Source organism: Pimephales promelas, chromosome 24, assembly GCF_988280905.1.
Source record: "Pimephales promelas chromosome 24, fPimPro1.hap1.1, whole genome shotgun sequence".
NCBI classification, from domain to species: domain Eukaryota; kingdom Metazoa; phylum Chordata; class Actinopteri; order Cypriniformes; family Leuciscidae; genus Pimephales; species Pimephales promelas.
This window is the reverse complement of record NC_142792.1, coordinates 2417644-2561822: the sequence shown is the minus strand read 5'-3', so window position 1 is coordinate 2561822 and position 144179 is coordinate 2417644. Positions and strand designations below refer to the sequence as shown.

Sequence of the window (144179 nt, the reverse complement as noted above, 5' to 3'; positions counted from 1 at the left end):
TAGAAAAGACACTCCTGCAATGATTTATGTGTATGATACAGATGTTTTCCGTGCTCCGTTTTATTGTCTCATTAAGTAAAATGAATGGCAAAACAATGTTATAGTTTTTATTGGCTGAAAATTTACTGTACAACATCTGCCATTATTCCTTATTATTTTATTTCCTTATGGCATAACTTTCCTGCCAAAAGTCTTGACTTTAGGGTGTAACGTACCGCTATATTATCTATGAATAAATGGCCTGTATAACCAGCATGCACTATTACATATACACGCATAAACATTGCCAAAGCCAAAAATTTTTGGTTTGACACACCATGATTATGAACATTCAAACTACACACACAAATTTAATCTTATAGCATGTTCCATCTGATGTCCCCTTTAACCTCTCAGTCTCATTGCATGGTACATCTCATCAAAAACAGCTGTTTGCTAAATCGCAGCTTAACATTTATGAGCCTTTACATCGTCCCCAGTCAAATAAAGAGTGTGTTCGAATGCCAAAAACGCACTCCGATCCAACACACACAGCCTCCACTGCTTTCAAACAAGAAACAACAAAGTTTCTTATTTCCTCCTGCTTTTGTTTGAAATATAAACAAATTAAGAATAATATGAATAAATTGGATTTCCTCCTGATTTTGAGGATAGAAAGAGTCAATTTCACAATGAATCTTTAAGTAGTTTGAATGAATCACTAGTCTAAGATGAGCCAAAACCAGTGGAGCTATACAGAATAAATGCATTTTATATGATCATTTTTTTCACTCTTTCTTTTCAAGACAATCTTGCCGATACATGCCTAGAGCGGTCATCTAGTGCAGATGCAACTGAACCCAGTGACTCACAGTTTCACTTCACTCACCCATGTTGACAAATCCAATGTCCACGTATATCTTGGCACAGAGAGACCCCAGCAGGTAACCGAACACTGGACCGATGACCGATATTGTCTGGACACATCCTGATACAGATGATACATGAATTGATTAGTTGTGGATCTAGTCTGGACTGTTTACCCAGAAAGGCAATGCTTTCTAGGAAAAACAATTAATACCAGGAAGCCTCTAAAGGACAAAACGGTCCGTCACATTTATGACTGAATTTCACAGTACACATTATTTGCTTCAAAGCAGCTTCACAGAAAATACTGATGTTAATGTTTATAATATCTTCATGCATTTAGCAGATTAGAGCTGAACAGTAATATAGATACAAGCAGATTTGCTATATAGTATTGCTTTACATTAGTATGCTAAACGTATGCGGATAAACCATGTGGTTATGGATATGTCTATGTTCAATATTTAGTCTTGGCTGAATAGATATGCTACGCTGTTGATGATAAATGCTGTTATTGTAAGTACAGATACGTCCCACTGCTTATACACGGGTTTCCTGCTTACAAACATTACAGGGTGCGTGCGCATACCAGAGGCAGAAAGCCAGATTGGTGAGCTGGTCCGTTACTGCAACAACCTTAAGTATTGAAGCTTTCCTTATTGTTTCTATATAACTGCTGACTCAATAAAACATGATTTAAGTTGGATCTGTTTGTCTATCTTTGAATTTGCAGTGTTACTGTATGGATTATCATGTTAGGCTAGTAGTGTAATAGGCAATGTTAGCACACTCTCAGAAAAAAAGGTACAAAAGCTGTCACTGGGGCGGTACCTTTTCAAAAGGTACACTTTTGTACCTAAAGGCATATTGGTGCATACCTTCATGGTACATATTTGTACAATTATGGTACCAATATGCACCCTTTAGGTACAAAAGTGTACCTTTTTGAAAAGGTACCGCCCCAGTGACAGCTTTTGTACCTTTTTTTCGGACAGTAGCATCTACTGGACAGCCCAAATTAGCTTTTTCATAAGCTTGTTTCGACTTACAAAACGCGTCTTTTTTCTGCCGCCCGGTTGCGTGCGCAAGCAGTGATGACGTTGCAGAGAAATCCATGTACAAACACTGAAACGCTACAGTGCAAGACTGCTGCTGCACAAATTGTATATATTAAAGTCCCCGTGAAATCAAAATTGAACCTATTTACTTTGTTAGCGCATATTACTAGTCTTGTGGTGAAAAATTAATCAGTGCAAGTAAAAATATATTTAAAAAATGTTTTACCTTGGTAATCTTTAATCAAAATCTAAAAAGTTACTTCCGGTCTGGAACGGTTTCTTTTTCTGATGACGTAGGTTTCACAGTTTGGGTGGGGAAACGCTTAACCACTCCCCTCAAACCGTTAGTTTGCTATGAGCGAGAGATGGAGAGGAGGAGCGCTAGAGTAAAACCCTGCCCTTCTGTTCAATATTCCGTTTCACTTGGAAATACGTCACAGCACTGGAGAAAAATCGTTTGCAACTTCCGGTTCACGGGGACTTTAAATACCCCGCATCCGATCTATACAGGTGGAGCTGGGGAAGAGGACGACTTTCAAAGAGTGCACTCTGCAAACTAAACGCTAACCAGATATTTAAATATTGAGCAGCAAGCTCATTGGCTGCAGATGTGACAGGAACCAATCAGCTTGTGCCATGTAGTTAATGTAAATGTCATCAGGTTGCATTAAACTGTGCCATCTAGAGTTTCATGACAGAACCTGTTATATATACAGTATATCCAACTTCATATAAAGAGCTGGACAATGACATAGTTAAAGTTTGCAACAACGTGAGTATAATGCATGTATGCGGGTAAAGCTGGATATAATATAATATAATATAATTAGCTGTGCGATAAGTAAGGGTTAATGCCCGACGAGGTGTCCATTGTCAGGTTTTAATGGACGACGGCGAGGCGTAAACCGGCCGACGCGCAGCGGAGGACGGTTGCCTCCGCCGAAGTCCATTAAAACCTGACAATGGACACCTCGGAGGGCATTAACCCGCTTATACCATGGTCACTTGCCAAATAAAACATTAGTTTATATTTTAATTAGGCTAAATCTAGTTTTTACAAATAATAACTTGCCTTGCCTGCCTGACTGTTTATTTAGCAACCGGAGATATAGTCCGCTTAGCTCGTATCCCTTCAGGTTCACAAATGCATTTTTTTTTTCATGAAACACAAAGGTAGGCATAGTTTTTTTTTTATTATTACTCATATAACAATTAATCAAACAACAATAAAAAAAAAACAATTAGCTCTGATCTCCAGCGATTTGCGCTTAACGTTATAAAGGGCAATAAATTAATCAGATCAAAGAGAGGGTAATTTGCCTCAGGCTCCTTAGGCTTGAAACGCTGTAGCACGTTCAGCCTTCTCCTGCCTTGGTTGTCTGGACAGCTGCGTAAAACTCCCGCAGGGTCTCATTCAGGGGTGCGTTTCCCGAAAGCATCGTTATCCAATATGGTCGCAAGTTACGTCGTTACCAATAGAGTTCAATGGAGCAGAGCAGCAGCGGTGTAATTTTCTCCCGTTTTATTTACATTTTTTCTTTCTTCAGCAGCATACCAGTCGTCAAAGTTGCCATATTCTCCATAAATGTTAAAAGAAATAGCACGAAGTCGCTCATTGTTGTATTAGGCTATAATATCTAACGTTAGATCGATGATAGAGCATGTGACTGCCTGTTGCTATGGTTACTCACAGCCGTTGTAGGCAGCGCATTTATTTATTAATTTCGAATGGTAAACAGGCAGTTTCACCAACTACTTTACTAGGTGTCCTCTATCACTTTTTAACGGACACCCTGCAGCCAATCAGAATCGAGTATTCACCCAGACCATGGTATAATACAGTTTACATTTTGCTATGATATAAACAACCATGCAACTGAGATTTGACATATGAAGAGTTCAGATGCAAAAGCCTCTAAATGCCATTTGAAATTTTCTTCTTTAATGATGATTTTTATCAAACTTGTATATTTAAGTTCAGTAATTTCACTTAAATAACAATTAATAGGTAATTATCATTGCCATTTAAGTGAAATCACTGAACTTAAATATACAAGCTTGATAAAAATGATCATTCTAGAAGAAAATTTCAAATGGCACTTAGAGGCTTTTGCATCTGAACTCTTCATATATATATATATCTGTGTGTATGCAGGTAAAATAGCATGTTAAAATAGCATGAATTTTTTGACAATATAACAAAATTGAGATTTACAACATTGTATTTACTCCCTTAATGTGAGTGTACTGTATTCAGGTATGTTTGGAAATACTTTTAGTAGTTGCAAGATTTTTTGTTTTAAACAATGACCCATCAAATAAGATCTGTCCAGCTAGGGTTACTCTACTTAATGTCCCTCATGCTGAAAAGCAGGATTAAACTGTACAAACAAAAATGTAGATGTACCGATGTAGAAGGCTGCATTCTCCTCCAGAGCGTGATCGTCGATGTATGAGATCCCCAGAGGTTGCACTGGGGTCTCGCCAATTCCACGCAAGATATTCCCCAGGAAAACGTAGATCCACATGGACAACCTGGACTCATGTTCGCAACCTGAGAAGGAATTGACACATGGCAAAGATACCGAATTAAATGAGACAGGAAAAAAAAGACAGATTATTATTATTATTATTATTAGAGAAGCATGCACAAATAAGACTGTATGAAACCATACGAGGCTGTAGACTACAGTGATGCGTTTCTAACAGGTATCTCATCTGGTTTATCCAGCAAGACTCCCATTTTCCAATCTAACCGAAGCAGTAAGTGTTAATTTACCTGCGCTCGGTACTGAAGAAGTGCTTGGACCTGTGGACAGAACGCTAGCAGACCTCATTGGACATGGGGAGAGGATATTGGTCGAGTTCACTGACGATCGAATCGATGTTTCAAACTTGTAGCTGCATGTAAAACATCAACAATTAGGTAGCAGAAATAACAATACGATTTAGCATTTTGGTTTTGGCAACTTACACCTGAACAAACAGTGAAGCAAATGCACAGGGGAAGGAAATATGCTAGTCAGACTGAGCGATTCAGATTTTAAATAGGCCGTTGCCGTAAAAATGGGATGCTATATAGGAAATGATGTACATCAAAAACATGACCTACATACAAAACATTAACATTTAAAACAGCATTTAAATTAATCACGGAAATTGCACTCGAGTCGATGTTTTTAAAGAGCAGCATGTAAAACTCAAACCCTGGCACACTCTTTTTACAAGTCGATTGACAAGTATAAAGCCAAAGATGAATGAACAGAGCGTGGTCATAGAAAATTCTGATACATGTTCCCTTTTAAGCAGAAAGCCATCTGATAAAGTAAAAGCATACAGCGACAAACATACTGAAAACGACTCAATGGCATTTGTGGTCAGGGACTTTAACAAGATCAAACTGGATCCATGTGACCCTTCAAAACAGCTCCCTCTGTTAACAGCGGAACGGCTTGTGTCGAGGCTGACGTGACATCACACACATTTTACTTACCGTCCGATTATAAAATGGGGCAAGGCAATTAGAAAAGTCCCTAGTGACATCAACAGGCAGCCGATGGCGATTATCTTCGGACGGTGAAGTTTGGCACCAAAGTAACTCACAAAGGCGATCACTAACAAGTTACCTAGGAGCGGAAAGACGAGAATGTTCAGACAAACATTTATGATGAGGAAAATTGTGACTTTTATTGGGTTGTTTCTTAAAAAAAATCCCAAAAATCAGCTAAAAAAGGATGAACTAAGTAAGCAACTAACCTCATTGCAAGGGTATGAGGAGGATTGGGTCACTCGAAGGATGGCTCTCTTCTGGTTAATGTTATTGTTCAGGGGGTTTTAAACTAATGTTTAGCTTTTAATCCATGACTGAAGCATATATGCTCTTTATAATAAAGCTCAGGGGCATTGGATCCTTTATTTTTGATACTGGGTCTGCCTGATAAAGCTTTGATTCTTTCAAAAGAAAAAATATTCTATAATCTTCTTACTTGTGCTGCTAGGAAAAACATATTACTGAGGTGGATAAATGACAAGACTCGTACTATATGGGGTTGGCACAAGATTTTAATGGAACTAATTCCATTGTAATATTTAACTTGTGTAGTTAATGGTCAGCCAGACCAGATTTATAATATCTGGAAACCCTATATAAATAATCTCGGGGTTGAGTTGTCAACTATTCTGCAGAAAGGTTTCCCCACTCAAATGCTTTTTTTTTTTTTTTTTTTTTTCATGGTTGTAATCCGTGTTGTGTTTTGTTAAATTTGGAAAATGTTCAATAAATATATTTATCCAATAATAATAATAAAGCTCAGGAAAATCGACTAGTCTGACTGATTATTTGGTCATTTTGAGATCACTTAATTACTGTGCTCCATTAACAGAAGGGCTGGTCGTTCTTATTATTTCGTAATCTACTAATGGAAAATAATATGGATATGATGGAAGTAATAAGCACACAAAATTGTCTCTCAACGTTCACTCAAATGTAGCCTCATTTCAGAAAAGTAACCATTATAAACTTAATACGCATTATTTTCCGTTTCCGAAAGACTATGTGGATATTGAGTTAACAGTGTAAAATAAGAGCAATTTTAGTGCATATCATTTGATTCTGTCCATCAGGCTATAAAAGCCCAATATTGGTCAACCACTGACATTCACCCATGAATGGAAGTATCCGCTTCACAAACTCTCTGAACATGGCGCTTCCCAACAGATTTCTACATGATTGACCTCTTTGTCTGAGAGGAACATTTATTGGCAGAATTATTTGGTTTCTGAGATTCACGGCTCCATGAACGAAGGTCTTTGTGAGGACGATTATAGCACAGCTCTGCACCCAGCATGGACAGGGATTCTCAGACGTTTAACCCATGGCTCGGTTTATAAGCAGGTCAGTCTAACCAAAGGGAAACAACTCACCCAAACATTTACAAAACACACACAGCAGCCTTTGTTCCGCGGGTTTCCCGAGCACTTGTTGATAACAGGGACGGAAGACAGCCGAGGGAGAGTGTTGCAAACTCTGACACATGATCCCTTGCTTTGGCTGTGCTCCTCATCCCGTTGCCATGGCGAGACTCCTGTGGAAACACTGGTTTCTAGGGCCACGCGAGCGGCGGATGCAGCGGTGTTTAGCCTCGCCGCTTTCACTACTCTGGACTACGATTTTCCACGTGCAAAGACGAACAAAAGTGCAGAATCACATATTCTGATTAAATCTTGCTCTGTATGGCATCCCTTGACAATAAAACAATTCATTTTTATTTTATTTTACCAGCACTTCCCTGCATAACTGCAAAGGTGGAAGCATTATAATGACAAATTTAACCATAAATGATTGAATAATGCATTCATATTTAATTTAATTTTGTTTACAATTTCATTTGCATTGCATCACAAATTTAGAAAGCTGTAAAATAGCATTTAAAATTTTGTGTGAGTTTTTTGTGCTTATTACTTCCGTCACGCCCATATTTTTTCCATTAGTAGATTATGAAAAAATAAGTGTAAGCTCCACAGTTTAGTCGATTTTCCTGAGCTTTATTATAAAGAAGAGCATATGAAGAGTTCAGATGCAAAAGCCTCTAAGTGCCATTTGAAATTTTCTTCTAAAATGGTCATTTTTATCAAGCTTGTATATTTAAGTTCAGTAATTTCACTTAAATGACAATTAATAGGTAATCTTCATTGCCATTTAAGTGAAATTACTGAACTTAAATACAAGCTTCAAATGAAAATTTCAAATGGCACTTAGAGGCTTTTGCATCTGAACTCTTCATATATGCTTCAGTCATGGATATAAGAAATAAAACGAATGCATGTGAATTTTAAATAGTAAACTTGAAATCGCAACAGATTTGTGTTGTGTTGTGACCTGTTAAAATATGTTTGCAGTTGCATAACTGTCCGATCTGTCGGACCACTGCACTGCGCAGAGGACGGCAGCTGTAAATTGCAGCACACATGGTGCGTCTCAGTGTTATTTTGCACTGAAGAGCGGTGCACAGACTCGATGAGAGCCTTGGCAACTGGTTCGCGGAGGTGACGGGATCGAAACGTAGCTGACGCATGAAGATCCGGTTCTTACCCATTTCAAAGCTGCCATCAATGACACCTATTAAGTAACTGGGGATGTCGAAGCGTCTTTCCAGCTGAGTTATTGTGCTTTTCATATAGCTCCCGGATAAAGCCTTGGCAAAGTAGGCAAAGGACAAGGCCACGAGGAACATCTGTAATGAGACAGAGACAGAAATCCAGTCAGATGCTGCATGCACAACTCGCACTCTCACTCATTAACCTATTTTTTGACAACTCTTCATTAATATGCATTTAAAATCGTAGGGGATAAGAGAACTGGGGTGGGAGTAGAGATGGCGAGATGGAGAGAAGGGGGATGCATTTCTCGAGCTGCAGTGCATTATGGGTAGTGGGACAAAAAGCGGATTAGGAGAGCTTATATCACGCTCTTGAGCGACGCTACTGCATTCAACAGCAGTGACTTAAGCCTCCATGAGCAAAACAACAGGAAAAATGAGTCGCTGCTCGTGGCTGTTGCTGGGGTTTCTGGGCCAAAATCATCAGCATTCGCAGAGGTTTCGCCTCGGCACAGCGGTGCATCTTCACTCTTGTGGGGTTTCCCGCACGCACGCACACTCCCTGCATCCAAAATTAATAATCAACGGAAAGGTGGAGAAGTGAAGGGTGAAGAAGCAGAAAGAAAAGGGAACAGAGGAGACGAGAAGCCTTTGACGATCAAATCATCAGCTATACAGTCGTCTTTCAACACACACTTGACTTTAATGTGTAAAAAGGCTTTTTGAAGCTCATCTTTATATGGCTGCCCTTGACTATATTAAAGTCAGTTTTCTGTAAGATTTTAGGGTTATCACTATAAAATAATAATAAATATTAAGATTTAAATGATATTTTATTTATTACATTTATAATTTTTTTTTTTTAAACTAATACTTCAAAAAAGTGACAGGAAAGGCATGTTTTTAAATGTTGCTAAAGATTTACAATATATAAAAAAATATATAGAGGATTTATTATATATATTATTATATATAATATATAATAATAATATATATATATATATATATATATATATTATATATATAGAGAGGAATAAAAAAAAATCAAGAGGATTTATTTGAGATGGAAATAAATCTTCTTGATTTTTTTTATTCCTCTATATATATAATAATATATATATATATATATTTTATTCGTATCCAGATCAAAAATGTATCATGTTTCCACAAACATTTTAAATAGCACAAGTGTTTTCCACATTGATAATAATCGGAAATGTTTCTTAAGCAGCAGATCATCACATTAGAGTGATTTCTGAAGGATCATGTGACACTGAAGACTGGAGTAATGATGCTGAAAATTCAGCTTTGATCACATTAATAAATTACACTTGACTATATATTCACATAGAAAACAGTTATTTTAAATTGTAATATTATCTCACAGTTTTTGAACAAATAAAATGCAGGCTTCTCTCAAAAACATTACAAATCTTCCCGGACCCAAACGTTTCCATCACCCTTAGATCCACAGACCATCACAACTTCAATAAACTGACAAGTCTGATTTAATGGATATCACTAAACCAGAAAGGAGACCATTTGACGGTAACATAACAGATCTAAAGTTGTCTGTTCTAACATCTAAATCAATATAACAATTAGTTGAGGATGTTCTCTGCATTGTTCTCTAAACCAAGTTAACCATGCAACTCTGCGTCACGGCTAGTCATACTGCGTTCTTCGACTGGGGCTCGAGCACTCACATTTCTGAAAGATTTATGGTTACTTTGCGAACCATACTGGGATTTGGAAGGAAGGCATCTAATGCCGAGTGAAGAAAGAGTAAATAGCATGAAAGAAAGAGAGGGAATGTGAGAAAGCGTGCCTGAAGCAGACTGGCTAATTCTGGCACGTCACGCTAGTTCTCCGCTGATGGGACGCTCAGAATAGAAACAGATGAAAGGTGACAATCACCTGTCCATTAGCGGTTTACAAACAACATGCACAGAATATCAGCATAAATGACTGAACAAATGAATGCACCACAACCAAACTGTTCAAAAGGTCCTATCACGAACGATGCATGCATGTGTCTGTCACTGATTAATTTACAGCTGCACTGTCAATACAGTGGCACGTCCCTCATCTCCTTGGAGCGCGACTTAGATCACATTACTCGTGGGCACAGTAATCTGACCACCAGCCAACAGCAACACGTGCTCGCGATGGCCTCTGGGCTAATTTTCAGCTTTTACAACAGTCCAGAGATTTCCTCACTCTAGAGCACATGGGTCCCTTCGTGCGCTTATGGATTTCCCAAGCATGCGCCGAGCACCCGTCACGCACTGGCGCAGTGTCTGTAATTTACGCTCCATAGCTCTTTCACAGCAGTGAACTTACTGAACGCCTTAGTACACTGACAGTAACATATAATAGCAGAAAATTTGACTTTATTCTTTCCTCACTTTTTGACCTGTGAGATTTTCCATTATTTGTGATTACTGGACATTCATTTTTACACATGTTATTAAAATATGTTAAAGATTTTTTTAAGCATATTACGTAGAGCTTGGAGTCATTTGTTTTATTTGAGATGATTAACATTTGTCTGCAAAATTTAGCATGTTTCATTGCATTTTGTCCGTCCCACATATTTAAATATTTTCCTCATATTTTGATGGTTTAATTGAACTTGTAGGGTTATTTAAAAACAAATCCTCTCTGGCCATATACAGTATACATATATATATATATATATATATATATATATATATGAAGAGCTCAGATACAAAAGCCTCTAATTGCCATTTGAAATTTTCTTCTAGAATGATCATTTTTATCAAACTTGTATATTTAAGTTCAGTAATTTCACTTAAATGACAAATTGTTAAATTGTCACTTAAATTGTTATTTAAGTGAAATTACTGAACTTAAATATACAAGTTTGATAAAAATCATCATTAAAGAAGAAAATTTCAAATGGCATTTAGAGGCTTTTGCATCTGAATTCTTCATATATATATATATATATATATATATATATATATATATATATATATATAAATAAATAAGCCTGAACCTCAAGCTATGACTTGAACGCAAGTGAACAGATGTGGCGTATGACATTGCTTCCCACAAGGCTATTGCTCCTACATAACGGCTTATTTTAATCAGTTCTTTTGTCTTTGGGTCATTATATTTCTCACAGATTTATGGTTGTTCTAAATCAGATACAGAAAGACTAGCACAGTAAAGATTATATTTATATGAATGCATTAGTGATTTTGTGTGAATGAATTTTTACTATTTCACTATTACACTAGAACATTTCAGTTTCTAAGCTATTATAGATAAATCACTGACAATAGATTTCCGTGCAACTGAATGTTTCTGTGTCGTGATGTGCGAGCTATGTGTGTGCGTTACAATGCAGCACACGTTAGTTTAGAACAGCGTTTAACTTACTGCACAATAAGCTTTATAAATTGTCTTGAAGTACCCAGGTGAAAAGGAAATATATTTAAATTGTACTTATTTTGATATACTTAATGTATTTTAAATGTACCGTATTAAATATGTATTAAATGTGCTAAATTGAAACAACTTCAAGTATATTAAGTGTATTTTAATATGTATTTAAGTTCAATTTTAAGGTAATAGTAATATATTTTATTATACTAAATTGTGCTAAAATGGAACCATTTTAAGTACATTTAATGTAATATAATAGCACTTATTTAAAGTGTATTTTAATACACTTTAAATCGACTTTAGAAATACAGCATTAGTATATTTTTAGCTTCACATTAATGCGTTCTGAGTATATTTTAAATATAATTTCAGCTTATTAATAATGTATTAGTAGAACACTATTGGACCCACTATTAACATATTAAAAATATATTTTTCCAAAAACCATTTAATATAAAAATAATATATTTTAATGTATTAAAAATACATTTAAACATTTGAATTCAACAAAACCCAATAAAAAAAAATATTTCTACAAAACACACAAACACTCTTTGAAAGATAAACTTTAATGCACTACATCAGTAAAGCATTATGAAAACTAAACAAAATACATTAACATAAAATGCATTGATTTGCAGAGGTATTAAACAGAACAAAAATAAATAAATAAATAAACTAACTGAAAGGAGTAGTTCACTTTTGAAAAAACTTTTGGTGATAATTTACTCACCCTCATGTCTTCCAAGATGTCCATGTCTTTCTTTCTTCAGTCGAAAAGAAATTAAGGTTTTTGATGAAAACATTCCAGGATTTTCTCCATATAATGGACTTCACTGGGAACCAAACAGTTCAGGGTCCAATGGCTAACAGTCAATTTGTCGTGAAAGCATGAGAATTGGCTCAATTGCGAGAGTCTTGTGCTGAATGCTTGAGAGTTGGCAGCCCTGACAAATCTTTTTTCGAGTCAATTCATTCATTTCGTTCATTGAATGAACCTAATGACTCGGAAAAATATTTGTTAATTTTGATGAACGAGTTCAAATAGGAAAATCATGAACATGCATAACAGAACAGAGCAAGGCGACCATTTGAGCTTATAAAACTTAAACTTGTGGGTTTTTTTTTTTTAAATGACCGATCGTTTCGCTTGATAAGACCCTTATTCATCGTCTGGAATCGTTTAAAGCCCTTTGAACAGTTTGCACAGAAACTGTCTTTTGGACCTTGAACCGTTTGGTCCCCAATGAAGTCCATTATATGGAGAAAATCCTGAAATGTTTTCATCAAAAACCTTAATTTCTTTTCAACTGAAGAAAGAATGACATGGATATCTTGGCATGGGGGTGAGTAAGCTATCAGCTAAAGGTTTTTTTTTTTTTTTTTAAGTGAACTAATCCTTTAAGTCAAACAAAGTGAAATACAATAGCAAAAAGTAAAGTGGCCAAATCTTGAGTAAAAAGAGAAGTTCGTGACTTGTTCAGTCTGCCATAGACTCTTTTGGGGACATCAGAAACACCGAGGGAAATCTGGCAAGAATAAAAAAAAACAAGCATTAGTATAAACTTGTTCATTTATAATTCTAATAAAAAGCTGTCACTTTGTTACTTAATTCAGAACACTTAATGCACAAAAAGTCAGATATAATTATTATAACAAATAGGATTTTTCTTTATCATAAAGAATTTTCTAACCATTTCTGAGGTTTCAGGAAGACACAGCTCAGATGATCTTGGGCTTGAGCTGAATGAACCTCGTTTCATGGACTCCAGGACCTCTTTGAGAGATGCTAATATCCCTGGAAGCTCTATAAGAAAAAATAAAGTCGCATGTTATACAAAGTTAGGGCAGAAAAAACACTAGTTTGTGTTCTTCATATATAATTTGTATTTTGTTTAAATGGTGAAACATATTTAATGAACCATTACTGTAACTTCCACCCTATTATTAAAGTAATTATTCATTATTAATAAAGACAGAACTTTCTATTGAAAGTTACAAGTTGGTGACAGCTGATAACGCCTTGATTAAATGTAAAAAAGCTGAATACAACTCATAAAATCATATAAATCAGTCCCTCGAGAAAAACACGATTATGTGATTGCATAATTCAATGCATAATCAGGCAAAATACATATTCATTTTTCAAATACGTGTTAATATATATAGGTCACTTAGTTACTTAGCTGCTACATGACACACTATTGCCTTTTTTTGTTGTTTTTCACCAACAAAAAGTTACAAATCAAGAGGATCAACTACTACTTACTCGACTTGACCTCATCTACTCAATGTCTTTGCAATGTGCAAATTCCTTGGCTAGGCTAAATATTAAATATAAAATCTCTCATTTCATTATTTAACATCATTTTAATTTCTCAGTGCAAGATATTTAATAATTGGTTTTGTGAAAGCTTATAGTTGGTGATTACAACTTAATTTATTTATCGAATTGACATGAAAACTGACAGCCTACTAATAATTAATTAGATTTTACTATGAATTAAATATCACAGATGTGAAAGTTTTATTAGAGCTTAAAATATATTATAATATTTAAAACACAAGAAGTTACTTAGGGACAATCAAGCCTGTCGTGTAATCACCATTAATAACCTTTTTTCTGCAAACACAGTGTGCAATGTTTTTATAGTTGTATTATGTCACTGTCTAGATCTATAACAATTAAGTTGATAGACGTCAATGGATTAACTCGCTTTAGTGTCAAATCAACAGAAACGCCAGTAATCCACAGAACATCGACATCAACTTCTGAAAATATTTTCTAAACCCAAAGTGAGAATAAAGCCAATTATACTAATCACTTAAACTAATAAACTTACCACCAAGAAGTAAGATCTTTTCTGGCAGTATCTTGCTCAGTCCATGTCGTGGCGGCGCACCTCTGCGTTGTCCTCTTCACTGCTAAATTGTTCGCGGGAGCTGACGACCTGGTAATCTGCTCGTGTGTTCTCTCAATATTAGATCGGTGCTATCCACATTCACTAGGTCCGAGCCAGTGAAATAACAAAGCAAAATTTGGAAAATACATGATTTCTGTTGAAATATCCGAAGCTATAATGGGATACCACAGACAGTCAGTATCCGCTGTCTGCGCCCCGCCCAACATGTAAGTTCAAATGGCACTGTGTGATTGGACAATTGCCGGCAAGCTTGTTTTGAAAAGATTGGCTCTGATTGGTCCAAATGAATGCAACTGGAAATATTAACTAACATCCACAAAAAAAGAAACAACTCTGTTTATATAAACCTAACATGCTTATTAACAAGTTTTTTTTTAATTAATTTTGGCTAAACAAATGTAAGAGTCAAGCTTTAAGAAATTTATTTTGTTTTTCTAGTATGTACACCTGATCTTTTATGTTGATGTGTGCAAGTACTGGTATTCACTTGTTTTGTGGAAAAGACTATTTGATTAATTAATGCAGAAGTATAGAAGTGCATTACTTGTTAGTCCAATTTTAGTGCTTTTCATAATTATAACAAATTAATTTAAAAAAGTTAAACCTAAAACACATAATATAAAGTGTGAAATACATATGCATTGAGTTAAGTGTTGGTAGTATTACAAAAAGTGTGTTAGTTTTTGGTATATTTCTTAAAAGCTTAACTGAGCACATATTTATAATTAAAGTGCTACTTCTAGTCTTTGTAGAAATATACAATTAATTTCGATACATGTTTAATTGCCTTCATGTTAGGAAGGGAATTAAAGGGACTTGAATTTTTAAACTTGAAGTGAACACAAAAAATACTTTAATTTAGCAACAAGTATGCTTTCTGTAAATACACTAAAACTTCACTAAAACTATGTTTGTTTTTAGCATATTTCTAAAAGTGTAATTAAGTGTATATTTATTAGCATTGCGTTTCTAGTAAAACATTTTTAAATATAATTAAAATATGTTTGTATTTAGCATATTTCTTAAAAATGTAATTAAATACCAATGTACTTCTAGTACACTTTTTAGAAACATATTTAAAGCATGATTGTCATTAGCATATTTATTAAAAATATAATTAAGCACACATTTATTACCAATGTACTAATAATATACTTTTTTAGAAATACATTAAAAGTATGCTTTTCTATAGTGTATTTCTTAAAAGTGTATTTAAACATATATTTATTACCAATGTACTTCTAATATACTTTTTAGAAATACATTTAAAGTATAATTATCATTAGCATATTTATTAAAAATATAATAAAGCATACATTTATTACCAATATATTACTAATATACTTTTTATAAATACATTAAAAGTATGCTTTTCTATAGTATATTTCTTAAAAGTGTATTTAAACATATATTTATTACCAATGTACTTCTAATATACTTTTTAGAAATACATTTAAAGTATAATTATCATTAGCATATTTATTAAAAATATAATAAAGCATACATTTATTACCAATATATTACTAATATACTTTTTATAAATACATTAAAAGTATGCTTTTCTATAGTATATTTCTTAAAAGTGTAATTAAATATATATTTATTACCAATGTACTTCTAGTATACTTTTTAGAAATATACTAAAATGCAATAAAATACATTTTTAGTACACTTTAAATAAGCATGTTGTAAATACAAATGTATTATAAACACACTATTTGTATTTCAAATATATTTTTAATACATTTAATACAACGTCTTTTTCACCTGGGTATGCTTGAAGTTTTGCATTTATTTGTCATTTTTACTGTTAGATTTCAAAGATTTATTTTCAGTTGCGCCCTCTATAGGCCATAACCAGCGACTAGTCGACATCAAGCTTAAAGGGATAGTTCACTTCGAAATGAATTTTTGATATGTTTTAGCTTACCTCAAGGGCAGACACGATGTAGGTGTCTTTGTTTCCACAGTATTTTCAATTTTGATATTTTTAGGTCAAACCGTTTACACCTTTTACTATCCCATAAGGCCATGGGAGTGTATTTGTTAATGGCAGTGAAGCGACTCAACTGATGCCGTACGTCACATGACAACATGTCAAACGTAGTATATTTATAGACCATTTTGCATTTTAAACAACACTGGTCCAGAAACACTTCCTGTTTCAGTTTGTAACTGTTTTCTTTATTTCACATGTAAAGAAAACATCTTAAAGATATTTGTTTAACTTTTTGATTCAGTTTTATATGTTCTGTTGGTTGTATTGTATCCCAGCTTTTATGTAGTGTTAAAAAACTGAAACAGGAAGTGCTTCTGGACCAGTGTTGTTTACATCTTGCAAAATGGTCTACACAACACACATTCAATACTATACAGACCATACTTTGGTCACGAAGTATGTTTCAAACCAAATGTAGTACCTACTATACAGTATGCGCTTATAATAAACCCATCCGACATATCTGCAAATTTTTGACATGACCGGCTGTCTACACTGGTTCATTTGTCTTTCTGAACGGGTGCATGATGGTGATGTATGGTATTAATGACTCCATTGTAGTGCATTGCATCGCAATTCCCCATTCGCTTTGACGTGTTCATCCCCTGTTTCATCTTTGAAGGTCTAAATGCATTTGTCATGTCATGGTCTCACACCGGCTAAACACCCTCTGACTCCGCCTACTACAGTAGCCAAACCCTCGCTATACTGTAGGTTGAGCTGGTTGATTGACAGATCTCAGAAGAAACCTCTCTTAAAGTTCAGATGGTGTCTGGGAGGCTCAATGTTTACACTTTTGTGGGAGATGAACCCTTAGTTATGGCATACTAATAGATGTCAACGTACCGGAAACTGGGATAAGAGAATGCATTTTTTCTTTCTGTGTGCCTTTAATTTTTTCTCTGGATTTGACTAAATTTTTTATTCTTGTGTTATTTGGAGAAAAACTTGTAGAGCATTGAAAACTCTAATCGGCTTTACCATAAGGGTCTCTATGGGTGCAATTACAATACCTTCATTCATCAGATTACTCTGTGTTCCTGAAGCATGCAGATCATTTCTGAGATCAGACCTCAGGCTAAAGCAAAGAATTTGGCAATCAGAATAAGTCTTCGTAAAGGTTTTTTGGAGGATTATGATCAGGACACATCTAAGATGTAATTTACCGCACCTCTGCATGATCACTTTTCTTAGAAACGGCCCTTTCATTGTGTTCGTTCCTGTGAAAAAATAATCTGATTCTAAGCAGCTTTTACACTATTGTCTCATGCATATTCAATCCCAAGCAAAACAAGCCCTAAATTCGGATCTCATCGGCGTGTGCCAAATCTTAATGTTTTAAAAAAAACATTTTATGTCACTAATTAAGAGCTGAGGCTTTAGAGATCTCTCATATGGCTAGTCTGAGAACTCAACAAGAGCTCTTTCTGGACACAGAAACACTCCTTAGTCATTCACACTTTCAAACCCAGAGGGTCGGTGGTTTGATACACAGATCAAGTCAGCTGATAACATCGTCTGCTATTGCGGTTATGCTCTTTTAAAAGCATTTAAATGGCCCAAGGGTGGCGATACTCAGAATGTGATTGTGTGTGTGAGCTCTTGGATTTCAGCCACGTAGGACTCTCTCTTATTGAATCTCTTCGCTATCGTTTGATGTTAAAGCTATGCTAAATAGTGTTAACATTTACAGTACATTTAATCATTTAGGAGACGCTTTTAACCAAAGGAAAATACAAATGAGAAGGGCAATAGAAGCAATTAAACTAACAATATGCAAGTGCTGTGACCCTTCCCAGTTTAGTCTAACGCAATAAAGAAAGTGTTAGTATTAATGGTTTAGGAATTCATCTCTCATTCCACTCAAAACAAAGCAGATGTGTCACTAAAATTGTCCTCCTGCTCATGGTTGTAGACAATGAGGAAATGAGAATGTCCTTCCACCTGCTATCAAACAGTAAAATATGGTTTAGTGGTGCATTTAAAAAGTATAAGCTAAGCTATTATAAAGGTTCCTAATATTGTTTTAGAGTCTCCTACAATTGGTTTACATGTATCCAAGGTTCATTTTCTCATAATATACATTGCAGCATCACCTGTTTTCTCACAGCATCTGAAACGCTTTGATAAAGAATTTGGTCTCTCTAAACCCCGCCTTTCAGAGAGCCTTCTCTGCTCTGATTGGTCAGATGACCCATTCTTTTGTGATTGGTCTACTCTGCTCTGATTGCACACTACATGAAAGATCATAAGAAAGGGCACTTTAAGTGCCCTAAAATGTTTTTAAACCATTACATAGGGGGATTAAAGTCAACATAATAGTGTTTGCAGCCCATTTTATGTCTAATGTAAACCAAATGCTTAATGAGATAAAAATATGTATGTCAGCTGAAGCTGTTTCAGAAGTGGAGCCAATTATTTTTATTTATTTTAGTAATGTGCATAATGTAGTATTCACAATAAGACTAATATAACGTATATTATTAAAGTACTGTAAATTAGGCTGATTTTGAATTCACAATGAAATACGCAATTCACCTGTTTGCCACAACCAAAAAAAAAAAAGTGCTTGTGTGTGATTAGCACTGTATGTTTTCAAATTTATCTTGAGTAAACCTTTACATTATAAGCTTACAATACTTCTAAAGGTACACATGACTATGTGTCTTATACAGAGAGTTCACATAGCTGAATGGACCTTCTGTGGTCGCATTAGTGTTTATGACAAAGGAACTGCTGAGCATGACTCTCTCCTTATTTACATCATCAGCTATAATCATCTCATCAGGAGTGCTGGCTCAAATCCCTCTCTGTTCTCAGACCTCAGCTCTTCAGAACAAGATTCCACCACAAACTGAAGCTAAATCTTGTTTGGGGCCAAAGACGTCACAGTGCTTCAGGTCCTCAAAGCCTGTTATGCGTAAAGTGACTGTCCTGCAAGCTCACAAACATACCAGCGCTTCTCCTTCAGGCATCAACACGCCACGTTTATTCGTGACAATCAAGTCCACCGTAAAATAAAGCTCACATAGGTGTTAAAGTAAAGAGATTTACCTTGAGGCTTGAGCAACAGGGCCTTGGACCGTTCTCCGGTGACCGTCTCTCCTTGTTCGGCAGGTCCATCATCCTCAAGAAGATCTCTTTTTCTTTGGGTGACGTTTCTCTAATGCAGTTTCTTGGCATTTATGCATGCAGCCCTGCAAGAGATAGAGTTTGCATATGTGTGTGTGATCCATTTCTCCCGACATTCAAATTTGAGAAAATGGTACAACTCAGTGCGTTAAACAAAACTTCTGAATTCAGTCATCTCAATGCAATTCTCTTCCACTTCTTATAGACTGATTGAAGAGACAACTCTATGAATAGCAACGGAAAGATCAGCTCCCTGGAGAAACGTGTCGCTATCAGTGGAAAGCATTTTCTGGTAAAGGTTTCAAATGCATGTTTGTGGAAATCTGGGGGAGAAATGACTCCATTATTGTTGCATTCAGAATAACCGATGACCCGTACAATGAAACCTAGTACTCAAACTCGGTGTGCAAAGTTCGCTATCATGTAAACAAATGCATGCCCTATGCTCATAGGTCATTCACTCGCACACGATTGTACCTTTAATCTCACTTTGGGACATTTTAATCTCATTACCATTTTGAGATTAAAGAGAAATACTGAAATTAATGAGTCAGTGAGTTAATGAGCCAGTCGACAGATTTCTTCCTTGTTATTCTACCAGGTATAGCATTAAAAATGAATAATACCTGTGCCCTAACAGCACTAACTCTTAAAAACTGACATGGAGATTGAAAGATCCAAAAGATTTGCTGGTTAAAAAGCAACGAAGTGACTATGCAGCCGAATCACACAGGCATTGAGGTTCTTTTGACAAAGTTATGACAAAACTCTCAACTACAGCAACTTATGTTATTATTGATTTAAAAAAAAGAAGCCAACCAAGGTCCAACTTTTGCACAAGAAAGTCCTTTATACCTTGCATATATATAAGCGACAGCTATAAGACAGTCTCTTGAACCTTATAGGCTGGTATTTTCGCTCTTCAAGCTCTGATTGTATATTCTGATTGAACTTGATGAGTCCTTGAGCGCAGCGAGAGAAGTAAATGAAAAAAACACCAACTCAACTATAAATTACAGAGGCGGCCTTGAATTTATAAATCATTGGACATGCAGGCAGCTTTACTTAAATATACTGCAACTTTCTTCTTCACAAGTTGACTTATTTACTTCAGTAATTAAACAGATTCTTCCTCTGCGTCACTACACATCATAAAGGGAGGAACAGTTCCTCTGAGGTTAGGTGTGTAGAGCAAGCACACAAAGGTTCACGAATCAGCACGAATTTGTATAGAAACAGACAGATAATTAGTTTATATATATATATATAAATGTGTGTGTATATGTGTGTGTGTGTGTATGCATCCAACATCATTACGCCACAGAAAAAAAGGTTTATTCATATGTATATAAAATATTTTGATTTTGTAAAGTTAAATGATTTTGAAAAAGAACTATAATGAGTATTTAGTTATTAGTATGTCAAAAAGCAGAAATTAGAAAACAACAACTGTGCATTTAATCATAAAAATAATATTGATTTTAAAAATCAAATCTAGCAAATCAAAGCAACCAATGCACAACTTTCTCTAGCATAAATGCATTGCATTCATCTCGAAACTACAAGCTCACATATACATCAGACGCATGAGGGTAAACAGTCTGGAGCATGGATGTGGATGTGAATGTGGATGAGTGGTCATGACAACCAGTGCGCAATTGCGTCTAATTAACCAGCAGCTGATATGAATCCACGCCGAACCACAGGAGAGAAAAAACATCTCACAGACAGTCTGAGACTTGAATGTATAAAATCCATTGCATAGCTTAATAAAACCTGAATGAAACGCACTATAGTCTCCTGAAACCAGACGAGCATGCATAATTAAAAGATGCTAAAATAATGGTTGTTGATATAATTAATATGTCAAGTGGTGCGCTAATTATGATGCACAATAAGTCCGAATCGTTCAAACTAACGTTAATCCAGCACAAACACACGGCAGACCTACTTTTAACGAGCAGATGTTGGTTTTCTCCTCCAACACGCGCGCCGCCAGACGCATTTTAAACCATGTCATGGCTTGTGCGCAATGCATTTCCATAATTCGTAAGCAAGAGATGAATTAGGTCAATATATATCATGCCAGCGTATGTCTTTTTAAGAGCAGTTGTGATTACTCACCAAACCCAACAGTTTATATATCCGCTCCGCGTCCCGGTCTCGTCTTCTCCTGGTTGTTATACAATCTATGGATATGTAAGTGTCCCCGCTGGTCCAGTATGAGTGTGTATGGAGCAGATCATATGTGTCAGGTGGTTTTCACATGGAAAGAAACTTCCCACGGGCTGCCAAAGACGAGGAAAGGCACTTGGTCCTAGAGGGGTTTCCCAACACTTCCACTCACATCAGATTCTTTCGCTTCCAGCTCGACATGTCCAAAGAGTTGAACCTTTTTGACGTCGATCCCATAGGTTTTTCACAAGCATTTCCTGAGAGGTGAGAGTTTGTTCAGCTCGACGCGGCTGGATGGATTGAGCTGAAGCACGTGATGAGCGCGCGGAGTCTCTGGATGATCACATCATATGCGTAAAACGCGCGCGGATCGTTTCATCACTGTTTTAATAAAGCGGTTAGCTACACTTTATTTTAACCTACTTTATTAGTATTATTATAATTTTATTTTTACAAGCATATGATTCCAATTAGATCAAGTATCAATCCGTACACATCTAATGATCTGTTTAGCCTTAGATCGTAGTGTTTGTGAATGAAAGTAGCCAATTTCCTAAGCAGACATTTGATAATGTTTTACATTAGTCATGCTGAAAATGCTTAACCCTTTGGTTGTGGCTCTCTTTTAATAGCTCAAAATCAAAGGTTAAATCCTCAATAATGTCTGTAAAATGGAACATTAGAAATATAATTTATGACAAAACTTGAGGTGCAATGTAGGATTGCATTTTTGTCCTACAATAATAAATTAAAATCTCATCTGTGTGACAATGCAGTGTTATCACTAATTCTAACGTCAGACACTTTCAATCTAGCCAACGTGACTAAGGTGACTCTTTTTACAAAATGAACACAATCTATCATTTTATGGAGATAAGCTACTTGCCTTGCTCGAGTATCCATGCACCTTTCAGGAAAACTGTGTCTGCAAATCAAAATGTGAGAGACAGACAGACAGACAGACAGATACCTAAACAAAATGTCAAACTCTCTGTGAAAGTCAGTCATTGCTCAAGACCACTCGACCTGTTCCTGTGTCCGTCCTCCTGTATCCAGTTCAGTTGTACAGAGGCCTGACTTCCAAAGATAAACATTTTCTGAAAGGAATGGGTGGCCTTTCCTGAGGTACACACACACATACAGATGATATTTATCCACAGCCAGGAGATTTTGTTATTGCCACGTAATATTTACAGCTATACTTCTTAGTAATTGTCATTTCACATCATTATCTTAATGAGATGTTATTTATTCAGTCTTATAGCCAATATGGAGACCTCAAATAACATGTTTCCAGGAAAGGGTGGATAAAGGAGAGACAATGCACATCCCTTGTTTCCATGGAGATGACCAAGCCATAATATGACAGTTGTTATAACCTTCTGACTGTGGATTATACACATCCTACTCTTGCTGATACGTGGCTTGTCCATGTAGACTGGAAATACACCCAAAGGATAAAGCCATTAATGGACTAATCTCTGTATCAAATGTGAAATGAACCACGCAAAGCATTTTGGTATTAAATGCACTGCACTTCATCATATTTATAATTGATAACTATTATGAAATGCATTGCATGTTTAAAATTTGTCAGGAAGAAATGGGTATTTTTATAAATGATAGATAAGCATAGTGCTTCCTATACATGATCTGCAAATATAACATCTAATCTGAGGGATTATACGGTTAAAATATGGGCTATCATATACAAATATATATAAATAATGATCAGCACAGGAATATAATATATATTCCTGTGCTGATCATTATTTATATATATTTTTATATGATAGCCCATATTTTAACTGTATAATCCCTTAGATTAGATGTGTGTATATATATATATATATATATATATATATATATAAAGTAGAACATCAAGCAAACAGTTTGAGGAATATTTGATAAATACATATATTTATATAATAAAAAATAAGGATGTGTGGTTCCTACCAGCCATTAATTGAGTTTTTTTTTATAATCCTGCAGACAACACGGCTGATACTTACAAATATATAGACATTAAAATAAATCAGTAGAAAAATGGATAATGTTACTACTTTTTCCATTACATTTCCATCAACAAATTCAAACTATGGGTAAAACACCGGTGAAAGAATATAAAAACAGAAAATTCCTTTATCCTAACACGGTGGTAATTTTTTGGACATTTCTTGAAGGGTTAGTTCACTAAAAATTAAAAATGATGTCATTAATGATGACTCACCCTCATGTCATCCCAAGACCGTCAGACCGCCGTTCATCTCCGGAACACAGTTTAAGATATTTTAGATTTAGTCCGAGAGCTTTCTATCCCTTCAAAATGTATGTACGGTCTACTGTCCTTGTCCAGAAAGGAAATAAAGACATCATCAAAGTAGTCCATGTGACATCAGTGGGTTAGTTACAATGTTTTGAAGCATCGAAAATACATTTTGGTCCAAAAATAACAAAAACTACGACTTTATTCAGCATTGTATTGTCTTCTGGTTCACAATCTGCTCAGTTACTGGGATTTTCAAATTTGACTGAAATAACCACTTGTGCAACATTTGTGAAGCCACAACACACACAACCTTGAGGCGGATGGGCTACAACAGCAGAAGACCCCACCGGGTACCACTCATCTCCACTACAAATAGGAAAAAGAGGTGACAATTTGCAAAAGCTCACCAAAATTGGACAGTTGAAGACTGAAAAAATGTCGCCTGGTCTGATGAGTCTCGATTTCTGTTGAACATTCAGAATTTGGCGTTTACAGAATGAGAACATGGATCATCATGCCTTGTTCCCACTGTGCAGGCTGGTGGTGGTGGTGTAATGGTGTAGGGGATGTTTTCTTGGCACACTTTAGGCCCCTTAGTGCCAATTGGGCATCGTTTCTGACCATGTCCATCCCTTTATATCCACCATGTCCCCATCCTCTGATGGCTACTTCCAGCAGGATAATGCACCATGTCACAAAGCTCCAATCATTTCAAATTGGTTTCTTGAACATGACTGAGTTGACTGTACAAAAATGTCCCCCATAGTCCCCAGATCTCAACCCAATAGAGCATCTTTGGGATGTGGTGGAACGGGAGCTTCGTGCCCTGGATGTGCATCCCACAAATCTCCATCAACTGCATTTCTAAAGAATGCTTTCAGCACCTTGTTGAATCAATGCCATGTAGAATAAAGGCAGTTCTGAAGGGGGTCAAACACAGTATTAGTATGGTGTTCCTAATAATCCTTTAGGTGAGTGTATTTTCGATGCTTCAAAACATTGCAACCCACTGATATCACATGATGTCTTTATTTCCTTTCTGGACAAGGACAGTAGACCGCACATACATTTTCAATGGAGGGACAGAAAGCTCTCGGACTAAATCTAAAATATCTTGAACTGTGTTCTGAAGATGAATGAGGTCTTGGGCTTGGCATGACATCATTAATGACATCATTTTAATTTTTGGGTGAACTAACCCTTTAAGAGTGTTCATTTGCTCATTTCTACCTTCCGTCATGTCAGAGAATGACTCATCTGGTGTAACTGATTTCTGTGCCGTTTGATATAACGTAGGTGTCAGGAGTATAACTGGGCTAAAATTAGACGAATCCATGTCAGCACCAGATCCTGGATTCTCTTTCCACAGACATGACACAAACTGTTGCTTGGCTCTGAATGATTTTCAGTATTAGTAATGTTATTTGCTTTGAAATAAGGTATGGCAGAATTCTTGGCCTGGTATTTCTAATAGGATTTTACTAATCCATTCTAGCCCGTTGCAGTGGCCTGTCGAACAAACGGCTACTTCAGCTCTGTATTCTTGACGTGGTCCTTTAAAACTGGGTTAACCCATTTACAGTATCATTGCTATATTAAAAAGTACAAGTACAGGATAATCTATGACGTTAGAATAATAATTGCAGCTGAGAATATGAATAATGTGCTAATTGTCTTGACTCAGTTAAATTGCATCAGAGGAAACTCAATGGGTTCCTTTGAGGAATAAACACACACTGTTAGACCTTACCAGGTTTTTTACAGTAAAAAAGTAATTTACTGTAAAAATGCACAAAAACTCAAGTTAACTAAAAAATACAACTTATTAGTTTTAGTGCATTTTTACAGTAAATTACTGGCAACAGTGTTGCCAGTATTTTACTGTAAAAAACCTGGTAAGGTCTAACAGTGCAATGCATGCACCATGGCAGGGCATATCTACATGTGCAATCTCAACCAAAGGCTCCATGAAGACAAGAAACAACTGCTTTAGCTGCAACTATGACTGTCTTGACGCACAACACAGCAACCCCTCGAGTCCTTGAACTGATTATATGCACACTAGAGATAAAGCACACCGCCGTTTGCATTTGAGGGCCACGCGCGACGTCATTTCCAGATATTAAGAAGGTATTTTTGTGCACAAAAGATAAATCTCAAATCTTGGCCATGCACATGAAGTCCAAAAATAATTTGAGTGTCCTTGGTTGCACCTCCTTCTTCTGTGAATTGTAATAATTAAGCAGAAGAATAATCTGTGATTAATGTGCCTTTCCTGGAAGCCGAGACCCGTGTCACCTGTAGGAGAAGCCTTTATGCATCACTTATGCTCCTAATGATCTTGATGAAGAGGGAGTTGTGTGCCAGACAACACATGACTCATTATTTGTGATCAGCGCAAGCTCTTCTCCCTCCCCCAGACGAGAGACCCGAAGACCTACATTTTCTGTCAAGCCGAATGTGTCCGCTTGTGTAAAAGCTGAGTGCGTGACATATGTAATCTCAATATGCTCTTGTGAAATGGACTCGTGCGTAATCGAAGTATTGCAGAATGAGAGCCTCAGCTGAACATAAAAAAGCTTGCCATATTAAACCTAGCTTTTGGTTTTTTCGAATGCAGGCCTGTGCACTTGAATGAGAGTTAACAAAAATGACCCCAAAACCCAAATTCACCCTGCCAACGGTAGATTAAACTGATTTGAGTATAATATTATTAATAATCACTTGTGTTCGCAATAATCACCAACAATACTATGCCATGTCTGGTTTACATGCATAAGCTTCAAACAAAAAGGTTCATGAACTTTCGATGAACAAATATCTATTATTGCTATTTTAACCTGAAATCATCCTGTCTAGATTCAGCATTAATAATAATTAAAAAAAAACATGAAAAAGGAAAATGTGGATGATAGAATTTGAGTATTTATGCATGATCTAATTTGGGTCTATTTTTTGAATATGAGTCATGACTTTACATAAAATGTCTAAGTGTAACCTAAAGAGCAGAAAATGGTGATTAAAACTGATAACATTGATAAAAATAATATAAATAGGCTAAGTATGAAACACAATATAATGAGAAAATACTTTAGACAAGTATCATTTTTAATCTAAATTACTAAAACAAAAGTTTATGTCCACTACCCATATTAGTCTTAAAATTAAAAGTTAACCCATTAATATAATAAGCCGTATGATCGTGGTTGATATGAAGAACATACAGTATAATAAATCATTAACCCCCGGTTTCACAGACAAAGCTTGAGTCTAGACCCAGACTATAATGCATGTTTGAGAAGTTTTAACTGAAAGCAACATGCACTGATATATCCTAAAATACGTCACAGCCGTTGTTTTGTCTCAAGATGAAAACCAGTAATGTTTGTTTTAAAGCACATTTATAAAAAGCTACTTAAACGTCCTAATTGAACTAGCTTTATCACTGTCTATGAAACCAGGACCAAGTTTTTTTTTAAATCTCCACAGAACCATACAGGAAAGAAAAAAACCTGCCAAACCATTATTACTTTTAAAATATATGTTAACGTGACATTCATAGCAAACTGTTTGAGAGTTCTCGAGTGTCTCTGATCTTTCAGGACGAGCGCTCATAGCAACGCTGCTGAATTTGTCCATTTCAGTTGTAAATCTCCCTGACTATGGAGTAATGGAGGCCTAAGGCTTTAAAGAATCCTTTCTGAAACCTGCTCCAGTCTCATGCACTCTTAGAAGAAATAGTTCTATTTAGAACCAGAAATGGTTCCACCCCCCGCTTCATATATGGAACTCCAAATATATATAGAACCATTTTTTTGGGGTAAAAGGTTCTATTGGCCAAGTATGGAACCCCAGGGTTCTATATAGAACCCAGAGGAACCCTTTTTTAAGAGTGTATAGAACCTTTTAGGGGTTCCAAATACGTAGCGCTGATAGAACCTTTTCTTCTAAGAGTGTGGGCTTCAATACAACCACCTGACTGCAGACGTTTCTTTCCGCTACAATCTTGATCACTGACACCATTAGTCTACAATGTGCTTGGTTCGCTAAATATTTTCAGATCATTCTATTCATGCATGCCTCATTTCAGATTTTACATCTTGAACTAATCTTAATTAAGCTGGCTGTTATGGAGTAATTCCTTCAAGGCATGTCTATCAAAAACAGTCCCGTTTACAGAAATGCTTAAAGGATTAGTTCACCTCAAAATGAAAATTTACTGATAGTTTACTCACCCAAATGCCATCCAAGATGTTCATGTCTTTCTTTCTTCAGTGGAAAAGAAATTAAGTTTTTTGAGAAAAACATTTCAGGATTTTTCTCCACACAATGGACTTCAAGCGCAACCAACATGTCGAAATCCGAATCAATGCGGTTTCACGGCTCTGCACGATCCCAGCTGAGGAAGAGGCTCTTATCTAGCGAAACCATCAGCCATTTTATAAAAAATTCAACATTTATGTATTTTTTAACCAAAATTATTCGTCTTGTGCTGGTCTGCGATGGTCCAGAGACTACGTCATCATCATGTTGGAAATGTCACGCAAAATGTCACGAAAAATTCCATCTCATTTTCTCCCGTTTTCTCCTCCAATTTCAAAATCGTCTGACATCTTTGTTTCAATTTATTTATTTTTTTAAAATTTTTTACTTTATTTTTTAAAATTTGTGATGTTTCCAACAAGATGATGTAATCCCAGGCGCGTCGCAGACCAGCACAAGATGAACAGTTGTGGTTAAAAAGTAAATAATCGTTTATTTATTTTATAAAATGGCTAGATACGCCCCAAATTCCACCGTCCGCGAATCCACTATTTTTATAATAGCATAAATGCTACGTGGGATGTCCATATCTCAGCTCTGGAAGGGTCTAGAGCCTCCATGTTTGCACTCAGGTCTAAGTCTCATGACCCTTTATCAGAATCCAGAGTTTCAAGAAGATCAGAGAAACTTTTTTTCTTGCACCGAAAAAGTCGACACCCGTTTAGTTTTTCGGGGTCAAAATTTTGAGTTTCTCCGATCTTCTCGAAACTCTGGATTCTGATATAGGGCCATGAGACTTAGACCTGAGTGCAAAAATGGAGGCTCTAGACCCTTCCAGAGCTGAGATATTGAGATCCCCCATGGCATTTATCCCATTATAAACCACTATTTTTATAATGGGATAAATGCTATGTGGGATGTCCATATCTCAGCTCTGGAAGGGTCTAGAGCCTTGTGTTTGATGTACTATTTTGCTTTTTGAACAGAAAAAATAACTTCTGATGCTTTGCACTGCCTGTTGGTTCAAATCACTAACCCCTATGATTGATAATAACAATGACACTTGATCAAACACCACTAATAAACGAAGCTGAACCTACCCACTGTTATTATGTCAATCAGTAATGAACATGGTCCCAGCTAAAAGCTGCAACAGAAGGATAGACTCCTTTATTGATCTGTAGTCTGATGGGGATTAAACAGGTGCTCCAATTACTGAAAGTGCTTAAGACTTCTTAAGTCAAAGAGGAAGCGATGGACGATCTTGACCAGGACACATCCAGATCGGTTCCCACTGCAATTAACCTTACAGACACTCAGTTTAGGATCAGCGGATGACAACAGATTAAAATTGGATAAAGAGAAATTAAAGGAATGACACACAAGCAAAACCTTTGGCACGGTGCTTGGGAAGAAGAACTGGGACAACAATTCAGTGAGGAGTGGTGGCAAGAGGTCATTGACTAGACTAAGTCTAGACTAAGTACTGTGTCATCTTGTGCACGCCTTGTGCTGATTCATTTCAAGGTTGTCCATTTCTCCAAAGCAAGATTATCTGCAATTTTCCCAGGAGTAGAGGATAAGTGTGAAAGATGTCTTAACCCACATTGTCATTTGAGCCACATGTTTTTTTCTTTGTCCACATTTATACAACTTTTGGTCTGGTTTCTTCAACACAATTTCAATTAGAATAGGAATACACCTTCAACCTTCTGAACGAGGCCTCTTTGTACAACGGATGACTCCTCAGGTGGTTGCTTTTTAAATGATCCATTGTGTTATGTAGTTTAAAAGCTTGCTGTATTAGCCAAAAGAAAACTCTCACCGCTCCGAACACGCGCTGCAACCGACTTCCTCTCTTGTTCACGCACTTGACATAACTGCGTAAAAACAAACGTGACGTGAAACTGACATTTCCCGCGATATCCGACCCGATGTGTATCGGGGAAAAGCAATGAGACCTTTTTAAAAAGTCATTTTTAATGAACTTGCTCAATAGTTATTTTGGTCCCACTTTATATTAAGTGGCTTTAAGTACTATGTACTTACATTGAAATTATTAACATGTTTTTACATTGTACTTATATTTGAAAAATACCAGCATGTAATTACAGCTATAATTACTTTACATTTGTAATTACACAGTTGACCCATCCCTCACACCTTAACCTACCCTTAAACCGACCCATACCACCACACCTGTCCCTAACCATACCCATATCACACCTCAATAGCAGCAAAAGTGTTTTACAATACAACAGGAACACAATAATACATTTTAATAATTGTTCAATGTAAGTACATAATACTTAAAGCCACTTAATATAAAGTGGGACCGTTATTTTTAACCTAAAATGTCCCATACACTGCAATTTTAACCTTTTACTCAAAGTGCTATGCTATAAAAGTGTAATGAAATTTTGAAATTAAATTAGAAAAAGCTATAAAAGTGTAATAATATTTTGGAATTGAATTAAAAAATAAAATTCTGATCCCTACAGCATCCAACGTTTCGCCCCTTGTGAATCGCATATAGATAAGTGGTTAAGAAAACAGAATTTACATTTATTATGGCAAACAACTTACATTGCATTTAAGATATACATGCTATTAGTTCATGCATCTGAATCGAACCCATGACCTTGGTCTTAAAAGTGCCATGCTCCACATTTTGAGCTACAGTAAATTTTTGCTAGTGGTGAAAGGAACCACAAAAACGACCCACATTACAGTTGATCCCATTGCAAACTGTGTAACGTGTACAGAGAATAAAGCACCGATGATTTCCGAAGAGATATATTACGGGGTGAACTTTCCTTCCGTGCAATGCAGCGAGATGTGCACATATGAATTACGCACACCTCAAGCTTTAGAAAATGCACACGGATGCCTGGGACACGACTTATCTCATGGTACGTCTACAAAGCTGACATTTAGAGGGCTGATTCAGAACATTGTGGCTGTCAGCATTAAAAAAAAAACCCTAGACAAATCCGCAACTAATGAGTTCAAAGCAACACGTCCCTCAACCCCTGTTCATAATCCACTTATATAAGTGTCCTTTCTCTAAATTATTAGAGAACACAATCAAACAATGTGCGATAATATGCTGAACGCCAACTAATTTGTCAAACTCTGTTCAACACTGAAGTACTGGACTTGAAGTGATTGAAATGAGCTTGGTAAAGTTGAGTGCATAGAACAATTTGACCTGGCATAATGGTTGTGGGATCTTACCTTGACTTTGATTGAGTCATGAGCCATTTTCAAGCCACAAAAGCCAAAAAATGTGATGTTGATGTTGTAGGCCTACCCTTTGTCGTGAGCTTGTTTAGTTGAAATCCTCCAGACTGAATTAGGGGTGAAAATCAACGAAGCAATAAATAAATAATTAAAAACACAGAGACATTCGATACCACAGTATTTCACTCGTATTATTAAACTGTATTCACATTACAACATCCACAATGTTCAGCTTGTGACAGGTTCTAATAATCTCAATATATATTTTCTGTATGTTACATTATACCAAGAGGCACTTCCAGTAAGTCTGGCAATAGAGGAGCTACAGTATAGTGTCTAAATTACAAAACAGTAAAAATAAATAATGTTTATCTAAAAGACTTCTGTTGTCGTTTTCATCTTTTTCGTCCCTTTTTTTGGCTTTGTTTTTGTTTCGTTTCATTTTTAACCTGTACACAATATCGTTTTGTACAAAATGGAACAACAATCAGCGATAAAATGAATATTTCACTTTACGAATACTGGTGATTTACACAGTTCCCCTTTCTATAGGTATTGCTACATGTGTTAAGTGCAAGATACAAGTGAAAAGAAAAATAATTATTTTGTCAGTGAAGTGCCGACTATATATATATAGGCTATATATATATAGACTATATATATATACGTGTATATAAGTACAAGTCTCATTTCTCTTTCTCAGAGAGGTGTAAAGCTTGTTTGGTTCTCAAGGTGAACGAAACGGGTGCCCGGTGGACACGGTTATCAGACGAAGAAGATGATGAAGATGAGTTATGAACAGGGAAAATATAAAAACGATCAGCTTTTCCGGTGAACCTGACATGCTGGTCAAGTTCCAAAAAATCTGGAGGGATGCAACCCAGTCATCGTGCATTTCTGCAATACCCGAACAGTTGTACAGGCTGTCGTTAATTTCACTCCTAAGGGCATCTGAATTTAGTTCCATGACATTATAATGATCCTGGTATTATGAGCATGTGGCTTCTCAAGACATGTGCTGTTCACTTGGACACAAGAGTTTGCGTGACGGATCTGGAATCAGAGCCACCAAACGCAGATCAGAGCTGAAAACCGGTGTAGGACAGGGCTTGCCATGCTAACACACACAGGCGATCAAAAGCACATCAAATGTGTAGGGTCGCTAATTCCACAGTTTTTGTTAAGTCTCTCTGAATACTGTCTGGGTGGAAGCAAATCTGAAATAATGGACCTGACTTTGATGATTCTGGGTTTGAAACACTTTGAGACATCAATATCTATGACCTTTGATCGTCAAAGCCTCGCAGCAAGGCAATTCCCAACATGTGCCCACTGCTATTATGCTAATCACTTGATAATGACGTACGTTCTTTAGACAGAGTGGGCCTCCCATCACCCAACGGTAAGTTGAAGAGCGGAGCCATATTGCATTATAAATTCTTCAATGTCACGTATTAGTTAATCTGGGAAATAATGTTTTTAGGGGGATTTTGTTCCTCAGGAATTGATTGTAGGTTATGATATTTTCCGTTACATTTATTTTGGGAAATATCCCAGCTAACTCAAAACGATCTGGCAAGGTTCTCTCAAAGTTATGAACAAACGGTTCTTCCAGTAATGTCAATAGAGTGCTTGTTTTGGTCACAAAAAACGCTTATTTAAACATTGTTCATGGAACGTTTTCCCTGATATGTTTTTAAATGTTACTTGTTTCAGAATGTCCCTTCAAAAGTAACGTTTGCAAAACGACCAAATGGAATGTTCGTCTAACCGTTTTGAACAGAAATAATGTTTTAAGAATGTAGCAAAACGTTCTTAGAACTTATTTTTGTTAGCTGGGAATGTAACACTTTGATGCATGACGTCCAGAACAGTGCACAGATCTTTAAAAGCCATTTTTAAGGTGAAGACCTTTGACACTTAGCCATAATTTATTGTGACGATCCTTTTTACAGTATATGTTTAATTATGATAAATTCAAAATGGCAAACAAAAGTGATGCAGCAAGTAACAACTACTATCTTTTATTGCAGTGGACAGTAACGCTCTCAAAATGCGTTATTTTAGGAAAAAAATAATTATTTATATATATATTTTTAAAGGTAATAAAAACATTAAGACTACTATTTGTGATTTAATAATTCATGCACCAAAGGGTTAATATCTCTGGCCTGAGGTTACAAATCTAGGGCCTAATGCAGAATTATAATACCCTCCACACACGTCCTCACAAGCCTTCACATGCTCTTCCAGCCACTGAGAAAAGTTCAAGTCCACTGTCCTGCAGAGTTTAGTTCAACGCTATAGACCTTATTCAGAGCAGCGCCATGACAGGTATGAAAGTGAGGCTGTGAGGGATAGACTTACCGTGTTTCCAACGGCATCCGCTGTAAAAAGCTGAATAAAGCTGCTAGATTACTTACAATTTTGTCGGGAGTCATCTGACATTTCTTGGAAAGATATTTTTCCAGTGTTTCATGAGCAGAACAATCCGAAAACACATTAAATAACAGTACAGCCCATTGAAGAGATGCATGTCTATCCCTCACAGCCTCGCTTTCATTCTCATTAAAAATCAAAGATGGCGCTGCCGTGAATAAGGCGGATTAAACACTCCTGAACCAGATAATCAAGGGTTGTGTCCAAAATCGCCCCATATACCCTTAAACAGAGCACTATTTCAGAGGACGGTTCATTTTAGTGGTGTCCGAAACCATGGTGGACGTTATCGAGAGCACTCATTCAATCCATAATACGCGGTGAATAAATTCACGCGCTGAATCATCCATTCATTATCTAAACCGCAGGTCCAATGTGGCTACAGCGTAATATCATACAGGTTTCAATGACTTTTTAATTGATTATTAAGTTGTTTAATTAGGGTTTAGTTTCTATGATGAATATTTTCATCACTACTGGAGTTTAAACAGTAAGCACAAACTATGCAAAAGCAGCAGCGCTTCCGACCCAACCATTCATTCACTCGTTCAAATGGACTAGTGAATAGTGACTGAGGGTATAGTGGCGATGTCATACACAGCTAAGGTCTTACTAGGCATATTATTAGAAATATTAGATTAGTGAGCTAAACTCTACAGGACAGTGGCCCTCCAAAGAGCAGCTTGAACACAAAAAATGGTGTTTCATACTTTGAGGAGAATGCATTTGAAGTCATATTTGGCACACACACACACACACACACACACACACACGCTTGAGCTGTGTGATAGTTACACAGCAACAAAAAGAAAGTGCAATTGGAAACGCTACCAATCTACTGTACACATAGTATTGCTTAAATAAGTTGCTGAACTACATTGCACCACGTTGCCTGATAATATTAAGGCTTACTCTGCATTTCGATCAAAGGGGACGTTTCAAAGATGGGTCTAAAGCACATGACCGTCACCTCCTACCTAGGCGTTTTTAATTGGCTCTCCTTCAAAGTGACTGAAGGCATCGGACCCGGCCTGATTAAACATCGGACTCGAGGTGATTAGGCCCACAGAAGTGTTTCATCTCGCCGTCACAAGCAATCTGCCTCTTCCGGCACATCAAAGGCGAGCGCGGACAGCCGTGTCGACCGGTGCCCGTATCTCATGTGCCGCACATGGTCTCTGGGTCCGCTCATGTGAGAGGGATGGCGCTCGGCGTCTCGTCCCTTGGGCCGAGGAGCTCGCAGTCGCTCACATGCCTGCCTGCACATCCGTGGCGGCTGCGTGACACGACTGCGAAGCATAACTATGGCCTTGTTTGAAGGGAGACCATGCGACTGCGGGGGAATGCGGGACCCCGGGGCTCTCTCGACGGGCCATGCGCCTTTGATCAGTGAAACTTGCCAGAGCAGTTTAGTCTGCTCTCAAACCTTGCTGGAGCAGTTTACTAAGAAGCTTAAACGCAGAAAAAGAAGTAGGGACGGCACAAACATTTGTCGGGGTAAATCAAAAACGAGAGGAATGACGTGCATGCCGTGTGGATGAGGGCACTGTATGTGTGTGTGTATATATATATATATATATCAAATCACCTGGTAAAACAACAATTGGGCTATTGTTAAAAAGGCCATTGACGTTTAGAAGAAATTACACTTTAAAAAACAACTAAAGATTCCCTTTGTCCTCACAAATCAAGATTCAAAAGATTAAAAAGTTGCAAGAAAGTCCGTAAAAACCAATGACTCCTCGTACCGTTATCCAAAAACAGTCTGATCCTGAGAAATGCAAGATCTCAGTTCATGGACTAATGAAATGCCGAGGGAAAAAGGTGAGGGAAGAGAATGGCGAGCATTCAGAAATGGGACAAGGACAATGGTGCAAGGACCTCTGGAGAGGAAAAGAAAGAGCACACATTTGGTGTTAACGACGCGGAGCCTCTTGTAACGCTGTCGTCCACTGCGGATGATGGGATTCGTGAGTGAGGCGCAATGGCGAGAGTTCTTTCCCGACTTTGACACTAAGGTCCTCAGAAATTCTCGTGAGACGAAGTGTCGCTCCAGGTCACTGTCGTAGTTTGGGGGGGTTAAGGTGCAGCTGGAGGGGTTGCAAAACTGACCAACATGATGTCTAGAAAACATAGGAAACCCCCCCCCCCCATTTCCCAGTCAATTTTAGCATCAAACCTCACTGGAGTGTGTTCACCGCCCACTCATTGTTAATCAAACCCTTTGTCCCTTCCCACCCCATCCCACCCTGTTTCCTTTAGGCACATGTTCCCCAAGCATCTACAGTGTTGTGTCTAAGTGATGTGCTGGCAACCATTTCTTAGAAGTCTCGCTTGCCTATAAAAGCTTTCAGACAATGTTCTCCTCTAAAACAGGCAAGTCATTCATTCTGGATCCTTGTCTTTCTCGTCTTCAGTCTCGTCTTCTACAGTTGTTGTGTCTCGCTTTGCAGTCCCGTCTGCTTCCGCTACAGTCGCACCATCTGTTTCCTCTGTTTCATGTGTCTCTTCAGGTACAGGACACTCCTCCTCCTCTGCTGACTCCTCCTCCTGGTCGTCTGTTGGCTCCTCCTTGCTGCCAGGCTCCTCCTCCTCTTCATCAATGGCTAGGATTGACTCAGGGGTGTTGCTGAGGCATGTGGACTCCTCCTCTTCTGTCTGGCTCTGGGACTCTTCTGCGATCACCTTCTTCCACATCTCATGGTTCTCCAGCAGGTGCTGGGTGATCGGGCAGAACACTTTCCGGCGTTTCTTGGGTGCGTCTTTCTCTAAACAAATAGTAAATAAACAGAGTGTTAATGGGTTTTCATGCTAGAAGCTTTAAGTGATGATTATTAAATAAAAAAAGCAAAAATATATTGTATCGTTTTATAAAAATAATAATATATGAATTCTATTTTTGTAGAGAAATGTTGCATAGAAAATAAAATGTCTGCTTAAATAAACACTAATATTTAATATTTATAAAATAATAAAGAAATGAATTAAATAAATGCAAAGGCATCTCATATTTTTATATATGTATAAATTAGTGTTTCCAATCTTGTTTGTCACAACAGTTTTTAAATCCAGTTTTCAGTTTAGTTACACTTACATTAGTTCTACACATAGTTCTACTGACTGGGCAATCAGACTGTGATCATAATTTTCATTAAATATGGGTATTAGCTAGGCCATGTTCACACAGCAGCAGAATACGGTTGTCAGTCCTGTATTTGAGTCCTTATTAATATGGTTACATTCACACACTGCATTCTATATCCAAAATTTTAAGGACTCACTACCATATTCTCGGAAAACCTGAACTACGTGAATGGAAACGAACTGGACAACTAGTGTGTCATTTCATAAAGTGTAAAAAGCTAAGTAAGTTTTGCCGCTGCAAAGTATGAGAGAAAAAAATAAATAAAATGAACTAACGGGAAATTTCTGAGCTGGAGGAGGCGTCTTCCTCCGGTGTGTCTTCCTCATCCTCCTCATCTGTCTCCGTCTCTTCCTCAGGATCCTCGCCCTCTTTGTTGACCCAGTGTCCAGGCATGAGGGCAGCCGAGTCATAAGAGTTGCAGAGAGGCCCGACGATGTGTGTGATGAAGGACTCCTGTAGTTTGGCCAACTGGGGTGCTGAGCGGTCCATGAAGGGGCTAATGGGAAGGCCCAAGCTGGACTCTTCATCACCCTGAAACACCAGAATGAAGAGAATACACATTTTACTAGTGCTGTCAAAATGAACGCATTAACGTGTGTACATTTATTTTTTCAGTTTAATGCGTTAAAAATATTTAACGCAGCATCCGTTTTCACGTCATCCTTTGTCTAGAATAACATTAAAAATTAAGCACTGATATATTGATGGGCAAGTAAATGTGAAATTTATTATAATGCATTTATACTGTATGAAAACTTAAATTGAAAGTTGTTATATTTCTTTAAAGCCCAATAATTGTTAAAAGTACTGATAGCTTTCAATTATACTGTATTGCTAAATGGATTTAATAAATGTCTAAAATTGAGATGAAAAAATTTCATAGAGACACCAGTAGCACTATTGTTATCACGATGGCCTTCTTTCATAAAAAGATGCCAATAAATAAATATTTAAAATATAGGCTACTGTCTTTATATTCTTTCTATGTTCATTTTGCAGATTAAATGTGAAATTATTACAATATAAAAATATATATTTATTTTTTTAAATGATTGACAGCACTAATATATATATATAATTATTATTATGCTGCAAACTCAAAGATCCATTTTTATCAATGGCCAATAAATAATTTCTAATAAAAAATCAAGGTCTGTCTACATTAGTGAAGTATGGGTTTGCAAATGATGTTTCAAGTTATTTTAAAAATATTTAAAATCCTTGATTCCTATAATTGAAAAACCTCTGAAATAATATTGTTGTTCATCTGCACCTCCTATGGTGAATGAAAAGCATCATGGGAACTGATGTCACCAGAAAGCATTATGATGAGCATATGAAAGCTGCATGATGTGAGTGCTATCAAATCTAAAATAAATGCAATCAGTGATGTGCAAATACAGTATACATTTCATGACGATTCAGAAATGCTCCACATAGTGCAGATTAAGCATATCTGATTGATGGCTAATTTGCATTTTTGTTCAAATTATGCAGCGCTCCTGAGCAGTTACTTTATACTCATCCCTACCATCTATTGCATTAAACAAGTAACAGTATATGCTCAGTACATTCAAGCACAGCCGAGGAGTCACACACTTAATTGGATTTTTCCAGTTCAGGAAAGAAACATACTTCACAGACCTTCTACAGATAAAACTAGGTCAACCTTCCCATGGACGGGGGAAACACACCCAGGCACGAGAGCTCTGGGCTTTTTTTATTATTTATTTCAGATTGCAGTGCTGAAATAAGCAAGTAATCAGCGATTAGAGGAGCATCATATAGTCCGCGTGAGATCACATGCTTCACAGAACCTGGAGATAAACAATGAGAGCGGAACAACAACAGGGAAGGTCTCGCGTTGCCATGGCAACCGTGCCGTCGATGACGTCACAGGGCAGTGATGTATGTGCGCTGTGTTCTGTCAGGTGCTACTCAGAAGTGCTGGAGAAATGAATCATTCAAGAAACGAAACAGGGAGGGGGGAAAAACAGGCTCCTTTGAAGCAAATCATTTCTGGCCCCTTTTGAAATGCTCTGAATGTGGCCAAGGGTGGTCATATGACGCTTTGTAGCTCTGTGACAGGGTCCCGACACAACTGGGTCATCCTCACAATACACTCATCACTGGCATCCAAACAAGCCCTTAACTCTCCGAGAGCATGATCAGAACACGTATATCCAGACAGAGTAAACAAGCACACATGATGCACCGTAATGGTCAACCAATATAAAGCGCAACAACCGCTTCCGGAAGTAAGAACTCCATTTATTTTCTCCACAGGGAAACTGGTTTCCAATGATATCGTATAAACCTTTTAAGAAAGCCCTACTGTGAGCTACGAGGTTGTTCATTGATAGTATTTGCTTCTGTTGAAGCAGTCAGCCTGCATTATTTCAGCGTATTAAAAAAAAAAAATCGTAATTCCTGGTGAAAAACTACATTACCCATGATGCTGTGCAGAAAATTCCACCAATCAGACAGTAAAAACAAGCAACAGCACCAAAAGATCTTGTTGGCTCCTTCCATTCCCATGAAGAACTGCGAATGATGTGATCGAGTCTCTACGCTCTTAAAATAGTTGAATATGCATAATTTGCAATAAACTTAAAATATATTGTTTATATAAGCATAGGATTTCTCTCTACATATATTATATGTCATATATGCTAGCTCATGGCTTTTTAACACAGACTTTTTTTTATGGGGAAGTCCCTATAAACACTCCTGGCTAACAATATGCCAAAACATAAAAGCAATTTGCTAATTCATGCCAGCAACATGCTAATTGCAATGCTAATCTGACTTTAAGGTTGACTTTGGTTGATTTAGTCTGGCTGATGACGTTTTACCAGAAAATGTTCTCAGCACATTCCCAGCAGCTGTGCAATTTTGCTTACGTTCTGCCATTCTCATTACAGCTGTGAACGTGTTGCCTTCAGCACTGCTTGGGGAGGATGTAGATGGTTGCCAGGCAACATCGCATCCTTGCCATCCTCTCCAGCCACTCGATGTGAATGATACTGAGACGTCGCCAAGCACTTACAGTACACATGCGCATTATCAGAGCCTCTCACTATGCTTATGCTCACTATTGTCACTGAATAGCTAAAAAAAATGACTTACACACATCAAAAACAAAGCAGACACTGACCTGTTCGTAGAACTCATTGACGATGCCTTCCGTCCACTGCAAATGAAGCTCCTTGCATTTCAACGGGCCGTTTATATCCGCTAACTTAATACACATTTGACACACCAGCAGACGATCATTCTCGTTAGACCATTCAATCCCAGAGCAACCGTCATCCCCCACCTGAGCAAACATAAATCAATAAATACAATGCACAGCAATAGTTGGCCTACATGTATATCTAGTGTACAGGAAGTGCTCACCTTGGCGTTGAATTCAGCCAGAAAGTCAAAGTGTTTCTTAAGGTCCGTGGCCAGTATGGCCTCGATGACGAGGAAGCGGAAGCGTTTGAAATCCATGTGGTCCAGACTGGCCAGAAAGTTGTACTCGGGCCTCGACATGAAGAGATTCCAGGCAGAAGCTGCGTGATGGTTCTCCAGCACAGAGCGGTCGTTGTAAAGCACGGCCTTGAAACACACACATACAAAAGACGTTTATGGCACTTCAAATGTTTCAAGGCTCCAGAACATCGTGACCAATCCCTGAACTTGCAGGCTACAATTCAAAACAACCACTTCGGATATTAATGTTCATAAATATCATAATGCTTCTACAGGATAACATGGAATATTCCATCTAAATAAATAAAAATCTTACTGAAACAGTCAAATATTTGCAGCCTTTTTGAACTTTTTCATCAGGCATTAAATTATTAAGCTTGAATATGAGCAATAGTAACATAAAACAGCATGCAAAATTAGCAGACCACATGGTAAACAGGAACCACATATTAACACACACATATACACAAACAGACAAACACACACACACACTCAAGTGGACAAAAAGTGATGTCCAGAATGTATATTTTTTTTAGTGACCCTACAAGTTCGCTTAAACCATCAAAATATGAAAATGTGTATATATATATATATATATATATATATATATATATATTAGGGCTTTCAAGCGATTAATCGGATCTAAAATAAAAGTTTGTGTTTACATAATATATGTGGGTGCACTGTGTATAATTATTTTGTATAGATAAAAATACACACACATGCTTGTATATATTTAAGAAACAAATATTATTTATATATAAAATATTTATATTTATATATAATATAAATGATACATAAATATATATACAGTATATACATGAAAATATTTCTTAAATATATACAAGCATGTGTGTATTTATATATATAAAATAATCATATTTCAGTGCACCCACATAAATTATGTAAACACAAACTTTTATTTTGGATGCGATTAATCGCTTGACAGCCCTAATATATATATATATATATATATATATATATATAATTTAAACATTTTAAATATGAGAGATATAAAGATAAAAAGATATTTATCAGACAAAATGATTTATTTTTAAATATAATATAAACTCCAGTATTGTTCGATTCTTGTTCTGATTATATAAAATATTTTGAAACCCTTATTATTATCGTATTGAAGAAACCCTTTAAGTAATTTATTTACCGGCTATGATTCTTAATAAAGCACATAATTACAATACAAGGAAATGACTTGTCCATTGAAACTCTTAAATGAAATGGGGGGTAAACTGATTTTGGTGTTGTGGGATGATGGTGTGTATACCTGTGGAGCGCTGGTGGCCACCAGGAACGCATTGGTCCTGCCAGGATGGTCGTAATCATGCATGGCAGCGGCGACGTAGAGCGCCATCAGCTCGAGCGCGGGGATGAGGCCGGACAGACACCCGTAACCCTCCTCCTCTACGGGATACGTCCTGGACATCAGGTGCTTTGAGCGGCCAAGAGTGAGTCCACTGTCAGAGTCTGAAGACATAGAGAGTCGGAAAGATGTCTGCAGATTAGTTCACACTGTACGTAGTAAATATGTACATGCAAATGAGGGCGAGACATTTCTGAGAGTACGTGTAAATAATACCTCAACTTGTTTTATTTGAAAAAGCCCAAGAAAAATCACATTTGTTTCTACAGTATAGCTAAAAACAGAAGAGTGTGGTATTTGATTTGCAGGGAACGCATGAACCTGATAAAATGTGTTAGTTAAATGAGAAAACACACACACACACACACACATATATATATACAGTATATGAAAAATGTGGTCGATTCAAAATCGATTCTCAAACAGATTTTTTTCCATATTTATTTATTTATCAATCACCCAAAATCCAGTATTAGTTTTCCTACATTGTTTATAGCCTCCATGTTACAGTGTAAGATTTTTTGTTAGTTTTATCTTAAACATAAAATAACCTGATTCTGATTGTCAATTTGAATCATCAATTTTGCATCTTGCATCAAAATCCTATCTATTCATTGTAGACATTGGGCGTTTGACAGCCAAATTAGCATTTGAAGTTGGGTTTTAATGTACCCAAGTGAACCTAAAATAAAAAGAGTTTAATATTCATGTTTGTGGCTCTTAATTTCTTTTTATTTTATAACCACTTCTTTTTTTTATAAATAAAGGATTTGTATTAAATCTATATTTCAATCAGTCGAATCGAGTTAAGAGCTTGCAAATGAAAACATATATATATATATATATATATATATATATATATATATATATATATATATAGTGGTGGTCAAAATGAATGGCACCCCTGGTAAACATGATCAAAAATGGCTGTAAAAAATGAATCTGCATTGTTTATGCTTTTGATCTTTCATTCAAAAAAAATTTGAAGTACTTTTCATTGAAGTAAATGAATTTAATATGGGGGAAATCACATTATGAAATAAAAGCTTTTCTCTAAAACACGCTGGCCATAATTATTTGCTCCCTGTTATTAAATACTTTTTGCAATCTCCTTTTGCCAAGACCAGCTCTGAGTTTTCTCCTATAATGAGTTTGGAGAACACCTGACCTGAGATCAGAGACCATTCCTCCACACAGACTCTCTCCAGAAGTTCATGTTAGTGCTTCTTCTCTTCAGTTCTGGGTTCAAGAAGCTTCATTTTGTGCTCAGTGACCCATTTTTGTGTTGATTTTGATGTTTGTTTAATGATCCAACCACGGCCCATTATAAGATTTAGCAGAGGTTGTCAGGTTTCGATTTTTTATCTTTTGGTGTCTGCTAAAATCCATAATAGCATGCATCTGAACAAGATGTCCAGGACCTCCAGCAGGCCCACAACACATACAGTAAGATCCAGCAGTGTATTAAACCGTGGGCATGGGGTACTTACAGTACATCCCTGTTTGCACCACACACATCTGTGGGTTTGCTTTGCTGCCGAAAAGCCCTTTTTTCATCTCATCTGACCATAGGATCCAGTCCCTTTTGAAGATCAGTCGTGTTTGAACATTGAATATGCTGGAGTTTATTTTTGGAGGAGCGTGGAGGATTTTCTTGAAACCCTCCCAAACGACATGTGGTGATGTAGGAGTTGTTCGATATATTTTTCATGGCAAGAAAACTCCATGTTCCTAGTCACCTTGGTGTGCTAAAATAAGGTAAATATTAATGGGAATATACGTCAGAGATAGTTTACTCATAAAAAAATTCTAGGGGTGGCAATAATTGTGGCTGACGTGTTTTATAGAAAAATGGGATTTCCCCCCACTTTCTATTCTTTCACTTCAATGAAAAGTTTTTTTAATGAAAGATCAAAAGAATAAACGATGATTTACAGATTTATTTTTACCGGCACTTTTGCCATTAATTCTGACCACAACTGTATGCGTGTGGGAGGCATTTTTAAGTCAAGTCAAGTGAGCTTTATTGTCGCTCCACTGACTGCAGAGACATGTCGTTCTTCACAGGACCACACTGTTACATATAGGTACCAGTTATGCAAGTCAAATAATTGTATCAACAGGCAAAAAATGACCTTGATAAAAAAAAATTACTTTCTTTAGTAAAATTCTTAAATTTAAAATCTTAAAATGTTGCCCAAAAGCTCAAAAATGCGCTCCTTCTTCTTTTTGGTGAGCTCAAAAGGGTGACGGGAGTGCATGAAATTGATGACATCACCACTGCTCTTTTGTGAATTGTCAAACTGACATTGTTCAAAACTCTCCAGTCTCCCCCTTAAACATATAAAACATTAATATATAAGCATATGAAAATACACAGGTCTAGCCTGCATAATATTACGTATACATCTACTTTTCAATTACTAGCATGAAATTATTTCCAATGTAATAATAATAATAATAATTATTATTATTATTATTAAAAGTTACATATCTTTTATTATTATTATTATTATTATAGTTAATTATTATTAAAAGTTACATATTTCCAATGTAACTTTTCCAAACTCACCCGAGTCACTAAGTGATCGCAGTGTAGGTAAACCAGGCACAGGCTGAGTAGTGAGGTACCACACCGCATGGAGGACGTCTGTTGCATGGATCCGGTTGTGATCTGGGAAGGAAGACGAGGTTTAATACTGTAAACCACCACTAGGGGGAGATGCAACACACACAAAAGTACAATGTGCCACAACTGATGATTTAGGGCAGTGTATTCCTCTGGAGGTGAAGATGACTACGCACAACATCTGTAGTACATCATAACTTATCTCATTGTTAACATATTTCTGTACACATGTCTCTTGCAGCACAAGGACTCACATGGGATGTCCCTGTATCCGTTCTCCAGAGCGTGGAAATAGTTCATGAACTCCCGCACCGGAATCTTGAATGTCTCAAAGAGTCCCGTATCGACAAACAACCGGTAGGACACCTAAACCACAGACAACAACGGCAAAATCTCTCAACCTTAGTCTTAAATTAAACAAAAAATGTAAAACAATGATACTACAATTTCTCAGAATTATGCAAATACTTATGACACACATTTCCGTGTGTATGCATATATATATGAGTATATATATTAGGGCTGTGCAAAGATTAATCGCGTTTAATCGCATCCAAAATAAAAATTTGTGTTTACATAATGTGTGCTGTGTATAATTATTTTGTATATATAAATACATATGCATGCATGCATGTATATATTTAAGAATTATTTGCAAGTAAATACTGTAGATATATAAATACATTAAATACATTTTTATATTTTATATATGAATAACACTTAAATATATATTCTTAAATATATACAAGCATGTGTGTGTATTTATATATACAAAATAATTATACACAGCACACATTATGTAAACACAAAATTTTATTTTGGATGCGATTAATCGCAATTAATCTTTGCACAAACTTATTTCATATATGAAGAGTTCAGATGCAAAAGCCTCTAAGTGACATTTGAAATTTTCTTCTAGAATGATCATTTTTATCAAGCTTGTATATTTAAGTTCAGTAATTCCACTTAAATGGCAATGAAGATTACCTATTAATTGTCATTTAAGTGAAATTACTGAACTTAAATATACAAGCTTGATAAAAATGATCATTTTAGAAGAAAATTTCAAATGGCATTTAGAGGCTTTTGCATCTGAACTCTTCATATATATATATATGAAATAAGTTTATATCTTATTTCTGAGGAAAAGGTTATATTTAATTTTTTTTATCCGTGGCAGAAAAAAGCTTCTGACACTCATTATAAAAAATAAAAAAAGCCCAATTATCAGCCAATAATCCTGGCCCAGTTGTTGCTGAGTTGCTTTCACATTCATGCGAATCAAGCCGAAGTTCCAGCGCCACCTGAACTCAGACAACCTCCAACAGGTGATCTGGAGTTCGGTCCGCATGACAGCTTCCACATTACCAATTCTTCCTGTGAACCGTGTGCAGTTTTGAAAGTGTGTAAAACTGGCTTGTGTGCCTGTACTCTGGATCTCCACTAGATGTCAGTGTCTCACCTGGCTGAGAATGCAGCCACATCTGCCGTGGGTTTTCTCCACCAGACTGAAGATGGGGAAGTTCCAGTTGTTGATCTGACACATGAGAGGCTCCAGTCCCTCCATTACCAGGGGCTCTGGGGCCAAGATGGGCTTATCCTGCAGAGGAAATGATTCAGATCACAAACGGTGCCATCTTAAAAAAAAACACTGAACATGTCTTCCTAAAAAGTGGCACATCTGAAACTACTAAAAAGAGTAGTTAAAATGGCATAACGGAAAGAGAGTCTGTCATCAAACCACAGCAAAAAAACAAATCACTCGCACATCAAACGCTCGCTGATTAGTTTGGATGACAATTTGATGGCAGGTTTGGTTTCCCTGGATCAAACAAACAGCCCAGAGTACTGCACACTAATTTATTTATGCCATCGCCGTGTTTTTATGTGCTTTATACACTTTCTGCACACTGCAAATAAATGATTTTTGTCTTGTTTTCCATTGCAAATATCTACAAATTCTTAAATCAAGATACATTTACGATATTAAGTCTCATTTTCTTATAAAATAATAAAAATGTGTTCTTTTAAAAGCGTTAAATTTAAGTGTGTTATGCTTAAAATAAGCAAAAATATCTGCCAGTGGGGTCAGAAAATTGTATAAACTCATTTTTTTTTGTAAATCTTGATTTAATGATGTTTAAGACTGGAAAAATCATTTCTTGCAGTGCATATTCTATGTGAACTGCATATTTTATGCATGCTGCTGATGCAACACTTTACACTGTATGTGCCCTGCTATACGGTCCTGAACAGCATCTACCTGGCTGAACTAAACTGCAGAGCTAAAAATCAATTTGTCCAGCAGAAGGCCTGTTTACCTCTGGCGGTATAAGAGCGAGTGCCTGAGGCGGGAACGTCCCGCAGGGGTTTCGGTGACCCTCTCCGTCTTCCTCATTGTGTGCAAAGTCACTGCTGTCACTGTGGTTGGTCTCATAGGTGCTGTCATAGTCGGATGACATTATCACCGGTTCGTCTGAAAGGTCATTAGAAAAGCGTGATTATGCCTCTCGTAATATTTCACGTTTGAGCAGACTGACAGCTCAGAAAGAGACCAAATACAAATCCAGGATCGAGCTGTAATATCACAGATCATCACAACCGCAGAATGGATAATAAGTGAAATGCATCTAAATGGTAATTCAGAGAGGGTCGGACATGACGGTGGCGTCACCTGACTGCTGGCTTCGGTCTCCTGCGTCTGTGGATCCGTCCCCGTGCCGCTTACTGTACGGTCTTCCACAGCTAAAACACACACAACACACAGCACTCACTCTTTCACATTAAAAAAGAGAGCATATATATATATAGAGAGAAGATGAATGAGGCGATTCATATATAGAATCATTTTATGGATTTAGTTAATAGTTCATTTATTCTGAATTTACTTGTTTTTATTAGATTTTGTTAATTAAACACCTAAACATCCTTTTTCACTAGAGAACATTTTTAATAACCCGTTTAACATTAAAATAGTTTGCAATCACTGTAAAAAAAACATTTTCATGATTTGTTATCACAACATTTTTTCTTTTGTCAAATCAACTTAAATAATTTATGTAGATCAGATAACATAATATTTTGAGTTTCTGGTGATTAAATTAATCTCCTTCATTGTATTAACTCATTTTTTCCATTTCAATGAACTTAAAATGTTAAGGCAACCAGGTTAATTCATTTTTAAGTTAAACCAACAATATTTTTTACAGTGTATATATATATATATATATATATATATTTTATACACTTCACGTATACAAGTTTTTTTACCTTTATTTGCTTTTGTATTGCATTTTAACAACAACAACAACAATAATGATAATAAATAACTATAATAATGGTACAAAAGCAAATACAGTAATAAACCTTTTTAAGTCCTCACTACACGCTCACTGTAAATAAAACATTTTCATGATTTGTAATCACAACATTTTTTCTTTTGTCAATACAACTTAAATAATTGCTAATATTTTGAGTTTCTGATGATTAAATCAATTTTCCTTCCAATTTCCAATGTATTAACTCAATTTTTTCCAATTCAATGAACCTAAAATTTTAAGGCAACCAGATTACTTCATTTTTTAAGTTAAACCAACCATATTTTTTACAGTGTAGTTTTAATGTGGATTATTCATCTGTTACTGTTAATCCAAAATAAATATAAATCCTCAAATCTTTTATCATTTTCACAATTGAATCAATTCCCAAATTAAAATCGAATCACATTCTACTCTTTTCCCGCTTTACTGAAATAAGTCAGATTACGATAAAAACCAAAAATGCCATTTCAAGTTGACTCAGAACATTCCTTAAGAACAATAAAATAAATAAAATCATTGTAGGCACGTTACGCTTTATGTATTTTATGCTGTATGAGGAAACGGCTGATAGTGTATGCATATTTGAATATTTTGCAGTGAAATTGGTGTGTCAGGAGCTCTAGCCGTTGTCACTGTTGTTTAGTTTAGCTCTTTAAATTAACGTGCCAGACAGAACCAAATCAAGCTGTGCTTTTGTGACCAGCATTCATTACAGGCCAAGGAGACGGTGACCTTGTCTCAGCGCCAGGACATCAGCGATCGCTGTGAGTAAAACAGCACATCTGACCATATATGTCCATCTGTTAATATTTAGACACAGCGTTGGTTATTCTTCACAGTTAATGATCAGTGGTTGTTCAGTAACCACATCCTGGGCCACAGGATACGCTCAGGTCTTTGGAAACAGCAAGCATGCGCTTTTTAGCGCAGTGATGAATTGTGCTCAAAATGAATAACTTGATATCTGCTGTTAAAATTACTCATTAGTAGATGTGCATGGAATCTGCATAAGCAAAATTCCCCCAAAACATTGTTTTGGTCACTTTTTAATAAGAGGCTCTTACAACTCATGTGGATTATCACTGAACTACTCAAACAACATGACATGGGCGTTTCACACACTCCCGTTAGCCAAAAATGAATAGTCATCATTTACTCAACCTCAAGCTGTTCCAAACATGTAGGGCTGGGCAACGATTAATCGCGATTAATCGGATCCAAAATAAAAGTTTGTGTTTACATAAATATGTGTTTGTGTACTGTGTATAAACTTTTATTTTGGATGCGATTCATCAAAATGAACGAATGTTTTTTACAAGTCAATTCGTTTGTTTCATTCGTTGAATGAAAGAAAAAGATTAGTTCATTTTGATGAACGAGTTCGAACAGGAGAGTCACAAACGCGCATCACAGAACAGAGCAAGACGACCATTTAAGCTTATAAAACTTAGTTATTTATTTATTAAACGAGCTATGGTTTCACTTGATAAGACGCTTATTCATCGTCTGGAATCGTTTAAAGCCCTTTGAACAGTTTGCAGTTTGCACTGATCTTGAACCGTTTGGACCCCATTGAAGTCCATTATATGGAGAAAAATCCTGTTTTCATCAAAAACCTTAATTTCTTTTCGACTGAAGACATCTTGGATGACATGGGGGTGAGTAAATTATCAGCAAAAGTTTTTTGAAAAGTGAACTACTCCTTTAAATATGTCATTTTGGCGATCAAAGATGAGTTTTAAGGGATGTAATTATCGGCAACAAGGGGACTAAGTCTTTAGTTTTACCTGCTGCAAAGTGGAGGAGGCACCCAGTGTGTGGTACTGGGGCTCGGGGCGCTCTGACTGTGGGTTAAGGCTTTGTGAGGGCTGTGTGGCGGTGGGCCGTCGGCCTGTGGAAGATCGGGGTCAGGCAGCTCCACTGAAGGGCTTTTGTTGGTGGGACTGTTGAGCGGAGTGCCCTGGACTGGAGGAGAGTGGCAGGGTGAGGCCAGAGGTGAGATGTTGGAAGAAAGGTAACCTGTCAGAGAGCAGAGGCATCACACTGGCACTGCCAAAGCCCATTTATCTCCTTTCACTTGACAAACACACATAGAGTGCTTTACCTCTTCGGCTCTTGCTATAGATGTGGTTGGAGGCAGCGTATGAAGCGGACATGGATCTGCTCTTGGAAATGGTGAGCATAACGGAGTTGTTCCATGAGTCACTGTTCACCAAACTACAGAAGAGGAAGAGGAAAATTTCATGGTTTTACCTGGTATGTTGTTTCACTCACTGGGATTTTTTTTTTTTAAAGGCCTTGAGATGAATCATCTAATTTCCGAGGGTAAAACATGGTTTTCCAGTAAAAATTCTTACACCAAAAATCGGTTTGCATGAAATCAGATTACTAACAGATTATTTGGGTTCATGTAAACGCAACCAGTGTGTCCACCTTAAAGGGTTAGTTCACCCAAAAATGAAAATTCTGTCAGTATTTACTCACCCTCATGTTGTTCCAACCCCGTAAGACCTTCCTTCATCTTCGGAGCACAAATTAAGATATTTAAGATTTTAAGATCACTCCTGCATACTAGTCCATAGGCTTCTTGAGGGAATGACACTTGATGTCCTCGAAAAGTCATTAAAGACTTCGTTAAAATAGTCCAAGTGACTACGGTGGCTCAATCTTAAGTTTATCAAATGACGAGAACACTTTTTGTGCGCAAAAAACAACAAAAATAACGACTTTATTTCAACTATTCGTTTATTTCTCCCTCTGCGCGAGTCAGGTTACTAGTTTAATAGCGTAAGCTTCTGTTATTGTACGTCACACCTTCGTGTGACGTAGCTCTACGCAATCACACTACGTTAACTGACTACAGGCTCATGGAGAAGGAAGTGAATAGTTGAAATAAAGTCGTTATTTTTGTTGTTTTTTGCGCACAAAAAGTGTTCTCGTCGTTTGATAAAGTTATAATTGAGCCCCTGTAGTCACTTGGACTATTTTAACGATGTCTTTAATGACTTTTCGATGCCAGCAAGAGTCATTCCCTCAAGAAGCTTATGGACTAGTATGCAGGAGCGATCTTAATATCTTAAATATCTTAATTAGTGTTGCGAAGATGAACGAAGGTCTTGCGGGGTTGGAACAACATGAGGGTGAGTAAATACTGACAGAATTTTCATTTTTGGGTGAACTAACCCTTTAATTCAACGGTCAGCATAACCGTTTAGCTCTCAAAAGGGAAAGTTCGCAATGCACTTTCAAGGGTTATTAAAAAGTCCATGTGGTGTATTTTGGGAGAAGGGTTCAGACTTGAATTTTCCAGCCATCTTTACAGGATCCAAGCGAACAGGCCTCCTGCTGTGGAAACACTCTTCAGATATCCATTAAGGAGACCTGCCACTTTAAGACCAGCCTTAACATGGTAATGCAGGCAACCGGGTGACCCTCCATTTTTTACAGGGGCTTTTACTTCGACAGGATCTGAATCTAAACACATCCCTGGCTCTCATGTCTCCAGGAAGCCTCTTTAAACTCTCTGTCTACACAGTGCAGATGGCTATCTGGATATCCGTATTAATGGGCTGAACTTTAGCTGGGCTGTATACTGTAACTCAAGCTGAAATAAGAGATATAAAGGTGGAGAAATGCCCAAAGATGGACATTATGAAATCTGAATCAAACATTCAGACGGAGCGAGGCAGTGTGTAAGAGCTCTGGAAAGTTCAAGCGCTTGACGGCGATCCGCAACAGCTGTGCGAAACACTAACGTACGAGACAATGATGACAAACAAAACAAGATGAGGGCAAACGGATAAAAGGGGTTTCAAACCCTCTGTGGACTCATATTTTCAGAAAGCGCTTCAAAACACTTCATGAGTCAGCGGTCAGCGGACCTGAGAAGTATTTGGACAAGTTTTGCAGTAGATTACGAAAGCACAAGCATACTGCTCAAACAAAAATGTCAGTGTTTGTTAGGTTTGAGGTAATAAAACAATAAATAACGGCCTCTTAATTAAGTATTTGGACACTTTTGTGTTTGTGAATCGTTATTGGCACATGTACTGTAGCTAATGTGATCTTTACACGTGGTTTCTCTGTTAGGACACACTGCTTGAACTTGAGGACAATTGACTTCATAAATCCACTAAAAATCCCCAACGGCTGATTAACACTTTCCCCGCCAGCGTATTTTTAAAAGGTTGCCAGCCAGCGCCAGCATTTTTGATAATATTATATGATTTATGCAGTCTTGTCCAAATACAAGTTTGGGCTGCTCACCAAAAGGATGTACAAAAGTTTAAACTATAATCCCCACTGTTATCAAAGCACTTTATCAACATGAAACGGCATTTTACTTTCACAATATGACATATTTCTGGTTGAAAAAAAAAAAAAAAATGAAAAAAGAATGTAGGGTGGGACTTGATCTTATCTACGTATAAGCAAATGATTGCATTATGAAACGTGTGCGTTACACACTAGAACAGAGCATAACATCATTGTGCTGTTACTTTTATTGCATTAATGATAAGAGGCATTAAATTACTGAGTTTACTATTGGCAAAACTTTAGAAAGTCTAAAAGCAGGCGTAAACTTAACCAATAAGCAAGGTAAGCGACTGCTTAGGCCCCCAGGGGCCCCATCTGATATTGGCAAAACAAATTTGGTAAATGCTCTAGTGCATATTTGTGTTTGCACTCTGGGGAGCATCAAATGTTTCTGCTGTATTTTCAATATGTTTGGCAGTGTCGAACAATGCAGTTAATCATAGACATATGTGTTGATTTCTTGAACGCAGTGAGTGGCCAATCACAGTTGTTTAAGTTAGAATACATTAACTGCTCAAATGTAACTGTGATGTAAACTATATGTAAAATGATATAATCATGTAAAAAGATATGATCATTCAGCTTGTGCTTTTAACTTAAAGGTACAATATGAAGGATTTTTGCAGTAAAATATCCAAAAACCAATAGGCCAATGTTATATATTTTGTTTAGTTGATTACTTACAATATCCCAAATGTTTCCAACTATTTGTAAATCGTGAGAAAATTGCGATTTTTAACCAAGGAAACGGGGCGTGTGAGCAGGTGCGAGGAGTTGCCAGTCGATGACGTCATATCCGCGTTTTGATCCGCCAGGTTTGACCTCGTACTGCAATAGTAACCATGGTGACAGACGTTGACAACTGGGTCGGTTATAACTTACGCCCGTTATGCGTGCTCAACAGCGTGAGCGTCCCTAGCAGGGTTTTGTTCAAACATTATGGACCACGGCAAGCAGACTTTGAGACAAAAAGAGGACTAAAACGAAGATCGACATCTTTCCAGATGCCGAGAACTCCATGTCCGCAACTAACTTCGACTTGACAGATGTGAGTGTTGAATGCTACTTGAGCAAACAGGTGAGCAAATTAATGTATATAAAACTAATCAATGTTATATAGTTCAACATGATGAAAAGTAAGAATATGACCTGTATGTTATTCTATAGACGAATCCGACGAGCGTTCTGTGTAGGCTGCCATCTTGTGGCGACGCCATTACTGAGCTGTTACACAGGCATATAGACATATGCACAGGTATGTAAACAAACCTCGGTGATAACGCGAACTCACCCTCGATGACAGCTACAGCCAGGCTGAATGACTTGTTGGTTTGATCTGTGACTGCAGTGGCCTCCAGTCACAGATGAAGGTACAAACGATCTTACAGATTAACGTTATTTATGAAAATAACTTGGCAAGCTAGCTAGGCTAACGTTTGCTAACGAGGAAACTATAAAAAGATCTGTCCATTTGGCAACAATAAATAAATAAATAAATGAAATCAAATAAACAAATTCATGTTTTTCATTTGTGTCCATTATTTATCTCATTTTCACATTGCAACAGGCAAGGGTAAGGTAACGTTACAGCTAGAAAGTATACATAATATCGACCAATTAGTATTTTTAAACCATGGAAAGAGGTCAATATAACAGCAGGAAAACAATTATGTCACATAACGTTACATTTAGCTCAGGAAAGCCATTTAATGACCATAGCATGTTAATTGAATAGAAAAAATAGCAAGAGAGGAGATTTTGCTGATCACTATATCCCATATTTATTATATTTTTTTTACTCATGTCATTAAATAATTGTTATTATACGCGAATGTCCACGTCTTGTACTCGTCCAGGAAATCTGTAAACCGTACGGCACCAGACAGGGGCAGTCGACCCGGGGTATTCACAGTGTTTTCTCTTCAAAATTTAAATTTTACTGCCACCATTGAAACAATTTATAACGGAAACTGTTTACCCACTCGACATTATACAAGGGGTAACGTTGTAACGTTAGTGACAGTCGTAAATCGCGGGCTGTTTATTCCAGTGGACGCAAGTTGCAACTAAAACAATAGGAGGCAATGGCGCAACTCTACCCAGCAACAGCTCAGTAATGGCGCCCCGCTTACTTCCGGTAGTTTCGCCGGATTCGTCTATAGCCAACAAACAACCTAACTAATATTCAATACACTCAAATGCCGTTTAGTGTGATAGTGAAACTGTTAGAGCAAGTGAAACAGCACTGCGTTACATCACAAGTTTAATTCCTCTAATAAACTGACCTGGGTGAGTAATTCAGCGTGTAGTTCGGTAGAATTAAATGTCCTTATTCCTTTATATCCGCGGGACTCGCTGGTATACGTCTAGCAATCGCGCCCTGCTTCGTACTACAGTCATGTTAAAAACATCAATGTATTCACTCATCCATAAAAGATCCATCAGCTTGACGACAAGATCCATAATTCCGCTTAATGCAGAATATACGTCATTAATATACGCCTTTGTTACTGTAAGAGGTTAGCGACTCCTGGTGGCGAAACAATCTTGCATATTGTACCTTTAAAGGGATAGTTCACTTTGAAATTAATTTTTGATATGTTTTAGCTTACCTCAAGGGCATCCAAGATGTAGGTGTCTTTGTTTCCGCAGTATTTTCAATTTTGACATTTTTTAGTCCAACCGTTGTTGTCTATCAGTCATACACTGGAGGCTAAGGGGGTCCACCAAAAAGCATGCACAGAGAAGTCAAAATTAAACATGATTTAATGACTCATAAATGTGAGTACACATTGATGGCCTAAGACACGAAACGAGCAATTTTTGTGAGAAAACGAACGGTATTTATATAGTTTTTACCTCGTGTAATCCAAGTGATCTGAATCAGTTGTTCTATGTCCAACTGAACCGAACTGAATCAGTTCAATGTTACGCCGGAAGTGATCGCTTGCGTGTGACGTCACTCAATATTTACGCGGAGATTTCGGAAGTTTTACCTTTTACTAAACATATTTAGATATACCGAAATCGTCTTCCATTGCGGTTTCCCATATATCTAAATATGTTTAGTGAAAGGTAAAACTTCCGAAATCTCTGTATAAACAAAGAGTGACGTCGGCGCGCAAGCGATCACTTCCAGACCGAAGCGCCCGTGCTGTCAGATCATTTTGTCATGGCTATGATTACAAGAGGTAAAACGATATAAATACTGTTCGTTTTCTCACACAAACCGCTCGTTTCGTGTCTTAGGCCATCAATGTGTACTTACATTTACGAGTCATTAAATCATGTTTAGTTTTGACTTCTCTGTGCATGCTTTTTGGTGGACCCCCTTAGCCTCCAGTGTATGACTGAGAGACAACAACGGTTTGACTGAAAAATGTCAAAATTGAAAATACTGTGGAAACAAAGACACCTACATCTTGGATGCCCTTGAGGTAAGCTAAAACATATCAAAAATTAATTTCAAAGTGAACTATCCCTTTAAGTTGTTCATTTGTGATTATCATGGTAAACAAAACGTGGAAGAGTCGTAAAGATTTGTTGATCACAGAGCTTATTTTCAAAAAGCAATGGAAAAACCCTATTGTGTTTGTTGTTGTTGAGGGAACTATAGGTGATGCAAACTTAAAGGTTGACGCAAGTTACATTGCAGCGCTCAGCCAAAAGGAAAGTCATGACTGAACGAGGATTGAATGATATGAAGTGTGCTGTAAGTCAGTTTGATGAACTAAATGACACAGATGGCAGAGTGCATTGCATCTGGATCAGAATGGAGGTGTTCATTACCTGCTGGAAGGGCCATCGTGAGGCGTTTTGATGCTGGCACTGCGGTCTCGTCGGACCGGCCCGGGTTCGAGCGTCGGCAGGCCCGTGGCAGAGGTCGTGGTGGTCCACGTGGAAGAAATCCGTCTCAAAAGCCCCGGATGCAAACTTCGCCTCAAACGCTGTGATTCAAAAGAGGACATACATCAAGTTTAGACTAAAACAGATCTGACAGTGGAGCAAAACACTTAGAGACACAAATTCTCCGCGGAGGTCAGTTCTGAAGCTTGTCAAATGTCACATCAACAGTTACACTCAATTAACACTGACCCAGACAGAATAAAACCACATGTGTGTGACAACCCAAAGGCCAAATTAACACTTTTTGGCAGTGCAGTTGTTAAACAAAACACTTGTTTAGATTAAAGTTGGACTGCGTTTTACGTAAATGATGTAAATCTCAGTGTACGGTATGAGTGCGTGTGTTTATTTAGAGAGCGAGTCGAGCCAAACATCTGAGGGCGGCAGATGACAGCGGTCCGTCAGGGAATACTGAGCCCTTCCCCCAACTGGGAAGAAGGGAACAGAACAGATGGGAGACCCTGGAGAAATGCATCATCGCTCTGCTGCTTTACATCACAAGCTGTGAGCCAATCAAAAAGCGAGGTGTATTTGGTATAAAACAGACTAGACAAATGCACTTAAAGGGACCGTGAACATTCTGGCATCATTTTCTCAAAAAAAGAAAGGAGAACGAGGGGTTTACAGTCTGAATAGCACATCTGGTATAACAGCACATTTAATATAAACGCTTCACAGCCGCGGAAAGACTGAACAGTTAAGTATGTGCACTGCATTGATCAAGTAAAGTCAATTTTAAGTCCCCCTGTGGTGTAAATCAAGTTCTTAATGTTGTTTATATGCAATGTGGTGTTTTTAATTAGACAAACAATGCATAAATTAAGAAGATTCCTACCATCTCAAACATGTGACCAATGTGCTGTTCCTATCATTATTGGTAAGGATGCTGATTTTTAAAAGGCCGCTGTCTGACTCTGAGATGGCGAACAGGAACATGCTTTGTGTCACAATATTAGCCTTTTGATTACGTAGTCAAGCCAAAGGCTAATCATTTCAATTTCCATTATGGGTCAACTTTTATTCAAATTCTGAACGGAATAGCCTAGAAAGCATGCAAAGACAGTTCCATTATGCAAATTCCATCCATGCATGTCTGTGATTGGCTACATGGCTCACGTTAAACAAAATATACGTTTACCACATCCAGATAATATTATAGCATCAACTGCTTTTGTTTGTCAGGCCTGCCTGTATAATTCGCTCTTCCTCTGGTTCAAACATAAACTGTTTACTGAAGTCGAGCGAGTTGATCAGGTAACCCGAGCTGAGTGGAGGCGGGGCTCATTTGCATATTCATGAATCCGCGTATGCTAAATGAAGCAAGTTATATTCAAGCTATTTGCCCCTACTTAGTTTACCAAATTATATGAACATTAAAAGTGTCTATAGGAAAAGAAAGAAATATTGAGCTTTTTTATATGTATATTTATTTAGTTCTTTTTTCCTCTCCTTTGTTTTTTTATCCCTGTTTAGCTATTTGTTTAAACATGTTTCAATATATGTGATATCTGTAAAAATATGTGATATCTGTGATGTGAAGCATTTCTGTTATATACTGTATTTTGTACTTGGATTTATTTGTCAATAAAAAAAAAATATTCAAGCTATTTTAAAGCATAAAAATGATAAAAATGGCGTTGTGAGTATTATTATTGACTATGTTTTTGACTGTATAAAATTGTACAATGGTGGACAAAAACTTTCAGAACTGCGTTACCCCATGAGTCAGGGCAGAGAAACTCTCTTGACAGCAGCATGAATATTTCAGACGCTGTGAGTAGAGAACCAGAGGGCATATCCGTTCACCCCCAACCCCAATCCTCCTACCGCCCCCAGTGCTGCCGCTTAAGAGTACATGCCCTGGGCATTCTGGGGAACCACCACTTTCCCATTACAGGCTAACGGGGCGAGAGCCGGGTTCAGCAGTCACGGATTATGTTTATTTTTAGCCGATTCAACAATCCATGGCCACAAACATGAAAACATCTCAGTGATACGAGCGTCTGGTATTAATTCAGCTGGAATGGCTGTCAGCTGAAGTTGGGAGGAACATGTTTGAGTGGATGTAGGCCTGATGTCGGAGAAGGTGCTCGGGACGTGTGTCTCCTCTCCTGCCGTGGCATCTTTGCTCACACAGACAGACTGTCAGTGTTGCAGAGGTTCAACTCTTCTGCGTCTGTGAGCCGAGTCTCGTTCGATCTCCTCCAGCTGACAGCGCTGAGACGCAGTCTACACTGACCTACACGAGGCAATCTCACGAAACATGTCTGGATATTAAAGGACATTTGGTTAAAGTATTGAGCTACAGTAGTGGCAGAACAGTAGGCTATATTTGTTTTTAATGACCGATTCAACCATCAAAATATGAGGAAAATATTTTAGATTTTATAAGGGAAGATTAAAACACTAAACTTATTTAGCAACAAAAATAAAAAATAAAATAAAAAAGGACAAAACTACAGCTACAGGTTTAATAGGGCTGTAAAACGATTAATCGCGATTAATCGCATCCAAAATAAAAGTTTGTGTTTACATAATATATGTGGGTGCACTGTGTATAATTATTTAGTATATATATAAATACAAACACATGCATGTATATTTAAGAAAAAAATATAATTTTTATATAAAATATTTATATTTATATAAATTATATATAAATATATACACAGAATATGCATGAAAATATTTCTTATATACAAGCATGTGTGTGTATTTATATATATAAAATAATTATACACAGTGCACCCACATATATTATGTAAACTCAAACTTTTATTTTGGATGCGATTAATCGCGATTAATCGTTTGACAGCCCTAAATTTTACTATGAAAAAGAGCCATTTACCATCCAGTTCTTTCCCATATTTCAAAATGGTTTTAAAAAAAAACGTAATGTCTCTAGTGGAATGCACAATAAATAGTGCAAATATGCAAAATAAAATCATAATTCTTTACTTGTTTTGACTTTTAATATTGGGATGCAACATGATCACAAACTTATAGGATTTTAATGAATCCTTTAGCACCAGTTCCGACCACCAACAGAAAACAGCAAAGCAACAACCCACACAATCTCACACCCTTTCATTAAAACAGTGCGTGCAAAATTTCCAGCAACCATTTAAGCATTTTTGTGCAAACCAGATTCCTACAGGGAGTTTAAATCACACCCTCAACAAGTCACAGAATAAATGTTCTCGATGGTTATCATTTTGTCATTTACAGCAAAATACCAGTGATTAGAATTTAGCATTTAGCATTTTTCTTGAATATTAAACAAAAAACTCCTACTGTATGTAATAATGCATATTTTTTTTTCAATTATATATAGTTATATTTGCGTACTGTATATAATGCAAAATGATCAAACATGCCTTGTCCTTGCGTTTACATGATTAGATTTAAACATCAATTTACCTCTAGTAATCTAGTAAAGAAAAACATTTAAGCCATTTCAGAGAAATTACAGTAATATACAGTATCAATATACAGTAATATATCAAATGTCATTATAAATGCTGAAAAATATCAAGTTTTCATTAGGGCTCAGCTATATATCATCCCTCATAAAAACTAACAAAACCGGTCAGTTCTCGAAAAGATTAGCATTTTAAACGTCTGGGACACAAGTATGCACTCGCTCCAAATCCTAAAGTAGGAAAATAGTGGAGGAATCAGCCTTTAAATCTTAATAGTACTTTGTAAGATGGGGAGCTCATGCATGTATAATGCGTTAAAGGTTTCTGACCCCCGGTTAACTACGTTGCATGTTTCCCGGCTTCAGAGAAATGGACGTTCAGTCAGCAGTGCTGCAGTCACCTTAGGAAAAGTGTTTTTCTTTTCTGAGGTAAAATATACAGGGAAAGTGATTTGGGATTTATGTGAAAAATCCCTGCTTCCTGTCAAGGCCAAAGCTAATGCCAAACTGGACACCCAGACAGGCCACAAGCATTTCCTCCGAGGAGCTGCCGCGCGCCGTGACCTTCCATGAATCGTGTGACCATCGGTGGAAGCGGAATCGTTCCTTGCGTTTCATGCCGATATTTCCGCTGTTGACACAGCTGCAGCACTGACAGATAAAACGCGGCTTAAACAACCAGACTGGCTCGTGTTTTTCTTCACATGGCCAAAATATCACATTATATATGCTGTGGAAAAATAATAGAGCTCTGAATTCTGCTCCCCATCGGAGCGTAGTGCGGTGTGACCTACATATGGACCAGGTGTAATGAATGGGCGTTAATAAACATCTCCTAATGTTGTTTGCTGAGCACTGCAGCATGGGAAAAGAGCTGGAGAGCTGTGCACCGGCCCATAGTGACTTTAGCCTCACCTACTCTTTAAGTGCCGGCATGCATTTTTAACTGCAGCGCTGGTGAAACATTAAAAGGCTTCTGTGAGAATGTGCGTCATTGTCCGCTACATTAGAGACCTGCCATGCTGGCGTGAATGGGGACGTGTGTGTGTGTGTGATGAAAAACACAGAGCATTAGCCGTGGCGGTAAACCATTAAACACAATGGAATCTTGTTCTTTTGTCTGAAAGTCTTCACGGGTTCCACCGAGATAACAGAAATTACGCTGCAGGAAATAATGTAAAAACATTGCTTCAGAAAAACAGAAGCCCAATCGACCCTTCGCTAAGCCTCATTCCCTGCTGGACAAGCTTTAGAGAGCGTCCCATAGGTGAAATTGGCTCTGGATACTGGCTGGAATTAATTGTGGCACGTCAAAGCGTTTTATATGCGACTCAGTCAACATTAAAGAAATTTGCCAGTTATGTCCTTATAAACTGAAGAATCCAAAAAAGCGACAAGCGATTACATTAGTGAACAGAACGGCAAACACATTCACTATGGCACAGCTCTATGAGTCAGTTATCAATACTGAAATGATTAGACAATGTATTTGTGCATACTGTGTGTTCCATTTAAAACCATATAATTCCATTATAGAATGCCAAAAGCTGAAGTACAGGATTCCATTCATTTTCTCCATAGAGAAAGCATTGCAAGTGACATCAGAATCAGCTCCCACACACTCTCAAACTAAATATAGGCTATTGTATCATATATTGTACCATCATTTATTATTCAGTGACATCATTTGAAATGATTCATGGGATGAGTACCGTAGTTCATAAATAAAATAGTGACTTTTTTCAAATACATTTTTGCATCAAAGCTTGTTGTCTGTGCAAACTATCTATCTATCTATCTATCTATCTATCTATCTATCTATCTATCTATCTATCTATCTATCTATCTATCTATCTATCTATCTATCTATCTATCTATCTATCTATCTATCTATCTATCTATCTATCTATCTCTATCTATCTATCTATCTATCTATCTATCTATCTATAGTATCCATCTATCTATCTATAGTATCCATCTATCTATCTATCTATCTATCTATCTATCTATCTATCTATCTATCTATCTATCTATCTATCTATCTATCTATCTATCTATCTATCTATCTATCTATATATATATATATATAAATCAACCTTGTTTAATCAATGCAGGGTATCTGTATGGTTTAAAAATGATATTTAAGGCTTCAAAGACCTTTTTTTAAACCTGCACAAACAAAATGAATAATACAAAGTCAAAGTTTTGACAAAAACAAAAGGTTTTATAAAATGGTAAACCTCACATTTCAGCCATTTTTTTAAGGAAAGGCATGAGTCAAAATTATTAATGATTCTATTTATATTCATTTCAAATATGATATATACACTCCTGAGCAAAAAGAAAAATATTTAGTGGTCTTTTAATGGTCTTAACAAAAATCACTGGTCATGAAATTAGCAAGAGTTGCACAAATATTGTAGACTTAGCATGGAATAACCTTCAAACATTTTTGAAGCCACCGCTCTGGAGCATCACTATGCAACATGCAACTCATTGTGATTCATCAATTCACACACAACTTCCCATATTCTGCCAAAAACTGTCTTTCTGTGGCAGCAATCGCTTTAAAAGTAGTGCATTTGCTTAAATGTAGCATTGTTAAAAGATTAGTATTTTGGGTGTGGTCCATTTTTTTGCCCAGGAGTGTATATCCTAATTGTTTAGATATTTCGAACGCACATCAGCTTCTTTTCGATCCACCAGCTGAATAAAAACAAAGCAAATTCACTCTCTGACAGTAGATGGCGCTTGTTGAAGTGCTCTGAAAGCACAAGCCTGTAGAAACTGTAACAGTGCCACGTTCTTACTTCGAAATGTCCAGCGCTTAAAAAATAAATAAATATATAAATCACATTAGCCATATCGCGATTCCAATTATTCTCCAATCATTTAGTCAGCTTAAACCCCACCCCTCCACTTTTGAGTGCCACGCCCACATTTCATCCACCTGATCAATAACCGATGCATAGAATCAAGTCCCCGCCCCGCATTTTTCTTTTACATTGCCATGTTTAGCACAATATGGAAGAAAATATGTCAGTACTTCCATTTAATCATGACTTGGTAACACTTCACAATAAGGTTTTGTTAATGAACATTAATTAATGCATTAACAGACTAACAATGAGCAATATGTTCAATAAGTTATTTAATAAAAATATTCACGTTAGCTGTTAATAAGGTTAACTAATGTTAACAGATACAACTTTCTTAAAATCTTAAAAATATAGTAGTAAATGTTAAGATTAACATGAACTAAGATTTTTTGTTTTTTATTTCGAACAACAAAAAAGATATATAGCCTATGGTTGCAACATAGCGAACAAAAAAACAATATTTATAAAGTATTATAACAATAATTGTTTGAAAAGGAGCGGGATGAAGAAGCTTATTATTAATAAATTTGGTACCACTTATGTTAATGACTGTGTTAAACGATTGTTATCATAAGTGATACCAAAAAAGGAATGGAATTTGAAAAAAAGTGGGCGGGGCTGCAACAGCTGCAAAGGTCAGATTGGTTAGTTGGGCGTGGTTTAGCGAAGGGTCCTGGTACCTGAGAGGGTGTGGCCTTACCTTCGGGATGGCCAGCTTCTCTCCCTTCTCGGGCAGCTCCTCGGAGTCGGAGCAGGTGTGTGCGTCGCTGAAGGCCAGCAGGGGGCTCAGGCGCGGCCGGTGGTGCAGCGGCTGGAAGGTGAGCTGGGTGCTGAGCAGGTTACTGACGGCCCGCAGGGTGCTGCAGGTGTTGGGGGGGAGGGACGGGTCAGCCAGCAAATCTGAGATCAGTCCGTGGGCCTCACCCATCACCGCGATGTCCACCGTCACACTGGTGCCCGAAGACTGGACGAGAGGAGAGAGAGATGGTAAGTTAATGTAAGGGAAAGATAGAGTTAAATGCACAGGTATCGGGAGAGAAAGAGACAAAGAGGGGAGAGAGAGAGAGAGAGAGAGAAAAAGCACCGTTAGCTCATCCGCACCTCGCCGGTGACGCGATGCAGGGCTGACGTAAGGCACACTGACGCACGCAGAGAGTGACGCCGCACTGCTACACACATAAGGGGAGCGAGAGACACAGAGAAAGAGAGAGATTTCCAGGGCAAGAGAGAAGGAGGTCATGTGAAGTACAGGAGAAACCAGGTGAAAGACAGAAAGAGGACATGAGAAGAGCACACGCACACACACACTTTCATATTCATATTTTTCACTACTATTATTGACTTTTAAATATTATTTATTAAGTATTAAAAATAAATATTTAGATTATCTGCTCTGTCTTAATCAGCATCATCTGTGAAATCTCATAAGCCTGCATTTTATATAAAACAAATGTATAGGAAACAGCTGGGTTAACCAAGAAGTGACGCATGTGTTTGTTTCTGTCATGAGAAGTACAGGAGAAACCAGACGAAAGACAGAAAGAGGACAAGAGAAGAGTGATCTCACAGTCTTTCCTCAGTAAACCGCACACACACACACACACACACACACACACTGAAGACAGAGAGACAGAGAGAGAGAGACATCAAAAGCAGATGATGGAATGACACATACAGAGAATAACTAATGGAGGAAGGAGAGACTGACTTGCATTAGGCCTGAGGGCTGCTCATATTGGGCCGTGGATGTTCATTGTTTGAGAAAGAGAGAGAGAGAGATCTTCAAAACTCAGAGCATCTTCACGACAGGCAGCATCTGCTGTAGCGTATGTTCAGATGTGCCTCATTTCAGAGTCCACATAAGTCCTCAATGCTCTCTAAAGCTCACGTGTGTCATTTCTGCACCCTGAAAAAATCATCAAACTGAATTGAAAAATGTATAAATGTATTTATTTCAAGAGTTTGTTTCATTTGCTTTAGCTGAAGTAGCTGGACACGAAACAACACATTTAGGAGCCTATAGCTCAATCAGTTTATCCCAAGCAAAGTTTGATTATTTATTCTGAAATAATCATGTGATCTCACCTCCACGAATACATTAATATACAGCCATCCACATTTACATATTCAAGCCTATTGAGCTGTTAGAAAAGTGTCCTATCTATCTATCTATCTATCTATCTATCTATCTATCTATCTATCTATCTATCTATCTATCTATCTATCTATCTATCTATCTATCTATCTATCTATCTATCTATCTATCTATCTATCTATCTATCTATCTATCTATCTATCTATCTATCATCTCTGTCTGTCTGTCAATCTATCTATCTGCAACATTGGTATTTTTTATAAATAAATCTGACAAAATTGAAATATATATATAATAAGAGACAAATACTGATAAAGTATAATCATTTAAAATAGCTTTAAAATAATTCACGTTTTTTCAGAGCATGGACAATGCAATCATCTTGGCAAACACAACTAACAAAATTAACGAGTACTATTGACTTATTAATTTTTTCGCAATAAATTTGTGAATTATTTATTTTTTAGTAATGAATAAAAACATTTAAAAAGACAGTCTGGATGGAGATGATCGGTCCACTTTTTTTTTTTGATCTCATATTGTATAAAAACAAACTTGCAGTAAACCGGGATGCGTGATACTGGCAGCCGGGTCAACCTAGAAGTGACGTGTGTGTGTGTGTTTACATGTTTCCCATCAAAAACTCCTTCTGACAGCACAGCGCACGTGAGGCTGACGGATGAGCTGTTGCCATGGCAACGGGGCTCTGTTTGTGTATAAAAACACAAACACACACACACACAGATGTATTAAGTGCTCAGCCTCATCGTACTGTATCGGATTTTCTCTGTAACACACTCCTCGCAGTGAGGTCAGGAAACTACCCCTGGTGAATAATGCAAAATCCTTCACTTGGATTGCATAAAAGAAACATTAAGTAGAGCTGCTTTAAAACAGATCACGAGGGCTAGATAATACTCATAATTCTAACCTGGGCACACAGCAAAAGGGAACATTTCTGTTGCCACATCAAAGAAAATGAATGCAAGTATTCTTGCATTTCCAATCTTTTATCCAGGTTTAAATGCTTAAAATCATGTGGCCATTTTGAGCTTGAAGCTTTGGCAAAATTACTTCTGACTCAGTCTGATTGTGACCAAATTTGGTAGACTGGCATATAACCATACTACCTGTACAGCAGCCAGAAAAATCTAGTTCTGCTTTCTCCATACAAACACACAACAGCATCAGAAAAGCATTGCGCTGGTCACACACATAACAGCTGCGTTCATAATGCGATTATAGCAGTACTGCGATTAAGTGCAAGCTCTTGTAAACAGAATTTTGTGATTATGTTATTATGATTATGCTCATACAGTGATTAGAGAGCAACCATAATGACAGTAGCGCAGCTTTTTGCATATACTCTAATGCCTTAAAACTGCATGTGTTTGTATAGACAGATGATGCATTATGCAAATGCATGGGTTTGAAAACACAGACTGAACATTTCTGGAGAGGAAATTTAGCTTTTGCATTTGAAAAAGAGCAGCAACAAACACAAGCATATTGCATTTGCTTTAGTGTGCATTTAAACATTTACAATACGGGTGCACTAATATACATTAATTCATGCTTAACTAATGCACTGATAATCATGAGTTAATGTATAACTAATGAAGAACTAAACCATTAATTAATGATTACTGCATCAGCACCTAATAAAGAGTCTATATAATTAATAGATAAACTATTAATTCAATGTGTCATTGTGTATTAATTCCTTAATAACATATTTTATTAACTAATAGTGTAAATTAATGTGTTAATTACCACAATTAGTCAAAGCTATGCACTTCAACTTCCAGTTGTCTGCTTTAATTAATCATTAGCTAATGATTTGCAAAGGTATCATTATGTTATGACTTTACTTGTTGGGGCACGTCATTTTTAACTAGTCATTTAGTAATTGTAGTAATTTGCACATGAATTTGCAGTAACAATGAAGTAATTAATCATGTATTAATGCATATTAGTGTACCTGTCATATTATCTGGACGTTGAAATACAAGGCTTTGCCTCATTCTGGTAATTAACATATTAATTAACACTATTAGGTAAAAAAATGAGTTATTATGGAATTAACCCACAATTACATATTTAATTAATAACAATTCATGTATGAACTAATAGATTAAACCTACAGACTCTTAATCAGTTCTCAATGTGGTAATCATTAATGAATAGCTCAAATAATCATTAATTCAGTATTATTTGTGCATGAATTAATGCTTATTAATGCACCGTATTGTAAAGTGTTACCCTGAAATGTTGTCAGCATCACACAGACGCCGGCATGTCAGCGCTAATGTAAGTTCATATGGCAGCGGCGTAGCTCTGACTGAACAAGCCTGGAGTGAGGAGCGTTATTAGCCACTGCGCTCGGGGCGAAGCAAGAGCACGACTGGAATGACAAACTCAAACACATTGAGAGATCCAGATCCAGTGTGACAGAAAAAGCATTCTGGGACTCCTCTGACATCCATCACTCAGGCGGAGGTGTACACAACGCTACGCTACATATCTCCGAGTTAGCCACTGTTACACGCCAACAAACTGAGTGAGAGGCAGATGGGACTTGGAACGAGAGCTTCCGCAAAGCGTTTGGGTTGTAAAACTACAGTATGTAAACACAGAAACTGTCTGCCAATGAGCATATTTGGGAAAAGAATGGCTGCTGGGTTCAGGAAACAGGGTCAGCCGTGAAGAGTAGGCACCGCTCAAGAGTTATGAGTGTGGTGAACTATTAATGAGAGCTCTATGTTGATGTGAAGAAGAATGCTGTGACCTCACAATCTGTCCGCTCTTGCAACGGAGGGTCACGAACTCACGACCCACAGCAGGGGGCATGAAAGTGACCCTGTGTGGAAAAAAGCAGACCTTTCTCAGATTCAGTTGTTGTTTATGTGTGAATCTCACAAAAACATAGATTCATATACATTCACAGTATATATACATAAGTGCTGTCATATCGATTAATTGCATCTAACATAATAGTTTTTTGTTTATATAATATATATATATATATACATATATATTTGTGTGTACACTACAGACACATACATTTTTATAATACAAAATATATATACACATATAAACAAAAACTTTATGTTAGATATGATTAATCGTAATTAATCAATATGACAACACTAATATACTGTATACATTAATGTATAATATAATCATATGTTTATATACTGGAAATATTTAAATTACATATAATACATGTTTGTGGTAACATTGCAAATAATAAAATATAATATGCATAAATATGCTTACATTTTCATGATAATATGACTAATCATATACTAATACAATATTTACTTCAATATTAGGGCTGTGAAATGATTAATCGCATCCAAAATAAAAGTTTGTGTTTAAATAATATGTGTGTGTGTAGTGTGTATAATTATTTTGTATATAAATACAAACATATATATATATATTTAAGAAAAATGTGTTCTTAATATATCAAATATTTATATTTATGTATAATATTAATTTTGTATAAATATATATAAAGTATATACATGCACATATTTCTTAAATATATACATGCATGTGTGGGTATCTATATATAAAAAATGTATTATACACACCACACACACATATATTATGTAAACACCAACTTTTATTTTGGATGCAATTAAACGCAATTATATATATATATGAAAATGAAAATACATTATATTAATACAATAATATTTAAATATTATATACAGGACATATTTATAATACAAATATTTACATCTGATAATATAAAAATAAATAAATGAACATACACATAACATATCTTAACGCATTGCATTCATATTTTAAATTTACAGTCATTTTTTTTACGTTAATGTGTAAAACAGAAAAGGTAGGCTCCATTTTTTTTATACTTCAGTATTGTGTGGTAAATGTGTTCCTGCCAGATTTAGAGAAGTGTTTGTGAACAGAAACTCTGTGTTTCTCCGCTCTTCCACTAGGGTCACACACGGATTGCCGGGAAGTGTAAAAGGGCGATTAAATATAGAACGCAAGGAAAGTGAGGTTAAGTGGACTGAGACAACATCGCTCCTTGCGTGGGAGTCTTTCAGCTCCTTCCTTTCATTACATTTATTCCTGTCTCAATCAGACACGAGTCAGCCAAACATGAAGATGCTCTGTGCAAACAATGGGTCATAAAAGCAAACTCTTAAACTTTAGCACATGGGTGTTTGTGTGTTTTATCACGGACTAAAGCAGGAGAGGTGTTTATGGGAAAGTTGCTCAAGCACTTTCGCTTTGAGAGCGGCTGACAGAACCCAGAGAGCCCGGCCTTAAAAAGCACACATTATCTTCCTCTTCAGCGCAACCTTTACGACATCCTGTGATAGCGAAATCTGCCCATTACCTGACTGAAATGGACTCTCTCCACGGCTAATGTCCTCGGATTAGTGTGATTGTGTCTGTGTGCTTATGTGTGTGTGCATAGGTGATATCAACAACAGATCCAGGGAACGAAATGAGGGTTGCTGGTGGAAACAGTATTGATCCGCCCTGGTCACACACACACACACCCAGGACAGCCGGGAGGGAAAAGTCCTCTAATAGCATCTCATTGATCACGGTGAACTAGGGCTTATACACTAGACAACTGTTTAGCACAGCACAGAGAGATGCTGAGTCATGGTATTATTCTCCGTGCATATGCATTCAAAACACAGCATCCGATGGGATGTGAATGTGCTTTAGCATAACAGCGAGAGCGAGGGCTTTGATTCATGCGCAGGCACGTGTTTCTACACTCGGCTCCTCGGAGGAACACACACACACACAAGAACGCATCACGCAGATGGTAAAGCTCCATCCACGGGCAGAACAGATGCAGCGAGGCATGACGGAGGAACACCACACCAGCTGAGATGTTTCTCTTACTCTTCACCACGACCGTCCCCTCAAAAACACCATAGCATCAATGAGCCCTTTCTGTTAGTTCACACAATCTAGCACTTACATCCAAAGTGGTTTATTAAAGGAGTAGTTCACTTTTGCTGATAATTTACTCACCCGCATGTCATCCAAGATGTCCATGTCTTTCTTTCTTCAGTTGAAAAGAAATTAAGATTTTTGATGAAAACATTCCAGGATTTTGAACCATATAATGGACTTCAATGGGGACCAAACGGTCCAAGATCCAAAAGACAGTTTCAGTGCAAACTGTTCAAAGGGCTTTAAACGATTCCAGACGATGAATAAGGGTCTTATCAAGTGAAACGATCGCTCATTTAAAAAAAAAAATTACAAAGTTTAAGTTTTATAAGCTCAAATGGTCGCCTTGCTCTGTTCTGTGATGGGCGTTCGTGACTCTCCTGTTCGAATTCGTTCATCAAAATGAACTAATCTTTTTTTTCGTGTCATTTGGTTCATTCAACGAACGAAATGAACGAGTTGACTCTGGAAAGGATTTGTTCATTTTGATGAACGATTTCGAATAGGAGAGTCACGAACACGCATCACACCCTAACAGAGCAAGGCGCGCATTTGAGCTTATAAAACTTAAACTTTGGTTTTTTTTCCTTAAATGAGTGATCGTTTCGCTTGATAAGACTCTTATTCATCATCTGGAATCGTTTAAAGCCCTTTGAACAGTTTGTAGTTTGCACTGAAACTCTCAGTTGGATCTTGAACCGTTTGGTCCCCATTGAAGTCCATTATATGGAGAAAAATCCTGGAATGTTTTCATCAAAAACCTTAATTTCTTTTCAACTGAAGAAAGAAAGACATGGACATCTTGGATGACATTGGGGTGAGTAAATTATCAACAAAAGTTTTTTTTTTTTTTAAAGTGAACTACTCCTTTAATATAAATAAATATAACACAAATCATCAACCAACCCAGATCTTTAACCACCAGCTCCACATCTCTGCACCACCGCCTGAACGTAAGGATATTGCAGACTTGGCCGGTGGAATATATTTATGTTTGAGCGTGGAAATAAGTTTTAAACATGAGAAGTGACACAAAACAAGTGTGACATACAGTCGTAGCTCTTTAGCACCACACCGACTGTGTTTCGGCATTGCTCTCACCCCACGACGCCAGTTTCAACAGCCAACGTGTCACAACGGCATCATAAAAATTACAGCACGACTAAATTGTGAATGAACTGAGCAGCCTGAGGACCTCACAGCACAGGAATGTTAATGGCTGCTTGTGGAAAGAGCTCTTAGATCCAGCATTTAAAGGCTTCTTCACTCCACAATACTGAACTGGAGGAATCACATCGCTCTGACACTCTCAGCCATGTGCAAGAGCCGAGTGTTTATAAAGCTCTGTTTGGTGCATGGACTGCCCTAACTAGACTACAAACCACGTCAATTGGGCACTGTTGAAAAATGAGGTGGTTTTTATATGGGGTTACTTGAGATTCTTGGTGTGGCGTCCCACAAATTCCAGGAGCTCAACTCTAGTTCTGTGACGTCTGACTGCGGTGATGTTGGATGCGGACGTCTTTATTCTTGACTCAATGTTACCGAAGGTAATGATCTGAATCCAATGAGCTTCCAGCTTTGAACCAAAATGTTGTATTTGATCTTGTTCCATTTTTTCTTCTCTCCGTTCAAATGTAAAAAACTTGATTTTTTGTCATCGTAGCTAATACACACGCCAACCCCGGTTGTTGTATGAGGGGAGTTGGCTGGGAAGGTGATCGAGATGAAGATATATCCATAAGTGGACTAGTGATTTACACAACCTCTGTTCTTCCTTGACATGCCACAAATCTCCTTCTCCACACACACACACACACACACGGCGTGATTCACAGGAAAAGATGACAGTAAAATACATCCTTGTGATGCCTAAGAAAACAAAGAGACCCTGAGGATCCCTTTGGATTATGAGAGAGAAGAAAAGCTTGAAATAAACATTTCATTAAAAAAAAAAAAAAAAAAATCAAATATCTGTACGACGGTTTTGATATTGTAAAACTATAAAACACACACACATACATATATATATATATATATATATAAAATATAAAAAATATCAGCTACAAAACCTTCATTTAAATTAAGTTGAATATATAAAATAACTTAAACTAAGTAAACAAATACTAAAAACTAAATAGACATTAAAACTTAAAAAACTAAAACTAATAAAGACACGCTTTTTTAAAATATAAAAACAACACAAAACAAGATTACTAAAAATGTAAATAAAATAAATATGCATATCAATGATATTTCTATTTATATACAATTATATATATCCTTTTTTTAAAGTGCACTACATAGTCAACAATTTGAACACATCTACCCCTTTTAATTCTGAATATCTTTCATATTTAAGAATAATAGTATCACAGCTTTGAAATATCACAAATAGAAATATTGGAATTATGCCGTTTCCAAAAAAAAAAAAAAAAAAAAAAAAGTTGTGTTATGAAACAGATGTAAGCAGAATGTAATTTTTGTCCCAAAAATAGGGCTATAATAAAACTAATATATAATATAATATAATATAATATAATATAATATAATATAATATAATATAATATAATATAATATAATATAATATAATATAATATAATATAATATAATATAATATAATATAATATAATATAATATTTGATTTGAGATCTTTATTTTGAACATGTAAATAATAAATAAAAATACAATTATTAATCAATGAAACAAGGAATATTAATTAAAAGAAACAAAACAAAAATGAACAACAAGGTAAAAAAAAAAAATCCAAACTTTCCAATACTTGAAGAAGAAAAAAAAAAAAAACAACCCTCTATTTACATGTGCAAAAAGGAGTAGGAAGAAGTAAAACTTATTTACTCCTAATATAATACCAAGATTTTCTTTCTTCCTTTTTTTTTGATTGCGTCAAAATACGTTCATTTGTGAGAAAAGTTTGTTCATGCAAATGAGCAGTGATGCAATGTGGTGGCTACTAATGAGTGTGAAGGTAGTTGAGCACTAACACCAACACTTGGGAGACCCAGTGCACCCTGGGAAGGTTTGAGGAAGAGCAATGTCTCCTGAGGACCACACTCACACTTCTTCACTTTCTCTCCTCTCATCAATGTCACAAGTTCAGATATCAGCCGTGTTTGCACTACTCCACACCTTTATAAGGTATTGTAAACTGGAGATGGCTGCTTTCCACAGATCAATAAGAGGAAAACAGGGAGAAATCACACACACGAACGACTGCACTTTGAAATGCTGTGGGTGAACGAGAACTTTGAAGTGCTAATCAGTGTTTCATGCAGCAAATAAGATACAGAGACAAAAGAAAACCACGTCCCTTAATTGACAAATGATAAAACCACTCGGTAATTAGAAAAGAGAGCAAGCTGTTAGCGCGCACACACACACACACAAATATGTATGAACACCATGTGTGCCTGAATAAGACTGTGAAGCAGAAAGAGCAGCATCGATCCTCAGGGGGAGTATATCCTTCAGATAAGACGGCTTAGACACTGAACACACACACACACACACACACTCATATTTGCCACTAAGCCCTGAAACGCAGACACTAGTTATTCAAGCTTGATTGTTGCACCACAGACAGGCGTGTAAAGAACATTTTGCATTCTCCGAGTTCCCACATGGAGAGCTATATTTTAAACAATATCATCATGATCATCTCTTCTCTGATGACGGGGGCGGGGCAACCTGTCACTCACATGAGATCAGCCAATAGCAAACCTCAACCATCGAATCAATTCCCCATGGACAAAATCAAGCCCCGGCCTAATTTGTTCTTGCTCGAGAAGCCGTTTCACTATAGGGAATAGGCAAGAAAAGATGATATAGATATTACCACTTCATGATGACATTTAGGTCAACTACTACTTATACTAACTAGACACTATGTACTGAACCGTAGAGTAAAATCATTTTATACAGTTATTTTGTCATTCAGCATCAGAGCCTGTTAGCTCCTCCCCCTCAACAGTAGAGTCTGTTAGCCCCTCCCCCTAAACATCGGAGTCTGTTAGCCCCTCCCCCTTAACATCAGTCTGTTAGTCCCTCAACCTCAACAGCAGAGTCTGTTAGCCCCTCCCCCTCAACATCAGTCTGTTAGCCCCTCCCCCTAAACAGCAGATTCTGTTAGCTCCTCCCCCTCAACATCAGTCTGTTAGCTCCTCCCCTCAACATTAGAGTCTGTTAGCCCCCCTCAACATCAGTCTGTTAGCCCCTCCCCTAAACATCAGAGTCTCTTAGCTCCTCCCCTCAACATCAGAGTCTCTTAGCTCCTCCCCCTCAACATCAGAGTCTGTTAGCTCCTCCCCCTCCACCATAAAGTGCACTTTTTCTTTTTTTTAAATTTCAGTGTGAACAAACCACTACCACTATTTATACTACAAAACGGCGCATAAGTACATGAATGGGGATGTGTTTCTCTCTCTCTCTAATACACACACACACACACACACACACTAACAAATTGCAAATCACTCACAAAGAACAATGATTACACACACAAGTGTTCTTTCCTCATGTGGATTGTTCCTGCTATCAGCTCACAGCCTTACGGTTGTCTCAAGGCCCAGTGCATTGTGGGAGGTTGGCCCAACACGCTCTGACAGCTCTGTTGTAAGACATGCTGACTGACAACTGTTTTCTAAGCTCATGTAAGCCCTGATGTGTATTATATGTCTCTATCAGCACTGTAATAGCTGTAGCTCATCTCTGGCTGTGTAGGTTTATCACAGCAGCTTTTGATGCAAACAACAGACCTCCGTTCACACGCGACCCCGGATGAAATCACCGTCCTCTGATGGGCTGCACCGCAATGCCAACGTCTCGAGTGACCCGACAGAAAGAAAAAAAAGAGTTTCCTTTCTGTCAGAGGCAAAGGCATAAATAGGTGGAGGTTACACTACTGGGAATGAAAGAAACACCAAGGGACAAACGCAGGGGCACAGAGTACAGAAACACGTCAGTAAAGACGTCAACACTACTCCCTGTTCTCACCCAGCCGTGAAGAGAACTAGATAAAATGTGCAAACACATTAGCATATGTGCGCGCACACACACACACACACACACTAGGGACTTCCTGAATAAAATGTAAAAAAAGTGTAAAAGCACAAACTCAGTAAATCTAAAACACAAACACACATCCAAAATAATCATTCTGGGTCATATGTCAACAAATGTCTTAATCTATAAGATAAAATATTATCCATTACATATTTTGGTAACTCAAAACAAAAGGACATTCATGAGCCGCCAAATATAGATTGACCATTGATGTACCTTTTATCCTTGTACATCATCCTCCATGAAGTGACATCATTTTGCTGGGAAAACATACTTTAATGGGGAAGCATGAACTCCTTTCAATTACACAAGCAAATCACAAAGTTGCAAAGTTCAAAAGGAACTGTAGGAACAGGACAGACTCTCTTCTTGCCAAGTGTAAAGTCGTCACTGATGATGTTTAAAAAACATCATATCCCGGGTTACAACCAGGAGGTCAGATAGGGGTCACCACCTCACATATTCATTTACACTGCGGTCATAATGATTAATCAGAGATCTAGCAACAAAACAAACAACTCATAACTCACATTTCACCACCAAATCACAAGATTAGAACCGATATTTTGCACACAAAAAAGCGTCACATTGTTTTCATGACAATTAAGCACAAATTAACCTCCGATTTTCATTAAAGAGCTTTGTAATATGCTCGTGATTTACTTTAAGCAACATGCTTTCAATACAATTTTCATTTTTTTATTAACTTAAATAAGTGAGACTAAAAGGTATTACTATGATGAATAAATTAAAATTTCAAATTAAACTAACGAGGAAGAACGCAAAAAAGCATGCTTAATTGTTTTGAAAATAGTGTCGCAAGGCAAATAAAACCTTAATGACTTTATTTTCTTTAAGTAAAAATAATTTTCTATAACTCTGATTTTGCAGTGAAGTGTAGCTCAGAGATGTTCTTACAGGTTTCATCAGGTTCAGATCCTTCCACACACACACACACACACACTGACCTGAGATCCTCGGGCACCTCTTTTGTGGTCCCATTCTTGCTGTGGGAGCATCTGTGGACAGACACACAGGATGTTTTGAGTCACACACACAGAACGATGCAGCACATATTCCATTCACCATTCACTATTCAGCATCTAGTGAGGCTACACGCTCTACCTCGCTCACTAAAAATACAGCAAACAGAGAGAGAAAGAGAAAGAGCGAGGGAGAGAGAATGAGAGAGAGATCAGGGCCTCCAGGGATGCCTCTCTCTCTCTCTCTCCCCCCTCCCTCTCGCACACTTTCCATTTTGTTCAGTGACACACGCTCATAATTCAATTTCACAGTCAGGCTGCCTTTACTCTGTGCTCTTCGCCTCTTAACAGCTCCTCAAAGGCTGTAAACTTTACACACTCTAATTAACAGACAGTAGGAGGTTTCCGCAGGCGGCAAAAAACAGGCCTCGTTGACTCGAGTCGCAAAAAAGTGTTGCCCACAATTGAATAGAAACACCAGAGGACGGAAAGCAGGGGAGCGAGGGACGCCCCCTCTCAATAGCCTCAGGACTCAAGCCTGGGAAACTAGACTTTTATAAATAAAATGCAGCTATTTGGATGAATATTTATCTTTGGTTTGAGTGAAGGGGAAGCCAAACAAATGGCATTCTGGCTGGGTTTATTGTATACAGCGAGACAGGCTGTAAATCAGGGTACTTGCTCCGGCCACCCTCAATCCCGCCAGCTCCCTGGTACACGATGTGACCTGGCACTGCATGTAAACACCACGACATAGCAGAACTACAGGAGTATTCACAGCTGGAGGACGTCCTAATAACTACAAATAGACTTTCCAACGATGGGCGAAAAGGTCATGGAAAACTCAAAAATAGTTCACATTTGACATATTCTGTCAGCGACGGAATATATTTTGCAGTCCCTATTATGCCTTTTCGATATTCTGACATGTAGTGTGTCATATACAGATGTGGTTTATGAATGTAAAAGATACAGATGTACAGATAAATGGAGTTTTTGTCTCCCAAATGACAGAACTGATTCTGAACTGCTGAAACTGAACAGTCTTCCTGCTCGAACCCAATAGGGTTTGGAACTAATATGCATGATGCCAGTCTATGTCTTCATTGGCTGCCCATGAATAACGTCTACTTTGACCCTCAATCAATCTTTGCCCAATCAGAGCAGAGTAGACCAATCACAACAGAACACTGGGCCATCTGACCAATCAGAGCAGAGCAGACCAATCATAACAGACTGGGTCATCTGACCAATCAGAGCAGAGTAGACCAATCATAACAGACTGGGTCATCTGACCAATCAGAGCGGACTAGACCAATCACAACAGACTGGGTCATCTGACCAATCAGAGCAGAGTAGACCAATCACAATAGACTGGGTCATCTGACCAATCAGAGCAGAGCAGACCAATCACAATAGACTGGGTCATCTGACCAATCAGAGCAGAGTAGACCAATCACAACAGACTGGGTCATCTGACCAATCAGAGCAGAGCAGACCAATCACAATAGACTGGGTCATCTGACCAATCAGAGCAGAGCAGACCAATCACAATAGACTGGGTCATCTGACCAATCAGAGCAGAGTCGACCAATCACACAACAGACCGAGCCATCTGACCAATCAGAGCAGAGCAGAGCAGACCAATCACAATAGACTGGGTCATCTGACCAATCAGAGCAGAGCAGAGCAGACCAATCACAATAGACTGGGTCATCTGACCAATCAGAGCAGAGTAGACCAATCACAACAGACTGGGTCATCTGACCAATCAGAGCAGAGTAGACCAATCACAACAGACTGGGTCATCTGACCAATCAGAGCAGAGCAGACCAATCACAATAGACTGGGTCATCTGACCAATCAGAGCAGAGCAGACCAATCACAATAGACTGGGTCATCTGACCAATCAGAGCAGAGTAGACCAATCACACAACAGACCGAGCCATCTGACCAATCAGAGCAGAGCAGAGCAGACCAATCACAACAGACTGGGTCATCTGACCAATCAGAGCAGAGTAGACCAATCACACAACAGACCGAGCCATCTGACCAATCAGAGCAGAGCAGAGTAGACCAATCACAACAGACTGGGTCATCTGACCGGCCTTCTTCTGCATGTAAACGTGTTGTAGGAGACCAACGAGACAAAATTTAAAATAAACTTTAAAATGAATCTCTCTTCTTTGTGCATATGAAGTAAATACCACGATACGTGAATATGACACTCATTCAGTACCATGATACCGGCACTGTACTTTTAGCAAGTTTTCTTTCTGTCTTTCACATAACAGCATGATATTATGACAGGCTGTAAATGGTTCTGTCGTTAACTCAGTGTCAATCAGAGGAATCTCGGCCGGGTTACATAATGTTACGTAAAGGCTCTTTGGCCGAGCCGTGTCCTCAACCGAGGTTTTAGGAGACCAACGGCTGTCATTCATGACATTGCCATCATGCATTCATTCATTACTGTGATCATTTGCTAGTAAAGAAGTCCTTTCACAGGCTCTTAAGAGCACAATCCTGTTTCTATTCATACATAAATAATAAAGATGATTCACAAACAAACTGCTCCTTTGAGCAAGTTCTTTTCATTTGGTTTGGCATTACAACTACAAGGCTGTATATTGAAACCACGAGACATGAACAATTATAAAAAACAGGAACCCTTTTATATTCCGTATAGAACCTTTTCTTAACGGTGTATCAGTTTTTATATGAAATAAACGTCAGTAAAGGCATTCAGCTGCTATATTAATAACAGATCCTGACGTAGATCCAACCTGTCAAAATCATTCAACTATTCATAAAACACAGGAGAATGGGTTAAGGAGAGATTTTCCAAGGCATTTCAAAGGCTTTCCATCTGACCGCAGCCAGCGCCGTCACTCAGATCAGCCTTTATTGAACTATTACTGTACTTGCCCTCCATTTAAAAGCAAGGGAAAGATATTCGCAAACACAAAACAGCACCTAAAATTGGTTTTAACAGCATCTTCACAAATATTTATCTTGCCTGATACAAAAGCGGCGCTCGCTAGAGAGGATTTCTCTAGGGACCGACACTAACGGGCCGTGTTAATGAGATTTCTCTTTATTCAGACGTCATTGTAGCGAGGACAGACAATAATCTGCCATTAATAACCGAGCTCTCCATTTTCTAAGCGAAAGGGCTGAATGGAGGAGAACTATTCGTGACAGAATGGCGCAGCTCTCAGAGGACTAAGTGACAGATGAGGCAATCCTCATAATAAGGCGCATGATGCAGCAGTGCTTTAATATTGCATGAACGAGCTGCAGCCGGCAGTCCCGCTAGCAGCAAAGAGCTCTCTCTCTTTCTCCATCTCTCTAGTGATGTTCAGATTCGGAACAACCCTTCTACTACTTCTGCAGTATGCATACTGTGCACAGTGTGTGTGTGTGTGTGTGTGTGTGTGAATTTTCTTTACGAATCGAATACTGCATAACTCTATAAAAAAATTGCCAAAATGTGAAATAGTATGCCCAAACAAGTACTGCATTTTTATTGCCTGCATCCCTTTTTGGGACTTCATTTTTATTCTACTTTCAGTTTTAAAAAGAAACAACATAAATAGACACAAAAACTATATAATAATAATGTATTTATTTAATATTTATTACTACTACTAGTAGTATAATAATTACTATTATTAATTATATAATGAGATTAATGAATTATACTGAATTAATAATATTTATTATGATTTTAAATACAAACTATGGGACACTAAAGTACCTTTTATTGGATTTTTTTTTTCTAAATGGTTTAAGAATAACCATAAATAGACCTAAAATAATCCAAAATAAAAGCTATATTATTATATTACATTTTAATAAAAATAACTATAAATTTAAATACAATTTGAATAAAAAATGTTTTCATTTAAAATAACCCAAAATAAATATTAAATCAATTTTACATATTAAATATATTTAATACAAATATAATTTAAATCATTTACATTGGTTTATAATTACAATATATATATATATATATATATATATATATATATATATATATATAACCCTAAAAAAGTAAAATTTATCTAAGTTGTATCACACATACTAAGACAAAACTGGACATTTCTTTTAAAAAAAGGTTGATGTGACAACAATATACCATGCAAGTATTATTTGAAAACTGCATATTACAAACTGTTCCTTCTTTGAACCAGTAGGCAGTATGCAGTATAGTATCCAGTATAGTATGCAGCATATGTAGCATATGCAGTAAAGTATGCAGCATATGCAGTCAGTATAGTATGCAGTATAGTATCCAGTATAGTATGCAGTACAGTATGCAGTAAGTATGGAGTAAAGTATGCAGTAAGCATTATTCTAGTATTCCATTCTTGAAACTCTGGCTGTTTTCTTCACGTGACCTCCCTCAGCTTGAGCCTAAAGCAGGACTTGAGACGCATCTCTCAGCCATTACGCCACTAATGCGCTTTTAATAATGTAGAGACTGTGGGTGAGCTGGAAATCACACAGGACTGAACGCAGCCCAGTGCTCGACTACTGCTCGCTTATTTCACAATGATTCATTCATATCCAGAGTCCTGCGCATTCACAGAGCTTACTCCACACACACTTGTGTTCTCTATCGCTTCATTTGAATACATGTACCGTAACTGAGCCATTTCTCATGCACTGCTTTCAGTTGTTTATGAGAAAGATAACAGGGGGGTAAATATGCTCTTTATTTGTGCATCTGTGTGCAGAGACTGTCAAGTGAATTATCATTACTGAATGATAGCCTCCAATCATTCCAAGCTCACGACACTTCTCGCTTGCATGTCATAACGGGTTAGATTAAGTGCAAATGATGCACGCTTTTAAGGCTGGATTTTTAGTCAATAGTGCTTGTTCACCCCCTCCCTCCCCTCCTCACTTTCACTTAATTGACTTTATTGACTGCTCTTCTTCTGACGGCCTGCAGGTGGCGCAGTGAATGGAATCCTGATGGCGCCAGCAGCGTTTCTGTGAGAGGAGTTACTGTGGAACATGAGAGAAAAACACTGCAGAGCTGCCAAAACACTTTAAAAGGAAAACAGAGAAAGGAAAGTGACATGCGGTATAGATATAAGACCGTTCTTACATCTGAATATATCATAATTCACTTTCAAACTAATCAGATATTACAGGCTGCAAAAATTATTTTCTAAACAAGTATTTGTGTCTCAATTTTCTGTAAAATATCTAAACTTCTTAAGATGCATTTACTTGAGAAGCAAATCTTGTTTACTGAAACAATTCGGCAAAATTAGGTATGTTTAAAAGAATAACAAATATCTGCCAATGGGATAAGAACAATAACACTTGTTTTCCGTTTGAATTGGGTTTATTTTTCTGACACCATTTGCATGTTTTTTTTCTTCTTTGAAGTATAAACTCACTTTACAAAATGTTTTAGTACACAATACTTAATACCTAAAGTAATTTCGCTGCTCAAGTAAAATAAATTAAAAAAAAGAATATTTAGATATTACTGCAAAACGAGTCCAAGAAAATAATTTTCTAGCGTGCATTGAATTAAACAGACAATTTTGAAGTAGAAAGACTGAAATTTTATTCTCTTTCATGTTTGTGTATCACTGTTTTACTATCATAATCTGACATATTTTAGAGAATAAAGGCTGATATTCAATTAGAAAATATGTAAGGGACGTGTATTATGAAAGTAAATCAGGCCATTTTTGATTTTATGGCTACTTTAATGAACATGAAATCAAATTTAATACAGCGGAGACATTTAAACTCAATTGATAAAGATACATCTTAAAGCAATCTTTAAGATGTTAATTCTTATTATTATGACATTGAGCAAACACAACGGCATTCGTCACTTGTCACAAGCATCACTTTGGTTTGTTTGATCTGTTGAGAAACAGCATAGATATTTGCATAGCCCATGCGAGTGATATGGATGCGGTCATACGGTGTGATAATGACTTTTCAGGATCTGTTCTGGGTCACTGGCCTGACTGGTGGTGGACATCCCTGTGCGCTTGTGAAAAGTGATTCTGTCCACACTAATATATCCTGGTCTAAAGACAAAAACAAGAGAGCTGGACAGGAAATGCTTGGCCTCCTCTGAGACCTCGACCTCTGACCCGACTCAGATCCAGTCCCAGAGGTTTGGTGGAGGGGTGTTGGGTGAAGGAACAAAGGACCCTGGAGAAGGAGTTTTAGGTTTCCAGAAACAGAGAGACAGAAGCACTGGCCAGACAAACCGTCACATCACCATCACAATACTGGAGCAATGAGCTTTAGCACAGCCTCTACATAATGCACAATACATCAAGTTCATAGATACAGTGAAATAAAGAACGATAAAACGATAGAACGATATATAGACGATAGATAGGTAGATAGAACAATAGATAGACAGACAGATGGATCAAGCGGTAGATAGAACGATAGATAGAACGATAGATAGATAGAACGATAGATAGATAGATAGATAGATAGATAGATAGATAGATAGATAGATAGATAGATGGATGGATGGGCAGATAGATGGGTAGATAGAACGATAGATACATAGATAGATCAAACAATATAACAATGAACAGATAGATCAAGCAGTAGATAGAATGATAGATAGATCAAATGATATAACAATAGATAGATAGATGACAGATAGATCAAGCGGTAGATAGAATGATAGATAGATAGATAGATAGATAGATAGATAGATAGACAGACAGACAGACAGACAGACAGACAGACAGATAGACAGACAGACAGATAGACAGACAGATAGACAGACTGACAGACAGACAGACAGATAGAATGATAGATAGATAGATAGATAGATAGATAGATAGATAGATAGATAGATAGATAGATAGATAGATAGATAGATAGATAGATAGATAGATAGATAGATAGATAGATGGATGGATGGGCAGATAGATGGGTAGATAGAACGATAGATACATAGATAGATCAAACAATATAACAATGAACAGATAGATCAAGCAGTAGATAGAATGATAGATAGATCAAATGATATAACAATAGATAGATAGATGACAGATAGATCAAGCGGTAGATAGAATGATAGATAGATAGATAGATAGATAGATAGATAGATAGATAGATAGATAGATAGATAGATAGACAGACAGACAGACAGACAGATAGACAGACAGATAGACAGACTGACAGACAGACAGACAGATAGAATGATAGATAGATAGATAGAATGATAGATAGATAGATCAAACGATGTAACAATAGATAGATAGATGGACAGATAGATCAAGCGGTAGATAGAATGATAGATCGATAGACAAACAGACAGACAGACAGACAGACAGACAGATAGATAGATAGATAGATAGATAGATAGATATATAGATAGATAGATAGATAGATAGAACGATAGATAGATAGATAGATAGATAGATAGATAGATAGATAGATAGATAGATAGACAGACAGACAGACAGACAGACAGACAGACAGACAGATAGATAGATAGATAGATAGATAGATAGATAGATAGATAGATAGATAGATCACGCGATAGAAAGGTAGATAGAATGATAGAACGATAGATACACAGATCAAACGAAAGAACGATAGAATGATTTGAGATCATAATTCGTAATAATATTTTTTTGTTAAACTATCAAGAGTAATTCCCTACTAATTCTTGCTAATTGATTTTCAAGGAATATCAAAACCTTTTTAGACAGTTACAAAATTCCTGACAGAACTCCACATCGCGGCTGAACCTCTCACATCATTAACTCCACATGCTAATCAAAGGGAGAGTGTTGCTAAAACATGTTCAAGGCCAATAAATCACCTACTGTAGACTGAGCTCAGGCACAACTCGGGCCAAACCTCTCGGTCACACTTGCGTCACTCCACAAGAAAGGCCAAATGTACTGTTTGTGTCAATATGCATCAGGCATTAGCCAACTGCTTAGCAAGGAGGAAAACCCAGGGTTTTTTTGCACTTCGGCACAACGTCTTTCAGCGTTCCGTTCGCGCATCCAACCAACATTGCGAAAGTCGACACATTCCAGTCCATTTGCAGTTTGCGTGCAGCTCCGCAAAAAAAAAAAAAAAAAACCCTGGCGCGTTTGGCCAACAGTCTGACTGCTGAAACCTATCCCTCAGTGCCACAAGGGCCGCTGTTTAAACCCAGCGAACGGCTCCACACTGTAACCCTCTGTGCTCCAGTCGAAGCGGCCAGAGGAACAAATTGCTCCCCAGGACTCCATTTTCTGTTTCTTAGCTGAGCGGAGCCACAACAGCGTTAACACCATATCATTACATGTTACACAGCATGAGCAATGGAACGGCCTGAGCTAACGGGACCGCATGCACCGAGCCGTAAAACCTCGGAAAAGACAAACGAGGCGTTTTCAGAACAAAGAGCCATTCGTCGTGTGGTAGAGCGTGAGTAAGTTTACTCGCCGCAACTAATATATTCTGGGCCTGTGAGAGCTGTCAAGTAAAGGCTATTAGAGGACACTTGCATTGACCAGATGAAGGGTTTTCGCTCGCTGAGGTGTAATTGAGTGTATTAGGGATGATGGGATTGTGAGCAGGAGTTTGGCTGCCGTTCGCCGTCAAGCCGATATGGCCCACATTCTGGAAATGTCAAGTTTGTAATGAATGAAGTGCATTGCAGATTCGAGGGGCGATGAACCTTTTGCATGCACAATTGTGACTGACATCCACAATCCCTGTGAAGGATCTGTGTGTGAGACAGAAGGAATGTGTGTGTCAACATTATTATTAGTGCTGGTTTGCGAGGCAACAGAGGAGAACAGGGAGTGTAAATTGCTTTTCTTCGTTTCGTTCACGTGCCGCTGCTTTGTTAAATCAGGACGTGATTTCTCACTTTGACACTGGGAGAGATAAAAGATGGGGAAAGAAGCCCAAATGCAACAGGCAACCAGGTCCACAAAATAAAGGATCATATTTTTTACAAATATTATTTATAACAAAATATTTAACTGTATATGAAGAGTTCAGATGCAAAAGCCTCTAAGTGCCATTTGAAATTTTCTTCTAGAATGATCATTTTTATCAAGCTTGTATATTTAAGTTCAGTGATTTCACTTACATGGCAATGATAATTACCTATTAATTGTTATTTAAGTGAAATTACTGAACTTAAATATACAAGTTTGATAAAAATCATCATTAAAGAAGAAAATTTCAAATGGCATTTAGAGGCTTTTGCATCTGAGCTCTTCATATTAAATAATCTAATATTTCAATTTGTTATTTTTTTCCGAGTCATTTGATTCATTCAACGAACTAATTGACTTGCAAAAAGATTCGTTCATTTTGATGAACGTGTTTGAAAAGGAGAGTCACGAACGCACATCACAGTACAGAGCAAGGCGAGCATTTGAGCTTATAAAACTTGAACTTTGCTATTGATTTATTAAATGAGCAATCGTTTCGCTTGATAAGATTGGTCGTCTGGAATCGTTTAAAGCCCTTTGAACAGTTTGCAGTTTGCACTGAAACTCTCATTTGGACCCCATTGAAGTCTATTATATGGAGAAAAATCCTGGAATGTTTTCATCAAAAACCTTAATTTCTTTTCGACTGAAGAAAGAAAGACATGGACATCTTGGATGACATGGGGGTGAGTAAATTATCAGCAAAAGTTTTTTTTAAAAAAAAGTGAACTACTCCTTTAAAGGCTTTTAAACCTCAAAGTTTGCAAACATCTCTTTCAAACGCAATTCATTCATAATCCAACTTACATTTAATATTACAATTTATGCAACTGGATAAGATTTGAGTTCAACATTTCCAAATCATTCATGCATTTCTTTAATTGTGTGCGTCCAAACAGGCATGCAGTGGAGAAACGTAAGCACGCTGTCAAAGTTGTGCAGGTGAGAACAAGCAAACAGCAAAACCAGCCCCATATATTGACACACGTTCAGGGCCGTTCGCTCACACACACAGACATAAAGATTCCTCTTCGAGATGGTGTCAGCTCCAACAAACTCGAGCTGGACCACCCAGCACTGTATATGCTCACCGCTGTGAGTTACAGCACATAAATATGGCATCCGACGTCAGTGACAAACGGGCCGTCCGCGCTTCAAGAGGTGACACTCGGCGCCTTGAATCTCCCCGTCTCTGTCTCCTTAATCTAAACAACCCCTGCTCTGTTAAAACGTCTGAGACAAGTTCACATGCAGCCTTCACGGTCTGCCAACGGGCACAGGTTAAAACAGGGCAGCGAGAAGCAAGTGACGAATCTGTTCTTTGTTCGTACGACAGGCCCGCCGAGAACATTGTGTTCAGTCGAAGTGCTTCTGGCCAATTAAAAGCCTCCTCTCCAGGTCGCTCTCGGGGAGTGAGTGAGAGTGACGTAGGCCTGAGATCTCATGCTGTGTTCACGTTGCCTCTGGCAGGGCCTTGTATGGAATAAAAGCACCGGAGAGGAGACTGCCAGTCACACAAAGGCTTGGGAAGAACAGCCTGCGAACGAGAGAGCCGCAGAAGGTCTTGGCCTCATCATTAGCGTAACGAGAGATGCACAATGAGGCTCGTCGCAGCATCTGTCCATCTGTCGCATTCACACTGTCGACGGTCCTCGACTGCTTCGCAACACGCATAACCCAACACACACCGTTTCAAAGCAGCTTTACTGTTATGTCAATGATGTCATTGTGTCAGTAAGTCATCATTTACTGCAAAAACATCCTGGTGTTGTTCTCATGCCATGTGCACTTCTTTCTATTTTAGACCACAAATGAAGAGGTTTTAAAAATGTCCCTTTAGGACTAGTTCATAAGATGTCATTTAAAGGGATACTCCACTTTTTTTGGAAATAGGCTCATTTTACCACTCCCCCAGAGTTAAACAGTTATAAGAATATCAGTAACCAGACAGTTTCTGGTCTCATTGACTTCCATAATATATTTTTTTTCCTACTATGGAAGTCAATGAGACCAGAAACTGTTTGGTGATATTTTTCTAAATATCAGAAAATCGGCTGAATGGAGTTTGTTTAAAAGCGAACTGAAATCCATCTTTTCAATGTCTCTGTTTGCTTTCACACCTGCCTCATTCAGTTCGGTTGAATCGCACTAGAGTTCGTTTTCCATCTTGGTGCAGTTCGTTTGGGCAGGTGTGAAGGCAGCAATCGCACTCGGGTGCGCACCAAAAGCGGACCAAACAAGCGTACGAGGAGGTCTCGGTACGCTTTCAAACGAACTCTGGAGTGGATCGTTTGTGGTGAGAAAGTGATCTGCACTCTTAGAAGAAAAGGTTCTATATAGAACCTTAAAAGGTTCTATAAGCGCTACGTATTTGGAACCCCTAAAAGGTTCTATAAACTCTTAAAAAAAGGCTTCCTCTGGGTTCTATATAGAACCCTGAGGTTCCATACTTGGCCAATAGAACCTTTTACCCAAAAAAATGGTTCTATATAGAACCATTTTGGAGTTCCATATATGAAGTGGGGGATGGAACCATTTCTGGTTCTAAATAGAACCATTTCTTCTAAGAGTGTGACCTCGAACAGACCCAACTGCCAAATAACTGCGCATTTTTGGACTAAACTAGCTGCCGTAGTTAAACAAAATGATTATTTATGTAGCCGATAGCGCTCCCTTTAAGCCATGACTGACTCATTAAAACACTCATCATAAACACTGAAGTTGTCCACACTGCACAGTGAACCTCTTATTTATATCGCGTCTATACTTTGTTGTTTATGAGGGGATTTGCGAAAGGATAAAGCTCGTGCTGACTCTGAACATACATTGTGAGTGAATTGAGTGATTGATTTTGCTCCTCTTTGTTTACTTCCAGGAGTTCTGTTGGAATTTTCGCGCACGTTATTTCTGACCATTCGAAGTGCAGTTATGGAAATATGTTCATCTGGCCAACGAGTGATCTGGATGTTGTCACGTGACTATATTTTGATTCGTTTCATCAACTGATTCGGACCAGAGCAATCAGTGTGGTGTGAAAACGAACCAAAACCCCAGAAAAATGCTACAAAGTATAATTTTTGACCCTTGGTCCGGACCAAATGAACCGAACTCGATGTGAAATCACCCTCATTCAAATGAACCGGACTAACAGAGCAAACGCACCAGGGTTTGTTTTAATCCAACCAAACATGCCAAGTGTCAACACACCCTTAACCAATAGCTGGTTTTGTTTTAAGCGAGACAAATGAGACGGCACTGCGGTAAACTGGCTGGAGTGCCTATACCTAAAGAAGTTCCCTGCACTTTTCTGAGAGAAAGAGAGAGAGAGAGAGAGAGAGTGTGTGTTTCTCCTTCTCGTGCATTATCTGGTCTAGCGCATGCATGTGTACCTATTCATTTGACTGGAGGGTAAATATTTGTCTTGGCAGTGTCAGCGGGGGTCCGGCCTGAGTAAGTGGCACTAAGGGAATTCTCCCATGTTCCTGGGGACTAGCAGCGGCTCTCAAAGCCCAGCTGAGCTCACTGCCAGCGGTCTGCACATGGAGCCCGCACGCTGCTTTTTCCCTTCTCTCGCGGACAGAGTCACTGCAGCTCTAAATGTCAAGTGTGATATAGAGGCACTTACGTCAAAATGAGATAAGATTACAGTGGGCTCTGCTGGGGCACTGAAGGCAGAACCCTCAAGAGCACCAGGAAAATGCATTAGTGCATGACAAACACAGCCAAAGAAAGGTGTCTTTCTTACTTCAAACGCATCCAATGCAACTGTGCATGTCTTACACTGAAGAATTTCACCACAACATGCATAAATGCATGGTTGCAAGTTACAAATAATAATAATTAAACTTTTAAGTTGCAGTAACTATGAAAATGGGTCATGGATTTCTAGTTTCCAGCATGCTTTGGATAAGGAGAATAAATGTTGAAACGAAGTGTTATTTTATGTGTTTTTTGGCCCTATAATAACTTGCTTATTCATTCAATGCTAAATAGGTTAAATTTCTGCTATGCTAGCTGTTAATTTGAGTTCTAAACACCAGCATTTTATGTTGAAATTAGCTTTGAGTAATCGACTTTTTGTTGGTTGAACATCATTTCATTAAACTATTCACTGAAAGGTTCTTGGGGGACCCAAAAAGTATTATTTTGCACCACTGCGAAAACCCAGGGTAGTAAGCATGTGCTAACTGTCGCAAAGCACTATAAATCCATCTTTAATCCCTCTCAGATATGTTTTCCCTTCCTTGGAAATGTGCTTAACTCTTCCCGCTGGTTCGTGCCTCTCATCTCTGTGCAAATCTCCACACCTGCCTGGCCCGGCCTCCGAGGAATCCCCCTCGTCCCGGATCCCGGACGAACCCCCACTCTAAGCGGGTTAGACCCGCTGCCCATGTCAGGTGGGTGAGCGATGACTCACGCTGCTCATCGATGCCGTAAATCCCATCAGTGATGCTCATCAATGCTAATTAGGGCCAAATCTGCCGGGCAGGAGGCCTGTCGATCTGCACAGCACTTGCTCCCCGATTGCTTATTGATTTGATTTACCTCTTGCGTCACGACGGCCCCCGCAGACCAGTGCCGATTCAAAGGGACAGGTGAGGAGGATCATAGGAAAGAACGTTAGAAGATTGTTTCATCACTACAGGAAAAACAAACAACACGGCCAGCTGGAGAGAATACAGACGTCTCCAGGCTCATTAGTGAGGGATCTGGCCACCTCTGATTATCCATGACGTTAAACTGCCTGTATGTACATGACTATGCACAGGGTTGGACAAAGTTTAGAAACGAAAAATCGGAGAATTTAAAATAGATTGGACACAACAAAGTTACATTGGGTGAACTTAAAGGGTTAGTTCACCCAAAAATGAAAATTTTGTCAGTATTTACTCACCCTCATGTTGCTCCAACCCCGTAAGGCCTTCGTTCATCTTCGCAACACAAATTAAGATATTTAAGATATTAAGATCGCTCCTGCATACTAGTCCATAGGCTTCTTGAGGGACTGGCTCTTGCTGTCCTCGAAAAGTCATTAAAGACATCGTTAAAATAGTCCAAGTGACTACAGGGGCTCAATCTTAAGTTTATCAAACGACGAGAACACTTTTGTGCGCAAAAAAACAACAAAAATAACGACTTTATTTCAACTATTCGTTTATTTCTCCCTCTGCGCGAGTCAGGTTACTAGTTTAATAGCGTAAGCTTCTGTTATTGTACGTCACACGCATCACACACGCATGACCAGCGTCGGCCAATAGTGAGCCTACGTGTGACGTAGCTTTACGCAATCACACTACATTAACTGACTTACAGGCTCATGCAGAAGAAAGTGAATAGTTGAAATAAAGTCGTTATTTTTGTTGTTTTTTTGCGCACAAAAGTGTTCTCGTCGTTTGATAAACTTAAGATTGAGCCACTGTAGTCACTTGGACTATTTTAACGATGTCTTTAATGACTTTTCGGGGACAGCAAGAGCCAGTCCCTCAAGAAGCCTATGGACTGTATGCAGGAGCGATCTTAATATCTTAAATATCTTAATTTGTGTTCCGAAGATGAACGAAGGTCTTACGGGGTTGGAACAACATGAGGGTGAGTAAATACTGACAGAATTTTCATTTTTGGGTGAACTAACCCTTTAATATATGAGGAAGGAGTACCGTTTGGTTCCCATTGAAGTCCAAAATCCTGGAATGTTTTCATCAAAAATCTTAATTTCTTTTCGACTGAAGAAAGAAAGACGTGGACATCTTGGATGACATGGGGGTGAGTAAATTATCAGCAAAAGTTTTTTGAAAAGTGAACTACTCCTTTAAGGGACAGAAACTGAACATTTTTTTCTAGCAATTCTGACTTTTTTCTCGCACTTCACAATTGCGAGGGGGAAAAAAGTACGAATTGTGAGATAGAAGTCGCAATTAACTTTTTATTTGTTATTATTTATATAAGCTTCCACAGTCCGACAGAAAGAAGCTCTTGCTATAAAGCACTCTGGAGAGATTGAGAAACGCATGTTCGGTGTAAAAGCAAGCTGAAACATTCCCTCTAAAATGAAAACAGAAAACTGGGCCACATTTGCACTGTAAAGTCTGAAGCCACCCCGAAGCATACAAATCTGGGCCCCTGGTCAACACTGATTTTACTCCATATGGGAAATTTGCACTTTTTATTACAAATTGCGCATTAGTCTAATAAGAACCAGGCAAGACACAGACTACACCTCCCCAAAATGCCAACCCACAGCCAAGCACATTTGAATGGATCGTTCTGCTCGGAAAAGTCGTTTCAGGGCAGCCAAGTCTGCATTTTTCACCACGTTTACCTTGATTTAACTGTTTACAGTATCAGTGAATCATAATTCGAAGCTTTTTTTAGAACAACAGCATGTAGATTACACAAGCCTCCATCCAAACTAAATTCAGGATTGCTCATTGTCATTACGGATCTCTCGTCTCGTGGGAATGAGAGACGGCACCAAAATAGCCCTTAAACGATGCACAAATTAAACTAAAACTGTGATCAAGGCGGAAGTGTTACGTCTCATCTGTCTTTGAGGCCATTTTGAGCCTTTCCAATAAGGTGATGTGCTGTTTTTTCCACTGGTTCGAGCACGGGTGACATCAGCGCAGGGTAGCGAGGGGTTCTGGACGGGCCGTGATTGGGTTAGCGACTCTAATGGCCGAGTTTGAAGAGGGACTGCATTAACCTCACAGCCACACTACTGATTACATTCATAATACTAATGAGAACGTGTCTGGTGTCCCAAATCAGAGTAATAGAGCCTAACAGAAACCTGAGAAAACACACACACACACACTCACACGCACCTTCTGCTCTCCATCTGTAATATGATCCAGTTGGTATGACTGAGTACAATTTCTCTCTGAATATTCAGGACATGCCACATTAGGTTGGTTGAACCACATCTGACTTTCTACACTGTTGTAAGTTGTAAATAAAACAGATTATTGAAGTATGTTTTACCTTCAAAATTTCACGTTCGATTTAATGTGTTACCGTTTCTGGTTAATAATTTGCAAAATTTTCATTGTCAGAGCATGATTATTATTTTGTTTAAAATTCTGCACAGACAACTGAACGAGAGAACATAATTTACTAGATGCTCTGACAAAATGTTCATTGCTGTAGTCTACTTAAAGATTTTAATTTGAATTAAATGAGTGAATGATTCAATGACTTCACTCGTTTCATTACAGGATGAATCAGCGTTTTTGAACGAATCTTTTGAATGAATGATTCAATAACAAATACATTTTTAATTCACTTGTCGCCACCTACTGGTGTAACGGTGTAATAAAAAAAATAAGCATGAAAGGTACTTTCAAAAGGTGATTTACTCTGATTTGTTAGCTAACGTGTACATCATTGTTTATATCTGAACTATAAACGTGTCACAGTGTTGTTTGGTTTAGTTTGACAGTTAGTAGACTTTGGCGTGAACTTATTTTATAATTAAAGTCTTGAATGTTCGCCGGTTCCCCCCCTCTTCCTTCCCATAACAACGAACCCCGTTAGAGTACTTATCAAACATAAGATCGCATAGGTGTTTGAATTGAGATCAATCAGCTCTATTGTTTGGTTTTAGTTGAGTTTAGCATTATAAAATCTCCTAGCTAAGGCATTTAAGATTTAGTATTCCACAAAGTTAAACAGTAATATGTCTTAAAGATACCAGGATGAATTCTTCTCAGAAAATCAATAATTTACAATGCTCCAGGACAATACAAAGAAAAGTCCTTGTGTTTACAGCCGGCGGCTTTCTCTGAAACCTGGATAAGGGTTTTCCAGAAACTGGGAGCATCTTACTGAACCTGATGTTTAATGAGTCAGAGAAAGCATGGTGTTCAATGGTGCCATGCATGACTGAACAGACACCATCCATACTATCCACAGACCAAGGTCCATTTGCAGGTGTCGGTGAGGCTGAATACGGGAAATGTCCCTCTGTCCAGGAAGACATTCACGTCAATGATGTTTCAGCAGTGTTTATACAACTGCTGCTTATGGACCAACACTTAGGCTATACTCAGAACACTTGACTGGGGTTTGTGAATCTTTATGCCTTGTGCTAATAGATATTTAAATAGCAGGATGCTTTTTAGCATACTACTATTTGCATGATGTCAAATAATGAGGAAGGGATGTTAAAGCTAGCAGTTTATCTTCTGGGCTAATCGTCCCACTGGAAATGGAAGTCGACAGCATTGCATTCTGGGAACCAGTATGCTACTGTATGCAGTGCGCTCTGGTTCTATATGTTAATATATTTAAACTTTTAATGTTATAATTATCCTTCAACATCATACATACCATTAATATTAATGATAATTCTATATATTAATGATAGTAATTACATAACATATGTAATAATAATAATAATAATAATAATAATACACTTACAGTAATATACATTTAATATATATATATATGTTAATATATTACTTTTATGTTTCATTATCTCATTATCTCAATTATTTCATTATAATAATAATATAATATAATTGAATGGCCCATTATACTAAATGTAATAATAATAATAATAATAATAATAATATAATAATAATAATACAAATTGTTTAATATATTTAAACTATTACAGTTATAATCATCTTTCATTACCACAGTAATAATAATAATAATAATAATAATTTAATTATACATTTTAATATATCTAATAATAATGCATTTAATTTGAAAACATATTTAAATATATTTGAATTATTACTGTTATAATTATCTTTCATTGCATCAATAATAATAATAATACATTTTAATATGTCTAATAATAATAATAATAATAATAAATTTAATACAAAAATGTAATTATTACTTTTACAAATATCTGTCATTGCATCAATAATAATAATAATAATAATAATAAATGTTAGAGCTTTATTAACCCCTTTGGTGCTCAACATAAATAGACACAACATACACTTAAAAAAATCAATAAGTCAAAGATCAAGAATACTGTGTTTCAAACCTATGCAGTATGACATTCAGAAATGTATTATTCCTCCAACCGTAAGCTTAGAGCAGACTTAATCCCAGATAAGACGGTAATGGGGAAAAAACAAAAGAGTATTGCTTGAGTCAGCATCACTCAGGGTGTAAGGGGACCTTGAAAGTACAGGAGCGCATCTTTATGTATGTGTGTGTGTGTGTGTGTGTGTGTGTGTGTGTGTGTATACACTTTTGCCAGTTTGCTGTAACCATGGCGACGAGAGTGACGGGTGATGAGTGGAGACATACAGTGGTGTGAACTGAGGAACTCGTATACAAGCACAACATCCTCTCAGAAGCCTGACTCAGCATGAACACAAGATGGGACGACTGCATGGGGAAACTACTTCAGAAACCACCTAGCAACCATCTATCCTCACCCTGGCAACACACTTAAAATCCCTCAGAACATGAGAACAACTGCACAACAAGCACCCAAAATGGTGAGTTTTGCAGGGGTAAGCGTGACTCGGTCTACTTAAATCCAGATCACTTTTTATATTAAAAGTTTTTAATTATGTATGTACAGCGGGAACACTTTCACTGATATGATTACAAAATAGCTGATGTCCAGCATTTCTCTTCAAGGGGAAGCACAATAGGGAAGAGTTAAACCAGAGTTCATATAGCGAAAGAATTACGTTCCTAATTATTGTTCAGCGGCAGATGGTCATTGAACACAAGTGGATATTTACATTAGATTTTTGACTTGTAAGCACTTTCTATAATAAAAATATTTGGTAACACTTTACTTGAAGGGGTGTGCGTAAGACTGACATGACACCTTCATAATCATGACATGACACATGTCTTTAGGGTTTATGCATGCTTATGACAACTGCCATTAAGTGTCTTTCGCTCAAAATGACATTTTAAATGCAAATATGACATTGTTTGAGATGTCTTTGTTATGACACCTTGACATAAACCAACACATCATAACCAACCAACTGACAGTTTAATGTAATGTTAACCAATAGTTTGATAATTCATCTTCTATGTCATGTTTATGACAGGTTGTGTTGTCTTAGTAATGTCAAGTTGTCATGACAACGACACTGACAGGTTATGATGTATTGGTTTATGTCAAAGACATCTCAAACAATGTCATATTTGCATTAAAAATTTCATAACTGAGTGTATGATACTTAATGACAGTTGTCACAAACATGCATAAATCTTCCTTCATATTCATAATATACATCATGTCATGATTATGAAGGTTACATGTCAGTCTTATGCACACCCCTTCAAGTAAAGTGTTACCACATAATTTAAAAAAATATATTTATGATTATGAGAATTCTGATTATCTCTCCAAACACGATAAACCTAAACAAAACCACACAAATTATAATAAAAAGGCTTTGGCTAAATACAATTTAAAAAAAAAAAAAAAGAGGAAGAAAGGTCTATCCTCCATCCCCAGACTTAACGTCTTTGTTATTTTTTCCTAAACCTCAGTCTAAATTCTGTTCATTTTTTCCCCTCATAATTGTCCTTTTCCCGGAGCACAGTTCCACACGAGCTGGAATCCCTCTCGCGAGCGCCTGAGGCTGACCGACTCCTATCACCAAACAAACGAGCATGCCAGCGCACGCTTTTCCTTCTTACACCAAAGACCTCGTTCAAGACCTCAAACGAACGGAAGCGCTAAGTGCCGAACGAAGATGCACCACTTTTCTGGCTCATATCTGCCATGAGACAAGAGATAATTGGGGAAACTGGGACAGGGTGGATCTTTCAATCACTTTCTCAAGCTTTTAGATCTCAAGAACTTTTGAACGAGATTAGAAGCAGGCTGTTCCTGATTTATCGCAGCGCTGCGTCTCAGTAATTTAGTTTTAAATCTCAGCCAAAAATAAAAGTGTCATCATTTACCCACCCTCATGATGTTCTGCAGCTGCAGACTTTTGTTCTATTTGTCCTTTCCAAACGAATTGAGATGCAGGTTGTTGACCCCTCAAATGACCACAGTAAAACTTGTTTGACTTGTGCGCTATATTGCTAACCAAAAAATAGCTTTGAGTGACCAATAGATAACTTGTTCATCAAAATGAACAAATCTTTTTCTGAGTCAATTCGTTCATTTCGTACCAAATGACTCATAAAAAGATTTGTTCATTTTGATGAACGAGTTCGAACAGGAAAGTCACGAACGTGCATCACAGAACAGAGCAAGGCGAGCATTTGAGCTTATAAAACTTAAACTTTGTTATTTATTTATTAAATGAGCGATCGTTTCGCTTGATAAGACCCTTCATCGTCTGGAATCGTTTAAAGCCCTTTGAATAGTTTGCAGTTTGCACTGAAACTGTCTTTTGGAGCTTGAACCGTTTGGACCCCATTGAAGTCCATTATATGGAGAAAAATCCTGGAATGTTTTCATCGACTGAAGAAAGAAAGACTTGGACATCTTGGATGACATGGGGGTAAATTATCAGCAAAATTTTTTGAAAAGTGAACTACTCCTTTAAGGTTCTTGGTGTGGACAGGCCAATGATAATTCCTACTTATCACAGTATTTATCATAAATGATTTCTGTGCACATCATTTTTTTTTTATTCATGTGCCTCATAGTTTTTGTTTTAATTCTCTGATGACGAGGGAGGGGCTCAACCTGACAATAGCAAACCACAACCATCCAATCAATTCCCCATGGACAAAATCAAGCCCCGCCCACATTTGTTCTTGTTCCAGAGGCCGTTTCACTCGGATATACGCCACGATAGACTATTGCGACATCTGTTTCATGCCGACTTTAAGACTTTGAATATAGTATGTACTACTTTTATAACATTTTTCTAACAGTTCCACACTCACTTTCATCACAAAGCTTTTCTAGTTCAGCAGCCAGAACAAAGACAGTCACATTGAGGGTGAATAAATGATAACAGAATATTAATTTTTGAGTGAATCCATCCCCTATCTTGGAGTGATGAGCCGAAGCCAAAATAGCGTGTTTGTTGGCTGGCTGTTCCTGTGGCCTTCTGGACTCCTGTATTCCTGCTCTCTCTCTCTCTCTCTCTTTCAGCTAGTTTGCTAAGTGGAGCGTTTCTCCCCGCATTAACGGCACACTGCTGTTAAGTTAAACACATGGCTCTCGCTTCCATTAACGTCAGCCTGAATCACGTCGTCAGCGTCAGAGCTCGTGTACGCGCCGTGTATTAGCAGATGCGTTCTGCTCCGTGACTGACGTGAGGAAGGTTGCGTGTAGAAAACACACAAAGCTCTGGATCACTGGGGGAAGTTGCTACCTAGACACAGCAACTGCATTTCATGGAATGATATTGATTATTTAACATGCATGCGATGCATCTCAGCGACATAAACTGCAGTCTTGCAGGGAAATATGAATGATTTATAATTCTTCATGAAAAAATATGGGGAAAAAACCCCACCAGTTTTCCACATCTAATCCACAGTTAGATATTTTTAATTTACTGTGGTAAGCACTTTAAATAAATCAAGAGTATAGACATTAGGGATGGACGATATGGGGAATATAATATAGGCCTACAGAACCAGATTTAATCAGATTTATGAAGCATTAACTCAAATTTTTGCACTTACTCAACAGTAAATGAAAAACTTATTATTCAAAGAATCATTAAAAAATGCATTATGTTTCAACCAAACTGTTTTCAACATATATAACACACACACACACACACTTTGTCTTTTTAGCATGTATTAAATAGGATGACAGTTAAAGGGGTGGTAAAATGCCATTTTCACAAGATGTCAAATGAATCTCTGATGTCCCCAGAGTGTGTGTGTGAAGTTTTGGCACAACATAGCCCACAGATAATTTGGTCCTACTTTATATTAAGTGGCTTTAAGTACTATGTACTTACATCGAAATTAATAATTTGATACAATGGACTTATTGTTTACTTACATGTTTTAACATTGTACTTACATTTTAAAAATACCTGCATGTAATTACATTTGTAATTACACTGTTGACCCTACCCTTGCACCCCTACCCTTAAACAGACCCATACCACCACACCTTACCTGTATCACACCTCAATAGCAGCAAAAGTGTTTTACAATACAACAGGTACACAATAACATGTTGTACTTATTTTTCGATGTAAGTACATAGTACTTAAAGCCACTTAATATAAAGTGGGACCGATATTTTTATATAGCATGTTAAAGTTGTCACTTTTTGAGAGTTTGCAAAAACGCACCGTTTTGTGCCTGGCCCTTTAAATGCAAATGAGCTGCAGAGGGCGGGGTTTAAATGCAAATGAGCAGCCTGGTCCCTGTGCCTGTCCCTTTAAATGCAAATGAGCTGCTGAGGGCGGGGTTTAAATGCAAATAAGCTGCCTGGCCCCTGTGCCTGGCCCTTTAAATGCAAATGAGCTGCAGAGGGCGGGGTTTCAATGCAAATGAGCTGCCTGGCCCCTGTGCCTGGCCCTTTAAATGCAAATGAGCTGCAGAGGGCGGGGTTTCAATGCAAATGAGCTGCCTGGCCCCTGTGCCTGGCCCTTTAAATGCAAATGAGCTGCAGAGGGCGGGGTTTCAAGAGCTTGTGTGTGTTAGCAGCTAGCAGACACGCTAAAATAATAGAAACTGTTTTCACTTTAATGTTAAAATGGAGTCAGTCAACAACAGGACGTCTCTGAATTGGTAGTTGATGAATTTATGTTGCTGATTAGGATATTAGGATATTCTGTTATGTAATGTATAAATCGCTCATATCAAGACATCTTATGTATTATGTAAAACTACAATATTAGAAAACAATTAGGGCCTTGTTCTTTGTAACTTTGCAGTTCGTTAACATGCACACACAGCTACATTACACACTAAAGGAACGGTCAAACCCCTTTAAAGTCAGTTCCAGATGATTCTGCAGGGAGTGTGTGATTGATGACGCAAGCGTGGAGATATATCGGTAATGATGAGAGCCAGCTGTGGCTTCTTCCACAGTCCCCAGCACACAACCACTAGATCTGTTTGTGTTTATATCTCACTCCGTATGATCGGATGTCATTTTGGTGCCACGACAAGCTTAACGTCAGTGTTTTCTTTCGGTGGAGGCAGCCAGATCCGACCGCAGCTTGGGGGTCGCCCCAACAATCGGCATGACATTACAGTGTGTTTTTAGCACAGCTTGCATTCAGTTTTATGTGTTTAGAGTCAGACGGAGCAGAACTGTTTGGCCCTTCCAAGCGATGGCAGCGAACAAATCTGCCGGATGTTAGAAAGCAGGACCACAGACCGCGGGTGGGACGGACCTCATGGAGGTTAATGGAGGTCCTGTGTTGTTACAGTACACTTCCTTGATTGCAGCTTCTGTGCGGCTCTCACGGGAGAAGCAAACCTGCACTGTAACTGCAGCCTGATCCACGTGAGGCTTGTTCTGAGCGGCTGGCGCTCTTGTAGCCATCACTCTGACAATGTACACACATCTGTACTCCGCATGTGCTTTCACATGGCTTTGTAAGGCTGAGGGGTCACATTTTTGGCCCGGGTTTGAACGCGAGTGTTCGCTCTAAGACAATCATATAAATCCATATGAATCAGAGAATATCACGCATACTAATGACAAAAGAAGATCACTTTTTTCATCCACTTAAGGATATTTTTCAACGAGATTTGCTTGCACAGGTAAATTAAAAAAAAAAAAAAAAAAAACGCAAACAGAAACAATTTCCATGCAAATGCCATGACTCAGAGGACTTGCCGTCACACACACACACTAAGATGAGGGGATTTGAAAGACGAAATCCAGTTTTAACCTACTTCCCCCAAATCACATTTCAATACGAAGGATCTCAAATGTCAAACATGCCAAAAGTGCAACAAGCAAAGGAGTAAGCTGCTTTTAAAGGGGACCTATGATGCTCTTTTACAAAGTCTTGATGTTGTTTTTTAGCTTGAATGTTGATTATTTTCCTCATATTCTCCATTGTTGCGGCTCCTCTCTTCCCAGTCTGTCAGTAACGCTCTGTTTAGTTCCTGTCTCTATGAAGCCCCTCCTTCTGAAAAGCACACCGTGCTCTGATTGGTCGGCTGGAGCAGTGTGTTGTGATTGGTCAGTGTTTAGGAAATGTCCCGCCCCTGTTTCAACACACTACTAACTAACTCAAATAAGGAATATTGTGACGTGTTCATTCCCGGAAGAAGCCCAAGACTTGGATTTAGTGTTTTTTGCTTCTTTTACCCTTATTATTGGTTGCACATGCCGTTCATAAGTTCTTACATAAATTGCAACGTAAAGCTCACACTAAATACAACCCAGTTTGTAACGAACACTGTCCTTTATTTGTTTGCACCATTTATTGTCAAGGCGTAACTTAGCTAGTATGTCTAAAGTAATGCGTAGTCGCATAATAGGATGATAATAATAAAATAACACACTTAATAATGAATATTAAGTGTATTATATATAAATATTAAATCAGACAATTAAAAAATACTGATAAAAAACATAATAAATGACACTGGGTTCGTGTTAAAGAGCCGCTAACAAAGAAATTTGGTTACACTTTATTTTGATCCAGTCCACTTTTGATGGTTAGAAGACATTATATTAACTATAAGTAACGTTGTAACAACATGTCAACTAACTCTCTAGTAGTACTAGTAGACTTTTAGGTGTTCAGGTTAGTAGTAGATTAGATTATAGTAGTGTGGGCAGATTTCAGCAGACGGTCTAATACTCTAATGACTGCTCATTGACATGTAGCTGCAAAGCTGTTTATAGCTAGTAGAATGTCTAAAGTGGACTATTGAAATAAAGTAATTCCCAGTAATCTACTCATATAATCTCTCTATTAAAATGTGAAGTGCAAATGTCACAAGAATCGCATTTTGTCAGGCAAAACAAGAGCTTATTGATGTACTGTAATTCAAATCAATCAGCTGTTTTATTCCAACCATTCCTCCTGGTCAGAGGCTTCTGTAAATATTTAGTTTTTTACAAAGAGTTACATGTCAACTAAGTTTATTGGTACAATTTTTTTTTTTTTAGTATTGCATACTGTAAATTGTAACTTAGTCCACAACTAGTATAACTTGTGCAACTATTATATTTTTGCCATTTTGAATTGTTACGGCATATGAATCTGGACTGTTGGGCTTTTTTAAGAAGTAGATGGTTTATGTTGATATTTCAACATGTTATTCCAATTTTACAAATGCATCACATTTGATGCTAATCAACAAAAAAATAAATAAATAAAAAACACAAGGACAACACACAACAAGCCACAAGAGTTAATTTCCTAGAACGAAGGGGAATTGTTTCTAAGTAAAATACGCACCCAATGCCTTCCTCACCACAGCAACCTAATCCAATAAGAGATTTTGTGGTGGACGAGAGAAAGAGAGCGAGTGCTTAGTGCTGAATGGACAGTCCAGAGAGTGAATGGGGATATCATGCCCAGCGGCCCATTCTGACATTAACACAGGCCCTTATGTACCCTGAGAGCCCGACTAATGATACCATCCCAGCACTGCCAAACAGAACCACTGGGGCTCTCAGAGGTGTGTGTGTGTGTGTGTCGCTTTAATGGCTCCAACCAGCGTCATACACTTACTGCACCCTCTCATCTGTGACACAGATGAGCACTTCCAGAGAAATCCATTTTCCAACATATGTGTTTATACACAATTACTCTATTATAGAGAAAGGGATAAAACAAACATCACAAGAAAGTATAAAGAAAGACAGAAAGAACGCTACTGTACGTAACTATGTTCAGAATGATAAATACTATTTATTATTCTTTTTATTTATTTATTGCAGTGCAATAAAAAAAAGGATTTGGTCTTTTTACTACTTGTGTGTGAAACACTATGCCATTTGTAACGTTTCCATTTTTGAACAACTTAATTCTGTGACTTTTTCACAACCTTTCCAGATGTTTGTGGTTACTGGATAAGGATTCAGATCATTTTGATTCAGAGTGATTTGCTAACTACTTGGAAAGCGTCTTGAAATTCAGCTCCATAACACAGCTACATAAACGGCGCAGAATCATGACATTGAACTGCAAAAAATAATGTTCTTACTCAGCATTTCGGCATGTACAAATATCTAAACTTTCTCAAACTAAGATATGTGTGCTTATGAACCAATGGCATAAGATATTAAAAATGTATCAAAATCAAGTTAATCTATCTAACTTGTTTTTCCTATGAATTGGGTTTATTTTTCTGGCCTCATTGCAGATATTTTTCTACACTCAAAAAATGCTGGGTTGTTTCAACCCAAATTTGGGTCAAATATGGACAAACCCAAATGTTGGGTTAAAATGCAATTCAAAAATTTAATGTTGAAAGTGAAAGCTGAAGTTGGGTTAAAATGTGAAATTTGGGTTTGTCCATATTTTACCCAAATTTGGGTTCAAACAACCCAGCATTGTTAACTTTAGAGTGTAGTTTTAAGCATAAACATTTTTGTTTTTACAGAGAAAACAAGACTTAATATTTTATGTCATTTTGCATCTCAAATAATCTTGATCTTAGTGTGAAGACAACAGCGTAACTAAAAACAGAAAAGTTCCTGACTTTATGAAAGAGTTTGCATGCTTAACTCGGCACATTAAACTAGGAAATGAATATCAAAATGTTGGTTGACATTATAGTCAAATGGAAATAAAAGGTCGAGTTGAGCACATTGATCTTTTATATCAAGCAAATTTGAGTAAATACAGTAGGTCATAGAGAAAATGAATATAGTATACAGTGCAAAAAGAGCTATTCTGAATGCAGCCACACACACACACACACACACCAGAGACGAATCCATTAGCCCTTGTGATCAGGGACAGTGCTTGCACAGAGTCTCGTGACAGCCATTAGCGGCGGGCCGGAGAGCGGGAACACCTGGACACATCTGTTCATCAACAGCCCCCGAAACCTGAGAGAAGCTCTCCAGCTCAGCCGCAAACCAGCGCCAACAGGCTCTGCTCTGTTTATTTGACAAAGCCGTCTGCCGCACGGCCGGCCTGGTTTGTTTGAAACGTCAGATGTGCTGCTTCACAGGTTGGGGTCGAGAGACAGCCGGACTGTGAGGCTAGTATCATGTGGAAATGAAGCCAGGGGATTTGAGGAATCATGCATGTTTGGGGCATAAAGTCGAATGCTTGGTTTTAGAGGTTTACTCAAATCACAAAGCAAAAGTTTAAGCACTATTAATAGTGATGCTTGACTTAGATCAATGATGTAAGAAGCTTGTCCTTTTGTTTAATTTAATTTAATTTAATAATAAAGGAGTAGTTCACTTTAAAAAAAAAAAAAATCACTCCCATGTCATCCAAGATGTCCATGTCTTTCTTTCTTCAGTCGAAAAGAAATTAAGGTTTAACGGAGATTTTCTCCATATAATGGACTTCAATGGGAACCAAACAGTTCAAGGTCCAAAAGACAGTTTGAGTGCAAACTGTGCAAAGGGCTTGAAGGGATTCCAGACGATGAATAAGGGTCTTATCTAGCGATATCTTGGATGACATTAGCGCACAGTCCATCTGTTTACAAATCCACTTCATTTAAATACCAGGAAAATAACGTGCATGATACATGGCAGTGATCACGAGACGCAGAGGACCAGCGAGTCTGTCAGAAACGATAACGTCTAATGCATTACGCAAGTGAGAATAAATCTGTTCTCCACTCGCTGAAAGGGAGTCGAAATAATCAGGGAAATATACGTCACACTGCTAAAGAGAATAAACGCCAATCATCTCACTTTTGAAACAAGTCTATTATGCTCAAAAAGGCTGCCACGCTTGACCAGAAACAGTAAAACATTAATATTGTGAAAAAAGATCAGGATAGAGTAGAAGAACATACAGTAGAAGTTCTATGTATATATATTTTAAAATATTTTAGTTTTTTTCCAGGATTGTTTGATGAATAGAAAGAAACAAAAATGTAAATTTATTTGAAATAGAAACTTTTTGTAACACTCTAAGGCCCGGTTTCACGGACTAAGCCAGGTTTAGGCCTTAAGTAATTTATGTATAAAACATGACAGGTGTGCATCTTGAGGCAAAACACATGCACTGACATATTTTAAGATTTTTTTAGTGCAAGTTTCAGTTGAAGAAGCTCAAACATGCCATTTAGTCTGGGACTAGCCTAAGTCTTGTCAGTGAAACCGGGGATAAATGTCTTTATCACTTTTAATCAATTTAATGCATACTTGCTAAAAATAAATAAAAATAAATAAATGTACTGACCCCAAATGGTAGTGTTTGTATTATATAAGCAAACTGATAAGAGGACAGATAAAGTTTGTTTTTCATGGGTCGCTGTGACAAACAACAAACAATTAATGTAGCTACAGTAGCAAATGATTGTACATTTTTTTGGATCGAAATGGATCATATATTCATTTGTAAAATTAACTGATAACATTGAGCTCTGAAGATAAAATGAAAGATCTGAAATGTCATTAAAGATGATGAAAAACAATGGCCAGTGTTATATAAATGCACATGATTAAAACAGGGATTGGGTCAGTCTATCTGGTTGGTTTAATGCAGGACACACGAGGACAATCTTTCTGTCGGTACGATTGACTTTAGCATTTAGTCAATCAGTCTCGCAGAACTGACCCTCATCCAATAGGTCAACCTCCTTCACCGCAGAAGCGTCCCGTTACGTAACGGTGAGACGTAAGTGCAGGACGGCAGATGAGGTCCACCACGGTGGAGGTGCCAGATGTCATATGAGTGCCAGCCGGGCATCGCCAACGGGACGCAACTCATCTGCTCGGACTATAATGTTGCATAACGGCGAACTGACGATGTTGTGTATGGTAGAACGAGGAGAATCATGGTGATCAAATCGAATAATATGATTGAAGGTTGAAGAGCGAATAGTGCTGTTTGCTACACTGCCGTTCAAAAGGTTTGGTTTTGAGAGAAGTCTCAAAAATACAGGAAAAACTTTATGACAATTTAAACCTGTTTTCTGATGAATCTACAGTGATGTGAATAAGTTTGGACACCCATGCTAAAGTTGCCTAAAAAGAGGAATAAAAAAAATCATCTTTTGGATATTGATCTTAATGCCTTAATTTAAAAAAATAGGAAAAATCAAACCTTTTAAGGACACCAATTTTCTTTGTGAATGAATAATGTATCATAAATAAATAAATGTTTTTCCTTAAAATACAGGGTGCAGAAGTCAGGACACCCCTATGTTTAATTCCTATAGAGTCAGGCAGATTTTTATTTTTAAAAGCCAGTTATTTCATGGATCCAGGATAATATGCATCCTGATAAAGTTCCCTTGGCCTTTGGAATTAAAATATCCCCACATCATCACACACCTTCACCACACCTAGAGATTGGCATGGGGTACTTTCCATAAGATCATCTTTCAATGCAAATCAAACCAGCTATTAGGCTAACTGAAGTAAAACCATGCCAATCTCTAGGTGTGGTGAAGGTGTGTGATGATGTGGGGATATTTTAATTCCAAAGGCCAAGGGAACTTTATCAGGATGCATATTATCCTGGATCCATGAAATAACTGGCTTTTAAAAATAAAACTCTGCCTGACTCTATACGCCTTATTCACGGCAGCGCCATCTTTGATTTTTAATGAGAATGAAAGCGAGGCTGTGAGGGATAGACTTGCATCTCTTCAATGACCTGTACTGTTATTTAATGTGTTTTCGGATTGTTCTGCTCATGAAACACTGGAAAAATATCTTTCCAAGAAATGTCAGTTGACAAAAATCTCCCGACAATGTAAGCTGTGGAAAATTGTAAGTAATCCAGCAGCTTTATTCAGCTTTTTACAGCGGATGCCATTGGAAACACGGTAAGTCTATCCCTCACAGCCTCACTTTCATACCTGTCATGGCGCTGCTCTGAATAAGGTCTATAGGAATTTAACATAGGGGGGCAATGACTTATGCACCCTGTATTTTAAGGAAAAACATTTATTTATTTATGATACATTATTCATTCACAAAGAAAATTGGTGTCCTTAAAGGTTGGGGTTTTCCTCATTTTTCTAATTAAGGCATTAAGATCAATATCCAAAAGATGATTTTTTATTCCTCTTTTTAGGCAACTTTAGCATGGGTGTCCAAACTTATTCACATCACTGTATTTTCAAATGTCATTTATTCCTGTGATCAGCATCATTACTCCAGTCTTCAGTGTCATGATCCACTCTTAAAATCACACTCTCTCCAGTCAAACAACAGTATTACGGTCGCTAAAGGTTGTTTATATGCTTAACTAACATCTAAGCACAGCTTGCAAGGTAGTACCAACACTATCCCAAGCTAAGATCAAACACAAAACTAGTTCACACTTTTGGCTTTCAGGATCAGGATAACCCCTCCAGAGATGACATGAATCTCTAAAAATGAACATTCCCGTCTCTGTAGGCGTCACACACAAAGGAATGCAAGGAAGTTCTGGCTGTTTGGGGTCACTTTCATCAGGTCAAACCCCTGCAGCACACACACACACTCCACAAATTACCCACAAATACCAATTCTAGCCTAGGCTCATTGGAAAAACATTTCTCCAAAATGCACTGATATTTAAGTTCAGTAATTTCACTTAAATGACAATATATAGGTAATCTTCATTGCCATTTAAGTGAAATTACTGAACTTAAATATACAAGCTTGATAAAAATGATCATTTTAGAAGAAAATTTCAAATGGCACTTAGAGGCTTTTGCATCTGAACTCTTCATTTGTATACTTACTACATAAAATATGCTTGAAAATATACTCAAACTTTACTTAATTATTCTTAATGAAATTAACTTTCACTGAAAAGTTCTTTGGAGGACCCTCTCTTTTGGGAGCTGTAATACCATGGTACATGAATCTACATCTACACTGGTTCCACTGTGCATTCTGGAAATTTCTATGGAGCAACCATTTCTGAACAGGTTTTGTCAACGGGACATACCTAGAAATGTCCAATTCTCAATGCTTATTCTGCTAAAAGAAATGCACGAGTGTTTCTTGTACAGATGGATCACATCTGTGAAGGAAGCATGCCCTCTTTCTCTCTTTATCCTACCCTCTCTCTTGCTTTTTCCTTTTCTCCCTCCCAGTGAGAAGAACAGGAAGAGATGTGGCATAAAAATCCCTGTAATTTTTAATCGCCTCCAATGAAATTGTTAAAGCAGCATGACAGCAAACTAAGCAAACACATAAATGGCTTTATCCATGTGAGTCTACAAAACAATTCTGTGCATATCTGCACACGCACATACATAAACAAACGCTAAGTGTGCTTAACATTTTAAAGCGTGGCACTTATTGAACATAAAAACAACGTTGTCTTTGTTTCTGCTATAATGTCTTCAGTGTTTAGTAGATATATCTTTACTATCTGTAAAATGTCAAGTAGAAACAAGCCCGAGGAGAAACGTTAAACAAACAGAATAATTTGTACGATGGTCTTTCAATATATTCCTAAACATCACTTAGTATTAGCAAACTGGGCTAGCCACAAATAGCTATAAAGCCAAACACATTAGCATGAAAAAAATACTGTTTTATTTCCATACTAATACATGGTTACTGCTACAGAAGCTAAACCATAAACTTTGTGATACTAGTCCTCAAAACTGCTGGGCAGAAACCAACTGGGTTGCGCTAACGCTGGTAGCATTTTTCAGAAGCACATGCAGCAATAGCTTAGCTGTTAACAAAACACTGGAGCTTTTCAAGTAACAAGCTACTGTTTCCAACAATTAGTGCTGTAGCACGACACTGTGGCATGTTAGAATTTAAGGTGTGTCCTAATTCGTGTACTTATGCACTACTCTACGCCATATTGTAGTATAAGTAGTGCACGTACTGTTCACAATGAAAATTCCAAAAAGAACGATGGGGCTTACAAACAAACAAAAAAGGAAACGTAGAACTTTGGGCACTCCATAAACTCAACTGTCACAGCTTTCCTTATATGGTGGAGGGGGAGGGGCTAATAGACTCTGCTGTTGAGGGGGAGGGGCTAACAGACTCTGCTGTTGAGGGGGAGGGGCTAACAGACTCTGATGTTGAGGGGGAGGGGCCAACAGACTCTGATGTTGAGGGGGAGGGGCCAACAGACTCTGATGTTAAGGGGGAGGGGCTAACAGACTCTGATGTTAAGGGCGAGGGGCTAACAGACGCTGTTGCTGAGGGGCAGGGGGTAACAGACTCTGTTGCTGAGGGGGAGGGGCTAACAGACTCTGATGTCAATGGGGAGGAGCTAACAGACTCTGATGTTGAGGGGGAGGAGCTAACAGACTGATGTTGAGGGGGAGGGGCTAATGCTGAATGACAAAATAACCTCTAGAAACTACACAGTTGAGCACATAGTGCGTAGTATAAGTGCATAATGTCATTTGGGACACAACTTTTTAGTAGTAAAATATTTAGTTATATGCTATTTCATCATGTTTAACGCTGTTGTTTTTGTGCCAGATAAATGTTCTGAATGCAGAAATAAATGAAATCATTGATGTTTATTTACACAAACCTCCTAAGTTACAGTAGCTTCCATAGCTATTACAACAAGTTTAACGTCTGAAACTGAAGTAGCGAGGGATCTTTTCGAATGGGACAAATCCGAGTTTAACAGATTATTACAAAAGATAAAATGTGGGGCGGGGCCATGTTTCTTGATTTTGAGATGTGGGCGTGGCACTCAGAAAAGTGAAGGGGCGGAGTTTAAGCACACTGAATGATGGGATAAATCGAATTCGAAAGTTAGTTGTTTTAACCGGAAGATCCAGTTAAGACATTTTGATATTACGAGGTTTTTTTTTTACAAACTAAAATGCACGGATGAATTGTTAATGATAAGATGCATTTTGAAAAGGTTTTCATTTCATGCGGACTTTAGAGTACCTTTCCCACCAGATCAACAGATCTAAGCACAGTGTTTTTACTGGTCAGTTGTCAGAGATTCAGATCTAGCAGTGGTGGGTGAGCATAAGTGTGCATCCGTTCTCACGATACCTGTCAACTCCTGACGTAAAGCAGGGGCCGATTTCTCACACGAGCTCTGACGGTAAAACTTTGACTTTGTGGCTGCACGTTATTAGGCCAGTTACGCGCTTAACCCGGCTAACAAGCGGCCGAAAAACACTTCCAGCTGCAACGGTCACAATTGCGCGTGCAATTATCTGATAGGCCAAACACACACACACACACAGGCAGCTAAGGTGCAAGCTGCAGTAACATGTCAACTAAGCAAGTTTGCGTGTTTCTTGGCTGCAGTTAAAATCTTCCAGCTGCCGTTTCATTGTTTCCTCTGAGAAGCTGGTGGTAAAACGTAGCGCCGGCTGTTATCAAAGCCTCACAAAAAAGCTTCTGCGTCAGGAGTCCCCTCAGGATACGTGAGGGGTTTGCTGTGATAACAGGGAACTCTAGAATTGGGTTTCCCACCCTTACTGATAAAGATATTAGTCACAATTAATGAGGTGGATTTAAGAAGCTTCCCAGAGACTCACAGGGACACGGTTTAATTATTGTCATAATTCATGTTACCACTGAATTTTTTGAAGCTAATCTTTGCTCAAACAGCATGACTGATTTATTTATAGAAAGACAACAGAAAATTGCAAAAAATAAAAAATAAAAATAAAATAAAACATGCATGTAAATAGTCTGTAAAACCTTTATGAAAAGAATTGAGGAAAATTAAATGTGACAATCTCCATAAAAGGAAATTATGGCTGTTAATTGATTCAAATTAAAGGGATTTAAAGGAATTCATTAAAATAATATATTTAACTAAACTGGTCAATTAATTTGAAAAGCCTCATTCTCATATATATTTGAAAAAATATACAGTAAATAATTGACTGAATATTTAAAAATACAAATACATACTCTATCATAATAGAATAAATTAATTTAAAATAAATATAAAATTATTATAAATAAATTGCACAAAATTAAATAGCTAAAATGAACCCAATTATCGATCATCAGGATGAAATTTTAAGCATGTTGTTTGCTTTTTTGAAAAAGAAAACCGTCCCTCAAAAGCGTAAACCTTAGCGAGAACGAGTGAGAGAGACGGTCTGACAAACACACAGATGTACAGACGGCGTTTTTGTCAATGACTGGCTTAACTCAGAAACTTCCCCCATCACTACACCATCTGCCATCCATATTTTCGAAACTAAAACATGCCACTGAGTGAGTTAACAAGACAGGCCTTGTCTGAGGCGGGCCGCTCACATGGGAGAGAGAGAGAGAGGGGCGCTGGGGCTCGGCCAGCACAGGTTAAAATAACAGCACTGGCTGGGGAGATGAAATATGTGTGATAAACAACACACACCAACAGAAAACGCTAATGAGTGTGCACTCAGCCGAATTTAATTTATATTGCCAAATATTATATATTTGATAGGTATTAATACATGCAACGTACATGAAACAGAAGTGACGTATATACAAGAGTGAAACGGCTTCTGACTGGAACAAGAACAAATAGGGCTGATGCAAACATATCATTGAATCATCATTTTGAAAAAGTATTAATAATAAAAAAAATTAGGGCTGTCAAACGATTAATCGCATCCAAAATAAAAGTTTGTGTTTACATAATATGTGTGTGCACTTTGTGCAATTATTTTGTATATATATAAATACACACATGCATGTATATTTATATATAAAATATTTAATATAAATTATATATAAATCAATACAGTATATACATATTTCTTAAATATATACAAGCATGTGTGTGTGTGTGTATATATATATATATATATATATATAAAATAACTATACACAATGCACCCACATTTATTATGTAAACACAAACTTTTATTTTGGATGCGATTAATCGTTTGACAGCCCTAAAAAATATATGTTTTACGGCCCTTTGGCCATATTCAGTTTATGCTAGCAAATTACTTGAAATCATTACTCGAAATTAATTACTTGAGGTATTTTCTTTTAAATGTTTAAAATCACCCCCCACAAAAAAAAAAAAAAAAAAAAAAAAAAAAAAATCAAAAAAAAAAAAAATCTGAGGAACTGGATCAGCTAATTAGGATCTAGTCACTGAATCAAAATTCTGAATTGATTCAATAAAACTGAGACTTTGATTCTCAGTTTGATTCGGCCGATGCACATAAATGTAATGTTTAGGCATCACAACGTTGCTTTGATTTTACAATCACCAGCAAAATAAGGCGAACTATATATTAACAGCACAGTCCTAGTCTGCAAAGAAGTGAAGATGCTTCTGGGCATCTCATATAGGTGACTTTGTCTTCAAATCTTCAATGCTTTTCACATTCCCAGAGCCTTTATTCTCAAGAGACGCTTTTACAGCAGCTGGAGGTTTCTGCAGTTCATTTTTAGATTGACATATGTAGAACAGCTAATGTCATTTGGTTTTCTCTGCTCCGTCAGTTAGCGCCAGCTGCGCACCTGGTTCAGATAGTCTTCTGTAAGCAAACCTGCTTGTCCAGCTCCTTCTAGGTTGTTTGGAAAGAGTCAAACTGCTAGCATTTTTAAAATGGATGAGGTTTTTGGCAGCCGCCCGCTCAGGCAAGACAGCTGAGGCTACACATTCCAGGCCTGGCACGGTCCGACTGGACGCGAGGCCTCTTACAAGCAAAATACAGCGAGTCGACGTCAAAGATCCCTCTGTCTGCCGCAGCGACGCAGACCAGACCAATTACAGCGAAGAACCGGAGACTGCAGGAAGGAAAACAACCCTCAGCGTGTCGAGTGCTCTGGTGTAGATTAAAAATCTCTCAGCTACTGCAGGTGAGGGCAGAGCCGCGAGGAACGAAGCACGGTCCACTTCAGACAGGAAACCATTACCTTCGGGGCACATCGGGGCTGCTTTTTTCAGATCTCATTGAGCTGAGGTTTATTATCAATCCTGGCAGGCAGAAACGTCCCACCTACTAACCTCATATCTCCACCAGGCTGGGAAAAGGACCTCTTAAGAAAAAAAAAGAAAAGAAGAGGAGGAGAAAAAAAGGCCCATGGCACAGAAACATACTCCAGGTCTCTATGGATCTCCATTTGCGTCATCCCTCAAATAGCTGCTCGCACACCCTTTTCTTCTCCTCCAGAAATCTAATATATTATCCCCTCCGCCATCACAAAAGAAACAGAAACGTCTTAATTTCTCAGGCCACTAAAAATGCCACTGTTTTTCTAGTTCTGGGAGGGGAGGACCTTTCATTTAATCATCTGGGGAAGAGATGTGACAAAAGCGGCAAACTCTTTCTCTTACTGTATTATTAAGTCATTTGGATTGACCTATTGTACTTTCTTAAATGCATTCACTGCACATTTTTGCACATTTACGGGGTTTCTCAGAAGTGGAAGTCGTAACAGTTCAATTGAAAAAAATCCATGATAATGTTTCTATGACTTTTAAGGTCTTACATCAAGAGAATTAAAAGAGTTATTACATAAAGAGAACTATCATATTGCCAAGAAAACATGCCCCTTATCTTACAGGTTCCTAATTTTGTTACAGAGTCTCCTACTATAGATTTACATGCATCCAAGGTCAAAAAACACTTTAATTATCTCGTAATATAAATTGCAGCATCACCACTTTTCTCAGTGTCTCTCTAAACTCTGCCTTTCTGAGAGCTTCCTCTGCTCTGATTGGTCAGAAGACCCAGTCTGTTGTGATTGGTTTACCGCTGAGAGTGTGTGATGGAAATGAAATGTCTATATTACTACACTGTAAAAAAAATATTGATGGTTTAACTTAAAAAAGTAAGTAACCTGGGATTGCCTTAAAATTTTAAGTTCATTGATCTGGAAAAAGTGAGTTCATACAATGAAGGAGATTAATTTAACCATCAGAAACTCAAAATTATATGTTATCTAAACTAAATAAATTATTTAAGTTGATTTGACAAAAGAAAAAAATGTTGTGATTACTACACTGTAAAAAAATATTGTTGGTTTAACTTAAAAAAGTAAGTAACCTGGGATTGCCTTAAAATTTTAAGTTGATTGAACTGGAAAAAGGGGGTTAATACAATGAAGTAGATTAATTTAACCATCAGAAACTCAAAATAATAAGTTCTCAACTAAATAAATTATTATAAAGTTGATTTGACAAAAGAAAATATGTTGTGATAACAAATCTTGAAAATATTTTTTACAGTGTATATCTGAATTTCAGCTCTAGATCTTCCTCAGCACAGTTTTTGATGAAAACATTCTAGGATTTTCTCCATATAATGGACTTCAATGGGGTCCAAACGGTTCAAGGTCCAAATGAGAGTTTCAGTGCAGTTTCAAAGGGCTTTAAATGTCACCAGACGATGAATAAGGGTCTTATCTAGCAAAACGATCGGTCATTTAATAAATAAATAACAAAGTTGCTGCACTGAAACTCTCATTTGGACCTTGAACCGTTTGGACCCCATTGAAGTCCATTATATGGAGAAAAATCCTGGAATGTTTTCATCAAAAACCTTAATTTCTTTTCGACTGAAGAAAGAAAGACATGCACATCTTGGATGAGTAAATTATCAGCAAAGGTTTTTTAAAAGTGAACTACTCCTTGAAGACAAAAACCTGTTGCCCTTTTATATTCAAGTCTGCCATAAAACACCCCACAACACAACTTTTACACAACATGCGCTGAATCCCTGCTATGACAGATTTCAAAAAGTTGAAATTGCGAGAACACCAAAGAACAAAAATTCGAAACATCTTGTTTTAGGTGTTGAACCTTGATTATACTAATCTGTGCACATTAAACTGGAACAGGAACAAGTATTCTAACATTAAAAAGGGCACACTTCCCCTTTAAGAGAAGATTTAAATACTCTCTGCTGTGCCCAGAGGCTCCGGCTCACAGCGAACAGCTTTTCCAGGCAGCCCTGGGCTAATCGCAACTCAGTGACCCGCTAAAGGCTTCTAAAGACTCCATGCGGTGAGGTGTTTGAGTTGAAACGACTGCTCGTGTCATTAAACGGGGGTTTTCCACGAACACCGTCCTCTGGAGACCTGCGCTTAAACACAGCGAGGTACGGTTCAGTTTACCACCCAGAAACACTCAAGATGAGATACATTATCTTTTAGACGCTAGTTAACTACAAGTAATAGTTCCAACTGTAAGGTCCAAAACTGCATGTTATCATCGAAGGTTAGTCAAGTCTATAGAAAGGCCACAACGGGGACAAGTGAGTGAAGAAGGAAGGCTAATTCAGCGTCCTGTTCTCAGTCCATTTAAAAAACGTTACGTAACTCACTTCACACAGCGATGTTCATAACGGGAATGATTTTGAGTCACTGAAAGTGCCCAGGGCATGTGCTCTGCTGAGTGGGATAATGGTCACAGCGACTCTGAGGTCACTTCCTGTTTACCTCGCCGGGCAGCATGGGTGATACGAGCCGATAACCAACCACCCCAAATTAAACATTTACTGGATGCTCGGAACGAAAGAGAGATTGCATAGTACTTTTGGTTCTCAATTGTTTTTTACATTTGGCTGTTCTGTAGCTCAAATAGTGGAATGCTTGCAACGCCAAGCTCATGGGTTCGATTTCCAGGGAATTGACTATAAAAGCTAGCTAAATGAATAAATGTGCTTTTTATACAAATTTGGCAGTTAGTAGAATGCATTTGAAACTACATGTCAACTAACAGTATTAGTCTGCTAAATATCTGCTATTTTGATGCTCTTCAATTGACTATAAGTAACTTTGCAAGTAAATGTCAAATTATACTATCCCTAGTAATGCTCTAATGAGAATCAGTTGATATTGTAGTTTAATCCAAAGTGACTTATGTTGCATTTGATAAATTCATGCATCCTCTTGGGAATCAAACTCATGACTTTAGTGCTTTGCGATACATAAACACTTATTAAATGTGAGCTGATCTGAACTGTCATCATGTAGCTCGGTTATGACTCAAGAGATACATTTTTCAGTGTGTTTGTCCCAAGTCAACTTCCCAACCTGGCATTTGTCTGCAGATGCATTACAAGAATGGGATTTATACAGACACGAGCAGTTGCGATAAACGTGTGACAGGAGTGTGCAAAGATGCATCGTCAATACACGATCACGTGCAAACCCTGTACCAGAACCGTTTTCAGACCAACAACACCCGTGGAGGAGACTCTGATAGTCTAGATGGGATGTCCCAAAAAGTGAAAGTGAAAAAAAATATTTTGCACCTGGCTTTATCATATGTTCAGATCTATCTACCGAAAATATATGCAAAATTGGGCATATTTAATGAGATAATGCCTAATTTGCATAATTAAACATACAAATTTAAAAAACTTGTAATACATTTTTTTATATATACTTGTGTAACTAATCAACTGAGGTAGTTTCATGGTGATATCTATTATTTAAAAATCTTACCCTATTCACCTAGTGTTTCGCCTTAAAAGTTGGTATTTTACAAATATATATACATAAAAAAATATCCAATATATCTTTGCTCTGACCCTTGACTATCGATTAACTTAATTTCTTCATTTTGATTGCCTACTTACAAAAAAACTAGGAGAAAATGGTCCAACGACTGAGCAAAATAGGCAATTTGGCGGCCATGTTGATATGCAAATTAGAAGGTAAAAAACTCAAAATTTCACTTGGGTACCAGTTTTTTTTGGACTCAGCACCCTTGAAATACGTAAGATAGGCCGTTGCCCGACTTGTACCCATAAATGCTCCTCACTTCTTATAGAAGGCCATTTTTCTGAAATCCGTCTAGTCTATGATCCGCACTAACGTCTTCGTGTGTGCACTGGAGCTGTTCTGTGGCCTGTCGAGACACAGGTTATTGTCGTTGCAGGGGTCACACAGTGGTATGTTTACACAGCCAGACCACACAGATAAAACAACTACACATAAACCTTTATACGAACTAATATCACTGCAGACATCACACATGTGCACCAGGTGTGTGTTATACAGAACATGGAAAACACACTCAGGGGTCAGTATTCTTTTCCATTTCACACTCAAAGCAAATATGGCAGAAGTATTGCAACGACAATGTATGGATTCGTCACAAATGCTCTTCCTTTTAAGGTTCCCATTGCAAATACATCAATAATGCGGCCACTAGAGGGTGCAAACTAAACCCTCGCAGACCAAAGGCAGCAACTTCACTGAAAACAGTAAACGTCCCAGCAAACCTAAACTGCTTAGAGACCTTCAGCTTAAATTCAGAAATCAATTAATCTCCATTTACATTCACTACAAGATTTAATGCTAAACTTTAAATTGTATACCGCATATTTTCACATGCATGAGCAGCAAACCGGACAAAAAGACGGGCAAGTGTGAATACAATATTTTCAAGGAATCACAGTAATTCCTGCACTTGATTTAACAGTTTAGTTTCAACACCATGCGTAACAATAGCCAATTATTTAGACTTCCAGATTTTTTCAGCTAAATATTTTGTGCACTTTGCCAATCATCGGTCTAAGCATTACTACTAGACTTACAATGCATTTAATGTAATAATTATCTATAAAATATTTTTTTCTCAAAATACAAAAAAAGCTTTGATGATCAAAAATGTAAAGAAATAATGTGTGCGTGTTCTTTTAAAATACTACATTGCTGAAGAAATTTACAATTGGCCATACAATGACGTCCCGTTGACAAGCCAAATCGTCAGTGTTTTGTACTTGTGTGTGTGTATAGCAAAAAACACCACAAATATGCATAAACATTCACATCAAATAACCTTCTGCATGCTTTTGCAATTTGGTTGTGCAGGGCACAAAATCTCCACTGTAGTCCACATGCACGCTCGCTCTGTAATATTTTAGTTTAGGTCAAACATGCTAAAATATAACAGCTGAAGAATCAAAAAAACACCTAATAGTGTACAAGAGGTCAAAGTTCAGCAGGTTCTGCTGAAATACATGAAAACTAATGCATGCTGGAGTGAAAGTGCTCCAAAGTGTCAAGAAAAAGACAACCCACAGAAATATTCCTCTCCCCAAAAAACTCATCTGTATATTTTTATAGATGTTTTATGATCATAATGTGATAAGAGGCAAAAGCAAGAACAGTAAGTGCGTGCATTAGTATTACTATTATTTATCCAAATAAACACTAAGGTAAAGTGTGACCTAATTATCATGATCAATAACAACAATATTATAGTTTCCTCTCACAATTTCCTATTTCAGAAACACGGTCTACAAATACATCATTCCGGTTATTATTGGTGCTATTGTTGTTGCTGTGATCAATATGAGCTTACAATTCATGAGCACGCTGCGCAAGTACTACTTCTAAAAAAAAAAAATAAATGACTGTACTAATTCCGAATCGTACTGTATATTTGTGATCAATAAGTGGTCCAATACCTGGTCTCTCTGCAGACAGGGCAGAGACGTCCTCCTGTGAGATTTGCTCCTCGGCTGGCCGTGATGTGCCATGTCTGACGAAACTACGGAGCTGGACCTCCTGCGCCTCTTAAATACCGGAATATCTCCCCTCGATCCCTCCCGGTGTGATGCGCCCTGCTCCGGCAGAAGTCTGTCCGCATACCTCGCCAGCAGGACCCCCAGCACCCCGAGCAGGTACGCCAGGTAGGGTCTCCAACTGGCGCGCACCTTCTGCAGCGACAGCAGCGACACGGTCCTGATGATGCTGATGAAGAGGAGCACGGAGATGCCCTGACCCAGCCGCACCACCATGAGCGCCCCGCTGGCCAGGCAGGCGAGCAGCACCAGCGCGGTGGCCGTGAACGAGTAGAGCTGATGCGCATCCAGCAGAGACTGCGCCGCCGCTTCGCCCAGATGGCACACGGTGAGCAGGAACACGGCCGTACGGATGAGCACCCCGCAGCGGAGCAGATACACACCCACCCAGAAGAAGGCACACACGAGCGTGAAGACGGGCGAGAGCAACTGCCACACGAGCTCCACGAGCGTCACCAAGTGCAGCGCCGGAGATCCCGAGTGCGCGTGTGCGCGCTCAGCGTCCCAGTCCGCGGACTGATGAGCGAGCAGCGCGAGGAGCACGGACAGCGAGGCGACACACACGGCCGAGGAGAGGCTCCTACGGCTCCGCAAGCACGAGTGCCAGCAGTCCTGCTCCACGGGAGAGACACAAGTGCGCACATAGCCGTTGCGCACGGATTCCAGTGCCATCGGTCACGGGAGAGCACGCGTACGCGCTCGCGCACACACGCATTAATGCGCAGAGCCGCTGTTCCTTTTCACGTGAGTTGTTAGTGAGAGAGTGAGTGAGTGAACGACTTTCCAGCGGCGGACTGCCACGAGTTCGCATTCACCGCATCCTCGCGTGAAAGCACAAGTTAAAAGTAATGTCGGGGTGCGCGGAGGAGGAGGAGGAAAGCGAGCCCCTTTTCTTTGCAATGCGTAAAATCCCCCATCGTCGAGCAGCACGAGGAATAACTCCCGATGTTTCTAGGCCACCATCATCATCCTCATCGGTGATCTCCCTCCCTCGCGCTTCCTCTCTTTGTTTGTCTCTCGTGCCCTCGTATCTCGCTGGATTATTCCACCTCTTGAATCATTTTCACGCGTGGAAACTCTAGCGGCAGAAAGATTTCCTTGAGTTTTGGATAATATTGGCCAGTGTCCCGTCGCCCGCGAGGCGGTCCTTAACACAGCGCGCGAGCTGCGCTCCGTATCAACAGCCGAACGATTATCCTGATCAGACCCAATCCAGCATCAGTCAGCTGATTTATTGATTCCAGCTGCTGCTCGCACACATGACCACTTTTACAACTCATATACATCACACTTAAAAGAAAATCTTCGAAATTAATTTGATTAAATATAACTATAAAAACTTTATCAACTTGATTTTTTTATTTGCATGCTCCGGAAAAAGTGAAATTGCGCATGACTTGGTGCAGTTTTGACCACGCAAAGCACACGTGTGATTTCTTTTCTTGATTTCTGACTGATTTTCCTCTTACAGTAAAATAGTTCATTAACGTTAACTAATAACCACCACAATTCCCTGCGGTATCACACAAATCACTAATGCTTTCTTTGTAGTTTTCTTGACTGACTTTCACTGAACTCTAAAATTTTAGCAGATCTAATTAAGATGTGTATTTCTACAAAAGCAAAAACCTTTATTTATTAGCCCCAGATATGAATTATTTAAATGATGGTTTGTCTTTCATTGGTCTTTCTGACTTATCATTATTTTACAGTAACATTTTTATATTGATTATGATCATGATGCCATGCGATATTATTGAAAGTCACTCTTGAGGCTTCTTGCTTTCTTTTTTCCGCACACAAATATGAAAATATTTCATATTTTTAGATGTCTATCAGATTCTCTCACTTTCTTGTCTTTGATACTGGTTCTTGCAGACTGATCTTCTGTTTACATTTCGCTCGTAAACTTTTCCCAATGGCCACAAATCACATGACGATCATCTGGTTTTCTTGGCAATTAGTTCTTTCCGACTGATTTTCCTGTAATATTTTGTATAGCTATTTAACATTCACTGGTAGGCTACACATGATTCCCTATATCGTTGACAGCCCCAGGCTGGTTACCATTCACACAAGCAGCCGGGAGAGTGGGCAGGATTCCCAGGACAGGAGGAAGAAAAGCAGTTTCTAGCTCAGGAACTAGGAGCATCTCTCTGCTGGCTGGGCTAATGGATGTCCACATCCCGTGGTGACGGTCTCAGCTTCCCGGCCTCCCCCTGCCGAGGAGCGGCTACAGGGAATGTGGGAGTGCTTGTTTGGAAAGCTGCAGAGGCAACAGTCTCTTCCGGTCTCGGTTCCTGGGTCAGTCGAGGGCCAACTAATATTAAGTCCTTGCGTCATGTCCTCCGAACAGCAAAATAAAGATAAGGATAAAAATTGCAGGGAAAGATCCTAAGCGGGAACATAGCAGAGCCGTTTCTGGGGATAAGGGAGAAAGACGTGCATCAGGGAGACGCCTCTGTCAAAACAAATGCATAAATCCTCTATTATGATGTTAGGTCATCATAGGTTAATGCAATAAGAGGGAAACATGGTGAGGGAAAAGTTTAAAACGGAGCTTAACTGCTTTTAAAACGCGGATAGACACAAGGACACACAGCTTCATCTGTGAATACACAATATCCTTAGTCTGTGTTCAAATGGGAAAATAAAGACTTTGCCAAAGTCCACTATAATAAATGCGGATGCTATTACCAGGTTTTCCGCTATAAAGGGCACTACCTTTTCGACTGTGTGTTTTAATACAAAATGATCAAATGATGTGAAAATCCAAAGGTTGTTTTGAGCCTTTTCCGTGTACGACGATCTTGAACATTCAGTTCCATCGGAGAGGCGCACTTAAGCCAAAGTTATACACGAAAAAAGAATAATTGTATGCAGTCGCCGACCAGACATCGAGGTGTTTACACTTAAATCTATTTGCATGTCCCAAAAGATTTTAAAACTGTTTTCACCGCCTGTCTGAAACATCGCCCGCCTTGTGATAAATAATCAGACACTCTGGGTTCAGCTGAAATATAACCCTGCCTTCCGTGAAACTGTGGGGGAACCGAACGTGTGAGTCCAAAATGCATTACAGGAGGAGCGATTGAGGATTAAGTCTGGGAGAAGATTCAATTTTCCCTTCTAGTTCATCAGCTCTAGCATAAACCCCGGCTTGGCACAAGACGCCGCGTATAAAAGCATCGTTTCACCTCCGCCCCTGCTCGCTGTTCTCTAGGCACACTCCTGAGGTTACCATCTGAAAGTACATCGCATGCTCTGATGTCAAGCGGGAAGATCAGTTAAAACAAGCAATTCCCAGTCCCCATCTTTCATAACGTCACAAGTCAAGTGGCATTTATTTCATTACAAAACTACTTCAGTTTCAGCCGTAAAAAGTTCAATGTTGATTCAGTTCAGTTCAATAACTGTCAGTGTTGAAAAGTTCGTCAGTTATGGCAATAGTGTCATTATCATTCTCAGTTCAGTTCAGTAACAGTGTTGACGTCGCAAAGGCCCTGTTTACACCTGGTATTAAGAATCTGTTTTACACATAAATGAGTCACAATATGGAAGGAGACGGACAAGAAAGAGTGACTTTCAAACAAACCCATTGATTCAGGAGGTTAGACATGAAATCTTTGGCACTTAAACAAGTAAATAGACATCCATGAGCACAACTGTATAGAATGCCAAAGTTATGACGTCACTTTGTAGGCCGAAACGCGGAAGTGAGTTAGCATTTTAGCACCCTCGCCCTTAAGTGGGTTTTTGCTACATCGCCTGAAATAAGGTTAAAAAAGCCTCTGAATAGTTTCACGTTTTGATCTCTGACATATAACACACACTTATAACCTACAGTATTTGTGTTTTTTAAACTTTATTGTGTCTGCTTGTGGTCTTTTAAACTTTATATAGGCTTCAAAATGTATATATTTTGGATTAACTTTTAAAGATTATCTTCATAGACAAAACGTGTAAGGGTCACAACTCTTTGTTGAACACAGATCTTATTTTTTTGCCATTTTCCAAAAGTCTATGGGGAAAATGCATTGCTTTTCGACTGAGGGAACCCATGTGCCGCTAACGTCATCACTTCGGCACTCTATTGTCTAAACTATGTCTGAGAAATTATTCATTACTTTTTACTTTTGACAAAGTCTATACATTTCTGGTAGTATTTACTGTAGAGCCATTCACAAACTGACGTTGCTTTGCAACCTAAATAGGTCGAAAGTATGCATGATTGGTTAATTTCGTGAAATCTAAATGCAAACATACTCCATCTTCTGTCTTCAATATTTCAGGAACCTCATTAGCATAAGATTTCACAACTAAACTGAATGTTTACTTTAATTGTTGCATAGAGACCAGAGTTTGACATGTTTTGGTGCAAATGATCCTATATTACCCAGAGACTCTGCTGGGCCAAGAATTTGCATTTCTTGGAAGAACAGCCTGTTCTAGAATGGCGAAAAAGCCTCCTGTAAATACAAGTGTATGCTTTTTAATTCACCCAATTACAGTGATTTACTATCACAACAATGTTTAATAGAGGGTCAATGCATAGCGCATTTTCAATGGGGCCCTCATAACTGACCCACAGTGGACCGTCACGTGACCTTTGACCCCGGCACCCGATGACTCGCAACATCCGCTCGAAACACGGCATAGATTGACCGTGTGAAGTGCACTGACCCAACACACGAGTGTAACTGAGGACAAATACGAGCTTCAAGCTCTTTATCATCGTGCTTCAATTATTTATGAGGTTCGAAGAGAATCTGTGCAATTGGCAAACACTCAGGCTCAATAATACACTCGGCTCAAGTGCTGGATGAATGCGTGCTGGATTTGGGCATTGAAGCAGGTGAGCGGGTGAGTGTATGCTAATAGCGCGTGTGGTTGGTGGTTGGGCTTTGATGTTGAGGACGGAGCTCGCGACAGGAATGTGTATCTGCGCTGTTTTTGGAAGCAGGAGAGCAAAAACGCTTCAATTAAAACGGGCCGTTCCTTAATCAGTCCAGCAACTCATAAACACACTCCCACGACACACACATGCTGAAGCGCTTTAGCACCATGAGCTCTACGAATGTGCTTTAAACACCACAGGCCTCTATCTATCTATCTATCTATCTATCTATCTATCTATCTATCTATCTATCTATCTATCTATCTATCTATCTATCTATCTATCTATCTATCTATCTATCTATCTATCTATCTATCTATCTATCTATCTATCTATCTATCTGTCCATCCACCCATCTACCTATCTATCTATCTATCTATCTATCTATCTATCTATCTATCTATCTATCTATCTATCTATCTATCTATCTATCTATCTATCTATCTATCTATCTATCTATCTATCTATCTATCTATCTATCTATCTATCTATCTATCTATCTATCTATCTGTCCATCCACCCATCTACCTATCTATCTATCTATCTATCTATCTATCTATCTATCTATCTATCTATCTATCTATCTATCTATCTATCTATCTATCTATCTATCTATCTATCTATCTATCTATCTGTCCATCCACCCATCTACCTATCTATCTATCTATCTATCTATCTATCTATCTATCTATCTATCTATCTATCTATCTATCTATCTATCTATCTATCTATCTATCTATCTATCTATCTATCTATCTATGTCTGTCAGTCTATCCAGGAAATTGTTACTTTTCAAGTTAAACATAAAAGTCAGGCTTTAGGTTTTTTTATTTATTAATCTTACATCTATTTTAAATAAATATATTTATTTTATATAGTTTCAGTATTGATTTATTATCATTATTGTCTGCTGGAAAATAAAATGGTCATAAAAATCTCTTGGACTTACTGTAAATTGAAGAGACCTAGTAACCACCTAAGAAACCCTAGCAACCAGCACAAAATGTGTGGATATGGCATATATACTACAGTAGAAATCTAACATTCTGTATCACTCCAGCCCAGTTTAATGAAAGCATGTTAAAAACACAGTCTAGCTACACACTAACTAGCTCTGCTGTCACATCATCTTCACCCTATAACTTCTTAAAACACTTCCCCTGTTTCAGCCTCTGCAGAATGCTTGTTAACTTCCTTCACTTTCCCCAATAATGCCAAATGAAACTATTTGTCATGTGTTTGACACAGGGGGCTTGCTTGCGACGTAATTTGGTGCGTGTTTGTTCAAGGGCTGCCAGGAAAAACAGTGGACGTCCACCTCAGCAGAGGGAACGGGGACCGGAGCACAAAAGTCTGCTTTCACACAGCCGAGCCCTGGGGGAAGTGAGGGGCCCGGGGCCCGAGAGATGACTGTGGACTTTCAGGTTTTCCCCCGCCTGGCAGACATGTTTTCATAAACACCAGGAATGTGTCAAAAAGGTACAGTGCAAGCACCTTCCTCTTCTTTATGAGCGTCAATCCATCATCCACCAATCAGAGGCGGCGTACAGTGAGGCCACGCCTCCTCCCGAGTGTGGGATGGAAACGCAATCTGCAGCGTTAGCTACTGTATCCATCACTATAGCGTGAGGGAGTTGTGGGAAAGATCGACGTTGTCCAAAAATTTAATAGAGGACGTGACATCATGAGATGGATTCCAAGCATTGTTAATCTTTCCATCAGTCTGTCTCTCATTTATGCCTCGGCTGAATAAATGCACGGCCCCAAACTCAACCCATGACGCATCTAGGGAGATTTATAAGATCGGAGCGCTCGGCCTCCGCGTGCGTCTGGAATGACGCTGAATGTCGCCAACTCCTAAAACTGAGTCAACATTTTGTGGCTCGAGCCGAGAGAGTGAAACCTGTCAAGAACATGTGCAATTCACATTTCACCTGAAAATCGAAATAAAAAATTGTTTTAGGACCATTGAGATTTGTATGTCATTGTGACATTTTCATGACAATTAAGCATATATTTCCCCTCATTACCATAATGCAGTATCATATTTTAATATTTTTGTAATGGTAATTCTCATTAAATTCACATGATAATAATATAATACATGATATAATAATAATAATAATAAAATATACAATTTATATAATACACATAAAAGCTATTTTTGCATGTGAAATTTTTGTTAAAATGGATGGTTGGTTGGATGGTTGGGTGGGTGGGTGGGTGGGTGGATGGATGGATGGGTGGTTGGGTTGATGGATGGGTGGTTGGGTGGATGGATGGATGATTGGTTGGGTAGATGGATGGTTGGTTGGATGGGTTGATGGATGGATGGATGAATGGTTGGGTGGATGGATGGATGGATGGATTGTTGGGTTGATGGATAGATGATTGGTTGGGTGGATGGATGGATGGTTGGGTGGATGGATGGATGGATGGTTGGGTTGATGGATGGATGGATGGATGGTTGGGTGGATGGATGGATGGATGGTTGGGTTGATGGATGGATGGATGGATGGTTGGTTGGTTGGGTTAATGGATGGATGGATGGATGGTTGGTTGGTTGGGTTAATGGATGGATGGATGGATGGATGATTGGTTGGGTGGATGGATGGATATGGTCTCAAAAAATAAGCCTCAATTTTAATAAAATTTTTCCCTTTGATTTTGGTGGTGAAATACGTCGCGAGCAGGAGCTTTCTTCACACTTTCATCAGTCCATCACAATCCCAGGCTCACGCAGGTATGTGTGCTGGAATACGAGTGTGCCGGAGAAAAGCGCCTCAGTCCTGTCAGGATGAGGAACGGGGATGCGAAGCAGAATTCTTACATTAGGGCCTGAAATGTTTGAACTCTGAGCCAGTCAGCCCAGATGATGTCATTTCCTCGCCACTTCTGATGTTTGGTCATCATCATCACTGCATCCGAAAGACAGAGGAACATCCGAAATGACATCACTTTTGAAGATTTAGCCGGTGCAGAACAGAACAGAACAGATGTGAATAATAAATAATCTTTCATCTTACATATTTTACTGGTGCGAAAGCTGGATGGTATGCTAAATCTCTGCCCGGGCTTTGATTAGCGGCGGGGAAGAGCCTCCGAGAGCGCTAGCGACCGTCTTTGATGATCACACAGATATAGAGTTATGAAAGCACATGTTGTATGATAGGTGCAGCACTTCCGAAACACAAGACAAGCCTTGAGAGGAATTCATTTGAATAGTTGTGAGGTTGTGCGACGCCGTAATACTGAAATATGACTTTCATCAGCTGATGAGCGCTGGGTTTTCATAGGGACACGATGAGCTGTCTCACTGTAATTAGGTTACGGAGTTTCTCGCTAAAACTGATTGTGTGTGTGTGTGTGTGTGTGTCCTCCCGGCTGATGGATGGCAACGCTATGCCGAGAGCACATTTTAATACCCCGGATTTTCAAACTCACTTACTGTTCTCAGTCTTTCTTCAGAAGACAATACCCGTAACACAATTACTGTAGGATAAAATTTGCCTGGGTCCTAAAATAACTCCCACAAAGAGACCCCGCTTCCAAGTAACTGTCTCGCCTGTCCTCACTCGTGCAGGTATAATTTCTCAGTTAATGCACACTAACGAAGAAACCAACCTAAAAAAAGGGCCTAAACAGATTATGTGGACGTTTTAGAAATATCCACAGAGATGTAGGATTCTTCACATGGACAATAATGAGGGAAATGTATATGCAGATAACATTAATGTGGCTGCCTCAAGACTGAATGCTGTTAACCCTGTAATGCCTGACATATCAAACGATAGTCAGAAAATCTTTTTTTTAACCATTAGACGATATATATATATATATATATATATGAAGAGTTCAGATGCAAAAGCCTCTAAGTGCCATTTGAAATTTTCTTCTAAAATGATCATTTTTATCAAACTTGTATATTTAAGTTCAGTAATTTCTATTAAATGGCAATGAAGATTACCTATTAATTATATATATATATATGATATAGTGAGAATACAGAGCTCAAGCTTAGACTTTTATTCAGAGGCACAAACTGAATATGCAAAAAAATATGCAATTAGCTGCAGATGTTGATATTTATATGACATTCTGATATCTTGTAATGAGATCAGTATAACAGAGTACAGCTTCAGTTGAGTAAGTGTTCAACTTAAAATATAAAAGTTTACTTTTCAGTCAGTAAAGAATTCACAAGAAGGTGGAGCCTTTTTCCCTGTCTTGTCTGCACGTAATTAATCTTTTCTGTCGGTTTAGATAGTGTGCTTCATATCAAGCGTTATCTACATTGTTCACTGTAATAATGATGCGTCAGCATGATGCAAAAAGAGTGAGATTTCTCTGCTCAGATCCATTCATATCACCATATAACACTTTAAAACAAATCACAACACACTGCTCCATCCGGCCAATCAGAGTACAGTGTGCTTTCAGAAGGAGGGGCTTCATAGAGACAGGAAGTAAACAGAGCGTTACTGACAGACTGGGAAGAGAGGAGCCGCAACAATGGAGAATATGAGGAAAATAATCAACATTCGAGGATGAAAACCTGCTCTAGTAGAGCCTTGAGTGCCAGTGCATGGAAGCCGCTCAGACGCTGGTCTCCTCTGCTGTCTTAACACTCGCAGGAGAGAAGAGGTGGACCGACTTCTAAAGCCCAGGCTTCTCTTTTATCATATGCCTGACTGCATCTGTGCTCCTCCTAATTGTTTCCAGAAGACACAGGGCTTGTTTGCGTCGAGTGGAAAATGCCCCGTTTCCTGTTCTTTTCTCTTGCTTTAATAAGGAAGTGGATTTGGCCACCTGTTCTAAGTGAGAATCCAGAGAAGAGTGCTGGAGAATACAAGAACCTCGTCCTATTTTCCTTACTCTCTCTCTCTCTCTGTGTGTGTTATTGTGACAGTGTGTTTATATGCATGTCGTCTTTAAAGACTCAAATGAAATCCAATGTTTTACACTGTTTTGGACGTCAATAACACACACTCAAACTTGGCAGGTTCCATCACCTCAAATATTCTGACCACAGCTTGGGACCCTTGAAACATTATTTGGATGTTTGCATCACTTCCTTTGGATAGTGGTATAATTCCAGGAAATTCAAACCTCTAAATCCTGTTTGTGTTCACAAACTCCCATTCATTTGCTAGAATACACTTCCTCATGACCAAGAAATAGGCATAAATCAACAGATTAAAAAACAATCGGTACAGAAATACATCTGAGAGTCATAGATTTGAATTATGAATGCTAAATTATCTTAAATTATGTCCTGTTGGCTCCGGATAATCTTTCCAAGTAGTTAACTCCTTGAATTTACTTCGCTAGTGCCCAAATACAATAAAAATGGAGGCGATATAAGCATCACTATTACTTTTGCTCTAGGCTGTGTGATTTGAACAAACCCCTAATGCTCAGGATTAAATTACCACATGAATAGCGATATCTGGAGACCAAAATATCAGAGGACGGGTTATTTTTGTAAATCAACTGAACTAAAATAAATTTTCCAAACATATCTAAAACTAAATTAAAATAATTTAACATTTTAACATGTTTTTTTAAACAAGAAAATGTCAATAAATTAGAAACAATAAATGTTTTTAATGATACAGTGAGCTCATTAACTTTAACAATACAAAAACCGAACACTAACAATGATAAAGTTAAAACTTACAAAATATAAAATTGCTTCAAGGTGGGCTATTTTGACTAGCAACACCCTAGCAACCACTTAGAATCTGCCTAGCAACCACTCAGAACACCTTAGCAACTATATCTACATATTCTCACATCTCCTGTCCTGCATTAATATTGCCTAGCATACTCTCAGCATGTTTGTATGGACAAATGCTACACATTTTGTACAGAAAATACATAAAATCCAGCACAAACCTTTCAGTAAAGAGATTACAGTATCAAAGCTGGCGTAATTGCTTGTGCTGAGGTTCTGGAACCGCTAAATGACTTCCTAAGATCTCGCTCATTTCCTGTCGCAAATCTTTCTTGCAGCACTTGGCCCACTTCACTTAGTCCTTTTTTTTTTTTTTTTTTTTTGAACATGTGATGTGGCGTCCCTTGAGCGCCGGCCAACCTCTCGCTCTCTGTAACCCAGACATCCAATCTCTTCCCCCAATCTAATCTGCACCACCAGGAAATCCAAGCGAAATGTGTTATTCCTCTTTCTCCACCCAAACAGCACCTCAATCCTTCCTCCAGAAGTGCTGGCGCTTGCGTCACAACCCTGATAAGTGCAGGGCTACTAACCCTTCAGGAATCCAATGATAAAGGCTTTTTAAAATAAGCGTAGAAAACAACAAGAGTTTATAACCAGGTGTGATGGAACAGAAAGGGTCACGTTTACTGCTCTGGGGACGCTTGTGATGCTTTCACGGGCCGAATCAGAGCACAAACTGTGTATTTGGGCAGAATCCGATCCAGACTGTTTTGTTTGGGCTGAAGCTCACCCTCGGTGTGTGTTTGCTTCGTTTCTACACGACCAAGCCAACAGATGTTTCAATACAGTCAGGAAAGACCAAAGACGCTATTCTGCATACTAGCAAATAACCAGTCCAGACTAGTTTCAGCCTCACCCATCACTGACCATCAAAACAGGAAAGCACTTCGTTAAATCGTAATGTTTGTATCAGTCCTACAGTTACCAATGGCTCCCTGATCTACTTACACAGTGAAAATGACTTTTAAAAAGTCTTATAATTGTATTATTTCTTAAAAAACATTTATGCGACTTTAAAAACAACATTATGTGAAAATCTATGAAAAAATTAAAATATAAAATATAATAGAAATAAACTAAAGTCAAACTTAAAATATAAAAATAAATGCTAATTAAAAATATAAATAAATGCTATAATACTTTATAAATACTGATAACATAACGGTGTTTCAAGGTTCTTAACCATTTAATAAAACATTTAAATAAAATATAATAGTCATAAATAAAATAGAAACACATACATGCACGCGCACTCGTACTAAAGTAAAACATAATATAAAAATGAATGCATAATAAAAATAAATACTACACTCTATAAAATGCTGGGTTGTTTCAACCTAAAAATTTGAGTCAAATATGGACAAACCATAAAATGGGTTAAAAATTTAATTAAAAATTGTACCGTTGAAAGTGAAAGTTGAAGTTTGTTTAACATTTTAAATTACATTTTTAACCCAACATTTGGGTTTGTCCATATTTGGGTTGAAACAACCCAGCATTTTTTTAGAAAGGTTGAACAAAAAAAATACAAATGGACCTGTGAGAGTAGACCAACTAGAGCAAACTATAGTTTCACAAATCTAAAAATCAGCTGATCTCACGGAAGGTCGTGAAAGGTCAGCCTGTTTTTGTGGCTCACCTCATGCGTACGAGAGTTGGCCGTGGAGGAAGAGCCTGTGGATTTGGCTCAGTCGAGCTAATGTTCGTCTGGTCAGTGCCTCGGGTGTTTATCAACCACAGGAGAAAATGTGAATTTCGTCCAATAAGCATGTGCTCAGGCTATGATGTCATTGCTCGTGTAACCTGTGCTCCATTACAGGTAAATAACATAACAGAGAGGCTAAATGGGTCTCGTTGGCTCATTACAGATGCGCCATTTAAAAAAAAAACATCAGATGCTGCATATGAAACACGATCCTCCCTCCGGGGTTTGAGCGGCTAGAGAAGTGACTGCTATCGTTTAACGATAAGTACATTTAGTTTCATAGACGTTATTGTGAATCTGAGACTCTGATTAGCGTCCATGCTAATCTCTGTCTCAGTGGACGAGCCACACGGGGTCAGGACTGTTGATGCGTTTTCTGATCAAACATGCACTACTATTTGTTTTTGTTGTATTTTACTTAGATCTAGTGGGCTTAGATAGTAATATATAAAACAGCACGTTATGTAGACTCTTACTGACAACACAATGAGGTCAGATGGGCTTTTCGCAAAATGAAATGAGCATAAAGCTTCATGGAAAAGCCCTTTAGGATGGATAAACTCCACCTTTGTCAATTTATTAAAGGCCTCAAACAAAGGTTGTTGTTTTTCTCTGGAAAGGTCAGTAAAAGTGAACATAACCTGCATTCACTGTTCCCAGATTCAGACAGTTTCAGTGCAAACTGTTCAAAGGGCTTTTAACGACACCAGACGATGAATAAGGGTCTTATCAAGCGAAACGATCGCTCATTTAAAAAATAAATAACAAAGTTTAAGTTTTATAAGCTCAAATGCTCGCCTTGCTCTGTTCTGTGATGCGCGTTCAAGACTCTCCTGTTCGAACTCGTTCATCGAAATGAACTAATTCCTTTTATTAATGGACCGTGTGAGAGATTATTTGCTCCAAGTGTAAATGTTAGTGTGAAATTGAACACAGTATATGCCAATGTTGTTTTCAATAATAAAAACAAAAACAAAAAACATTTGCACAAAGCGAGCCGATCCACTTTTCCATGTTGATAAGAGCATTAAAATGAGAAAAAATAATGAGTAACACTTTATTTGAAGGAGTGTGCATAAGACTGACATGACACTGTCATAAACATGACATAACACCTGTCATGAACATGAAGGAGTCTTTATGAATGTTTATGTGTCATTCGGTAAATTATGACACTTTTAATGCAAAGTTGACATTGTTTAAAATGTCTTTGTTATGACGACTTGACATTAACCAAGAAATCATAACCTGTCACAAATATGTCATAACAGGTCTAATTATCAAACTTAAAGGGATACTCCAGTTTTTTTTGGAAATAGGCTCATTTTACCACTCCCCCAGAGTTAAACAGTTCGGTTTTACCGTTTTCGAATTCATTCAGTCGATTTTCTGATATTTAGAAGAATATCAGTAACCAGACAGTTTCTGGTCTCATTGACTTCCATAGTAGAAAAAAAATATATACTATGGAAGTCAATGAGACCAGAAACTGTCTGGTTACTGATATTCTTATAAATATCAGAAAATCGGCTGAATACTTTCGGAAACGGTAAAACCGAACTGTTTAACTCTGGGGGAGTGGTAAAATGAGCTTCTTTCCAAAAAAAGTGGAGTATCCCTTTAAAGAAGTTATTTAGCTTTGCATTAACATTACATTACCTTGTTATATGTGGTTGGTTTTGACTTTGGCCGTCATGACACCATTATAACTGTGTCATGAATATTTTACTTGTCCTCAAGTAAAGTGGGACACATTGTACTAGTTATAAAGATGTCATTAAGGATTATTACACTGTCAAATGCTTTAACAACAGTGTCATTAATATTTCCCCTAACCTCAAGTAAAGTGGAACATGTTGGACTAGTTATAAAGTCAGGTTGACAGGTTATGATTTCTTGGTTAATGTCAAGTTGTCATAACAAAGACATTTTAAACAATGTCAACTTTGCATTAAAAGTGTCATAATTTACAGAATGACACATAAACATTCATAAAGACTCCTTCATATGTCAGTCTTATGCACACCCCTTCAAATAAAACATTACTAAATAATGAGACAAAAAGAAATCAAGCGACATTTAGAATATATAATATGATTATAATATTACATGATTGACCCTGTCACCATAAATTGGATCACTTCTTTCACATCTCCTGTCCTCATGAAAAACAGAGCAGCTTTTGATGTTGAGACCTTAGCTCTGAATTCACACAGCCCCGATCTTCCTTTCATCTCAGGTCTGCGTCATTTTGTTAACATATAAGTTTCTCTCACTATTACACAGTACAGTCCATATCATTTCACTGGTCTGATGTTTGCAACTTGCCAAGAAGTATTAGCATAGCATCTCTCGCCCTGATGCATCTTACACAGGACATCCTCAACCCACCAGGGAACAAGACAGAAGAATGTGGCCATCAGTCTCACAGACATTTATGATCAACAAAGGAACAGGTCTGGACTGGACCAGCTAGCTATGAGCAAAACAAGCACATTAACTCGAGGAGTTTTCGTTATTTATGCGCTACCTGTGCTAACAACTGCAAATCTAGAAGCTGCAGGTGGGCCGCTAATGCAAAGTCTGCTTCTACATCTTTCAAGGAAAGTTTAGTTTAGCCGTTTATTGGAAATGAGACGCTTTCCACGGACTGGTTTACCCAACAGGGAACGGGTCTGTTTAACATGCCTGTGATTTAAGGTCGGATCCGTCTCAACAGTCCTCGGCTAGTTGGAGTTTGTTCTTAGACGTAATATATGTGAAGTCTCCGGCATTTAACAGCTAACCAGTTTTAAAAAGTGTTTATGAACCATCATACGCTGTAGAGAAGTGTCCTGTCTTTACCTCCCAATTGCTCAACTTTACAAGCTTTTACAAGACCGTAAACCAGTTTGAAAAGCTCAAGCGTCACAAACTCCAGCTATTTATTAACCGTTTTAATGGAAATTCAGCGATGACAACGCAACAAATAAGCTCATAAACTTTATACTAACAAGAAACAAGCTTCCAGGTATTAGATATTTGCTAACACAGAAGTAAGACTGTAAAAATACAATAAATGCTTTATTTTAAAAAAGATTATTGGAATACATTTTACTATAGCATCTTTCGACCTAAAATTTTTCTATTTAATAATCAAATTGCATTTTTATGTAGTTTTATTTTCATGGTGACACACCACAGGTAAAATAGTGCATGATTGATGTATTGGTTCGATTTCATTGTCATTTTTTATTCGAAACATTCCCACACTTGTTAATTATGCTTCCACTCATCCAAGCTGGATTATAATGTCTCACAGTCTTAAATTTCACGTCTCCAGCGTGTCCAAAATGCTGTCGCTAGACTTTTGACTAGAACAAAGACCAGGGAACATATTTCACCCGTGCTGGTCTCTCTTCTCTGGCTTCCAGTCAAATATCGTGTTCAGTTTAAAGCAGTATTGTTTGTTTATAAAGGCCTCTATGGTTTGGCTCCGCAACATATTTCTGATCTCCTTTCATTTCATCATACATCCACTCCTCCGATCAACCAACAGTCTACGCCTGATTGTTCCCAGGACACGTCTTAAACTGCTCCACAGAATAATCTGCATCAACATATGATGATTTTAAACACCTTGGTATACTTTGTGATTATGTTTTGTGTCCGAGGTTTAACATTATTTGACTGACTGACTTATTATATCATATCATGAAATATCTGATATTCCTATTCTCAAAAATGTGTGTATTTAAATGCATTTAAACCAGGGGCGGTTCATGGATCTATCATGCCTTGTTACCACTGTGCAGGCTGGTGGTGGTGTAATGGTTTTGGTCAGTGTTTATTAAAAAACATCCAATAATGCAGAATATGCAATGATAAATATTTAATTGATGAGTTGTTAAAGGGTTAGTTCGCCCAAAAATGAAAATTCTGTCAGTATTTACTCACCCTCATGTTGTTCCAAACCCCATAAGACCTTCGTTCATCTTCGCAACACAAATTAAGATATTTAAGATATTAAGATCGCTCCTGCATACAGTCCATAGGCTTCTTGAGGGAATGACACTTGATGGCATCTAAAAGTCATTAAAGACATCGTTAAAATAGTCCAAGTGACTACAGGGGCTCAATTTTAACTTTATCAAACGACGAGAACACTTTTTGTGCGCAAAAACAAACAAAAATAACGACTTTATTTCAAATATTCACTTCCTTCTCCATGAGCCTGTAGTAAGTTAACGTAGTGTGATTGCGTAAAGCTACATCACACGTAGGCTCACTATTGGCCGACGCTGGTCATGTGTGTGTGATGCGTGTGACGTACAATAACAGAAGCTTACGCTATTAAACTAGTAACCTGACTCGAGGTAGAGGGAGAAATAAACGAATATTTGAAATAAAGTTGTTATTTTTGTTGTTTTTTGCACACAAAAAGTGTTCTCGTTGTTTGATAAACTTAAGATTGAGCCCCTGTAGTCACTTGGACTATTTTAACGATGTCTTTGATGACTTTTCGGGGACAGCAAGAGTCATTCCCTCAAGAAGCCTATGGACTGTATGCAGGAGTGATCTTAATATCTTAAATATCTTAATTTGTGTTGCGAAGATGAACGAAGGTCTTACGGGGTTGAAACAACATGAGGGTGAGTAAATACTGACAGAATTTTCGGGTGAATTTTTGGGTGAACTAACCCTTTAATATATACACTGTAAAAAATATTTTCAAGATTTGTTATCACAACATATTTTCTTTTGTCAAATCAACTTTATAATAATTTATTTAGTTGAGATAACTTGATTCTGATGATTAAATTAATCTCCTTCATTGTATTAACTCACTTTTTCCAGTTCAATCAACTTAAAATTTTAAGGCAACCAGGTTACTTACTTTTTTAAGTTAAACCATCAATATTTTTTTTTACAGTGTAGTTATCACAACATTTTTTCTTTTGTCAAATCAACTTAAATAATTTATTTAGTTCAGATAACATATCATTTTGAGTTTCTGATGATTAAATTAATCTCCTTCATTGTATTAACTCACTTTTTTCTAGTTCAATGAACTTAAAATTTTAAGGCAACCAGGTTACTTACTTTTTTAAGGTAAACCATCAATATTTTTTTACATGTATAACAAAATATATAAGGTATGATTTTACCCCTAAATTCAGCATATTAACATAAAATGATGACTGCAATTCCACCTTTCGCTGACTGGAGTCCAGTTGTTTCTGTGAATTGCAGTGATCCATTTGCTCCTCTTTCTATAGCAGTCTGTAAAAATATACCTCCGATTTTTGTCAAATCTAGTTGTACAGTCAGTCGCAAAGCTCTTTCCCACTTTATATGGGTTGTGTTTGTTTTTCGCGGCATTCACGCTGAAAACAAATACAGTCGCTCAGTCTTTATAATACAAGAGAACAAAGATACAAATGAAATAAACAGTATAGTTTACAGTGCTTGTGAAAACTGTATTCTGTAAAGCTGCAGAAGTTAAGAGCAGTGAGTGATTCTCTTTAACATTATTAACACAGTAAACAGACGGTTGATGTCACTTTAAGACACATTGACCGTTTACGTTCACTTAAGACTGTGTTTATGTGGATACTCGTCGACAGATGACATCATTTGACATAACTTTGCGTGTATTTGCTTAAAAAGCAATGAAAGCTAACTCGATCTGGTCTGAGAGGCGTCTCTCTGAGTTCTTGCCATTGAATGGCTTAAAATGCTTAAACTGGCGAGACTTAAAAACACAGGCAGCAGTGACCCGATCATTCAGATAGTGGATATAATTTTAGGGAGGCTGAGACGACCACCTAAGAAGTCTCGCTTGGTTTAAACACCATTATAATGATATATTAGTTGATCTATAATGGGCTGCCAAAGCGAGAACACAGATCTGAACTGACGTGCCGCACTGAATCACACCGGTGTGATTGCATCAAATGTAAAAATATAATTTTTGGTCTTTTGGAAGCTGCATTCAAAATGATTTTGGCTGGTTTTAAATGGGCATGTATAATCACTATTGCACCGGCTGATTCTCTCTGCGGTTTAAAGTTCCTGTAATGTGTACAAATGCCTTCAGGCTAGAGAATGAGCTGGAATGCAATAGAGAAACACTAAAGAGGGAAGTTGAGGGTGAGCTTATCAATCAAGCAATACAGTTCACATAAATGACAGCAATAAACTGGCGTTCCCACGAGCTAACCGTCTCACGTAGCACAAGCGAGGCCGTGCCGTACTATAACACACACTGAAATCTAAAATCAACAGCCCTAAACACACGTCATCAATGGTCTTTAGCCTGTGTCAGTGAGTCTGTGCCTTCACAAGTCAATTAGCCATCGCTGCGAGGAGTTCTGTTCAACTTAAACACTTCTGACAACCAAATGATATACAGGCTAATTAATGAAACTCGCCGCGCTTTAATCTGTTCAGTATGCCTCTGACTGATAAACGGGCCCTCACCTGATTGATAGGGCCAATTAATCCATTCTTGAATCGCTCTGGGAACAATAACCAAATACATAAAAGCAGGACGAACTGGATCAAAAGCAATGGAAATTAGCACAATATCACAAATGATATGATATCACAAATCGCTGGATGACAGATTCTGCTTTGATCAGTGCTTGCCGAACTGTTCATCAATAAGGTGGGATTTTTGAAGTCGGCCAAATGTTTCAGGCTTTTTCATGTAACTTTTCCCCTAAATTAATAAACGATAAATGCATAATTAATTATTGGCCAGCATTAAAAAAAGCATTGTTCAATATATTTGTATAATATATCCAGAAAAAGCTTCAAACTTTGACCAACAAATAGAAACATGTTGGAAAACATTTTAATATTTAATATAATATAATAAAAGTAGGGCTGTCAAACGATTAATCGTGATTAATCGCATCCAAAATAAAAGTTTGTGTTTACATAATATATGTGGGTGCACTCTGTATAATTATTTTGTATATATAAATACACACACATCCTTGTATATATTTAAGAAATATTTGCATGTACTGTAGATAGATTTATATTATATATAAATATTTTATATATAAATAATATTTTTTTCTTAAAAAATACATGCATGTGTGTGTGTGTGTGTGTGTATACAAAATAATTATACACAGTGCACCCACATATATTGTGTAAACACAAACTTTTATTTTGGATGCGATTAATCGCGATTAATCGTTTGACAGCCCTAAATAAAAGTGTTGGGATTGTTAAATAAAAGTAATAATCTGACCTAAATAGAAATGTTGCACTAAAAAAACTTAAACTAAATATAAAAATTAAATCTATTAAAACATCGAAATCATAATAAATCTGAAACAGTACCATAAAACCACTTCTCAAGTTTGTTCGAATGGAACTGGCAGCTCTGAGTGAGACATAACCAACACAATAGTATATATAAATGATGTGTGATTTTATCATATTGCATATTTCAAGGGCCTCTCTCTGCTGACCCTCGCAGATGCTCTCACACCTGACAGCTCCAGCTCCAGACATTCAGTAGTCCAGACAAAAGGCTGTGTGTGTAGATCCGATCAGCCAGAAGCCATCAGATCACTGACGGATGTTTACAATAGGGTCATAAAATATCAAAAACAGGAACATCCTTGGAGCCTGTAACTTTCAGAAGCCCTAAATCTTATCCGGCGCAGACGCGAGGCCGCGTCTCTGAGCAGAAGTGAAAAGCGTTGTGTGAGGTCAGCGCTTCCCCAGGGCCAGACACACACACACACACACACACGCAACACTAAACGCCTCTATCTGAGGCTCATGCGTATTGAAAGGGAGCATGTTCCTGACGACCCGACGCCGGAGCGGATCTTACTGTTAGAGACAGGCCTGTCCCCATCTCGCCCCACCACTGAATATTCCTGTACAGTATTTCAACAGTTCACACCACATCTTTATGATGCTCAGTAATACCATGGTGTGTGACTGATGGTTTTATTTGGTTAAAGGTCATATTTAACCCAAAATCAAAAGAAATAAATAAGATTATATCATTGCATGCATAAAGAAAAGGAGGATTATTTTTTGTTTGCAGACATTATTCGACCTTTAAGCATATTTCTGCTCCAAACTGGCATTACCATAATGCAGGTAAATTATGCACACAAAAAATATATATATTTTACTAAACTAAACCGATTAAAAAACATAATTGTTAAGCTGAAATAAAATATAAATATTATGGATTTGTTTGAAAATTTAACTAACTGAAATAAGTAAAAAAAAAAAAAAAAAAAAAAAAAAGCTTAATAGAAATATTCTACAAAAATGACGAAAACTTGAATTTAAAATTAAAACAAAACCTGAAAACATATAAAAGCACGTTCAAAATTAACAAATACTATAGTATATAAATAATACTAAAATTACACTGTAATATTTCATATTTTTAAACAGTTATAATACTATATTTTATCATATTTATCATCAGTATTTAATCATAGCAAATATCAGTTTCATATTATATGCAGGTAAATTATGCACACAAAAATATATATATATATATTACTAAACTGAACCGATTAAAAAACAATTGTTAAACTGAAATAAAATATAAATATTATGGATTTGTTTGAAAATTTAACTAACTGAAATAAGTAAAAAAATAAATAAAGAAATATTCTACAAAAATGAGGAAAACTTGAATTTAAAATTAAAACAAAACCTGAAAGCATATAAACGCACATTCAAAATTAACAAATACTATAATAGTACATAAATGATCCTAAAATGACACTGTAATATTTCATATTTTAAAACATTTTTAATACTATATTTTATCATATTTATCAGCAGTATTTAATCATAGCAAAAAATTACTTTATATCAGTTTCATATTATATTTTTATGATTTTATGTTTTTGTTTGTTTTTAAATTACATTTGAAGGCTAAATGACATATGACAGGTTTGATGAGATTCACCCGTCTATTACCCAGTGTGCAACATCACCTTAAATCTTTTAGAGAGAAGGTGAGAGACACAAAACACGAAAACACTTACACACTGAATTCTAAATTCTTCACAGAATCTTTAAATGTTCATAATCTGTTCTATTTTTATTTTATTCATTTATTTTATACTGTAAATTTGTACACTTAGATACTATTCTGAAGTCTTTCTAATTGTTCTACGTATTGCAAGCTTTGGCAATATATTGTATGATGTAGTCCAGTCATGCCAATTGAAAATTGAACTGAGAGAGAGAGAGATGATAATGATGCAAAAGGGAAGTGTGTTAAAGAGCAATAGAGAGAACTGAGCTGATGAGAGCGATAAAGGTCCAGCTCTCCTGCGCTACACACACATACAGTAGCGCTTCACACCATTAGCGGGTTCGCAGTGACGCAGGCCGAGAGCTGAATTAGCCAGGACTGATTGTGATAAATGTAGTAAACACACAGTTCAAACAGGGTTAGTCTCTGTGCTGCTGCCAGACGTGGTGATGAAGTGTACAATTGTGTCCTTGGGGAGCACAGTTACTGTAATGCTACACCATGTGCAGACGTAAATCAAACTCAGCCCGAACAGGAAGTGTGTGTGTCCACCTGAGGACCGTAGAAAGATACCGATCAGAAAGGGAAGGAGGAGGAACTGGAGGACGGCTTAAACTGAGCATGAACGTCTGCTAAACGTGAAGTGACTCCAATGGACGATGAGACAAGTGGCGGGCTTTTTTGTCCAGTTTGCTAATGATCCTGATGAGAGCTAATGAAAATGCCTTGCATCATGAAATGATTAATCAGCCGTTTAAAACCTCTTTCATTCTCAGGCTCATTAAAAGCACAACGTCTTCATGTCGGACATGAAAAGCGTGGGTAATCTGTAGCGCTGAGATCAACTCTTTTAGCGGTGCGAGTGGCCCTGTGATCTGACACGCGGGGGACTTGGACTTCACAGCTCTGAGTGAAACGCCTCGGGCTCGAGCGAGCGCATGGTTTCGCACATCTGCGCCCTGAAATAAAAGATGAATAGCACAACTTCAGAGGAGGGCAAAGCAAACAGTCACTCGGACTTCACGCAGGGTCACGGGTGCATTGCTCATGTTTTCCACCCAAAGGACGCCATGATTAAGACAATGATGACTGCAAGAGAATAACATCAAACTTCTGTCATGATTTACTCACTCCCACGTCATTCCAATCCCAAACGCTGTTATTTTCCCTGTGAAGGAATGTTCGTGTTCATATAACCGACCACATGTGTTTTATATCTGTTTTTAAGAAGTCTCTTATGCTAATCAATTTGATGGACAGTAAAAACAGTCATTTTGTGCAATATTATTACAACTTAAAATTGCTGTTTTCTATGTGAATATATGGTAAAGTGTCATTTATTAATGTGATCAATACTGAAAGTATTTTCAGTGTTGAAAACAGTTTTTCTTTTTATTATATATTTTTATTATATATATTTTTTATTATTATATATTATATATTTATGTGGCTTTTCTGGATTATTTGAGGAATAGAGTATTCAAAAGAACACTTAATAGAAAAGTTATGTCATGTTGGATCAATTTAATACAAAAAAATAAATAAATAAAATTCAGTACCATATCAGTAATTGGTTAATAATACATATTTATTTATTTATCAGATTCAACCAACATTGGATATGATGATTTTGATGCGACTTTAAAAACACTAATAATTTAATGAAACGCATATATGTAAAATATAGCAGATGAAAAATGAAACATTATGTTATGATGCCTAACTTTTAGCATGTAGAATAATGTATTTTTAATTAATTCGACAAAATATAATTAAAATACAGTTTTGAGATGCTGTTGTATTTTTATCAATATTTTGAATTTGTTTTTCTTTCGTTATTCATTTTTAGTTTATTTAAGTACACAAACTTAAACTAAATTAACATGGCAACTAGCTGAAATAAAATTTTTACATTTATTTAATTTGAAATGTATTTAGAGACAAATGTTGTTGTTTATTTAATGGCTTTAGTTTTAGGTAACTACAATAACCCTCACTCATCCATTATCAGCAAAACGTTAGATATCAGCATGAATTATTTTGGATAATAATCCATAATCATATGGAAAAGAGCAGCGAGAAGTTTGCGTTCCACAGTAATATCAACAGGATTGAGGAGTTGTTTGGCCCAAACACACACTAATGAAGGTGTACATCATGTAAAGTTTGAGTGAAACAGTGGTTAGGCACATCTTCTCCTGTCGTTGGCTTTGAAGTCACTGAATCTAATCTGTTTTCCATTTTCATTAAGAATATAATGTTCAAAGAGACCTGTGGCTCCCTCGGGCCGCGAGAGTCTGCTCAACCTTGACGTAGAGGTTACGACAGTCGACGAAGGTCTCCGAGACCCGCTTCATTTGTCCTCTCTCGTGTGGATTTTGTGAAACATTAGCAATGACATGATTCACGAGGAATTACATAAGATGTCAAAGGCTTCCTCAAAGTGGCGTCCTTCACCTGAGTCACACCGAACAATCTGTCTTATGGTGAGGTTCGCCTTCAGGAGCGCTTCAGAAGAGCTTGAAGGATGACGTGGTCTTGAGTAATCATTTCATACACAGAACTACAGTCATTATCATAATCTCTGTGGTAATATTCAATCATAAATAGGCTGAACCTACTCGGCAAACACTAAACCCACCGTGCACTTTATTTATTACGCGATTCATGCTCTACACGCTATTGAATCTGACATGAGATTGAATGTGTATATAATTTATGGTGCCTGCTAAATATAAGAGCCGTGTGCATTTGCAAATGAAAGACACGGGACGCAGCAAGAGTTTAACAAGATCAGGATCACAATTCCTATACTTTCCCTCCGTTAAACAAGCGGATTGATAATCTTTCCATCAAACCATGGCTGATAATGCTTTTTTTGTGTTTTTCGGTAACACTTTTAAATGATCTGCTGGTTGTGAACATTAATGGGTTAACTAGATTATTTTGGTTAACATTAGCCAATAAAAATACAAACAGTTGTTATTCCTCTAAGGTAAAACTTTACAATAAGGTTTCATTAGTTAACACACCAATAGTGAGCAACACTATAGCATTTACTAATCTTAATCAATAGTAACTTCATTTATTGAGACATCTCAATTTTTGGTATATTAGATAGAAGATAGAAGCGCCCTCGCCCTCAGATCAGTTGGACGTGGCAGTGGTAACAAGAAGTAAAAACGATATAAACACTGTTCGTTTTCTCACACAAACCGCTCGTTTCGTGTCTTAGGCCATCAATGTGTACTTACATTTACGAGTCATTAAATCATGTTTAATTTGGACTTCTCTGTGCATGCTCTTTGAGGTGGTGACCATAGACCTCCATTATATGACTGATAGACAACAACGGTTTGACCTAAAAATATCAAAATTAAAAATACTGCAGAAACACAGACACCTACATCTTGGATGCCCTTGAGGTAAGATAAAACACACCAAAAATTAATTTCAAAGTGAACTATCCCTTTAATGTCTAACAATTTATTGTAAAAATTAGGGCTGTGCAAAAATTAATTGCGATTAATTGCATCCAAAATAAAAAGTCTGTATTTACATAATATATTTGTGTGTGCTGTATATAATTATTTTGTATATAAATACACACACACACACACACATGTATATATTTAAGAAAATGTGTTATTCATATATAAAATATTTATATTTATATAATATAGATTATGTATTTAAATATATATACAGAATTTAAGCGCAAATAATTCTTAAATATATACATGCATGCATAGGTATTTATATATACAAAATAATTATATACAGCGCACACAAATATATTATGTAAACACAGACTTTTATTTTGGATGCGATTAATCGCAATTAATTTTTGCACAGCCCTAGTAAAAATGTGTAATGTTAGTATTCGCAAACTGCGCCTTTGTTACTCAGAAAACCCAAGTTCAGTGTGACGCAATCAGTTAACTCATTAAATTTTAGTTTATTTGCAGCTCAGACTTTTCTGTACTTTTATCCTAAAAGACAATGCGCTCTTGTTGTAGTTCCTGCTCTGTGCTGGAATGTGCCGTAGCATTTATTTAATTTTCAGATAAATATCCGCATTTATCTATCAGCAGTCCACTCTACGCTTGCAGCCTTACTGGCCAAGCATGAAAGCAGTGCGAGCGCTAGCCCAAACAGATCACGGGAAGCATAAATCCATGGAGAAATATTTAATGAGAGAGAGAGAGAGCGGCTCACGTTTATCTGAGAATAGGAACACAAACTCATTCAGTCAGAGAGAAAGTTGAAAAAGAGATTCAACGGCACACTACCACACTACTCATACTATTTTTGTAGTATGCATGCAAAGTATACAAGTATACAGCACAACACACTACCTGGAATGAATAATCCCAAATTAAAAAAATGCAGAATGCAGCTGTCATTGTGTTAAAAGATTACAGCATGCAGGTAAAATAAAAGTGGTAAGACGCCGCCTCTCTTTAGCAGAAGGAAAAGAGACGTATACGAGACTGACGTTCACTGACGCTCAGAATTATGTCAACCTTTACGCAAGATAAAGTGAGCTTGAGAGACGTGCTGAAACTTTAATATCCCAGGAGGGTTTGATCAGAGGGAGCAGCCATCAGTCAAATCTACACACACATGTTCAGATGACCCACGCCAGCCGGATTACTGGATATTTACAATAATTCCCTCTCTTTGTCACCTGCCCAGCCGGAGGTGAGATCATCCGTTATCAGGGTCGAGCTCTGACGGGGCACACTTTTATTTCAACCAATCATTTCTTCATCTCCATCTGCCTCCTTCCTGCACTGCTGACTTGACTCTTTTGAACCAGCAATTTTCTTTTTTGCTCCTGGGAGCAGAGCCTGTATTTTTACAGTGTAATTCTTTCTGTCATTATTTCAAATAAGCTGGAGGTAAAGAAAGGAGGGCGAGAGAGAGAGAGAGAGAGGATATTTGGAGGTAGTAGTTGGAAACAAAACCTATGACCAAAAAACATACTACTATCCTGTTCGAATTCAATTTCAGCTGTAAAGCAGCTCCATTATTCAGCTCAAGTCAGTTCATTGTTGATTCAATCCAGTTCAATAAGTGGTAAAGTGCCCCATTATGCTATTTTAATTATTATGTTCCTACAATAAGTTTACATGCAAATGTCAAAAAACACTTTATTTTCTTGTAATATACATTGCACATCACCTCATTTCTTAAAGAGTCTGAAAATCATTTGTTTGAAGATTCAGTCTCTCTAAACCCCGCCTTTCCAAGAGACTCTGCTCTGATTGGTCAGATGACCCAGTCTGTTGTGATTGGTCTACTCTGCTCTGATTGGTCAGATGACCCAGTCTGTTGTGATTGGTCTACTCTGCTCTGATTGGTCAGATGGCTCAGTCTGTTGTGATTGGTCTACTCTGCTCTGATTGGTAAGATGGCTCAGTCTGTTGTGATTGGTCTACTCTGCTCTGATTGGTCAGATGGCTCAGTCTGTTGTGATTGGTCTACTCTGCTCTGATTGGTCAGATGACCCAGTCTGTTGTGATTTTTCTACTCTGCTCTGATTGGTCAGATGGTCCAGTCTGTTGTGATTGGTCTACTCTGCTCTGATTGGTCAGATGGCTCAGTCTGTTGTGATTGGTCTACTCTGCTCTGATTGGTCAGATGACCCAGTCTGTTGTGATTTTTCTACTCTGCTCTGATTGGTCAGATGGTCCAGTCTGTTGTGATTGGTCTACTCTGCTCTGATTGGTCATATGGCCCAGTCTGTCATGATTGTCTACCACTTACAGCGTGTTTTGGAAATGAAACGCACATTACCATAGCCGATTTCAGGTCGGGATTTTCCTCAGTGCTTATTACAGTGTATTCTCGCCACGGTTTCGCTAACCATGCTGTTAAAATGCATGACATCGCCACTTAGGATTGTTCTCATACCATCTGTAAACTCCTGCGTTAAAGGCGACGACTGACGCAT

At 37.7% G+C, this 144179-nt stretch overlaps 2 protein-coding genes and 1 long non-coding RNA gene across 6 annotated transcripts in view; all 3 read right to left on the bottom strand.

The window, feature by feature from the left end:
- The window catches only part of slco1c1 (solute carrier organic anion transporter family, member 1C1), a 31615-nt gene extending 9879 nt beyond the window's left edge, over positions 1 to 21736 (bottom strand). Inside the window, exons 1-7 of the mRNA XM_039660688.2 lie at positions 21596 to 21736; positions 19394 to 19536; positions 7996 to 8137; positions 5398 to 5530; positions 4684 to 4805; positions 4312 to 4458; positions 869 to 967 (exon numbers count right to left, since the gene is read on the bottom strand). Of these exons, the coding sequence (XP_039516622.2) occupies positions 869 to 967; positions 4312 to 4458; positions 4684 to 4805; positions 5398 to 5530; positions 7996 to 8137; positions 19394 to 19522 (772 nt within the window). The 5' untranslated portion in view covers positions 19523 to 19536; positions 21596 to 21736. The remainder of the gene's footprint in view (positions 1 to 868; positions 968 to 4311; positions 4459 to 4683; positions 4806 to 5397; positions 5531 to 7995; positions 8138 to 19393; positions 19537 to 21595) is intronic.
- Positions 11967 to 14542, bottom strand: LOC120459733 (uncharacterized). The gene is made up of 3 exons (XR_016150032.1): positions 14260 to 14542; positions 13111 to 13223; positions 11967 to 12945 (listed from the first exon to the last, which is right to left on the bottom strand). It is a non-coding gene; the product is annotated as an uncharacterized LOC120459733 (long non-coding RNA).
- A 9855-nt stretch (positions 21737 to 31591) lies between the features above and the next one.
- Positions 31592 to 118106, bottom strand: pde3a (phosphodiesterase 3A, cGMP-inhibited). 4 transcript variants are annotated; one of them, XM_039660673.2, is made up of 16 exons: positions 116743 to 118105; positions 75437 to 75487; positions 63036 to 63299; positions 55919 to 56076; positions 49917 to 50029; positions 49600 to 49831; positions 47167 to 47237; positions 46814 to 46968; positions 45955 to 46092; positions 44747 to 44858; positions 44436 to 44537; positions 41768 to 41967; positions 40405 to 40608; positions 40163 to 40324; positions 37281 to 37536; positions 31592 to 36628 (listed from the first exon to the last, which is right to left on the bottom strand). In XM_039660673.2, the coding sequence occupies exons 1-16, from the start codon at positions 117529 to 117531 to the stop codon at positions 36246 to 36248; spliced, it is 3390 nt and encodes a 1129-aa protein (XP_039516607.2). In that variant the 5' UTR covers positions 117532 to 118105; the 3' UTR covers positions 31592 to 36245. The 4 variants fall into 4 exon arrangements, with proteins under 4 accessions (XP_039516607.2, XP_039516608.2, XP_039516611.2 ...); XM_039660674.2 differs by having other exon boundaries at positions 49600 to 49777; XM_039660677.2 differs by lacking the exon at positions 116743 to 118105 and adding an exon at positions 75594 to 75612.
- Positions 118107 to 144179: the final 26073 nt, after the last annotated feature.

Excerpts from the sequence above, each read along its gene's own strand:
- pde3a (XM_039660673.2), bottom strand. The coding sequence starts at position 117,531 with ATGGCACTGGAATCCGTGCGCAACGGCTATGTGCGCACTTGTGTCTCT. Across the intron at positions 46,093-46,813 it reads TCGCTCTTATACCGCCAGAG|GATAAGCCCATCTTGGCCCC; the intron begins GTAAACAGGCCT and ends TTTCCTCTGCAG. Across the intron at positions 40,609-41,767 it reads TGGCCACCAGCGCTCCACAG|GCCGTGCTTTACAACGACCG; the intron begins GTATACACACCA and ends GTGTGTTTCAAG.